Here is a 140982-nt window from a genome sequence, read left to right as displayed (position 1 = left end):
GCGCCGGAGTGCGTGAAGAAGTAAGTTGCACTCGCGGCAGCCGAAGTACGAATTCGTAACGAGAAACATTTCGCAAGGGGTCATTAAAAATTTGGCACAGTAACATTTTTACGATGATTGCGTACAAGCCGGTGGCTAACGATGCAAATTATCGTACCATACACTTTACGTTTACGCCACCTTTACGTACGGGAATGCCAAAGAAACTCGGTGGAATCGGCGATAAAGGTACCGATTTTCGAGCCCACGTATAGGAAAGTTAGAACCGTCGCGTTTTGGGGTAAGGGTTTGGCGCAAAGCAACTTCAAGCATCACGTGTGAAGTGAAATAAAATTAATGTCTCTTCGAGTGCTTTTCCAGACGGCAGCTGGGGCAAATCTGTTTGCAAGCGTAGGCACCCGGGTTGCCGGGTGTTTAATGTTAAGTCGCTTTCCCTCCTAATTGGGTTATCAATGCCAGATCGTGCGATGAAGGTAAATGATTGAATTTAAAGCAAAAAGTGTTTTGGTGACTTAAAGCCGATTTGGTCCAGGAATGAAAGGTGACAATGAACTTGAACCATACAATCAATACTCTTCATTCATTACGAGTTAATGCTAGTGCTGAATGAATGTTGCAACCGTTTTTTCTGTTCCCAAAAATAAAATCTCACTCGTGACGTGAACATTCAATCAAATGGTTGCGGTGTGTGTGTGTAATAAGTAAACACCATTCTCCATTATTTGAATTATTTTCCATTTTCTACAACCAAAACAAACTTTCAAATGTACTTCCTTCCATACACAGACCCAATTATTTACTTCCGAACAAATTCCTTCCACAGCAACGCGACGACAAACGGGAAAACCATTATGTCCCACTCGAAATCGGGTGCTGCTGCTGACCCCACCATATCTTAAACTGACTTTGATTTATTTCACACGAAGCGCATTTCGGCTTGCTCGAAACCGGTGGCTACAGCAGAGCATTGTTGATACGGTCACATTCCCTATCCGTTCGCACCGAACAAAATTACGCCCCACTCCAATGTGGAGCGATCACTGGGTAATGAAACTGGAAATTCCTTTAATAAATACCATGCCCGTTCGGTATCCGGTGTGGACAGTGGAAAACCGGGCCAAATATTGTATGCCGACTGCATACGCACTGGTCACATGTGGTGACACTTCCACCGCTGTAAACATCCAAGCCCACCACACTGAGCGCCGGGCAAGGAATGACACAAAGTACTACACCGTGGCTATCATTTGACCGGGTTCGGGTGCGAGTGTATTCAAAACGTCCACAAACAAAAAAACCTCGATTCCATTGAAACTCTTTTAGAATCATCATGCGAAATATCGCTTTGGTACACTACTTTTTTATTCTATGTTCATATTGTGACCTTCCCAAACCTAACAACGTCAGTGATACGGGGTTCACAGACACTCTGGATGCCTAGAGTTCCCTCTGTGACGGTCCCAAACGCAACGATCGACTATAGACACCGGGCACACAAACTTCCAGGGCCACTAAATTTAGCGCGCTCCGTCCCGTTTCACAGTGGGCACACTCAAAACTGGATACAATTAATTCCATTCTCGTACATTCTTGGCCCCCGAAAATGGGTACCCTCCTGCATGGCACGACATGCAGCACCAATGGACGATGGACGGTGTCGAGTGGATAAATTTCACGTCTAGGCAGACTCCACACTCGTTACGACAAAACAACCAACTTACTGCATGGACAACACCCGGCTAAAGGCGGAATGTATGCACGTAATCCTCCGCCCACGCCGAGCGGCGAAAGTATCGAAATGAGAATGCTGCGCTATCTCCATCTCGTGTGTCCAGGGATCAGATGGACCGACCCAAAATACGGCTACTAACCTTCACACCGGATCGACCCACACGTGCCCGGGTGTGCGGGTGTGTGGAAAAGCAATCCGTAGCAGATGCTAACACTGGCCAAGCGCGTTTCGACTTTGGCACTCATTTCGAACGGTTCAAAAAGGTTTCGCTGTGCAAAGTAGCTCACCGAAATGTCACAGGAAATCGTACTAGCAGTGGGGCCAACACCAAAACATTCTGCTGGCATTCGGACCAGCGCATAAAGTAGCCAAATTTATATTTATTCAATTTCCAAATAGCATTTCGTTTACAGTATTTACGACACACCTCGACGCGTCCCAGCCGTGACGTGTATCCGACGGGATCATCCGGGAAGTTACTTCGGGTTTTCGGTGTTCTTGGGCTCATCGTTTCATTTGCGTACGTGATACGCTTTGGAGTAATTTAATTTCTACTCGGAATGGGTCTGGATCAGCTTCAGCGAGGTAACGTCGGTGAGATCCTTTTTTTCTCTGTGGGATCTAGGTGGGAAGCATAGACCATTACGGACCCAATGGCTAAAGTGCATCAGGATTGAGGGTAGCATGTGTTATTGAAAGTGGATTATTGCAAACGTAACGTTCAGTTATGCAGATAGTTTACAAATGTCATTAAAAGTTTATGTTTTTGGTTAGCTTTCAATGATCAAATAGTCTATAAACTTAGTTGTATGCCTTAAAGCCCAACAAGGGGAGCTGCTTTTCACCCGGACAAAAGATATGACTTTTATTTCAAATTTAAATGAAATTGCAAACATACCACTTTTCAATGGATGTGCGTAATAGAAACATTTTTATCTCACTACAGCCCCAGCTTTCCGTGCATTGAGCAATGTAAATCTCTATCGAACAATTTGAACAAGCACTGATAGGAAGCGGATTAGCGACGAGTTCGTATTTCATTTCCAACAAAAAAAAAGGATAACCTACCAACTTACGAAACGAGCCCTCATGGGTGATGGTGGCATCAGATTAGCCGCAAACTTTTATCCCTTCCATCGTTCTCTTTGTTCTAATAAATTGTTCCAATTTGAAAGAGAGATTGTAGTGCGCCTTTTTTGTTGCTTTTTTGAATCATCGTGCCGGGGCAAACCTAAAACCACTCGAACATTAAGCCATCGCCAACCATAGCCGCATAAGGATTACAGGTCCATGGTCGCCCGATAGCGCCGGTATATGAGTCGGGCCTTCGAAAAGCTTTTGCTACCAGTAACCCGGAAACACCGTCGGGCGCTCAAAAACGGTGAAAATTGAATATTCATAATCGTGAAAATGACTCATGAATAAAACATATTTGATCTTTCGTTTTTTATTCTCCGATATTTTTGGTTAGACGTTTCATATACCAAATACACACAGCCACACAAGTTCGCGTGCAGTACTGGCCCGCTACACCATCGCGTCTGCCGGCTAGTACACTGCACTTGAACGCGTGTGGTCCGATACTTCCGAAAAAACCCGTAGCCATATTTAAACATTGACGAACGGACAAGTTGTTGGCCACCAGCCAGGTGCCTTTTTGAAGTACAATTTTTGTCGCGTACCAAGACCGGGAACAGGATTCCGATGTCGATATAAATACGAATCTCTCTCGCACGCTTGACAACAAAAGCCAGCAATAACAACAACGAATCTTCCGTCCGGCGCCTTTCGTTACGATTGCAGCAGTCAAACAACAAGCGGGTCCGCACTAGTGCCCAACCGACACACGGAAAACAACCCGTACAATAGTTCTGTTTCGCAAACGTACAGCATTAGCAACAACAAAAAGCAAACGTTGAACCATTCGCACCATTCGACATCCACTGCACGTGCAGCGTTCTACGGCAGCATAGCATGAGCGCTAGGCAAATTAAAATACCATGCAAACCCGGGTGCATTTTCATTCCACACCAGTTCTTTTGGTCACTTGTTCACGCGTTGCCCGAAACGGGAAGGGATTCCACCATTCGTCCGATTAGTGGCATTAGCCGGTGAATAAGCAAGTGGTTCCGGAATGAAATCACCGTGTACCTTTTGAATTTCTGAGAACGCAATATCGGCGCCGAGGGAATATCGATGCACACCACACACCTCGGTCGCAGTCAGATGGAAATTTAAAAAAATTTAAACAGAAGGATAAAATGAAAGGAAGAGCCACGCTAGGGCAAAAAACCGTCTATGCAGTCCCCTAACACAACCTAGCGCTCCATAACGCCGGATGAGACAGATAAAACAATCATATGTTAATATCACGAGGGATCGACACGGTAACCGTGCATCGCGCGATTCGTTAGTGCACCCGACCGTGCATCCGTTGACAAATCGGTGACTAAAATCCGAACTATTCTGCCACGACTCATGTTCAATGGTGTTGAATAATTCAACCAGGGATCGGGTACATTTCCTTCCCGTTTTCTAATGCACAGTTCTAACCTAATACGGAAACGAGTCAGTGGAATTGCTCGTTTTCGTTAAGGTTTTGTTGTAGAATATTTAAAACAAAGAGTGTACGCAAATATTCGGCGCTACGTGCGAAAAAATACTTAAACATTCATTGTTTCCTGCCAGCGATGAAAATAAATTTTAGTGCATCAAATGTGTAAATAAGGAACGTTACGAAATTTAATCGGTGTTTCTAAATTTGCGGAAGAGTTTTATTCAACTAAAATACAAGTAATGAAAAACGACGTAACAATCCAGCACATTCACAGTTCCAGGACTACTACGCATAGAGATATGTAGTGTGTCTTTAAAAATTAAAGCTTTTTTTATTGTACTAAAACTCTACTAATCATGCATTTTGGTTTCAATGAAATCGGAATAAAATGAAACTCTCCCTTTATACTCTAGGATTCACTCTAAGAACACTAGAAACGAACAACTCTACAAAAACCACTACATAAAAAACGACAAGTCCAGGATCTATAATTACCCAAATGCAAATGTACCACCACCATACATTGTGATACACTGCTTCCAGATATCACCGAAATCGGTTTCACTGTCGAGCTCCCGAAACCAAAAACTTCAGCTCCTTACACTTGCAAACTAAATCCGCTACATACTAGCAAAATGTACTTTACCTCAAATTATCCGCACATACATTTCGTTGAAAGGACCAGGAAAACCCCGTAAAAAGGACGGATGGTTTTACAGCTAGTAAACTTTGCCTTCTCGAGCTATAGGCAAAGCAGTACGTAGTGCTGGCGACACCGAGTACTTCACGGTAATGATCTACATTCGGCACAGGGCCCGGAGTCCTCCGTCTAATGTAATGAAGTGTCAGTGTTCTTGCGCGCCAACCGTCGTCCATGCGATATCCAGCTGCAAGGAGGAAGCAAATGTTAACGGAGAGTTCAACGGGGATGATGATCAAATGACTTCTAACATTATTACCTCCGGTGGAAAAGTTACATTGTTAGTTCACGTGTCGGAACGGGATTGGGGCGAGGTTACCGACTAAGCCCGACACTTCCAAAAGCACTGCCCGCCCGGTGTTGAAAGTTTCACTCCACGCAGCTTCCAGCAGTCTCATGCTTAACGCGCGGTTTATTCCCTCCTCTCGGAATGTTCATCTCCCTCAACGAAACCAAAAGATGGAAGCAGAGTTTTCTTGCATTCTGAAGCACTTTCTTCACTGCGGACACACGTGAGCGCACACAGACACAGCTGCTGTCGCACCGTTTCGTTTGAATAAATGATGCCGAAATCGCAATCTACCGGCATGGAGCTTAGCGGCGAAGATAACCTTGACGGCTAGACCCATGGTCACGGTCAGTGGACACTTTCGTTCTTCAACAACCCCAACAGGGGCATAACTCACCGAGAAAAGCAAGAACAAAGCAGAGTTCTTCTCCTAGCTAGTAACACTTCTGAAGCGCACGGGAACGAAAACACGCGCGTAAAACTTTTGACAGCTCAACTTCATCGTTTGAAAGATTGTGTCAACTGCCATGGTGGTGACAGCAAAATGGGCGCAATTGTGATTGAAGCAATAAACGTGCGATACTTTGGCTGGGGAACGGTTTTTTATTTTACTTTTCTACTTTTTGTATTTAAACACGGCTCTTCCATGTCCCTCAGACAGTGTTTTGCACGGCTAGGTTTAATGATGTTTTGTAAGTTATGTTCTCGCAAAAATATCGTTAAAAATGTTCTGCGTGAAGATGCTTTACAAGGTTGAGTCCATTCCGGCCATGCACACAGCAGCACTACGAAGATAGCGCTACATTCTTCGGAGGACATTTGCCATAATTAAATTTCAACTTTCCCACCATTTACCGAGCGGAATTTTCTGTAAAATGGTCTACATTAAACTGAACATTTGTCCTTCGTGTAGCTACTGCCCACGCAGGGCGCACTCCATCACTCTAAATCACCGCACCAAAATCTCGTACAATGGGCTGATGTACCGCGCCGAGGTCATACTGACCATCGTAATTTACTTCGCTATAAAGAGCCTTTTCATTTCCAACCGTTCATCACATCCTTCGTGCTGCATTTTATTTTTTTTGTGTGGTTTTCAACGTTGATTCAAGATGTTTACAACCGCAGATACAAAAAAGGACCTCGCTTGGAATACAAAAATAAACGCTACTAAAAATGGTCAATTGCATTCGCAACGAACCGTACTACACTCGGCCGATTACTTAGAGGACGATGATTATGCCGCGTAAATTGTGTGCTGCAAACAGCCTACAAGAAGCTTAAATCACGGACGTACCTCCGTGTTCATGAGTTGGGTGAATAATTGATGTAAACGGTATACGGTATACGCCCAACTTTTCATGAAAAATAGACAAAGATCAAGAGTGAACAAATACAGAAATTCAACAACATACATTGAAATAAATTTGCATAATGGGATTTATATAACTTTTCCTGCAAGTGTATTCCTTCTGAAACTCACTCGAAAAATTGTAAATCATGCTTCAGAACCTCTCAGAAACCTCTGTCAGAGATAATAAGTGTAAGTAGAAGTATATCACCGGCACCAAGCATGGCTTAAGTTAGAAATATCGAGCGATGAGTAGTTAACCTCTTCACCATGCAGTTCGTGAAAGAGTCACAACGTTGAGAAGCCCAACAGTCAATAAGAAAGATCGATTACTTAAGCATCCTATAGTAACATTCTACAGTCTGAGAAAACTTCTCTACTCAAAACACCTGTTACGCCGAACGAAGCTGAGACTATATAGAACCTATAAAGTTCCAGTACTCACATACGCCTCTGAGGCATGGACTTTGTCCAAAACTGATGAAATCCCCTGAACCGCGTTCGACAGGAAGAGATGCTCAGCTGGTTAAGCTACATCAGAAACCAATTTCTACCAAATTTTAAAACAGCATAATGCCCTCGTCTAACCTTTCCTTTGCTAGGCATTAATCTTAGCGGTTCTCAAATTATGATCTTAAGCACTTAGAAATAATAAGAAGGCACCTATGTAGCAAATTATTTTACTGCATAGATTCAGTATCTGTTTCCTCTCGCCATTGTGACCTACATTCACTAAAGTACTCTTTAATTTATTCCCAAAATCGGTTCACAGATTAAACCAAAATAACGCGTAAGCACCCAAAAGCAAGCCCTACAAATCCACACTCCACCCAAATAATAAACAATCAAACATTTTACACACACACGTTGCGCCCGTCGAACGTTTTGTCCATGGGGTTGGTTTAATTAAATTTAAATTACTATTCCAAAATAAGTGCACCATTCATTGGCAAATGATAACTAATCGACAGGTTTGGGTGTGCGTGCGGCTCGGTAGGCTATGGGCTATGGGCTACGGTACGGCTCGAATGCTAGGATTTATGGGTATCATTATTAAGCGACACGTTCACGCTAACCGAGCGTTCGTGTGGTTTTGTGATGGTTTTCTGACCCAATAGGTGGTAATGTGGAGCGGCAGAGACGTGTGAGTGTAAATTAAAATTGTTAATGTTGTCCGACAGCACATTAGAGATGGTGCAACCCGTTTGCACAAATTATGACCACAAGAAGTATCAAACGAGGTTTTGCATGAGGTGATTTGATATTAATGTGCATTGAAGAGGCAGATTTTGCATCCCATGTACCATAAATTAAATGATTTAACGATTCTTTTTGCTGTTGAAAATACTACTTCAATACTACCTTCGTTACAACATCATTTTTTCACTGAATTTAGTTTATCAGATTCTTCTATGTGCTTTATCATGAACAACATATGTTTAAAATTGCATTAAAATCGCTTCAAAAATAGCAACTGGTATCGAATCAAATCGCTTTCCGGTTTCCGGTTGACAATTTGATCGTGTCTCCCGATATCGACGAACAAAAACAGAGTCTTGCTGATATGCTTGCCTCAAGTCTGCTACGACGAACGATACATTCCTCTCAAAACACAACCTATTTGCCATTCGTCCCTTCTTAAGCCTTCCGTGCACCGGCACTCGCGATATGCTACGGTTCGTTGTGTGTTGCTATATTTGATCAAAATCAAATCGAGATCCGCAACACCCAAACCCCTCCCTCCACCGTGGTGCTTTATTGTTTTCGATTTAAGATACACTTTTTCTCATCATCGACTGTTGTAGGCTCACCGGCAGAACTAGAATGGCAACAGTCGCATCAGCGAGCATCCCCCGAACAGGGAATGGATTGGGCCTGACAGCACCGACAGGAAATCAATTTCCTGCGCATTTACCGGAACGTCCAATACCTGCTATAAGAGTAGACACCGATTGTTGCGGTGCACGACGAGAATTCAAATGATTTTTTATGGAATCATTTTCCGGCCAGGTTTCCTGTGCCTGATAACCGGAAACGGCTGTGCCTGCCAGTCCAAGCTCCATCCGTCAGGGATCGAACGCTGACGATCGAGGTGTTGAGAAACGTTGCGAAACCCGATAGGAATCTATCCTAAAACGCCTCTGTTGCTAAGATCACCCTTCGTCTTCAAAAAAAGAAAACCATTCTCGGCAAAGGCTGGGCGAAAGATATAAAATATTCAAATATCTTATCCACGACACGACATTTATTTGCTCCATATTTAGCGTCACGCGCTGGGAACGTTCGACGAGCCAGAAACGAATCCAACGATAACCGATATAGGTGTCAGTTGCCTGTTCTGTGCCGGCTGCTAGTCCTTCATTTAAATTGATAAAATCCTGTCAAATAATGGCTAATAGTAGAGCGGAACATGTGTCCCGAAGACGTCCAATAATAAAGCAAAACTAGCACTGGAAATGGATGGCTAGTTGGCAATCGATCAATGGAAAATAGAATTCCCATATCCCAACGCGATGCCGTAGAATCTTGTATACTCTTTGTCTCTTTCTTAGAAATTGTGGCACTTTAAAAGTCGACTTTAATTTGTGTAAAACTTAATACTTTCCAATGCGATAGGCGCTGTCGGGTGCCCGGTCACACAGTTGCAAATTGCCCTGTTCTAAAAATCTAAAAAGCTCATCAGTAAAACAGATCAGTCTGACTCATTTTGCAGATCCTTCTTGGAAAGCTTCCCCTCCAACAACAACAAAAAAGAGAAATCCCCCTATAAGCCTATCCCATTACGTTCACGGCCACCGTTTCAAATCAGCGTCAATATCATCCATAAGCAATGGGAACGAAAGTTCATCTACATAGATTCCCCATTTGCATACATTTCCGATGTGGGGGCCTGATGGCTTTCCACCGAACTCGTCACCGAGGCCAGGTGGGCCATCGTAATAATGGGCCCAGGTATACGCTCGCATACGACGAAATAAAAGCACCCCGGGATCGGTGTCGATCTTGATGGGTAAAAGTTTTCCACGTTCACCCCAACCCCCCCAAACCACTGGAAGCGCTTACGCTCAAATTGTATTTGATGGCCACGCAAAACCAATATACGGCCGGCGCCAAAACAACATCCAGCGGTCTCGGAAAAGGCACACAAAGCATACGAGACACCGTCAACACCATCCAAATTGATTACAGCACACGAGTCCGTCGTTGCATGCGGCAAGGATGTGCTGCTGTGTATGTGGCCGTTCGAAACCCGAAAGAGAGAGAGGGCCCCAAAAAAACACCAAATAAATTTACATTCCTTCATTTCATCAGAGACAAAACAAGGCTCGTGGAAAAAAAAAGGTAATTGGAGGTGTGCAGACACGTGCAAAGAGGTGAAAAATCTCGCGTAACATCCCCAAAATGGAACACTGTTGGCGCTTTCCCCCGACAACATTAATCAACGAACAATCCGTAAAGTGAAGAATGGCAGCTGGTTTGTGGTACGCAGCGTACGTAACCGGAACTGAAAATGCTCCCCCAATTGCTTGATTAATTCATTGTGGATTAAGTTCACCAAATAAATAAAAAGGAACAATCAATGCACTCACACGAGATTCAATGATGCTGTACCGCAGAGAAACGATACAAATGGTAAAGGCATGTTCATTATCAGTAAAGCGAAGGTTTGTATTGTTAATTCCCGGCTTTAACCCGTCATTCTTGTCGTGTAGCATTCTCAAAGTTTACTTCCCAAGTTCTTTAATTTTTAACATCTTGGAGATGCTTGAACAGTGCAAAATAAGGCATGGGTTGGGGACATTTATTTTGTGAATTCTCTAGAAACATTAGAAGTACACAGAGCTCCTGGAGAACAGTTTGAATTTTGACAGAGTCATATATCGACCTCGTAACATTACCGACGAAGACATCAACTGTTCAACTGTTTCCTTTGATCAACAAACTGCTAAGCGGAATGATTCGAATATACAAGAATTCATTGGTACCTTTAGAAGTAGCAGATGTCACCTGATAGTAGGCATTGAAAATAGCTTTTTGAAAGAAGAAGCACCGTTTGACTTTTGCTGATACCGGTATGCTAAATAATAAGGTTTTTCATTTACCTAAAGCAAAAGCTCCATATTATTGTTAGTTAAACTGCAGACCATAGTAAGCTCATATCTGAAGGTCTGTATTATGCGTAGCTCACCAGTAAATACTGTTGTGCCTCGGAACAAGAGAGAAAGACATGCGTCTGCAAGCACTTCCACGACTGACTTTTATTTACTACTGTCACTTTGACAGATATGAGCAATACATTAAACGAGTTTTCTTGGTTTTGAGAGTAATTTGTTTTGAGAGTAAGTAGAACTGAAACTCTAGAGATATCCTTAAAGTCTAGACTCTAAGTCAAGGAGGCTTTGTCCTTTAACCCTTGTGAAACTTGTCCGATCTTGCCTGTCTGTATAATTCTTCATAAAAGTATATAAAATAAATAGAATTGCTAGTACGTTCCGCATTCAGATTCGAACTCCAACCGAGTGCTAATGAGTTTGGCAAAAGAATTGGCACTGCTCCAGAAAAGGCTAACTGTGTGTTAATTTAAACCCACTATCCTTTTTAGATCAAGCACGAGGAAAAGGACACACACCGCAATAGTACGGAAAACTGCGGTAAAAGCACATTTCCACGAGACACTAAACCCATCGGGTTCCGCCCCGGTTGGCAAGCCGGTGGAAAACCGGCAAAGATTTATACCATCCATCCATCTATTCGTTCATCCGTTTGTCCATCACCATCCATCTTGAATGTAACCACCGGGACCTTTGATGAAACAACCCAACCATTACTGGTCCGGTCCACTTCTCGGCGCTGTCCGGGGTGAGATATACACCCCGTCCGTGCACCAGAGGGCCCGGGGCTTGCGATGAGTGATGCAGAAACGAGGGAAAACATAATCGCACGTGATGGGACCACGTTAGCCACTTTTCTGGTCGAATTATTCACACATTCACGCTAGGATAGGTTCTATCGGGACGTGTTTCTCTACCGGGCCAAAAAAAGAAGAAACGAAATATGCGCACCACACACTCACACAGCTTGGAGCATGCAGTAAAGGACATACGAGGACGAGGTTTCGCATTTACTTACGGGAAAACCCGTACCGTACCTGCCCGTACCAGAAGGTGGAAACGAAGCGAAAAACATTTCGCACTACAAGCCCGTCGTAAACTTTTGACCAAATTTTGTGAAAGGATAAACCGACCCCGGTTGCACCCGGAAACGAACCGTGCCGACACAAACCACAAACAACGGTTCCAGCCAGCCAACCTAGCTACCCCGATCTGGGTAGGTCTGGCCGTGGCACGCACCTAAAAACCCTCCCGACCACAAAGCGGTACGCACCGTGCGTGTTCGGGCCTAGAGCATCCTTTTAACCGAGGCAATGAATGAACGAGCTGGAAAATTTTTAGTATCCAACCAAACGACAACGAAAAAAAAACACCGGATTCTAATTTGGTGCGTGTTTATTTTCTCCCACCGAGGTTCTCCTACGGGACGGGACTAAAGAACTATCACACGCACCCCACACAAAGGATAGAAAAGGTCATTTCGGGTCGCGGATATTAGTAACAGTCTGTTGCAACAAAGCATACGCAAAATTCTATACTTAAACGCACGCCACTCGGAGCTGTTTATGTGTGAATAAGCCACCCTTCCCAGTGGGGCTCGGTTACTAATGACATTTACAGTAGGCACCAGCAACTCCCCCACCCACCAACACCACCAGTTGCTCGCACCATTTACTGACCTCAGAATTCATCATTTTAGTACGAAACACATCATCTTCCCGTGCGGTTGTGGCACGCAAACATCTAACCACCGCAAAGGGGTCGCGAGAGTACCTAAAGGGGCGAGTGTTATGGGTGTGGGCTGTGTTTTCATCCCACAAAAGTTATGATCACCTTCGCTGGATGGAGCTGGATGGGCGAATCTGGGACGATTTGCAACAGCGAAATGTTTACCGTGCCGCGCCGGAATACTCCCCTGCCTAATGCTTAGCGTTAAGCTGAGTTAACTAACCGTCGCTAATTGATAACCACTCGCAAACTAGGACTTGACAGATGAAGAGAGATTGAGCTGAAGGGTTTTTTGGAGTGATCGCTAGAGAACGAGTGAGTGCTGATTGTTTAATCCTTGCGGCTTGGGAAACTTTCGGTTGGAGCTAGCGTTTAGTTTTCACGACTCGGTCAGAACTACTGTTCCAAAAGGAGCAAGGCTAAGAAACGTTTTTTAATAATTTTTCAAACCCTAGTTTAAATTTTTATGAACCCTAAAATACCCCTTAATACCCCCCCCCCCTTTAAGGAGACAAAACATTTTAACTTCCCAACAGCATTATCATTTAAAAAGATTTTTTTATCTAATGAACTGCTAGAATAGTAGTGAGAACCACAGAGCCTAAATGTATGCAATTGTTCGTTTGTGCCATTTTTTCAATATTCCAATAAGTAAGCAGCATCATTATTGCTATTTATTCTTTCAACAACAATTTTTATTGCCATTATAATCTCTGTATCACACGGCACACTAAAATATAAGGGCAAAGGCTGGTAATAGTGCATGTTTAAACGATCAGCCAAAACATGAAGTTTGTTATTCATAGACGATTATTAAATTACATTGCATATATTCAGGCGCTTAAAAGGCCATTACAATTCAAATATTATGCGAAAAGCTTTGAGGTAAGTCCAAAATATGTTGATGAACATGATACAAAACTTGGAAACTAAATACAGATTATTAAGCATAAGAATTATAGCTGATAAACTAACGAATTAACCAAGTACAATGGAACACTGATTATCCGTGCCTACAGAATATGTCTCGGATAACTCGCCGCTAAATTGTACTTTAAAAAAAACAGGGAAAGTGAAATCTGCCCCTTTTGTTTCATCTATCATTTGAAAATCCCCTGAAAAAATGGGTTTGACGAGTAGGTAGACATTCGTTCATCTTCTATAGTCACAGTATCATAAAATAAGTTTCAATAATGATAGATCTTTGGGGGAAAAATGCTCCAACCATCCCACTGAACATCTTTACTTTAACATCTTTCATGCAAAACATATAAAAAATACAGTAAACCCTCATTACTTCCACTTTCGTGCTTCCTTTCATCGTGACCTCATCGCAATAATCCAAATAACAATCGAAAATAGCCCTTCGAAAACTTTCCCCATCGTCGGCGTCGAAACAATTTTCCGCTTTGGCCGGTTTGCCTCAACCCGCCTCAACCGGCCAACCGGCATAAGGACCCGGTAGGGAAAATTGTTGCAGTAAGCATGAACAATCCGCACACCCCATTCCGCCATTCCATTCCGGAAGTGAAAATTAATGCAACAACTGGCCGGCGGTCGCGGTTTTATGCAACGCGATGGCAAAATCAAAAACAAAGCACACATACACACACACATAACAGAACGAACAAAACTGTCGCTCCAGACACGGAAACAGTAGAAAACTTTCAATTGGTCTTCGCCGCCAACGACAGCGGAATTACAATTTGCAATTCCATTCGAACTGTAAAAGTTGAGTGCGAGAAGGCAGAAACAAAAACGGCAAAAGGGAAAAGCTCCACCGGCACTCAATTGAACCGAAAATTGACAAGAATATACGAGGGAGCAGAAGAAAACTAGCCAAAAACAAGGAACTGCACCACCGGAACTACGTCTCTTTCTGATGAAACTTTTCTTTATTAGCTTCCCCTTGTTTTTTTTTTTTGTTTTATGTTTTTGGTTTGTTTCGTTGTGGTTGTGCTTTTGTTGCAGAGCGACATCTGATTTTGGAGAATGCCATTTTTTTACTTTTCTGTTGCACTCTGGAAGCTGAACATCGCTGAACTCTGCGCTGAATGGAAAGGGAACTATAAAACTATTCAACAGCGACATAAACAAAACCATGCTGCAATCGAAAAAAAGGGCACGTGGAATAGGGTTTCGCGAGTTTTGGGCATCTCTGTGAGGTTGAGACACTTCGTACAATGAGTGGTGCATTGCTTTCAATGCGACTTTGCTTTGCTAAGACGTCCAAGGGAATGTTTATTATTATTTCAAGCACCTTAAATTGGACTAGACACTCTTACCACTTACAACCTAAGAGAACGTTAAGTACGATAGGTTTGCAATATGAATTATTATTGCAATTAAATTATTATTGCAATTAAATTATTGCTTAATAAATCGATGTTGGCCAAAATCAAATTTTCCTCATATTTCTGACTACAAATTAAAAGTTGCAAGATTACCAATTTTACACAAATTGCCTACATTTAGGGGCAACATTTTGAATCCTTCGCCAATAGACAGCAAGTCATTAATCATGATCGTTTTAAAAAATAATTAATATAATCGTTCGTTACAACTCATAAAAATAATAAGCTTATCTAAAAATGCTTCCATAAATATTACACACAGATATAAGAAGCAAATTCCAAATTCCTTTTTATAACCAAAACTTATTAAACCCTTCCATAAAAAAAACCCTTTTTTCCGTCTATCACATTCTAGCAAAACATGCAACCATCAACCGTCCACTACATCCAGTGGATACAGATCTCAGCATACAGCAATCAAACATAAAACAGTGCAAAAGCTCATCCAGCGAAATATTGCAGCATTTTCCGCAAATCACCGCAGGGTGCATTTTATATTATTTTAGTGCAGTCCAAACCACATTGCACTCCATGTCATCGCACGTCATCGCGTGGTTGCGTAAAACAAAAAAAAAACAAGCACAAAAAGCTGTGAGTGCTATCAGAAACACCACACCTGACACTCACGCTTCAACGGCTCGGTTCGGTTGCTGTTACCAACATGCAATGGAATATTTCTCACGTCATCTTACAGAACCCCCGCACAATAAAAAGGAAAAACGAAACATTTCTCCAGGAAAAATGTACCACAATTACCACACGGGTACAACTGCGGGGAGGAAAAAGAAAAGTACCTTGAAAGATCTGCACCACAATCATGAAATGGGGAGAATTTCGAAAGGGGTTGTGCTGGTTGTAATAAATTCTTGCCCACGTAATTATACACCATCCGTCTTTGTTACCGGGTAGCTGCAAAGCACCGCAAACAGTTTTGAGATGATTTTCAACCTTCAAACCGCCATTCAAACGCTTGCAGCACGGTACAAACAAATATGCTGCTGCACACACGAGATTCATCATGTTTGTTTTGTGCTTGTATTTTCGAAGGTAAATTGTATTCATCTTTTTACCACCGTAAAAAGCATGGAAGATGTATTTTTACAACCCCATGTGTGCGCCCGTTTCATACATTGGGGTTTAGCTTACGCGACTACATTACACCAGCGAATGTTGCGAACGCGAACAACTACTTAAGGGCAGCTTGTCGTGTACGGGCATACATCGCAGCAACCACTTTTGCCAATGAGTGTGCCTTTTTTTTTTTTGTTTTACTCATACACCCTTATCATAAACTAAGGGGGTGTAACATAAATTCCCTCTCAAAAATGTACCCCATTTTCCTGATGGATGAGGGTGTGTATGCACTCGAGATATTATTGCACCTGATCGGATACGCAGGGGTGAAACTTATACTATCACACCATACGGTGGTACTTCGACAAACGAGTTCACTAAGATATTAGTGCTTAAAGCACCAAGAAATAGAGCCACTTTTGAGGTATCGTGCAAGATTTTAGAGTTCTGGAAGACCACTTTACTAATTGTAATAAGCCTAAGAGCTGTCGATTATTTCTGGATGAGTATTGGAAATAGGCAATGGAGAATCAAGGCTACTGGAGGTCCTGGTCGTCCAAATCCAAATTCAAGTAGGTCGAGGGAGAGGTTGCTCAGGTACCATCCAATCGCTGGTCGAGCTTTGAACTTTCGGAAATTCCATAAATCTAGATGGACGAGAAAGATGTACACGAACTCATTTTCCGATTAACAGTCTCTGGAGCAGAAAACCGAAGAGTAAAACGATCTTTCTTGAAGAGGAACCAGTATCGGAGCAGACGATCCTAACAACAGCTAACTCTTACAGATCTAGATAATGTGGAAGAAAGTTGTAACGTTTTCTGGATAAAAATTACCCCGAAAGGTTACGAAACGCATTCGAATTCGTTTCGCGAGGTACCACTGTAAAAGGTTACTTAATGCTCAGCTGGCTCTTGGAGAGGCAAAACCGATAATTAAACATCCGCATTTTCACTACAAACAAAGCTTCTCATTCTTCATTCGTACTTACTGCCCGCAATAACGCATTGCGCAATACCATTAGATCGATTGCGATCGTTTAAGGTCAGTGTTGTAGGGAGAAACGAACCCTCCAAACAAATAGCTTAAAGCATTTATTGAAAGGTTTAAAAAAAGCATACAGCATACTATTAAAAAGGCAAAACTTTCGGCGCGTAAAGCACCCGAATGGGGAAGAAAATAGACTCAGCTGCTCATTACGCTCAGCACCATGAGCAGGATGTCAGGCGTCAACGATTGGCCATCAATTACCGACTTACCCGGCACGACCGACCGACAAACAGAACTCGGGAAGGTCCATAATAATTCATGTTTCATTTTAATCCTCCGCCGGTATCCCTTCCAACCTGGTGTGTCACTAAAAGCAATTTCTCCACTCGTCTGATCACGTGCCGCTAGTGTGTTGCGTCGGTTTTCTTTGCAAAAAAAACGGGCCTCGCACCAATTAACCTGAACCCTGTGCACACGGCTTCAGTACGGTCAACCATAAATCATGCCTCACCGCAGCAATGTCCACGGTGCGCCCAACCCTAGGGGGAGGAAACTCATCACACTGATGCGTGAAATGAAAGGAGTTGCCAATTGGCAACTTAAGCTCTTCACCGTGCCCCAGCGGGAAATGAAAATATGGCTATGGATATTGAAACATTAGTGCCACTCGTTTTACCACCACCCTTGCAAGCTTTGATGTGCAACAACAAACAGCAAACCGATATGACCGATGTGGGGTTTCGACGAAGAGTTCGCAGAAAATATACACTTCTCATCTGACAACAATGTGATGTACAACAAGCTGCGACACAAAAAAAATGCAAAAGTGAGTAAAACAAATTGAAACATTGTTCCAACTCGCAGCAATAGTGTACCGCTTGTGTGTGGATTATTGACGGGGTGAAACGAATACGTGGAAAACGCGCATTGGATGTGAATTTTCAACGCAACCTGCGGTTTATTCCAAGCTTGAAACTCATGTTCGAGGAACTGCATTTTTGCTATTCAATAATCTATAAGTTATATAAAATGAACCATATCAAATTTTCAATGCCAAATAACACTCTGGTGGCATCAATGTTAAAACTGTGTAAATTAAAATACGCATGATTGACATTTCCCAGGAAATGTTCATGGCACATTGCATCAAGATATGTGCCCTTTTCCACGCTCCATTGGCCAATTGAAGTACGTTTTCTTGGAACACTGCCCTGTCGCGATGGACACGTACACGTTGCATGTCCGCATTTCGACGACACAGCTCCATCAAACGCAGAACAAACACTATAGCAAAAAAAACAAACAAACAAACAAATTTTACACAGTGACACCTCATGTCATCATTGCGAATCATGGTGCATACACAGTATTGTTCCACAACCACCCAACGCCTCCACACTGCTTGCGCCATTTAACACATTTGACTTTAATTTTAAGCTTTCCACCGCTTTCGGTTTCCACGCCTGCATTTTTTCCCACTCCCGTGGGTAAATCTGAACAAATGCATTAATTATGTTGTATGATGTTGAGCTCAAGGGCTCAAGCTCAAGTGTATGTGGCGTGGTGTGTGTGCAGGAAGCGCGTAAATAATTGTTTTATTAAATTAGTCTGAACGATGTGTATGAATTATGGGTAGCCGCACGTGCCGTGCATAGATAGCACACATCTGATAATATGGGGGAGGGACAGAAGAAGAAAAAAGTTTTATAGCAACTTGAATGAAGCTTTAAATTGTCCATTTCGTGCCCATGATTTCTTTGCTCGTATTAATAGAGAATAATTCAAAAGGAACAGTGGAGCGTGGAAATTCATCAATTACTCAAACATTATCGGTTTGCTATAAAACTGAAAATTTAAAAAAATTATCATTATTATTAATTTATTTACGTATCTACAATATTTTAACTGCAAAATCTCTGAATCTTAAAAACTTCATAAGTGATTTAAACAACACATTGTCTACATTTAGGCGAACTGTAATACTATTAGTGATCTCGTAAAACACTTTAAGTGAAATGCATTCACCTCACTAAAATTCATGTAATTACGAAATTAAATATAAATCTATCAAAAATTTATATTAAATTTATCCAAAATGTCTAAACACCCATGCTGAGTCTAAGAGGAATTTTCAAAAAAGGATTTGCATATATTTAGGCGCATTTTGCATTAACCAATTAGGCGGTGAGTACTGTTGCTTATACCATTGGAATAGCGCTAACGCTAGTTACAAAACGTTGAAATAACTTAATTATGTACACTACTATGACATATTCTCATATGAATAATTATCCAATGGCCAAAACGTTGACTGTGCAATGCATGCTATGAATGCAATATTCAGCAGCCAGTAACTTAATCCATCATTTCTGCCCAATGTTTCTGATTAATAGCAACGAAATCAATAGACCCTTTTGGAAGTGAAATCGAAACGCCACACACATTAACCCGGAAACGTACACTAAATGTTAGGCACGTCGACAACACACGATGATGATTCGTGCACAAGCCATACCACACAGGAAAATTAAATACTTCAAACTGCTTCCGGATATGCTGGGTATACGACAGGTACGCAAAGTAAGCACGCGAAAATCAGGACGAGGCCACAGTACAGCCTCCAGGCTACGTTAGGTCGTAAACATTTCATAGTGCATCGTGTATTCCTGGTGCTTACGGGTCGGCCGCAGCGGTGAAAAGCATATCTTGATGCGTTCACCCGTTTTTCGGTACGATTCGATTAGGTTGTTGGCTGGGTTGCGCTTGAAGCACTCCGTACCACGGTGGCCGGAATGATGTGAATGCGGTTGATCAATACGGTTTCAGCTTGCAGTAAAATTAAAGTGTGCTTTATTAACTTTCAACCGTGCTCCACAAAGGATGAAATACATCCAGTTAGCTTTACGCGATGACATGAAAGTGTATTTGATCTATTGCCACGACCATCCCGTTAATGTACCATCGTACAACAGTGCGTCGTTGTAGCGGGCATGCAGAAGATGAATAGCTGACATTTCCTCCTTCGGAACATTTACAATCCATTTCGCATCGATTTGATGACGCACTTACGGAGGGTACGCGAACACATTGCCTATATTTACGCCATATCGGTGACGTTTCATATGCACCGCATTTGCAGCATCATCAGCATCAGATTTCATTTCGAGCAGCATCGTTAATCCGTCATAACCTTCAGTCCCGGGTCGTTAAGCCTGGTGACATACGATACCGAATCGAATGGTACGGCCGCCTTGCTAATTGCTTGCGTTGAAGGTCCTTCTATCTCAACACCTTGAGGCAGTTCTGTTCAACTCCCGCAGGCTTTTAGTGCCCAATTTAAGTAACGGTTTACTATTACCAATTATACGATTGTATGATGATTTTGATCTCCTGTTGAAACATGACTTTGTTGAAAAAATAGTGTAAAAGGTTCCAATAAAGTTCCAGGTGTTCCAGATTTCCTCAAGGAAGAAACAAGGAAGATTCTGATACATTTTAGACTCCTTTAAAACCCTGTACAGCTTCAGACCAGTTATCTACACTTAGTGGTGTCCTCACACTTACTGAATTGCTAACTAATTTTGGACGAGAAGTTAAATAACTTTCTTAGGAACTGTATAAATAGCTCCTTTGTGGGCTGTTCATCATCACCAGTACGATCAGTCAGAAAGCTTTTCATTCACCGTTTCCAAGGGTTTCGGTGAACATTTTAAACTGCCAGCCACTTTATCAGTCTTGTCGAATAATTGTGAATATAACAATTTAAAGCTTGCATACATTTAGGCGCTGGGCGGCCTAGTGGTGTATTGGTATTGGCGCCGGTCTTCACACGACAGGACTGACTATCCGTCTATGGGTGAAAAAGACAAAGAAAGACAGAAATGTTAGACTCCGGTCCTTAAAATCTAGACCTCCTGAGGTTGTTGTACCCATGAAGAATATACATTTAGGCGCTACATAAATCCAGTAGGTATCCGAGAGGTAATTTTTGTAGAAGAGTGATCCAATTGAAATAAGGAATATGGAATAGAAAGTTTTAGTTAGAGCTTTATATAAATAAAAATAAACTCACTCGCCACATTGGAAATACATAACATGGTATTACAAACTGAATTACAAACACTTTATAAGTTTTGGAACAATAAAGTACCCATCAACCCACTAATGCGAAAGCAATTGAATAAGTTAAATTGTTTACTAATAGTGGCCGGAAGAAAGAAGGAACTTCTTTCAAAACTCCTCGTACCAATACATCACGACCCGTCATCACATGTAAGCTGTGCGAAAATTCAAAAGCGCCCACTACTTCAAAGACTTTTACACACCCCATTAAGATGGTTTGCTGGTCGATTAAATCCGTTAATTGCTGTGCGATAAGAGATTGTTAAAGCTTTTGCTGGAAAAGCGCAACACACACCAAAAAAAAACACGCTTGAACCAATCAGATCGATAAATCAATTTGTACTACCGGCTGGCGCTTGCCAACTGGGAGACGGAAAAGCTGCCCAGCACAACATAGCGACTCGACGAAATGATAGATGTACTTCCTCAACCAAAAACCTTGCTTAGTGTGGTTTTACACGCCGTGCGGAAGTTCGCAGCCTGGTGGTTTATACGGAATACATTCACATCCTTTCGGGAGCCACCAGCGGGAACTTCTCGCTGCTGCTCGCTACCAGCAAGACGAAACGTCTAGCAAACTGTTCCATCCCGACAAGCTTCTCACGGGTACTGAATAATTGAATTAACAACTATTTCCGTTTACTCGACCGGCTACCAGGGACTAGTCGTGGAATGTGCGCTAAAGGAAAATGCAACTCACGTCAAGGACGCGACCCGGTGGCGGGTCCCGTTCCGGTTCCGGATTGCGCGATACAGCGATCGGTTTTACAATCTGATTCCCCAAGCTGCACCGGATGAGGATCGGGTCAGCTGCACACGGCGCTGCACTGGATGGCAGGACACGGGGCAACAAATTCAATTACCACCGTACAAACAGGAAACAACTCCGACACACACTGGGGGGGAAAGGTTTTCGGGGGTCAGAATACGGCACTTGCAGCATTTACCACTTTACCACGCCTTCCGATCGCTTCGGGGGACCGTAGCGTACCATGGTGGTCTCCCAAAAGCAATTTAAAGATGCGGTTTTCACACCTTCCCGCACTGGAAGCTTTGGTTTAAGGAAAGCGTCTCGTAAATTGGGCTACAGAATACACAATTAGTACTGCAAGATATTGCATTGTGTTTTTGCATATTGAATGTTTTACTTAAATCTTTATGTTGGTAGTCTGAAAGCTATTCAATTCTACTAAAAACAACTCCAAACTTCGAACACGATTACACAACATTATGCTACTTGCTCTCACGGTAGTATTAAACTCCCCCGTGTAAACATACACCTAATCCATCGCTAAGGCAACACAACGGCATATCAACGGCCAAATCCCACCTTTAGACAGCGATAAATTAGTGCAGTTTAATCGCCTGTTTTTCGTGCGCGATACGGCCCTACGAGGGGCGAGCGCGAACGGTCGCTTTAAACCTAGGTTAAATGGCTATTAATCATTAAACTACCGACCGGACGCGGCCAGCCGCCCCACCCGGCAGCGTTTGTATCATTTTTCTTCCGTGCTCGCACGAACGTTTCAAGTCTGTGCCGTATTAGGATTAGCGGCCCGGTGAAGGATGTCTGGGACTGACTGTCGGCAACGTTCCAGAGCATTCCTTTTTTTTTGGCACGGTGAGAACCATTTAAACGCGACGCATAATCCTCTCCTCGTGTGCTCCCAGGTTGACTGTGTGCTGTGAATTTAATGCTCATAGCTGCAAACAGCGAGAATTTGTTGTGCGTATTGCATACTTTAACCAGTTTGCCAACAATTCCTCCGGAATGTATGCAATTTGTATAGCAAAGTTCCTATAATCCTTGTGTTTTACAGCAAAATGTGGATCTTTTTAGGCGATTATAGTTGAGCAGATTTATGTTGGTAACAAGGTTGTCAACTGGGTCACTTGTGCCTTGGCTGTAAAGCTCCCAGATCAAGTACTGAAGATTGTGCACCGAAAAGCGTTCCCGTCTTGGCGTTGTCCAATCGCTACGCTCTTCCATACGCTTTGCCCTAGAAAGCGACCCATTGTCTTCGAAGACACACGAGTCGGAATTAAGCGCTGCTACTAAGAAGAGAAATTCCGTCCCACATAAGGCTCTACGCGTTCTAACCGTGCCATGGAGAAAAAAAAATTCATCAAAATAGTTGACACAGCCAAAATGGTGCTACGGTTGCTAGAAGACGATACACCTTACTCGCTCAACGGGTTTCACCGTTCACTAGTACTCTAACAAATTCCCTTAGAGACTCAAAATGCATCCTTTTGAGGTGAACCGGAATTTTGATATGTTTGATCATATGGTCTAACCAGGCCAGTTGCATAACATAGCACTATTATTTTCTTCCCGAATTCTAAATTCTAAATTGTAGGAAAGGTGCTGCAAACCTTGAAGCATTCGTTACATTCATTTCTTTTGTTAAATTCCGAGAACAAACCCATGTACAGAAGTGTTCTAATATAAAAATTTTTAACATTAAATATAGTACTATCAAAACTTTAATGAACGAAGTTATTGATTGTTAAGCGATTTTATATAAAATCACGTTATGCATTTCAAATTACACGCACTGTAACAAAGCGCACCGCAGGCGATGGTGGTTCGAACTATTAGCCAAGACACAAACCTAGAGCTTAGCGAAAAAGACCACACTCGGCACAGTAGCAAAATTTCATGGCCTCTTCTGATCAACATTATTCATCTTTTACCCCACTGTATGTGTCATTTACTTGTTAAATCCATAATTTCGTGCTACGGGTGAACAATGTATTTGTGTTGATTACGAACATATTATTTTGTACATTATCACAAATTCTCTACACCAATCAGCTGGCTTGCTGTTCATGTTGAGCCTGTGTAAACTACCCTTAATATGGAGCGAAATTCGTTTTTTTGCCAAAACACTGCTGTCAATACAAACAACAGCGTGTGTGAATCTCTTTTCCAGCTCATTGTTTCACGTTGTCCGTAATAAGTTGTTACTATCACAAGGTTCCTGGTAAAGATAAAAAAAATGTGTATGGAATAAGTTAGGACAATTAATTATTAACTTGTAAGAAAACCATCTCCGTAGCATTAGAAACGTTCCGTGACAATAAACCTAGCGAAGTGAACACAGCTCTTAAAAAATAATCTAGCTGTTGTGAATTATGTCAGTTTAAAGTAAGAAAACATTTGCATTTCTGTTGCAACATTTCTATGTGTAATAATGCAGCAAATCCCTCATCGTACCGGTGCCGTACGGTGTTAAGAAACCAATCAGCTGTTTTTCGGCACAATCCTTCGCGTACCCACAAACACTACTGCCGCGACTTTGCGTAAAATTCCCCGGCACACGCACACACACCCATCCAAATAGCTGCATAGAACGAACGCGACGCGTTCATCTCACTCACACATACGCAATGGCACAGTCAAGAAAACCACACTCGCGATCTACAGGTTCTCGCGTGCGATCATTTCATTACTTTTGTTCCGTGAAGTGCGACTCCGCGGCGGGTTTTAATCATCCGGATTAGAATGTATTGAAAGACTTGCAGTCAACCGCAATACGATTATTACCCAGGCTTTGTGATAAGAAACCTTCAGCAGTGCGTGGCAAATGCGTTCTGTTATCGTGGTGTTGCTTATCGTGTGAAAAAAGCCCAAAATTTAATTTCTTACGAATTTCGGTCGCTATTGCTTGTTAATTACGTTATCTAAAGTGAGTGCAATTTAATGCTCCACACGGAGAAAAGAAGTATCGTTCGATTTTTGTCCAATCAGTGCTTGAAAACAACGCAAAAGAGTGCATCTTGTTGCAGTCCTTCTATGGAAGAAATCATTTTTCTCTCATAGGAATAAAAGATTCCTTTAATATTCCCACCCTTGCTGGTGCTCCCTGTGGTGCAGCAAAGCGGAAAATCTTATTTTTAACCACCCAAACACAGCAGAAGATCACACACAAGCAGAACCACAGGTGGAAGAAACAGCAACAAAAACACTGACTTTTATAAATGACTTTTTTCCCCCTGCTCACATGTCAATACCGGTTTCGAAATGTAGTTGTAAGTCGCTGAAAGGTGGATTTCTGTTGTTTACTTTATTTTGTGCTGTTTTGTTAGCATCAACCAGTAGCCGCGTCGATCGTCACCGTGTGATGTGGCGACATTGATACATTACCGTCCCCGATAGCCGGCCTTGTGTTTGTGATGTACGAAGGCAAAAAAACATCTGTGCAGAACAGGTGTGAAAGGGGCACTAACACTGTGTGAACCGTTGCGGATCAGCAGATCGGCCGGCTGTAGCGAACATGGAAGACATTAAGGGTAAGGTTATCAATCATGCTCTGTATCATTCTATGGCTTGAGTGGTGTAAATCTTCAACCACTTTATCGGAGATACGACCCAACTCAACTGAAAATGTCCGCAAATGGTACCGTTTCGTGTGTTGTGTAGCTTCCAACAGGGTCGGTCAGCTGATGGCGATGAATGTAAAACGATCCACCAAATCCATTGGTGATTCATCCTTTCTTCGGAAAGGAACCGAACGTATCAGTACGTAGTGTTTGGCGTACATATGCGAGTGTCACTGTGTTGTGCAACTTTCCATCCTTCCGAAGCACTTGAGCACCAAACCTGGTAGAGCCAAATAGTTCCTTACTATAGCAACATTGTTCCAGTAATAGCACACATCTTTCTAATGTCTATTTTCCCCTGTTTCGTTACCTGACCTTAATTCAATTCCAAATATCTCATTTAATTCGTTGTCTACGATCACTTCCAGAAAATCTAATTCCCAACCTACACTTTGCGGAAAACGACGAGGAAGAACTGGCAGAAGAGATTGGACTACCGCGACGTCCGACCATTCCATCGCTGCTGCAACGGAATTCCCAAATAAACCTGCTAGAACAGATGGATCACAACGGCGAGCAGAACAAGCTAAATGAGCTGCGGCAACGGAAGGGCACGGTGCGTTTCACCCAATCGAAAGTCACCCGGCAGGAAAAGGCACAGCCACCGGATGAACAAACGCCGTTCGGGGAAAGCCTTATGGTGCTGGAGTTCGGCGAAAGCGCTCCGATTGAAGCGATCCAATGGATCATGGACAAGATCCGCGGGCGCCGGGTTGACGGAGGTTTAGAACTGCTCGTACGAAAAGAACCGCTAAGCAAGTAGGTAGCTGTGGGTCTTCTAGTTATCTAACATTTTCTTGTCTAATACGCATTGGATCTCCTTTTTAGAGATAGTCAAACGATCATATTTCACATCTCCGCCACGCACATGAAGCTGCTCGAGATTGCGGACGATATGGGCTTCATGAAGCGCACCAAATCCGGCATCATCCGCAACTTTAACGTTGCCTGTTTGGATGAGTTTTTCTACGACGAAGGAATGGCGCTGGAGGACATTCTAACGCCAGCCGATCGGCAGATAATTATCAAGCATGCGCTGGAATCGATCAAGGCGGCCGATGACGAGCATCGGATACCGGGCACCAAGACCATACTTTACCACGGTCAATCGATCATACAGGCGGCACAGAGTGCGGAGCTAATCGGCAATCTGTACTCCCTGCACGATAAGCGAACGTTGAAAGAGCTACGCCATCGATGGATAAAACCGACGCGCGTTCAACCGATCGATGAGATTCGCGACTACTTCGGTGAGAGTGTCGGGATGTACTTTTCCTTCCTTGGGTTCTACACGTACGCGCTCGTTGTGCCAACGGTGTTCGGCTTTCTGCAGCTCGGCCTATCGGAGGAAACGGAAACCGTACCGTTCTTCTGCGTGTTCTACGTCGTCTGGATGAAGGTGTTTCTGGAGCTGTGGAAGCGCAAAAGTTCATCCCACGCGTATCGCTGGGGTACGATCACGATGACGAATCTGGACGAACCACGGCCCGGTTATTACGGGAAGCTTGCGCGTGATCCCATCACCGGCAAGTGGACGCCCCAGTACCCAAAGTGGAAAACGTACGTCCAGATGTACTGCGTAACGGCACCGATCATCCTGCTGTGCATGGGCATTGCCGCGTTTGTAACGATCTTTCAGTTTTACGTCGAGGCGGAACTAGCCGTACTGTTTGGCCCGGATGCGTACATTATGTACCTGCCGTCGGTGGTGAACGCTATCTACATTGCCGTATCGACGCTGGCGTACGATCGGCTAGCGACGTACCTCACCGATAAGGAGAACCATCGCACGCAAAGCCAGTACGAGCGGCACCGTGTGAACAAGCTGATCGTGCTCGAGTTTGTGAACAATTTCCTCTGTCTGTTCTACATCGCGTTCATACTGCAGGACATGAAGATGCTCAGAACACAGCTGATGATGCAGCTGATCGTACTACAGTTCCTGCAGAATGTGTTCGAAAACCTGTACCCCTACTTGAAGAAGAAGGTTGGCCTCAAGATTGTACGACTGTTTGTGAAGTCAAATGTAGGTATGTTTCGGTTGTGGGTGGAGTTGATTCTACTACGTCTTTTGTTGCGTTCCTTTTTTGTAGTACGAGAAGCTGAAGCAAGCACACGAATCGTACGACGAAATGGGACTGCATTCGCTGGACGACGATGATCCGCGGGTACTACAGAACCGCAAGGAAACGATCCTGGAAGAGTACAACACGTACGACGATTACCTGGAGCTGTACATACAGTTCGGGTACGTAGTGTTGTTTTCCTCGGTGGCTCCCCTGACGGCTTTCTGGGCCATTCTGAACAATGTGATCGAGATACGGCTCGATGCGTACAAGCTGTGCAGCTTCTTCAAGCGACCGTTCGCACGCCGTACGAAAAACATCGGTGCCTGGCAGCTGGCATTCGAAACGCTGGCCGTGATCTCGATACTGACCAACTGTGGCATTCTCTACCTTTCGCCTCATATGCGGTAAGACGTCCAAAGTGTCTCCTGCGTAGGCTGTTGCGTTAACACTATCGTGTTCTTCCGTTCCATTGTAGTGAGCTTGGTGCCGGTTTCAGCCGTGAGGCGTACACACTTACCTTCCTGATTATCGAACATGTGCTGCTTGGGCTAACCTGGTTCATCTACAAAGCCATCCCGGATACACCGCACTGGGTGCGTGTGGCATTGGCAAAGGCCGAACACGAATCGCGCCAAGCACTGAAACGAGAGGTACGAAAGTGACCCTTCATTTAGAGCTAGCCGAGTGTGCGTTTTTCTTTCTGCCTTTATAACAACGTTTCTACTACTTCCAACTATCAACTATTATCTAGCAGGAACAAAGCAATCGATACATCAAACACACCAATCGCTAACGATCAAGTTTTACTTCACTTTGTAGGAATAGAATACGATACGGCAAGCACTGTTCATCTTCCGTACTGGACTCCGCCACCATTGAAACATTTTCTCTCCCAATAGCCATCTCATCATACACACAACACACACACATCGAGAACTGCAGCAAACAAACCCCCGTAGATCATCCGTAGATCCGTTTCTGCCTGTACTGTAGACTATGGTTTAAGCATTGTGTGATCAACACGATGGAAGCAATAATCGATTGCCTATTAACGCTTACTTGAATGCCACAAAGTGCCATTAATCTAAACAGTGAAGCAGCCAGCAAGTAACATGAGTGATGTGTTCTGTTTTTTTTTTTATTAACTGATAAAGCGCAGTAGGTGCGATTAAGTTTTAATTTCTACAATCAAAGAAGCCATTTTAAAACGCCTCTACCTCAGTGCAAACGAAAAAACTCAATCGATACATAAAACTTTGCCCAGCCAATAACTCAAAATAGGTACGCTTTCAAGGCTGATTTTTAAAACGTGTGTTCGTGTGTGTGTCTTTGCGTGGTCAAAATTTACTAAAATCGAGAGGAAGAAGCATGTTCATAGGGTAAGGGTTTGTAAAATGGCTCACCCATTGTTACTTACAGAATGCACAACGATCTCGCAACGTGCTGTTTCGCAGGTTTCGTAGCGTATACGATACGCATTCGATGCTGAACTAAGAAACTCTAATCATGACTGCAAATGGAGAAAAAAGACCGCTATGCAGTTAAGTCATTAAATTCTTTTGGTTCGCTAACCAACGTTAAGGGTGCGGTTTTATATGGACGATACGTAATTTATGTCCGATTTGTTTGGTAGATAGAATTTAATAAAGCTCAGTTACCAATTTAATCATATACCGCTTTTTTGTGGATTGTTGTTGAACGAAATTATTGGTAATCAGGCAAATAATCAATTGAAATTCCATCCACGGTTTTACGTGAACTACAAGTGCTCCAGGCTTCTGTTCGCTCGTGACGATGACAAATATCACAAACAAATAATTGATGTACTCATCTCATCGCACCTATAAAAAACGAACACCAACCGTAACAAATACAATTGCTTACATGAGTGACGTACTGGGCGCCTCCTCAATTTTTCCTTTGTTAATTTATTTGCATAAAACGTATAGCAGTAGTGTTTTTTTAAATTGTGATGTAAAAAAATGTTCAACAAGAAGTACATGGCAAGGCATACGAAGGTATAATCACATGTGCACATCATTAAACGAAAATACATTTACTTACGTTGTTGAAGTACTGGGCGTCTCCAGTCAATAAATTTTACGAAGAGAAAAGATCTTTGAAACCTGTCTTTTTTCCTCGTTTAGATTAGCTGATGGAAAAGATCCTTACTTCAGCCGTCGAATTTTCGTCCTGTTCAACGACAACCTTCCAGCTAGTTGCCCCAATCTTGTGGGAGACCCGGACAATGTCGAATACTGAAGTTTGAAATGCTCTGTACAAGTTCTTTAGTTGGAAGGAGAGGAGAGTGACTAGAGTTTTAGTGTCTCGTATTGTCCAAAATTACCTTCAATAGGGCTTTGAATAGAGGAGCTATGAAATTAAAATTCATGAAAATTGTTTTTTATTAAATTCCTGGGTTCATATAAACAAATTTGATTTACTTATTCAGTTCCGTTCAGCCCCTGGAATTGAACTCACTGGTTCCTGCACACCTATCGCCCCTGCCTTATGCAATCCTCCATTACACACAGTGCGCTTGACTGTGTCACAAGCGCATCACATACCCGTATTAGGCCACACCTTCCCACTGATTACGTTCTCGCTTTTGTGTGTGTTGTTAAAGCCCGGAGCCCGGCAATTAACGAACACCACCGCCTTAACCGATTGGATAAGGCCTGTGTACTGGGAGACCCCTGTTCACAGTTCCACAAACTGTGGAAATCTACACACACTTTTATAAAATACTTTCAACCCTTCTACTTTAAGCACCGGCAGTATGAACGGGACGGCTATATCAACTGTTTTCTCTGTGGTCTACAAAAGAAAATCGACCACAAAAGCGATACTGACCTTATCATTCTTTTATTGATTATTATCATTCATTGAGATAACAGAAAATATGGATTGTTTACTTCGGAACTTTACCACTAGGTAGCGCTTAATCATATAGCGTTTACGGATGTCATCCCACTGCCGGTATACGAACTAGCGGTAGTTTTTTACACCTTGTGTGACCGGTGTGATGTGTGACCGGTTTCTGTGCACCTGTTTAGTAGCAGACTACAAGAAGCAGATATAAACACAATAATGATAAAATGTCAGAAAACGTACATTCTGAGAGTTTATAAAAGAGTGCTAAAATATAGAATAAAAATATGTTTTTATAGAACAAACTGAACAACCGAACAGCTGATTAAAGCAACATCAAAAACATTTTTTCTGGGGACAACAAATATCTCATGTAACTGATACAAGAAAGAGTTGATGGGATTAAGTCTAATTTCGAAGGAAACTGTCGTCAAATATTCGGATGAATCTTTTCCACTACTCGCTGGAACATTCATTGCTGATGATGGGGCACCTTCACCATTTGTTTCACATGTTTGTTCAGATTTTATTGTTTTCCATAAGCGCAACCTAACAATCGCTACTAATAATAGTTTGGTTGGTTTCAAAATCCAGCTGTTAGCGTTCCTGCGTTCGGGATCATCACTCACACACCGCTCTTTAACACTCTGTAACATATTTCATAGTGATCTTGCTAGAGATGAAAACAAGGATAAAAACAAACCCGGGATTATCTGCTTCATAAGATAAAGAGAGTAAGGTGTTTAATTTCCAATCGATCGATGATAAACCACATGCTGCGGGTACAAATTCTTAATTGATCCATCATTTACCTAGGTGCACTCATGTCTAGATATCTCACACAACATACTTTTTTCTTAGAATTTATCACCCCAGAGTGTACGTCGTTATCATTCGCTGCAGTGTTATTCCACTTGCATGGCATCATGGCCAAAGAACTGCTTGATTCGAATTTCTTTCTGTTTCCTTTTTTCTTCCCATTCCAACCTTTTACGTAAGTAAACAACTAAACTTAGCTGAGTTATGAACTGATCTAAGAACAAACCATAAACTAACGAAAGAAATCATTTTACGAATCAACCTTTTTCAGTGACTTGCACCGGTTGCACCGAGTTCGGGCTCAATCGAGTTTTTTTATGTTGAACTATGTCTGTTCCTGTACATTTATAATGTTTGTAACGCATTATCCACGTGTTCGTGCCGATTTGCAGCAATATTTTAGTCTTTCGTCCTTATGTTCTCTTCCAGAGATCCAGTAGAATATTTTGAATATTGTTTTAACTTTTTACCCCAAAATTTGCTTGTCTCTCCTGAATCATCACATTTCTAGTGTCAAAAATAAATCTGCCATTCTGTTGTACATTGCTTGTTTCTTTGTTACATACTCTACACACGATTTACGATTCAGCTTGTGAACCAAAAAAGTATCCCCCGAACGAACATTACGCAAGAGAACAATCAAGAAAAAGGAATTTTTAGGAAGTTTTTGTTGTAAAACAACCCGCTTCCGGCTCATTTCCGTTCACACATACACACAAACACACGTATACAAAGATGCCACGACATTTTCCTTTTCCTCTCTTGCTTTCTCTCTTTCCCTTTCTTCTATGACACAGGATCACACACTTAATAGTACCTTCCATTCCGTTGCACAACAAAATGTTCGTGTAGTGTAGTTGTTTTCTGATTCCCTGGCACTACATATGCTACTTTTTTACTTTCTCAAAAGTTATCAACACTACCGCCACTCAAGTCAAAGGACATGCAGCATTAGTAAGTAATGTAACGCCCATGTAGGGAGTAGGGCCAAAAGCATGTACGTAATTAAACAAATCAATGTAAGAAAAAAAAACTTAACATTAACATCTTGATCATGATCAATGTATCGTAACGTTTTGGTTAAAGCGATACCTTTCATCGCTGCGATTCGTCGTTGCGACTGATGCTTTTCTCAAGATAAGGAACAAATTATATGCTTAAAACATTTAGCTTTCTCATCCTTCATCGTATCGACGGGGGTTATTAAGCTCTACACATTTAGTACCGAAAAGTTCAAACAAACTCTCTACATGAACATAGCAAAACATAGCTCTTCATTGTGCTCATGTAGTATAAAATTTCTCTAGTAAGAAAATCTCCGTACGAGAAATTTCTATTTGTAAACTGTTTAAAAAAAAGAAAAGTATAAAGAATTTGCGACGATTCACAAAACACACAATCAATCAAAGCAGATACGATTCTTATCGCGTACAACTTTCTAAATGAGCAACTGAAAATAAAAACCCTGTGGAGAATTTGTTACACCTTGCTGGGTGTAGAATATCGGTGTGTCGCATGTACTGCAGGAGAAGGTGTAGGAGCAAAACAACGTCCGGTGGAGGTAGTAAAGTTAGCCGGGTCCACTCCGTACGCTCTGGGCGTATGTGTTTCCACCTTAGCGCATTAAAGCACCAGATCCACCAGCTAGTGGACACATGGAAACAATACGCGAGGGTGGTTGGTTTAGGACATAGAACTACATGGCAAACGTGGTGAGCCCATCTGGGTGAGGACGCGGTCGAGCCATTGCAGGGGACCGTTTAAATGCAGCTCTATCCAGCACGGCGTTGAGGTAACGGTTTGTCGACTGCAATAATCGTAGGAGATATTAGCTTTGAATGCGGTACAGCCACGTGCATTGACGTAGCAAGCCGATCCACTTACCGATATTCTGCGCCCCATCCCTTCACGAATGACATACGGATTGTACACATCCGGGTCAGCTGATAGACGGCTTCAAATCCCGCCGATACGGAATCTGACAGTAGCGTTGCAAATTCCTGATTGTTGAAGATTTTTAAATTGCATCCTGCAAGCAAAAGTGAACAGAGCTTTAATATGAACATACGCTAATAAACTGTCTGTCTGCTTACCTGGTGGTATTTTGCACACCGTTGCCGGATGCCACCCGTACCGTTGATTACAGTTCGGGCTCTGTACGAAGATGCTGGAATCGCTTAAACACTCAGCAAACACTTCCCCGCCGATGTAGTACAGCCGCACGCCCTTGCCAATGTGACGGCGCGTTTGCTCCACAACCTCGTTTCTGTTCACGTTCGACAACAGTCCAAGACAAAATCTGAAAGAACGCGGGTAAACAAAACCAACCATCGTTCAGAGTTGCCATTATCAATCGCATGTCGTCGTGTGTTGCATACCGTTCCGAATTGGAAGGATCCGTAAACCCGTCGACCGTGATGGAAGGTTGGGAGGCGTGAAACGTTTCGCCGACGCGCAGGTTTAGCTCGTAGTAGCTGATCGAGCACCAGAACGCCGGTTCGTGGTACATTACGGGCTGTGTGTCCATATCCGATGGTGACATGCGAGACAATTCGGCTGTATGTGTAGCAATGTAGTGGCAAAAGGAAACAATACATTAGACTCTTTCGTGACGACAAACAAATAAAAATGCAAAAGATGTAAACATAATTCCATGTAGCGCTCCGGAGTTTTTCACATCCACTATCGCGGTGAGGATGTAAAGCATTGAGTAGGTTTAATTTTCATAAATTATCACAAGGTGAAACTTATTCATTAAGCAGCCGTGCGAAGAAACATAATTCGCTAAAGAACGCGGATACCAACAATGACTCACTCATATTGTCATTCTGATCGAGCGGATCACCGTCCTCAGACATGTAACCGGGCGGTGGCGTCTCGGTGTTCGGTATGTTGCCCACACTGACGCTAACCGAGTCCATAATCGTTGTGTTGGTCGGTATCTGTTGGCCCAGTGTTGCCTCCATGTAGCACGGTGAAGAAAGATGATGCTGTCGCTGTTGAAGTTGCTGCTGGTGCTGTTGCTGCTGCTGCAGTTGCTGGTGTAGCTGCCGGGCTGATACTTGCGATGGTTGAGGACTGGTTACATAGTTATCACTAGCAATGAAATGATAAAATGGAAGGATCGTTAGTGCATCGCAATCATGGGCACAGTCTGATCGGGGTGAATCTTCCGTTACGTACTTTAATGCATTGTACTGTATGTTGACTGGTACGGTATTACTTAGATCATCCAATGTGTAGGTAACAGAGCTTTCTCCCTGAAGGTTCGATAGGTTCTTCGGAACCAATATGGTCAGCGGTTGCTGGGCCTGCTGCTGTTGCTGATGTTGCTGCGGCTGGTGCTGATGCTGCGAGTGTTGCGAGTGCGATTCGATACGAGTGTAGTGATATGGATTAATGCACACCTCGTCTTTCTTTAGATGATATGCGTACTCGCATACGTCCAGTGCTTTCAACTCGATCTGACTCTGTAAAATAGTAGCATTTAATAGTTTACATTCCGTGACAATTCACGCCTCTTTCCATCGATATCTCACCTTCAAATCAGGCCAGCGCCACAGTCGACAGTATATTACGTGAGGAATACCTTTCTTTAGCGCAACTCCATTTTCTCCATTCGCTGAACCATTTCTGCAACAACATAAAATTATAACATCGTTAATAACGAACAAAGTTAACATGATAATTCACAACAATGATTAATTTAAAAGGAAGATGAATGATTTACTACAATTTTTACATCTTTGTTCCCAAAACTGTATCCGCTACGGAAAGTCATTTGGAACTGGTCAATAAACTGCTGGAATTGCGAGCGGACAACAGATAAGCTAATTGAAGGCCATAAAACAACGCTAACCGTAAACGACACGATTAAGTCATCAATTACAAAAAGCAACGCAATCAATGTCCCAAGAGTAGGACGTGATCGTACTCGTGCCGAAGTAGGCAAATGGCAACCAAGGAGGGTGAGTAATAACTTAATTTACAAAACATAGCGTAGAGCTGACCACAGTATTGGAATATGAAACCAAATCAACCAGAATTCTTAACAGGAAAACTTTGTTAAATTGTTTAATGCTCGCCGTGATCGGGAAATGATTTTTATTTGACACAGCCTAAATCCAAAAAGCTTATTATTTTAGCCAACAAGTCTTGCCTTTAACCCACACTGCCGAAGCTACGAAACGCGCTGCGCAATTTCTCCACGGTAAATATTTCCACTTTCTTAACATTTGCGCCCACTCTGGCCAAAGCTGACTCATTACTGCTGCAAACGGCAGCAGACACACAGCCAGACAGGCACTGCCGTAGTGCATCTCCCGGGCGTCTACTAAAAACACCGTGCCGCTGATGTAATTGCCCGCCAGAAGTGGCGATCTCGTACAAGCGCGAAGGTCTGCGTTCAATTTATCTTTCTCTCGATTGTGCTCCGTGCACCCTGTGCAAAAACCCACACCCATGGTGGGGCAAAACCCCGGTTTCGTTAATGAATTGTGCCAATCTAAACGCAGACAAACGTGGGTTCCACCTTGCCTCTTAAGCGCCAAGACGACCCGGTGGGAGCCGTTTCGCGAGTCACAACAGCGGAGTGAATAACGATCGCAGCAAAAGCCCTAAACCCACGCACAAGTGTGTGGCACCAGGACGAGAGGGAGGAAACGGTACATTGACGAAGGTGTCGCGCTTCATCGATTGATGGAATTGCAAACTTTCAACGAACGAGGCATGGGACAGCGTACAGGGAAACACGCTACACGCTTTTACCCTATATACTAACAACCTTTCGTGTCCATTTCGATTCGATTCGCAGCCAGTTGTAATCATTAGCGTGGATGTAACTGTGGAATTGGATTGTGCAGTGTTTATGTATGATTTATTTATCTCCTAGCACGGTTCACTTCATTTCTCTGTACCACACATAAACGCATAGTTTGAGGCAAAACAGGCTTTTGTAACAACCAAAGCCCAAACGCAATGGTACGCTAAACAATCAACCAATGTATTAGTGTTTAAAGTTTGGCTGATTATTTAGCGATTTGTCGACAGTATACATAACCTGAAACACCAGTAAGAAACAGCTTTGGAAAATAGTTACCTAAAGCAGCTTAAAATGGTAAACTTTGAATAACAAATCTTAATTCATCTTCTTAATCATATTAATAATGCTTAACAAAAAAAAATATATTCGAACGACTTTTTTTTCACGACACGACACGACACAATAAATATACCACGCAATAATTAGCGAAACAGTACCAACCAACGCTTCAAGCTAAAGCTCAAAACTTCAAACGCGATCTTCTCGCAACCACCGATCTCGAAAGTCGGTGGACAACACAACTCACAAACGGTTTTTTGTCCTTTTCGATCGCCGTTTGAGTTCCTGAATTCTACACATTTGTTTATGCAATCGATGTTTTCCTTTTATGTTCATATTAGCCTATAAAATCCTATTTTTCTTTTCATGATTTTACAAATCTTTTTAGTTGAATTTTAAGTCTAACATAATCGTTTCTAAAAATAAATGTACTTTTTCCTCCGTTTTCCAATAACTTCTCGTTCGTCTTCATATGCTTGCGACTTTGCACGGGCGTTAAGCGATGCACATCTTCATTAACCATGCTATTCTTGCACTCCACTCTTCAACAGAGTTCGCAAAGCGCCACACACAGCGTCATTTGCACCCCGTGAATTGCCAACCGCACCTAAAACACCTTCATTACCATATATTCCAATTCCACAATCCCGTGCAGTGTGTTTGCTTGCTGCTTGACGCGCGCTGGTTGAAGATTATCCAAGATCACACAACATCCCACAGTTCCTCCCTGAGATCATCCGTTTCAGCACACGGAACGAAGACGTTTGCTGGCAAATAAATGGCAGTGCTTTACCACCAATACAAACACACACGCGAGCGTGAGCGATAAAACAAACCATTCCAACTCTCTTCAGTGGCACATTATGACGATTTCCTGTTTTCCAACAACTTCATTCCCCCACGGTGCACACGGCGGGTAGCGTTTCCGGTTCCAGCAGTGATACATTCAAGCAAGGGATGAACACACATCGCTTCAGCTATGCAACATCTTCATCCCCTCAACCATTCCATTTCACACACATACAGGCTCTTTCTTTTGCACCCACACACGCACAGAGCAGACATTGGAAACAGAATGAAATCGAAATTAAAATGCCACTATCGGGGTGGTTTATTCCGTGTCACAGTGCTGTACAACATAACCTTCCCTTTTACCCGTGTCATTCATGCCATAATCGAATCGAACAAGTGCCAAATGCATTTTTTTTTTATGTTATGCACCACCCTGTGTACATAGAGCGGGCGCAAACAAACCCTAGCATTCGGTCAGTGACATGGTTCCGTGTACACACCACTGTAGCCAATTAGCAAAATAAACACAGAACTGCATTAAAAAATGGCACATACACACACATGCAACCGTCATTTACAGCTCCCCGTGTTTTACCACAAGTTTCTTGTTCCTTTGCTGATGCTTCATCATATCGATTACATTTTATCATTGCTGATAAACTGTTGCCATATCAAAAATTGATTTTTGCACCGTTTTGTAGTCGACAGGAAATATCAAATGCCAACATAGTTCCATGGCATACTGCGAAGTTAATAAAAAAAACAACCTTGAAGACATTGAAGATGATTGCTTTGATATATCATCCCTTCGGGAAGTTTGGATGTTTTCAAATGTCACTTTTGTTTGTTTTTAATTACTGATTCGTTTGCCCGCCTTCTGGCGGTGTTGTCACCCGCCGCTGACAGCATGACTATTGCACAATCCACTACCACAAAAGGCATATTTCACCCCTTATTGCCAAGCCGCACACAAACACTCGCGCAGAGTCAACACGCACTTCCCTCCCATCGTCCTAAGCACTTCTCTTCGACACATCGCACCGCACACAAAACCCTTCTGTCCCGCTCACCCACCGGGACGCGCTATGTCTGGTTGGGTGTGCAAGCGAGAGACCGCTATAACCACCGCTCAGACACGACGACGGCGACGACAAGAAGCGCATAGAATTTGCACCGAAAAACGTGCAAAATGATCATCCCCCGTGGCGGGCAGCAGCAGTAAGGGCAGACACGCCCGGGAACGCAAGCAAATCCAACAAATTTTCGAAATGTTGAGTGTGATGGTTAGCTCCAAGCGTTGAGTCGGTGGACTTACTTCACCGTGTGTATGTAATGTTTTCCAAGCACTTATCCTTCTTTTACTCCGCAATGGTCAAACACGGGACACACACGCGCGCGAAGGGTGCACCTTTGATGGCGCTTCTATCCGTTGGAACATTCAGCACAACACTGTCCGAGCGCCGGTTAGCTTGCTCCTGATGCGAGCCAGAAAGGAGAGGACTGAGACCCCATCATCATCATCATCATCATTCGCCGCCTAAATATATATGTATACACCGGCACACACACACACCGGTACACACTGGAGCGATTCCGTGGGCGCGCATCTCAAATCATCATCGTTGCTCACAATTTGCCTTCATTGCCCTCCCCAAGGGAGGGTTGTTCTGGTGGGGGCGGAAGAAGCAAGACAAGAGTGTAAGCAAGCAAACACACACACTTACATCGTTTTGCACGCAAAGAAATGAGAAGAACAACCCCAAAACAGAGAGAACACACGCATCGAGAAAACTCCAGATGAGAGAGCGAAAAAGAGAGAAAGGGATAGTGAAAGAGTAAAAATAGATAGAGAAAGCGAGAGAGCGAAACGCATACACACAGCTCGGATAAGCAGCATGCAATGGATGGCAAAACATTGGGGAGGATGGCGTGTCTAGACGTGCAAAGCGGGATGCGGAAGTGTGGGAAGTACCGGGGGCGCCAAAATATGTGTGAGTGGGCAAAAGGCAACGAAGAAAAGCAGCATAAAATATACGAAAAAACAACAACAAATGTTTCAACATGATAGAATTATTCAATTCCACTGTTGCTACATAAAACTTATACAATTCGCACAACATTCTTCAATTCTTCCATAAAAGATTTTTTTTTAATGCTATGTCTCTCGTACTTCCACAGCGTGGGTAGGTTTTATTGCCATGTCCTCTCCACACCAACCGTCAAGAACTGGCGCTTACATTTTAATGCAAGCGCAATGTTAAACATACTTTTTAAAGGCTTCGACACAAAACACACACAACATCGAAGGCGAAGGCGAAAACAAAAGAAAAACATACCATTACGCATCGAGGGGCATGCATGCTCAGACACGCACAGAAAAATGAACGCAGCAACAGCGAAAGTAGACAACTGAAATGGAGCACCAACACACTGACGCGCACATGTATTCCTCCCCCCCTTCCTCTTCTCCTACTTTTTTCGCAAACCCATCATCATCACCTGTGCACTCTTCATCCCCTAAAAATGACGAACTTTTGTGCACTTTAAATAATATGCGCTCCCATTTTTATGCGGCGTGTTTGTTTGGCTGTGTTCTTTTGCTCCTTTTCCTTTACACGGAAACATATGTGGAGAAGGTTCCCTAGGAACGCTCCTTCTCTCTTTCGATCTCGTCTTTAAAGTCTCTTTCTATATTTCTTTTACTCTTTTTTATGCGATATTTTGCTTCTACCCTTTGTGTTTTTGTTTCTTCGGTACTGTTTTCATTCATCCGTGACGGAACGCGAAACGCAACCGGTAAAATAGGAAATGAAAAAAAAACTGTTCGCATGTATACACTTTTACCCGCTTCGAAGCTTTGAGGTGATGAAAAGCGAAACAACAGAAAATGATGAGTTTGTATACATTTTTACAACGATAATAGACGGAAGGAACAACAATACGCCAGAGGCAGCAATGTACCACTTCAACCTAGCCGAACAGAACATAATTTATTATGCAACCGCCATCATTTATTATAATACTATTATTCATTTTGCATACCTAATACAGTGAGGAACAAATAATTAGGTGTGAAAAATAAAACATACTTTCCTTCAATTTTCACCAACTGTTTAATTTTAATTTAATTTAATTTATGGAAAATAAGTGGAAAGCTTTTTTTAAAGATGAACATGTTTGACGGTCACTCCATTTTCTATAAAATTTCTATTTCCCTTAGATGGAAAACGGGACCCTAAGATGAATGAGTAATATAATAATAAACCATACCTATACTTTTTAAACATGGGCCTACTATTCACTAATAAAACGGAAGAGCTAGAGAAGTGGAAATAAACTTCCGCGGGCGAAAGAAAAAAGAATTGATCACAGCACACTCTAATGAAAACAAAAGCCTTCTATGCGCAGAACAGTTGCATTGGTATGTGTATGAGTGTGGCAGTACAGCACAAGTTGAAAAGAAATATGGTGGGGAAAATGGTCCGCGGGCCGGGTTGCGTGGAAAACCTTGAATTCTGCAAACGTTTGCCAAATATTTATGTTTTTTTTTTTCCTCTTTCTGTTCTCCATCCAAAAAACCTCCCCCACACACACATGGACAAACGTGCCATACAGTGTGGGTAGTGTAATTAGCAACCGGGCACTATAATTATCCAACGTTTGTGAAATATATTTTACTACAAAATTGATAAACTTAAAGGAATTTGTGTTGCACTCTATTGCGACGGATTTAGTGCGTTGTTTTTGGCAAGCCGGAATTAATGAAGAAATCCTAAATTCATCAGCATTTCTTTTAGCAAACACTGTTACGTGTGTACCAAATTTCGAAGAGTATTAACAGTTTTGATATCTTTTGTGAGATTTAAAATTGATAATTGCAATGAATGGAGACGCATCACGATTGTTCTGGTGAGGTAGATCAAATATCTTGGAATTACATTGCATGAAAGCAAAAACAAAAAAAGAGAAAGAGAGATAAAATTAAACGGCTTACGGAACAGTCCGGGAATGAAGAGGATAAAAATAACAGCAAACAGAACGTAGCAAAAATGATGAACAACGTTGCACACATGACACGATTATGATGATGACGATGATGGAGAGAAAAAAAGGGAACGACAAAAATAAGCAGGCAGGACCGAAAACCGATTTCTATGCTAATTTTGAGACATCGGCGACGCCGTCGTCTGGTTCCCCGTCTGTGTATTTCGCCACTCACCACAGTTGCACGAACACACGCGAGATGCACCTCGCACACAGGGTGCACCTGATGCGACAACGGTGACGCTTCCGGATTTATTATCTTCAAAATTTAATGGCACACACGCACACAGCAACCATTGCAAGTCTTCTGTAAAACTGAGGATAGTCACACAAAATACAAGATGCACAGCAGGGTCGATACTGGAGAGTTTTTTTTTTTTTTTGAGGAAGCTACGCGAGGTAACTGAACTGTGTACACCTCTCACTAACACTTCCACGTTTGCGGCAGACCAAGGGTAAGGGTCACACTACTCACAGTAAACAACAGCAACAACAACAGCAGACTGTCGCGACAGCGTTGTGCCGACACTTCACCGCTCCAATCAACGTCTGCTTAGATCCCCTTTTGTTTTGGAACGCTCGTGAAGTTTTATATCTTTGTGTTGCTCTATTTTTATCTCCTTTATATCATAAAAGATACAATTATAAGCTTAGTCGAATGGTTATAATGCGTACAAGTGCTTTTACAATACACTTTACCCGGTGAACTACGCAATTTAATATCATCAAACAATTGTATAATATTAATGAGTAGAGTTCTGGAAAGACATGCCTGACACTCCTGACATTCCTGACACTACCGAGGATTCTTTTATGCTTAAAAATTGTATATTAGTATGGAGCAAGAATGAAACAGACAGCGGAGCACTATGACGAATTGCGTACGCGAGACTTTCACTGACTGCTACGATGTGTTGAACCAGTAACAGCACAGAGTAGAGTTCTCGCCACCAGAAACAAAAAAAACCGTGCTCTACACTTCAAAACTCGTCTCATCCCTTATACCCTTCCTGCTGTTGTGGCTTGTCACCTTAAAAACGACCGTTTAAAGGGTCCCACACTAGCTACTGTACAATCGAATAGTTCGGTGAGTTCATTTCTCGCCGAGTTCATTTGGCCATTTCCCATAAGGGATACGTGTAAAAGGGGCATTTTAGGCAAATGGGGATGCGCGCGCATACGCACAATACTCGCACACCGTATGTTGCCTCTCGGGCAGTTGTTCCTGGATGCTTTGGTGCTGTCTGTCCTTTTCTGTTCACCACTCACAAAAACATTTATTCGCACAAAGCCACCCGGCAGACAGGACGGACGGACAGACAGGACAGACAGACAAACTATAGACACGAACACACGCTCACAACGGGAGTGTTGTTGACCTTGTCCCTGGGCCTATGGTTGCCAAGGAGCGTCGCATGGAAATTAATCACGAAAAAACAGAGAGTAGATTTTTCAACTATACAAAAATGAAAGAGAAAATTTTAATCAAAGATGAATACACAATGTATTTTATTGATAGTAAGAAGGTATACTGAAATTTGCTGTTTTTAGAAGGAAAAAAAATCCATTTTTCATGGAGACGCCCGGTCATTAGTAAATTTTCCAAATTTTATAATTAGAGGACAGTTGCAAGATATTTACAAGGTTTTCGTAGTTATCGAGAGAAATCGGAACGTTTTCTGCATTCGGTTCAAATAATAGTTAATTTAGTTTCTTCTGCTAAGGACTGCCTAGATCCGAAAATTTAATCATTGGGACTGTTTCGTGTCCGGCTAGTTGACAGGAACAAAGAGCCTCGGGAACACAGGTGACAAGGCTGTGTGTAATGATGAATAAACGGTTGAAGATCAGAATGATCGGTCGCATCCAGCAACAGAGCCTGAGTCATATTACGTCAAAAAAATCAGTCCTTCTGAGAGATTGACTGCTGGCCCACACTTTCACTAAAAAAAGTCCTAATTGTCAGGGTACTTCTTCTATTCTACTGCAGCTGCTGCAGCTTGTAAATAAAGATGCCAGTACAAATTTGGTTCGGAACAATATCAATATTACAGGGCACACATGAACCGATGTTCAAATTCCAATGTATAATCGACCCACAATCCCAAACCCATTATCAACGGTGACAGTGTATGCTGGGTTTTCAAAACTTGTTCCAACAAACAGTTGTTCACACAGAGCTCAACACCAGCAGAGATGACGCAATACAACCGACTCCGACCGCAAACAAGACAACAAAGCTGAGGTTTTGAAATTTAACAGTGATACAACAAATGTGCTCACTGTTCTATTCTACGTCAGCTACGTGTTAAAAGGATACCTTGATAAATGCAACAGCGTTTGTGTTCGCGCGTGTTTTCTATGTGTAGCCATATCAAACAACAACCCAACTGCCTCTTATCGGGTCTGTGTAAATCGAACGATAAAGGGCTAGACCAACGATGCGCACGATACAATCATACTTCAGCGCGTGCAACAAAAAAATCATCGTACGATTAAATATTTGTTTTGTATTTTAATCATTCGGCTTCTAGGGAGCATCAATCAATGACGTCATTTTTTCAACACAACGACGTAGCTATTACGGTTCTCTCAACAATTGTTTTGGGAGAAACCCATGCCCTGTGAGTATCTCCAAAAACGAGACACAAATTTCATCAACTTATCTTAACAACGATTTGTGCTCATGTTGGAGTGTTCAATAATCAATTCATACATAAGCCTTATGTTATTTGTTAGCATTTGCAGAAGACCGTATGCGTGTTTCGGGCATGCTCCCATTCCAAGTGATGTAAACGAATGCTCGGTTTCACGTCGTGAGTGCACACTATTGCACAAATGTCCACTGGTGGTACGGAAACGAAAACAAAACCATTGTTGTTCACCCCCACCCCATCGGAGCCAAAAAACCGGCTTCCTCCGTGTGTTAACACGTCATGTTGTTAGCATGCTCACGCTTCCCAAAACAATGTTTTCGGGTGTCGGAGTGAGGACAGTTAACTTTGTCCTTGATCTTTAGCTACGGCACATGCTTTTCACAATGTGTGTATTCGGTTCCCTTGCCGCTCGCGCACATATACGCACACAGATGCGAATGTGCACACACGCATTCGAAACTTTTCTGGTGTCACGGATTGCCTAAAAATGTATACTAATTGATTATTTAGATGACTTACGAGGATGGATTTTTTAAAATGACGCTGATTAGACAGTAAAGATATATAGCTTGCTCCATTAGGCTTACCTTGGTATCGGTATACATTTTGTGTGACAGCTCTGTATCGTAAGGGCCCGTTCCAGCTCCTCTAGGGCGCCCGTTTTCTTCATCTTTTTGGCCAAACTTTTGACCGCCTTTTCGCCCCATTTTCCTTCGGCAGCATCGTCTGCCGGAACCTTCCGCCAGCCGAGCAACCGCTTCACGATCGGTGGCGTGAAGGGCAACATCGTTTTCACTGATTTGCTCTTGGAGTGCAAATAAAAGAAGCACCGGGTATTGAAAGAAGGGCACCGGAATAGGTAACTAGATTCGAAGGGGTGGTTCAAGGAACCGGTGGAACCATCACACTTGCACAGAGGAAACCATTCACGAACGTATTCACAACGGCCCACTAGACGGTCGATCGATTTTTGTCACCTTTTCTCGGTATGTAGCTTCTATAACTCACCGCACTTGTTGGTTGTCTGCTTGGGTTAAATTTGATCTAGCATGTAGAAGAAAATAAATGCTGACAGTGTGCAATACCAAGAGCAGTGAAAACCACACACAAAAGACCACATACGCAGTAGGAACTCTGGGTGTTGCTTGGTGCGTTTAGTCAAAAATTGACAGCCAGCATTTTTTTGGAGGCCAAGTAAACCCTTCTTGAAGTCTGGGTGTTTTTTTCTGGGTTGATTGCTTACACCCCGTGATCCTACGCACCTTCTTTTTTGATTTTCAATCACCAATTCATTGGGAGCACACGCACTGGTAACTTGGTGTCGGAACAAACATCTAATCACACATTCACGCACGGTTTCGGTGTGTACAATACTTCTTGCAACTTCACCCAATGGTCGCTGTCGGTTTCACTCAATCGCCACAGATGACTTGGAACATAGCATCCCCCGGGGACATATCCGGACCCCGTACTGCGCTAAACTGCACCGTGCAAATACTTTTCCGTTCCACTTTTGCTTCTTTCCTTTGCTTTACGACTAGCTGCCGTGCGTAAGAAGCAGAAAAACGTACGACGTCAGACGAGGAAGCAGCACCACGACATCACCTGAACGGTGCACCACTTCTGCTCAACACTTGCACACCGATGGAAAGGTACACTTTATGCTTTATGTTACTGCGAACTGTACGGTGATAAACATTACCGTACTATTTCACCGCAAAATGTGCTGCAGTAGTTTCTGATCTGTGCAAATTCGATACGGGAGCGATTTTTTTACTGGGAAACCACAATTGCGAAAATATGGGCAAGAAAGATGCTAGTGATGGACTGGGAACGCTTGTTCCGTTCCGGGGTTGGAGTAGATTGTTCTTTGGGCCGAAAGAAGGCAAAAAAAACACTAACAGGAATGGAAAATGTACTTCTGATAATTATCTTGATAATGAAGCGTTTATTTAATAAAATATGCTACAATGTTGAGTTAATTTTATTGAAGATTTTTATCGGATCTCTCCCGAAAGATCGTGGCCCAAACATAATTTTGCGTAATCCATCCGAAACGTCAAAAAACAATTGACAGATTGTGCTGTCACAGCAGTAAATAAACAGAACAAAGGAATGTAGGGAAAAATCGCAGCGTCGCAAACTCACACACCCGCCCACATAATTCTCCAGCATCTGATGTGAAAAGTGGAATTTATCTTAGCCAAACTTGGTGCTTTGGGTACTTTAAAATGTATTCCGCAGTGTGCTACTAGAGGAGGGCTATAATTTGGTTTTTTCCCTCTTGCTTCAACAGCTCGTCTGGACCTACAATGAGCGACTCGGATATTTGGTCAGCTGTTAAAGAGGGAGACGTTACTAAGCTGCACAAACTACTGGACAATGGGAAGCCGAGTGCCGACATTGGGCAGCAAATTGACTGTAATCGATGGACCATATTACACCATGCGGTTAACAGTCAAAACCTGGACGTGGTAAAACTGATCACCGAACGTTTTAATCCGGACGTGGCCGCACAAAATTTCGACGGTTTAACACCGTTGACGCTTGCTTGCGAACAATCGGCTGCCGTTGAGATCATCATCTATCTTTTGCAGTTAGAAAAGGAAACGAATGCGACCGTGGATGCAAACGAATCGATTGCACCGCTGCATTTTGCTGTGCTTCAAAATCGTATCGATCTCGCCAGGGAGCTGATTGCGCACGGGGTGAAAGTCAACGATGTGCTGCTGAGGGACTCTTCATCTCCGTTGTACATAGTTGCCATCGTGACGGGCAATGGGGAAATGTTGCAATGCTTGCTAGATGCTGCCAATGTGGAAGTGCCCTTTGTCGCGGACGAGGAAGATGGGTTCACGCTGTTGGATGTATTCGCCGTACGGGCCGCATATGCTACGGAGCAGAAAATTGCTTGTTTCGAAATTCTCTACAATCTTGGGCAACCGAACCCAAACGCCGGTGACGGTGGTGTGCGGTATAATGTGGATGACATACTGAAACCGGCCGTGCTGAGTTATTCCTCCACGTCGTTGATTGAATACTTCATCGAAACCGAACGCAAGTGGGAAACGCGTGAGGAGATCCTTTCCTTGTACGACAGGCTGACAAAGTGCTTCAAATTTCTACCACTGTTCGTGCTGTGCGAATGTGGACCGGTATCCAAGGAGAGGAAGGAACTGGATGCCATTCTGCGTGAACCATTTCTGAAAGAGATAGTTTCCGAGGTGGGCGGTGAGATGGAAGAATTGTTTAGAAGCGTCATTCAAGTGGAGGATGAAAAGGTCGCCACAAATGCGAAGCAACTGTTGCAGGATTTCGCAACATTCGCACAGTCAATACAGCTGGAATGCATTCGCAGTGCCATACAGTCGAGCGTACAGGTTGCCTTCCTGACCAAACATCTAATGATCGACAAACCGTTGATGAGCAGTAGACAGCAGCTCGTGGCATACCAGCCAATCATCGACTGTATGATGAGCATGTACGGCAACAATGGGGCGGATGGCATCGTCGAGATTTTACTTAATGATGAAGAGCAGCTAATGCGGCCGGATCTAGTATTCCCCCTACTGAAGTACTGCACCACACTGTTCATGTGTCCCGAAACCATGCCGGGCGGGCCGAAGGGAAACCGGTTGTTTCAGTGGTTTATGCATCTGTTTGGCACGTGGAAAAGGATCAAGTGCTTCAGTGTGCCACAGATGCATGTGTTCACACTGAAGCGCTTGGCACGCGACGTTGTGCGCGAAACCGTGTGGAACGGGATGGATGTAGCGCTAAGGGCACGAAAAAGTGCCACATTCCTCGACCGGCTACAATCGATTAATGTTCCGAACGAACTAAAGGACTACCTTAGATACAGTGACTATACTTCCTTGCAGTACTTCCTTTACCACATGCATGACGCTATAGATTATTTGACCGAATCCAGAAACCTAGGAGGAGGAGACTGATTTAGCTAGGTAGGAACTTGGAACATGACGGATTTTTTAAAATGTATTAGGAGTGTGAGTAATAACTGGTTTTATTCCGTTATCCACCGTTGTGTTAACCGAAATGAAAAGTATAATTATGCTATTATATATAATATAATCAAACTTTGTATAACAAATACTATTGTTCAATCATACGCTTAAATGACTTTCCGATTTTTCTTAAAGTCAAATGAATTGCTGTCTGCGCTGCACGGTCTAGGTTCTGGTCAGCGAAACAGAATCTCTTTGGAATCACTAATTGAAAGCGAAACATGCATTCCATTCCAGGAAGGATGGTTTACTAAGTGATTTGCAATCAAATGCCAAGTCCAGGTTCCGGCAGGAAAGGTGTTTCTCAGACCGTGAAGGGTAGTGCTTCATTTATATTAATTGATTATGTATGTCTTTACGTGGAATTGTTCTCTCAAATCAAACAATAAACCGATCAAATAGGTAATTACAAATTACCATAAATAAAAAGTGATTTCGTGTTTTGGTGGAATCTTCTAGACCGTAAAAGTTTGTGGAACCCCTAGTAAGTAAATGTCCCATGATAATGCGCTTTCGGATTTCATTGCTTAAATTGTTATCCAAAGTTACGATGATATCAAGGAAGCAGAACTCATCTTTTACCGCGAGATCGTCGCAACGATGCAAGTCTGTCTCTGCCACCTCAGTCGTGTGTAGTTCTCCACGTGCTACTGGGTTTCACGCTGGATCATTTGAGAGTGTTCGCCTGCACCCATCATCTAAACATTCAAAAATTATGAGGCACAACACATCAACAAGAGTAAGAGGTACAGACAAACATAAATAATTGTATAATAATTGATAGTATAGATCACCCATGTACCAGAATGTTTCCCTACAACACTCAGTGTTTGAATTGGAGACTGTCTGCAATTCACTACCCAAAATCGCAATGATCACACACTTCATCCATACTCCAGGTCCTAGTCATGGAAGGGTAACTTGAACACACTACACCCGGCCGGCAATAATGATGAAATGCGAGTAAATGCAACCGCACCATTCCGCGAGAACGGTCCGTGCACCTGCGCGAACTACAAATCGTGCGATAGTGGATCGTGCATGGAATGAGAAAAGTACAGGAGAGTGAGTGAGATCACACATTACCACAGCTCTCACCAATCAGCAACCTGCTACTTGATTATACTTGCAGTGAAATATGATCGATGACGGCCATAACGGATAAAAATAACCATTGGAAGTCCAATCATAGCACCCATTACATTGGCTCGAACAAAATGGCGGTGCTTCATGGAAAGCATTTACCATGCCCATATTTCGGTTGATCGTGTAGTGGAGCCCCACTCGACTACGAATTTTTACGACTACGCTTCGATTCGAATTTGCGGGGGTTCGATTTGTAATTTTATTGTGCAAACATTAAACGAACGTAATACATAATCCATATTTTAATAGTAACACAATATTTGCTAACATGTAAAGATTTTTTGTTGCTAAAACGACCTGATCGCATAGACTTTTTTTCCACATAGCCTGAGAGTCAGTCCTTGCCACGGAAGAACGGTCCATATGAGGTCTTATAAACGGTTCTATCGCGTGGGACCGGTTCCGATAATAAACGCACTACTGGGCATTCCCAAATGCAACAATATTCCCTTAATATTCTAGTGCTCACAACGGAGCAACGAATGTTGTGTAGAAATACTTTGCCAACCCATTTGGGTGTTTTACAAACACTGGGAAACAAGATGTTCGGTTCGTCCGTGCACTATATCTCGTGTTGGCTAATTCTAATTACTGGTGTTTGTTGCGGAAAATGGAATAGAGAGCATTGTCGATTTTAAACATATTTCTGGTGTATATTTACGTATCTCACATACTACTGGATGGTTCAAAGAATAGAAGATAAATCACAGCTTGTCTCAATGGTTCGGTGCTATCCCCGTGCCATGGATATACAAACAAGTTTTCGTATGATGTTAGTTTATCACGGAATGAAGCGCGCATATTCAATGCCATATTTTTCAGTCCATAAATCCCTGTTTTGCTGTTAAATTTTCCTATTCTATTGTTGCGCTCTCCATTCGGTCCATTGTCATGGGTTTGTCTTTTATTTGCGTTCAGTCAGCTTTGCTCTAAAACTTTTCTTTGCTCTCATTTTATTTATAGCTACGCCATAGGAGAAAAATAATAAAAACACAAATAATTAAGTACAGATTGGAATTGAGTAACACAGTAACAACAACACAAACACAAACAGTAAACGATATTAACATTTCACTAACGTCTCATGTTTTTTCTTCCACAGCTATATACTACCTGGTTGTGTAAATATGTTTAGCCGCTGTCTTCCAATATCTAATCCGCGTGAACGCGGTACAGTGAAATGCCGATTGCACAGTTCTTTATAAGTTTGGAAATTGCAGCTTCAAAAAAAAAATTGACGTATTCTCCGCAACCTCGATGAAGGAATGAAAGGTTCAATAGTAAATGATGAAATATTTCCAAATTCTAAAACCAAAATGCAACAAGAAATCAAATATAAAAAAAACATCTCGTGTTGAATGTTGCGAAATCAACACGGATTTTCACCTCGATTTACAGAACAATAGCAGTCTTGGATATATATACATTTACAAAGTTGAACAGAATCTCCGTGAAGATGCGTAAAATGACCCATTTCCACAACGTGGCATTTTTGCAAGCCAGGATCAGTATGAAAACACATTGACAACATAAATCGATATAATAACCTTCGACGTAGTAACCCTCCATGGCCACTAGACTGCGATTCAGATAGACCAACCGGTTGTCCTCGTCCATAAATTCAATCTCATTATTATCCTGTTCATCAAAATACTCACGGTTTGTCTGGATGCTACACTTAAAAGACTAAAACAGCAAATAATAAGTTATTAAAGTAGGCTACAACTAGTGTTATAATGATGAACAGAGATAAACGAATACTTGCCCAACATTTCCAACACCATGGCGGTAAATAGTACCTCGTCAACCGATAGACAGTATCTAAGCCGCTTCCTACAAACTTCCACCCGAATATTTGTGCGGTAGCCTCTTGGTGGAACAGTTCGTTGTTACGTAGAAGGAACGCAAGCATGGGCAAACGTAGATGTTTCTTTATCGAATTAATTATGATCATCTTACGCTTGTTCTTATTGGTGGCAACTATCATCACTAACAATCGGCAAGCCTCGTAACATAAAAGTGGAACCATAAATGTGCCGCTGTACGGAAGCGTCTCCATCCAGTATAGAACGTAAGTGAGCGCAAAAGCATATAAAAACAAAGGAATTATTTTTCTATGCCAATAATTATTATCGAAATACCATTTAAAGTACGCACGCAGAATGATTTTTAATGCCCACATTGAAACCGCGAGAGCAACGAACTTCACTGGTGATTTGCGGTAATAATAGGGAAAAATGAAGACCAAGTGGAAGCATAGCATAAGAATCATTAAGCTTTGGTCAATACCGTGAACAAGTTTCGGCGACATAACCGTACCCCACCTAACCATTGAACCAATGGACGCGTCGGGCAGCATGTATAAATTTACGATACTAAGCTTTTGCCATACAGCAAGGATGGATTGGCCACGGTTGAGTACTACATCGGTGCCTGGCACTTGATAATTATCAACAGATGCAGTGAAAATACGGTTAAACGTACGTTTCACGTACTGGCAGTTATTCTCTGAATTGACCGTTCTTTGTCCGTTGATATGTAATTTAGTTATGTTGTCACTGGAAGTAGATAAAAAATGAGCGATGAATGATCTTCGTTTCATTTCGAAATGAATAGTTCTTTTCCCAAGTTTCCGCGGGTTTCGATTTCGCGCCAATTTTCTAAATCCACAGTGCATTAAGAATCGGGCGTGGGTTTCCAATTTCTAGTTTGTCTAATTTTAACTGTTGCCAAAAACATACAAATTTGTAATCCAATTGCCGAAATATTTTTTTTAAACTTTTGCTCAATATCTATTGAGTACTAAGCACGCATTATCCGCGTATCTAGGGAAACGACTGTAGTTACCATGTCAGTGGACGCTCCTTTTTCATGGTTATTCTATCGTCCTGCGATTCCGTATCTATTAATTCTGTTTTAATTTTTTGGATTATTTCGGCTGAAACGGAGTCTTTGACCTCCAGTACACAAGCATATCGAATAGTATTAACTGAAGGGCCTGTAAGGATCTGCATTTTTGGTCATTAGAACCTGTAAATGGGAATAGAAAGAAATGTTTCGGTTAGTTTTTATTCAACATTCAAGGGAAAGGCGATGAAATCGCAGTGTGGAACTTGTGCGGATATTAGCTAGCCATCAGATATAACAACGTTTAGCCGCTTTGGTGCAGAGTCCGATCTGTACACGCCATAACAGATGTACAATTCCCGTTCCTACTAAAGGTTTAGCCCAAAGTAAAAACTCGACTCGAGCTCTTTTTCTCTCTTCGGGTTTTCTTGCTCTATTTTTAGCTCTATAATGCGATGCCTTCCGAGAGAAGAGGCATTTTCACTATGGCGAAGTTGTTCAACTGCTTCCTTGTGGCGTCGTTAAAAGCTCTATAAGACGTCATAAAAGCTTATGAGATGAGATGTGAAAACGCGAAAGATATCTCTTTTGTGACTGAACCTACACACAAATATTATAATCACTCACTCACTACTCACTATCGTAACACAACTCACGTATTTATTTTGTCGCATGAGTTACAACTGTTTACGGCAACGATCAGCTCATAATTTTCAGTCATGAGTTGAATAACAAGTGTTGTATTACGCAACGAAATCAACTTAAGCACAAATCAAAAGAAAGAGTGCTTGCTCGTGTGTACAAAGAGCGCTCGATCATGAGTGATGTAGGGGACTGCTGTTGCTGTTTTGCCTGTTTTCTACGGGAACGTTGTGTTTCTTCATCGCGGAAATCTCTACTGCACGCACACAGCACACGATCATACAATATTGCATAAAGACAAAGAGAACGCTATAAATCATAAATATCTGCGTGCTGAGGCGTACTGCGGGGATTTGCTGTGCAGTACTGGGCGCCTCCACCCATCTACACCAGCCTGTGTCCCGGATCCGGCCAGAACTCACTGAACTGCACAATATCGCCCAAACTTAACTGCAACAAAGCTCACCTTTCAACACTAATTGAAGTTGGTTCTACTTTCTTACATATACCGAAATCGTTGATCGACCCGAACTGCATCCGTCCAAAGGTGCGATAAAAACTTCCCCATCATTAATAACGATGTCCCGTCTCTCTCACTTTTTCCCCGCGATCGAAATGATCGTGCACTTAATGTTACACATGGGCATAATTGGATTAAAACACTATCGTTGACCTACGGTGAATGTAGCATTAAATATAGTGCCGCAAACGGATGAAAACACCGTGGAAACCGTGTAAACCGTGAACTCAACCGTGCTGCTTCTCTAGCTGGCTTGATGTGATCTGTTCGATGTAAACTCCCACAGTGAAAAAGCCGAACGCACATGTAGAGAATAAAACAGTAAATATAAATGAGATGTGATGTTCTAGGGATGTTACCTTTATTATTTCACGATCGAGAATGATCTCGTGCAGATGCTAGAGCACCTTTTATAGTACAAGGTATGGTGGTGTTAGTGAATTAAATATTTCTTTTTAAGATTAGTATGCGTACTTGTATTACAATACATTATATGAGAGAGGAAATTGTAGAGAAAAAAACAGCAACAAAAAAATTAAGAAAAGATGTAAATGAGAAATTAAAGAAACCTGAAGAATCTCCGTTCTTATCCCAAAACAGAATCCATAAAAAAAACATCGATCGTGTCATACGCCTGCAACGTCCATTGTATTTGTTCCTACACTCAATAGGAACTCACTCCTATAAAATACTCAATAGAATGAGCTGAGAAATGAGGTGATGTCGTCAACTGCCTCTGATTTAGTGAGGCTATGACTATGACATGAGAGAGAAAGAGAGTGAGAGAGAGAGAGAGAGAGTGAGAGAGTTATGCTCACTCACTCACACAGATGAGCAGAGTGAGAGAGGTCTTCAGCTGCTCATTGTCACACACTAGACACTTTCGCTACAGCAGACTGGAGGCGCCCGGTACTTTACCAAAACAAGCGCTTGTACATGGGTAAAATGGCGATCGTATGCAGTGTGCGTGGGACGGATATCTGCACGCGATCACATGGCACGCGCACATATAGCGAACAACACTGTACAATGTACTACGCATCACTAGAAGACTTGAGAACGCTCCTCCTCAACGGGTAATACCAAGAAGCTCCAACAACGTAGGAAATTTGTCTTTCCTTGGACAACTTTTTTTTTAACACTTTTGAACGTGAGCATCTCATGATCACATAGCTAAAACGTTTGTTTATGCGGTAGCAGCTCTATTGCAAGATTGTAAACTTTATTTAAAATAATAATAAAATAATCCCTTTTCTCGCTGATACGAGACGTACACGGCGGAGTTCGAAGGTAGGCTGTGTTATTGACGAAATGGTTGCCCACATATAGTTGAAATACAGACGAATAGGACACCGCCTCGCCACCGACGCGTCATATGCTAAACGCGGTCTGTAGTCAAAAGAAAGAAGAGCCGATCTCGGTTTGCAAGGGGTAGCGGAAAAAAGGATAGAGAGTGTAGGCGTATGTGGATTATAATTCGTACACATCGGCGAAACACAGCATCGCGTCACTGCCTAATGTTTATAGACAGGCCTTTTGGTAATTCTGCATTTGCAGTCTATTAATATTTCTGTGTTTTCCGTGCTATTGTTTTCTAGCATCGGCCATGCTGCTGAGTGCAAGACTGACTGAACAGGACAGGAAGAACAAACAAGCGTAGAGCTAATTCTTCTTTATCGACAACAACAACCTCAAGAGGGCTAGGCCTCCGGGTAGCCCGAAGCGTAGAGCAGCCAGTGTAAAGATATAAAAAGGGGTGCAAACTGGGCGAGATAGGATCTGGAAAGATCTGTCTGCTGGATGGATTTTTTTTTTACATTTCTCATACAACGATCTATGCGAAAATAAAAGCCTGGGTTGGCCAAGCGTCTGTGGTTGAAGCTGTGACGTGTTCTTTTCTTCATCACCATCTTCAAACATACAGTATTTGAGCATCTGAGTAAATAGGAAGAATAAGATGAAGTACATGGGTGTCTATTTTAAAATCCCTTCATCTCAACTGTTCTTTTTTATGTTAATCTTTTATCTGTGGTGGATGGGGGCGCGAACATTTGTTTGCAGCGTGTTGTATATGTTGTACATGGGTGATTTGTCTAAAGACCATGACAGATTGAATGATATAATTCGGCCATAACGGCGGCCGAGTAGGTCGCGATGGTCAAGGCCACCTACAATAGCCCCGAAAAAATAATGTTAGCATCAGCTGATTTGTATCACGGGATGGTAAATTAAAAAATTGAAACCAAATATTTCGTCATAGCCAACTGTTTGATCATTACCGACAAGTTTTTGATGGTAATGACCAAATGTTAAGTAATTTGGGATGTTTCATTCTAATGAACAACATAAATTTCGTACAATTAGCTCTTATTTCGATTTCGTTCCAGTCTGTTTATTTTTCTAAGCCACAACTTACCGAATTTTGTACATTTCTTTGTTTAACAATCACCTACCATAATAGATTAGGCGTCTCCATCGATGCTATTCGATTTCTTGTTTAATTACCAATTATAATGAATTAGGCGTCTCCATCGTGGAGCTTTCGTAGTAGAGTTTATCTTATTACTGGTATAGTAATAGTAGTACTGGAATAAAATACCATCTCCACGACAAACTAAGCGCAATAAAAAAGTTTATAATAATAATTATGAGTTAAAATGGCACCTACGTTACGGAAATAGTATCATCGGAAAATATTACGAGGATTAGGTTTACATTAAAGTTGTAGTTAAACAGATGTTTGTTTGTATCTGTTAGGTTGATAGCGATTGGTAGTTGTATATTGACAAAGGATAGAGAAGGATAGATTGTACAAAGATAAGGACAGTTGTTAGTAACTTAGAATAACTTCAGGAAAATTAAGGAGATACATAAAGTTAGCCAGAATTAGTGTTTATGCGGATGAAGCTCTGTTGTAATATTAAAACACTGTTTTTAATAACCTTTTCTCACCGACACGAGGCGTACACGATGGAGTTCGAAGAAAGACTTTTTCATTGGCTGAATGATGCGTTGAACTCGGTCAGCTTAAGCGGTAGCGGAAAAAGGATAGAGCGTGTACGTGGATTACGATTCGTACGCGTTGGCTAAGCGCAGCGAAGATCGCGTTGCTGTCTAAACAGTCCTTTTGGTAATTCTGCATAGTCTATTTATATTTCTGTGTTCCATGTTATTGTTTTCTAGCAACGGCCATGCTACTGAGTGCCAGACTGGCTACACAGGACAAGAAGTTTGCAAGTTTGCCTGATGCAATTGTATAAAGAATTAAAAAAGGGGTGCACGCTGGACGAGATTAAGTGTAGTTTTCCAAATTTCTATCGCCACTGGGAGGGACAGAGTCCCTAAGAGAATACTAGACTTAATGGTTGGTACGACATTCAACTATGACAGTTACCGCCCGTGAAAGCGACTACTGAGAACAAATTTTGATGGTAATTTCCATTAGGCCACATTCCTGGCTACCGAATGCTTTTGTTTGTCTGAATTTTGATTGGTTGTTTTTAACGTTTTCTTCTGTTTTACTTCGTATCTATTGGATGGTATTATTCTTTTCCGTATATGCTATGCATGTGTCTGTACATCGTCTTCTGGTGCAAACTTGAACCAAATCAAACGCACGGTTGTAGCGTTCATTGCTCCATTCCTAGCATGCAGCTATTCTGGTGTGAAGCGTATACTGTCTTGTATTCGATTGGATGTGCTTTTGCAACTTGTAAGCGATTAAAATTTGTTCTAATTGCGCCTGAGGTTTATATTATTTGCGTTACTTGCTTGTTGCAGTTCTTGTTCTAATATCTCGATAGAGCAGCATGGGGTGAATTTCGACAGTAAGAGATTTTGAAATGTTTGAAGGCTGTATTGCAGATATGCTACATATGGATAAACGGAGACAAGGGTAAACTTGTTTCTTTGTAGCCGGAAATTTCAATCGTAAAAATAGAAACGCTAAACCTAAACGGAATCACAGGTTCGCCGTGGGCCAATTTTATGCAAATCTAAAGTCTCTGGGCGATCGGGGGTGTGAATAGTTGTAGAAATGGTGTTTTTGTGTACAATTTTGTACAATTGGGTTCTTCGACTAACGTATAACGCTTATTGCACGCTGGGTAACCTCTTCTTCACAACAATGGTTGGTTTTAGACGGCTCTAGACGATCTTTAGAGTTGCTTTGCGCTACAATGCTGCTTTGGTGATATTATACATTTCACCGTGCGTTAAAAATATAAACCACAACACGATTTTTGTCACGATTCGGACCGGATGTTTATTCGTCTTCGCCAGCACATTTGCTGCACACTTCTTTCTCAACATTATTACAGTAATTTGTTTTTTTTTACGAATGAAAATAATTTATTTTCTTCTCATTTTACCCACGTTCGATTCCACTTGTAAAAATGAATGCCGAGAATGCGACGTTAGCACTAAAGTATGAATTATAATTTAATAAAACAGAGACAACCGTACAAGGTATAAGGAATTCAGCTACACACAGCTGTTCATTTACCTCAATGGTATAAAAAAACACGTCCCTCACCCTGGTGGGAATTGTTATCTCTCCTAACAATAACAAAACAAACCAACAAAAACCTTGTCCTAATTGAATGATGAAGGGAAACGGAAAAATCAACTAGGTGAGCCTCTGCTCGATTTCGATCACGCAGAAGTTTCACATGCTGTAACAGCACAAAAGCAAACAAAGGAAAGGCAATTGAAAGAGAGTAGAGGATTTTTGTTTAGCAGATATTTTTGATTATGGATTGCTTTGGATCTGAAATAAAAACAGCGGCTAGCACAAACGCGCGTGTGCATTCCTTTTGCGCCACTATTCGATCACAGTATTGATGTTCAGGGTTTGTTCTCGTTCATCGTAGATACACTTTGCAAAATTTACCTGAAACGAAGAAAAGAACAAAAAATACGTTACACATAAGCAAAGCAGCGTCGGGAAACATTCCAACTTACATGGTAGCAAATCTTTTTGGCAATCTCCTCATTTTGGCAGCGCACACGCGGCCTTTTCACCATTTCCGGTGCGCTGGGAGTGAGCGATGATTTCGACGGGAGCGATAGACAGAACTCGATGTAGGTTACGGGTTTACGGGTACCACCACTCGAACGGCCCGATCCATGGGAAGCTTGCTGCTCCTGCGGTTGCACCGTTAGCGGTTGACAGGAGATGATCTCGCTCATCGGATAGTTGAACACGATCATCGTCGTTTCGTCGTTCTTCGAAAAGCCCCACACATTTTCGGCCGACACCAGTAGGCGCATCTTCGAGTCCTTCGTATCGAGCAGGCACGGTTCGTACGCCATAAACTGTTCGGCAAAGTTGCGCTTGTTGATCAGGAACAGGTACTGCTGGCCGTTGCTTTGGAGGTATGAGTACGGTGGCAACAGTCCACCGGGAGCACCGGTCACCGTGCGCGGTGGGCGTTTTCGCTCCGGCAGGATGCGGTTCGAGCCTTTGCTCTGTTCGCGCACCGCATTCGCCGTCTCGGAGGCCAGATCCAGCACACCGATAACGGGCTTCGTTACCGTACCGACCAAACCCTTTCCGAGCCCGGTTATGAACCCGGACAAACCGTCCGATGCCGTACCCTGGTACGTGTGCTTCACGATGCTCGTCACACCGCCCAGCAACCCGAACGTGAAGCCTCGGAAACCGGCCACCAGATGATCGCCGGTCGTTCCACTACCACTGCCACCGGACACGTCCAGTATACGTTGGCGTGTTTCCACATGCTCGTCGTCAAACACAACCTTCCCGAGCCCGTCGGAGATGGTTTCCGTCAGCTTGGCGGTCGAGTTGGAGATACCGTGCGTGACGTTTTTCACCAGCGATGAGATGGACCCTTCTAGCAGCAGTCCGGAGAATCCCTCCGAAAGATCGTTCGCAAAACCGAGCGGATTGCCGAGAAAGTCCAAAGTTGTCTGAATTTTGATTGGTTGTTTTTAACGTTTTCTTCTGTTTTACTTCGTATCTATTGGATGGTATTATTCTTTTCCGTATATGCTATGCATGTGTCTGTACATCGTCTTCTGTTGCAAACTTGAACCAAATCAAACGCACGGTTGTAGCGTTCATTGCTCCATTCCTAGCATGCAGCTATTCTGGTGTGAAGCGTATACTGTCTTGTATTCGATTGGATGTGCTTTTGCAACTTGTAAGCGATTAAAATTTGTTCTAATTGCGCCTGAGGTTTATATTATTTGCGTTACTTGCTTGTTGCAGTTCTTGTTCTAATATCTCGATAGAGCAGCATGGGGTGAATTTCGACAGTAAGAGATTTTGAAATGTTTGAAGGCTGTATTGCAGATATGCTACATATGGATAAACGGAGACAAGGGTAAACTTGTTTCTTTGTAGCCGGAAATTTCAATCGTAAAAATAGAAACGCTAAACCTAAACGGAATCACAGGTTCGCCGTGGGCCAATTTTATGCAAATCTAAAGTCTCTGGGCGATCGGGGGTGTGAATAGTTGTAGAAATGGTGTTTTTGTGTACAATTTTGTACAATTGGGTTCTTCGACTAACGTATAACGCTTATTGCACGCTGGGTAACCTCTTCTTCACAACAATGGTTGGTTTTAGACGGCTCTAGACGATCTTTAGAGTTGCTTTGCGCTACAATGCTGCTTTGGTGATATTATACATTTCACCGTGCGTTAAAAATATAAACCACAACACGATTTTTGTCACGATTCGGACCGGATGTTTATTCGTCTTCGCCAGCACATTTGCTGCACACTTCTTTCTCAACATTATTACAGTAATTTGTTTTTTTTTACGAATGAAAATAATTTATTTTCTTCTCATTTTACCCACGTTCGATTCCACTTGTAAAAATGAATGCCGAGAATGCGACGTTATTACTAAAGTATGAATTATAATTTAATAAAACAGAGACAACCGTATAAGGTATAAGGAATTCAGCTACACACAGCTGTTCATTTACCTCAATGGTATAAAAAAAAACACGTCCCTCACCCTGGTGGGAATTGTTATCTCTTCTAACAATAACAAAACAAACCAACAAAAACCTTGTCCTAATTGAATGATGAAGGGAAACGGAAAAATCAACTAGGTGAGCCTCTGCTCGATTTCGATCACGCAGAAGTTTCACATGCTGTAACAGCACAAAAGCAAACAAAGGAAAGGCAATTAAAAGAGAGTAGAGGATTTTTGTTTAGCAGATATTTTTGATTATGGATTGCTTTGGATCTGAAATAAAAACAGCGGCTAGCACAAACGCGCGTGTGCATTCCTTTTGCGCCACTATTCGATCACAGTATTGATGTTCAGGGTTTGTTCTCGTTCATCGTAGATACACTTTGCAAAATTTACCTGAAACGAAGAAAAGAACAAAAAATACGTTACACATAAGCAAAGCAGCGTCAGGAAACATTCCAACTTACATGGTAGCAAATCTTTTTGGCAATCTCCTCATTTTGGCAGCGCACACGCGGCCTTTTCACCATTTCCGGTGCGCTGGGTGTGAGCGATGATTTCGACGGGAGCGATAGACAGAACTCGATGTAGGTTACGGGTTTCCGGGTTCCACCACTCGAACGGCCCGATCCATGGGAAGCTTGCTGCTCCTGCGGTTGCACCGTTAGCGGTTGACAGGAGATGATCTCGCTCATCGGATAGTTGAACACGATCATCGTCGTTTCGTCGTTCTTCGAAAAGCCCCACACATTTTCGGCCGACACCAGTAGGCGCATCTTCGAGTCCTTCGTATCGAGCAGGCACGGTTCGTACGCCATAAACTGTTCGGCAAAGTTGCGCTTGTTGATCAGGAACAGGTACTGCTGGCCGTTGCTTTGGAGGTATGAGTACGGTGGCAACAGTCCACCGGGAGCACCGGTCACCGTGCGCGGTGGGCGTTTTCGCTCCGGCAGGATGCGGTTCGAACCTTTGCTCTGTTCGCGCACCGCATTCGCCGTCTCGGAGGCCAGATCCAGCACACCGATAACGGGCTTCGTTACCGTACCGACCAAACCCTTTCCGAGCCCGGTTATGAACCCGGACAAACCGTCCGATGCCGTACCCTGGTACGTGTGCTTCACGATGCTCGTCACGCCGCCCAGCAACCCGAACGTGAAGCCTCGGAAACCGGCCACCAGATGATCGCCGGTCGTTCCACTACCACTGCCACCGGACACGTCCAGTATACGTTGGCGTGTTTCCACATGCTCGTCGTCAAACACAACCTTCCCGAGCCCGTCGGAGATGGTTTCCGTCAGCTTGGCGGTCGAGTTGGAGATACCGTGCGTGACGTTTTTCACCAGCGATGAGATGGACCCTTCTAGCAGCAGTCCGGAGAATCCCTCCGAAAGATCGTTCGCAAAACCGAGCGGATTGCCGAGAAAGTCCACACTGCCGAGTATGGAGGCGGCTTGCCATTTCAGCTCCTGCTTGTAGTGCGCCTTGATCGCGCTCAGGTACGCATCCATCGTTTCGAAATGATATTTGTGCGCAAACTGTTCGAAGTTGATGACCGCATCTTCAAACTTGATGAAGGTAAAGCCGAGGTTGCGCTTGATCTCGGCAAACTCGGCCGTCAGTTTGCTGGCGGTGACAAAGCTTAACCGTATTTGGGCCGGTATGATGCGCAGATCACCGAAGTAGTATCGCTTCACGTTACTGTCCAGCACCTTGTAGACGATCTTCTGCGCTTCGTAGTCGGTTTCGTCCGGCAGTGTCGTCGGATCGACGGTCGTTTTGGCGAACCCGAAAAACTTTACCAAACGCAAAAACAATCGCTCCTCCAGGTACACCACCACCGGCCGTATGCTTACGATGAAATGTTCGAAAATGACCGCGTTCGTGTTGGGCGATGGGAGTTGCTTGACATTCAGCTGCAATGAGGAGCTTGTCCCGGAGCCCTGGCTCTCTTGCGAACTACCGATCGTGTACAGCATAATCGGACAGGACGTTTCGAACAGCTGGTTGTCGATCTGCATATCACCGACCGAGAAGTCGAGCGAGTTAACTGCGGGCGTACGGATACACTCCATGTGTATGTTTTCCAGCGTCACGTACGCAAGCTCTTCGCACGGTTGGTTCGATATAAGCGACAAACCGATGCCCTTGCGCAGCTTTAGCTGCACGTGGTACTCCTGAATGTCCTTCCCGGACTGGGTGCCCGCATCGGACGATACGCTGCGGCCACTGTTGAATATGTGCGACACATGCTTCCAGCTCGAATCGAGCGTTAGCTCACCACGTCCACCCGCCTTCACGTCGCGTATTTGAATCGATTTGATCGGTCCATCCATACGGTACGAAACGGACAGACAGCCGGAACCGGGCCGTAACTTCTGCCGTTCGATCGCCTGCTCGTACGGTACACCGCACTGTGTGAGCACTTTTGTGTCGGACACACACATCCCGAGCACCGCCTCCGATCCGGCCCGAAGCCCGAAGAAACCACCGCGCGCCTGTACGCACATGTTCGAATGTTCGCACATTAGCCGACCGTCTTCGGTGAAGTGCCAGGTTTGAGTGGAACGACGCTGCCGGTTGGCTGGCCGTACGACGAGCGCAATGTATTGCATCGGTTGGGGCGGTTTCTCGAGATCCAGCACGTACCGCGGCTGCTTACGACCCGGTTCACTTGGTGGCGAGGTGCCTTCGTGTTCGAGCTGCTTTTCATTGTTCATGCGCCACAGCTGGGACCGATCGCCGGCCTGCTTGCGAACCAGTGCCACCCGGCCATCGATCACGCCGAGGACGAGCTGCTGCGAGCGCACCTCAAACCGACCATCCTCCTCGAGCCCCGTCTCGAACGTTTGGCTGAAGGCAATGTAAATAAAGTTTTCGTACATGAGCCGGAACGGTTCGAACCCATCTAGCCGACAGTTGGAATAATCACCACCGGGTGCTTCAAGCTGTAGATAGGGCGCACCCGTCGGTTCGTCTAATACGTACGCGATCGAACACTGCGGGCGTACAATCGTCTTAAACGTTGCCTTCATATCCGCCTGCGAGAAGGTGATCGGAACGTGCGAATAATTGTCCAACCGGATCGGTGGTGGTAGCGCTTGTGCATCGCTAAAGATCATAAAATACGTCGCACCGTGCAGTATCGTTTCCAGGCGCAAGAAATGCATCGCACCATTCATGTTGCGGATGTTTATGTACAGACTTAGCCCGGTGCTGGTGATTGGGACGCCACCCGACCACTGACACTCCGGCACTTCGGGCAACCGAACGCACAGCTCGTGTTCCCGCTCCAACCGAGGCCAATGGAACGGAATGTGACAGCCCGGTACGGCTTCGATATACGCCGCCGACGAGGACGATCGGCTCATAGCCGGATCGTACACGGTCGTACTTTCGACGAGACATTTCTGCAACACCTGCAGTGTGTAGCTGCTTCGGTTGTACAGCTGATAGCGGGGTGAAAAGGTAACGATCGAAGTCTGGCCGTATTTCCCTCTCGCTCGCCGTACCTCAATACCGATGATGAACGTGTCCGCAGGGCCACGAAGCTGCCGATGTTGTGTGCCCTGTTCCAGCTTGAACGGTTGGCACCAGTTCGGGCTGCCACCGAAACGACGCCCCAGCCGCATCGTCACACTGCCCGAACAGCCCGGATCACTGAACGCAAACATGAACGGTGTAATCATGCGCGCTTCTTCATTTTCGCAAAACTGCCCCGCACACTCGGTGTCGAGATCATCCTGACGGAACACCAACGGCAGTCCGGTACGATTCACCAACCAGTAGGGTGCGCCGATCGATATCTGAACGCCACGCCCCCGCACGACCACGATCGTGGCTGATAGCTTCAACATTCGGCCGCCCATATCGAATAGACGCACATCGAGCGTGGTGGAACCGTACGTACCGGCCGGAATCGTAATCTGTCCCGCGTTCGGGTAACTGTCGAGCGTAAGCGACAGTGCGATCGGTTGCTCAATGTCCACCTCGGTAATGCGGGCCGTTTCCGACGAAGAAATTCGCCCGTGACTGCCGGATGGCAATCGGTACAGTAAATCGCACGGCAACAGATTGTGGATGCGCATAGGTGGAAAGATCGTAATGACGTGCCCGGGCAGGTGGATCACGTCCTTGCTCGGGTACGGTTCCTTCCGTATTGCCAGCAACATTTTGCACGTTTTGTCACGCGGGCCACGGCAGCTTCGAAGCTCCTGATATATCTCACCCGGTTCGATCGCATCCACCCACTGGATGCCACGGTCGGTGAACTGGTAACCACCGTGTGCTAACGTTTTTGGAATGTCAAACCGCTGCAGCAACGTCCAGCCATCGCTCGAGCTGCTGGCTTGTGAACCGGGCACGGGTGAAGGTGCGGACGGTGTGAGCGAGTTCATTGCATCTTCGAGGGCCGCACCGAGTAGGGGCCGGAAGTACAGCACGGCGTGCACGTGCGTCAATGGTACGTGCAGTAGCTCGTTCGAATGCAGTATAGCCGTCTTGGTTTCGGGCCAGTGGCGTATATTAAGGTGACCGAACAGATGTTCCATCTTGACCAACACCGGCGAGTCCAGCTTGTTGATTAGCTTCAGCGCCGATCGAACACTGATCAGCTTCTGGGCTGATCCTTCCATCGTAACGCCGAACACTATACGGGCGCGCGGTGTTTGTGAATAGTCCGTTACCGCAGCATTGCACAGGTCGGGTCTCGCATGCCGGAAGTAGGTACCAACTCGGTCTACCGACACAGGACCTACCTCCTGCCAACCTTCCACTCGCACCGCTATCTGATGGAGGTTCATCTTGTGACTGTCCCGGTGGCGTGCTTTATTACGAGTGCCGTAAGAAAACGTCGCTACACCGCCCGGTTCTACCAACGTCCAGCTAGCCTCCAGTGGAACATTTGGCAACGAACCCACAATACCTCCTCGACCGCGCGTCGACGATGTAAGCTCGGAAGAAATTAATGTCGTGTACCACAACCGTACACCAGTATCGTTCTTGATCGCGAACGGAATAAATGGAGCCCGCTGTCGATAACTAGCAGTGGTTGAGGTTGTGCCGGGGCCGTTCGTTTTACCGTTCGCGCCATCCGATTCTACGTAATAATCCTGCATCCAGTTATCCTTCACAAGTGCAAACAGTTCGATTAGCGTGCTGGTGATGTTTAACCGAAGCGTGTCGTTACTTTCCACACGCATGTTTAACCGATTGCCACCACCCAAACCGACGGGTGCTTCCGTGTCGATCGCCAAACTGTAGCCCCATTTCGCTTCTAGCTTCCACGATTCAATCATCGGTTCCCAGCCGCTCAGCACGCGATTGTAATAGTCCACCGCAAATACACCCGCCATACGGCCCGCATTGTAACCGGAAAATGTAACTGCAAGAGCATCCACACCCATCGCCACGTTCGGATCGGATGTCGGTGGATCCGGTACGACCGGCAAATGGCTTCCGTGCAATTGTCCAAGTTCCTGTCGAAGGTCGAGTTTGCTTAGTGAAAGTTCCACCAATGGTACATCAGCATCGCGACAATCGTCAATAACGCAGATCGAAATGCACGGTGACTTCAACTCAATAGCACTGATATTTAGCGTGCCAGATGATCCAGTCTTTCCAACACCAGCGCCACTGCCCGTACTACCCACGCTGTTGCTGTGCATGAGCCCACGTTCGTCGTGTCTTCTTGGTTCCTTGTTCTGTGTCAACCAAAGAGCTGCTTCGTCAAGCTGATAGCTGCAACGTTCCAACGCAACCAGACAATCGTCTCGTCGAAAGCCAAGATGAACCAACTTTTCCACTGCTCTCGAGTTCACAGTAACCCTACCACCAGCACCAGAATCCATAATTCCACTTTTCCAACCACTGCCGTCGCTTGTTCTACGATCTTGCAGCTGCTGCTGTTGCTGTTGCTCGTGATCGCGAGCATTTTTCGTCTGCTTCGGTAACGATTCCAACATTTGCCGAAACATTCGTACATCGTGATAAGACAGGCGAATGCACAGTTGCTTCTGCATTTGAATCTAGAATAAGACCATTGGAAAGTGGATTACTATAACTGCGTACTACACAGTTGGTTGCATTTTGAACCATACCTCCAATACACCCTTCTTTACGTCCATATTGATTGTAACTGGATCGATGATGGACAGTGCCGTACGTTCCTCCGCACCCAATATGCAGGAGAACACTTCCAAGTTATTCAGATTGATTGATAACGTTTTATTCACCTCGAACGGACGGTACGAAACAACTGTTGTGCTCTGCAAGTTGTAAAAGAATAGATACACCATAAAGTACTGCAATCCATTTAGAAATAATATTGTACTTACCTTCAATATAACAGCATTCGTGTCGTACTGATCGGTTTTCTCCACAAACACAAGCTCCGAGTCAGTTATGTTAAGCTTCAGCTCCATACGGTTGTCTTCTACGGGCGTTGGAACCCTTTGAACAGCATTTCGCAGCCCTGCATCGATAGACCGATCGGTACCCCATTGCATCATACCACCAATACCCTCGATGCCATCCACCAACATCGGCAAGGGCGGTGGGGGATCTTCCTGCTGCAGTATGAAGTCCCGTGCATTCTCCAACCAATCCAAAATGGCCATCAGACGCATATTATTCAGTAGGATAGTAAATTTAGTCAGATCCTTACGCCTTCGGCTGTGTATTTCCGCCTGCACTAGCTCCGTGCCCGGTTCGCCCCGTATCGGTTGTAGAATGTTTGGGAAAACATTCAGCACTTCGCTGCTTCCGGTACGTGGCCTACCGGCATATGCTTTAACAGGACATTCGCACTCCTCGGGCAGGAATCTCGTATCGATTAGTTGAATTTCCTGCGAAACTAGATCGATGTCTTGTGCACCATCGCTAAAACAATCAACCAATAGTTTCGATTTGATAAAATTCACACACGCCAAAGGTTTCGTGCCATAGCAATCATCGTCGATTGTTTCTACCAATCGTACGGATACGTCGAGCAGTTCGAGATTGATGGAAAGGTTCTTCCACACCTCTTCCTGCATATCCTGTGCATCCACCGCGTTTAGGCTAAGGGTGCTGTTGGGAATGGAGAAGGCGCGTAGGTACAGCTCATCGATTGTTTCGCCGAGATTGTGCGAAAGAAAGCCCCGTATCAAACGGTATTGCTGCAGATCCAACAACGCATCCAGCTTTGACAGCTTTCCGTGGACGGTTATGTCCGGAACTGGAAGAAGAAAGCAATAATGGTATAATATACGAAAAAAAAGCTATTACTATCACTTACCGAAATGACTGTTCAATGAATCCAAATTCCTTTCGACCTCCAGCTTAAGATGACATTTCTCTTTTAGCAAACTGGGACCCTTTTTCACCAACCGGTATCCCTTCATATCGATTCCACCGCCACCAGTAGTCGGGGGCACCGTAACGAACGGTTCCTCCGGTTCCGCTTCCATGCGTGCGGCAAAAATGTCCGTATGAAATAGGTTTACGTGCATCACATCAAGCACCTCACGATCTCCGGCGCTCAGGCGGAACTCATTCGTTAGTGTAAATTCACCCAAATCAGCCACAATTACTTGATCACTGTTGTAGCTCATCGGCAGCAGGATGATCGGTGCTCCCGCATTGATCGATAGACCGAGCTGCGTCGGACGCTGATTGTGATAGGCACGAACGTCTGAAGGTTTGATCTTTCGCATCATAGGCTGCGAGAAATTAATTGAAAAACAATTAGTAAGTTGATTGATTAAAAACAAAACCGTGAATACTCACCGTTTGTAGATGTGAAAATTCTTTAAAAAACAGTTGTATCTCTGCGATAAACCGCTTCGTGTGAATATATCGCACCGACGACATCGTAATCGTAAGCTGCGCATCTTTCTGCAGGCCTCTGACCGTACCTTTTGCTGCATCCCTTACGTACATAAAGCTGAGGGCCTCGCTACCGGTCGTCATAAACTTTTCCCTGTACAACGTCCCGTACGGTGTGAGATCGCTCAGCGTTATTGAACCAAGGCTACCCTCGACCTGCTTCGCCTGGCCACGTTTCGAAATCGTTAGCTGCGCATTGGACACGTTAGCTTTTGCGATTTCACTTGTCGGTTTTGCCAACACCAAGCTTAACGAACGAACCGATATTTCTAGCTTAGACTGCCCGGTAACGCCTTGTACTCCGAACGATTCATTGGGAACAGCTCCCGTTACACCATCGGTGCCTTCTTTATGACGGGCTCCATCTTCCCGCCCTTCGCTGAATTGAGATGCTGGCGGCAACTTGTCGGAGCTGGATGATCCGTCCGTGTCGTCCGACAAAAGGCCGAAAAAATCCAACAACACGAACCAACTTTCCACGGATACGATCAAATCGAGGCTGTTAAAATCGATCAAACTGGACTGCTGCAGAGAACCAAACTGAGTGGCAAACGTCGGGCAGGTCGGATCCACCAGCACGGAGCTATAGATGACTAGATTTTCTTCCGGTTTCAGGCGTGATCCCGTGTGCGGTCTGTGCACCGACGGCGACGGTGGAGGTGTATCGGGACAAAGGGATTTATTCGTGGCGAGGAAAGAAAATCCCATCCTATCCTCCAGGTTCGTTGGTAGCGAATTTGGTAACCCGTCACCCATACCAAGCAACAAACCGACGGGATTCGGGCACGAATGGGAAGCGAACGAGGATGCGGTGTATCGTTCGTTCGAGTCACGTTCGGCGGATGTTACTACCATGTAGCGATTTTTCGCTGTATCGGACTGCAGTAAATCTTCCATCAGGAGGGATCGTAGCGAAATTTTAACATGTGTTTCGTACTGGTTGCGCTTGTCGAAGTCGACGCAGAAGTCTCGGAACGATATCTGCACCAACGCTTCGCTACGGTTCCCATTTAGCTGAATAATAAACGCGGGCAGCTCAAAGTGGACCCGTACACTGATTGAGGCTGATGCACCGGCCGCCGGTGTGCGTTGATCCAGACTCGACTGATAGAACAATCCTTGCCGGGCTTTTGACGGCAATGGGAAGGTGTGAAAAGCAAGCGATTCCTCTGCTATTTCTGTTACTTTTTCTAGTGTCGTCGGTACTTCGCTCGGTGGGCGAACAAGATCTTTGGGTATCTTGAACAGATTATCGATTGTCTCTAGCAATTGTTCATACTGCTGACGTTTCAGTGATAACCGGAGTGGCTTCACCACGCAACCAACTATTCGAAACCCATCACCTTCCTCATCCGTGCACATCTGCTCACTGCTATGTTCGCGACAAATCTCCAAGCTGAAGATCGTATCATGAATGATCGGAATGGCATTTTCCTTGCACGAATAAAACTCTTCCGCCCGTGGCAATCCAGCAAACCGGAACCCTTTCCGGTTGGTCGTATCGAGCGAGTAAAGGTTTATGTTCCGGAAATCAATCTTGTAGCGATCCAGATTCGACGTCGCACTGTGCCTCCCAACACCACCTGCCCCGATTCCATCACCCGCTATACTATCGATAAATTCCGTTGAATCTTCCTTTGCAAAACGTATCCTACTGCTAGCGGTATTGTTGTGACCCTCCGTTGCTCCATCCGTCGGTTCGTAAATGCCGTCCAGATCACTAAGATTGCAATCGATCGAAGTACGATCGGCACCACTGAGCAAAAATCCTCCACACAGCTCTTCCTGCGCGCTAGGCGGAGGAGTCGAGAGATTCACTACGATACGTTCCTGGGAGGAAGAAGGCGATGCTCCAGTAGTCTCCTGATCCGTATTGCTGATGGTGATCCGTCCAAGATGTGCTACAAGTACCTGTGGGCTACTGCTGCTTCTGGGAAGGATGAGCACTGGCGTATCAAGCGTGATGTCTACCTTTAGAGTATAGTCCGAGTTTAGCAATACATCCTGTGTTCTTGACAGAGACACCGTTCGCTGACGGCGTACACGCCTCGGAGAAGCATAGATACTTTCCGGGCGACTGCCCGCAAGGTCTGATCGAGATTGCACCAATCCAAGCGCCATGTCCGTGGCTTTCTCACGGATCGAACGTGCTAGGTTCTTCAGGTAATGCTTAAACTCTGTAGCGCACCAGCTAAGCTCTTGCATAAAGCGAGCACAGTGAATAAACCACACCGAGGCCATCTTCACGCGAATGTCAATGCAAGCGTGCAGGTCTTTCGAAACGCAGAACGAAAGTGCTTGTCTCTCCTCATGCATTCCATCGTCCGTTGTGGTGTGATGGTCGGTACGCTTTGGTCCCATTCCCGTACCGTACACCTCCTGCGCCAGTGACGTCATCAAATCCGGTCCAGCCGAATCAGCGGCATCAAAGCGTGCTGGTGGTACATTGTTGGCCGCCTCCGTAAGCGGATCTTTGCCGACCGAAAGTATGCGCTGATGGTTTACTCCTTCCGGCGTTAGGTCCAACACTTGCAAACCTCCTAGAGATCCCTCAACGGTGATGTCACTGCCAAGCGTAGCATGAATTTTTGCCTCCGACATCGTAAACGTGCCAACTTTGCGTCCGACTAGGTAATTGTCACGTATGAGTGCCCGCAGTACAAGCACGTTAAGGCGATGAAAATCAAACGTTATTTCAAGACGCACCGGTGCGGGCGGAGTATCGCTTGAAGACGAAACTGACGATCGGCGAGTTGTGTTGGAAGCGGCTATTTGCGATGGATGATTACTAGCTGACTGGTTCGGAAGCAATTTATCCGCATCGTCTTCTGGAACTTTATCACCACCATTCCACGCTCCACCGGTCTGGTCTGGTGGCGCTGGAACCGGTACCGGTATGACTCGTTTAATAAAGCCCAACAGTTCAACGATTGTTTCTTGGTTAGCTGAAAACGAGACACAAACACAAAACAGGATTCGTTTAACGACAATTATCGCATAACTTTGCATAGGCTTTCCCTTACCAATAATGTCCAAGTTGTTGAACTGAATGTTTGCCACCTGCAGTTTATCTTCCGGCCGTTCGGCGGTAACGAACACAATCTCCACCGTGATCAGCGCATCTAGATCGCCCAATGTGGCCGCATTCCATGTGGGAGAAGTGGCTGTTTTGTTTTACAACGTTCGCACACATACAGGTACACACACGCACACATCGTTCAAGAGCAAGGGGAAAGGAATTGGGTGGTGTGGAGAAGGGGAGGAGGAGATCGTATTTTGTTTTTATGTGTAAGCGCAATAAGAACAAACCGATAGAACAAATTAAAACGCGCGTAACGACAAAAAAAACCGATAACAAACCAAAATAACGGCCAGTGACCAGAGCACAGCAACACACGCAAATGGGTCATTGAATTTTTCATCCCGGGTTGGTCCAATAATGTAACACATGAGAAGATAAGAAAAAAATGAACAAGAAAAGAAAAATAATGTAGTTTATGCGGGCATGCATTAATAAAAAAGCGTAAAACAATGAGCTTCGAGTAGAAAGGATGGATTCAGTTAGGTATTCAACTTAATTTGTGGCGACAGAACGGATAGCCAATTTATCAAAAGTGGTAATGTTGTAATATGTAAACAAATCGTGGAAAATTGTCTGATAACTAAAGAACCATCACCAATTAAGTTAAAGCGCTGATGTGCCTTTAAAAGCTTTCAGTTTTATCCTTCCTTAATGCTTCTCCGTGATCGGAAGTCGATATCCGTACGGGATGATTGTAATGAATTTAGATCGTCGAATGAGACAATACATTAATAATTCGAATTATTTACAGTGTAACAAACTATTCATCTATAAAAGACAGCAATTAATACTAAATCGAAAAAATGGCGAGAATAATCTACTAAGGTGCGATCGCAATATGAGAACACTCTGTTCTGTTCACTCTGTTTACCTCGCTGCAAATTGCTTAGCGCCTTCGAAATCGTTAATGGGCTTGTTGGTCGACGGTATTCCATGTGCGGATCGGGTGGTGATGCCGGTGAGCAGGGAGAGCATGGTTCACTCTGCCGTAAACTTCCGGACAAACTGTCCATGCTGCAAAAGATATAAGACGGTCAATTAAAAGGTAATTTTGCATAACTGCAAACATCACTTACCCAACGTGTCGATGGCTGGCTATCAGTAGTTCGAAATCCTGTCCAAACGATTGCATCGCATCGACCAGCAACAAACCGTGCACGGACAGTGTAAGGCTAATATCTTCCGGCCGTTGGCTGTAACCGGCTTTCACACCAGAAACCTGCAGCTCGGCTACACTTCGACCGCGCGATTGCACCTCAAGCGACATCTGATCGATGGTGAACTGAAACACGACTATATTGGTGGTAGATTCCTTATCAAGCGCACCCGATGACGTGCTCGCATGACTTGCCTCCTCATCGTTTGCACCGAGTGTCATCGTACTGGCTTGTTTGGAGTTTGTCGCCGTTCCTAAGGTACGATCTACCTCATCCGATGCGGTTGGTTGTGCAGATGCTGGTTGGTTCCACGGTCCTGGATTCAATTGACCGGCTTTGCTAAGCTTGTTCACCAGCGTCAAAATGGAGGACACTTTGTACTCGTTGATGTGTGCGTTCAGCTTCGGAAGCGTGCCGGACAGCGTTAGACTAGGGTACTGTGGATCGCTCGTATACACCACGCGTCGTTCCACTTGCAGCACGATACTAAACCTATCAAGAACGTGCAAGTTCGAGGTGGTTTTTAAGCTAGCCGCCGTCCAGCGTTCTTTGGCATGACAAACCAGCACTTGCAGATCGGTCAGCTGAAGGTGATAACGATCGTACAGACGCTGGTAAAGCTGATACTCATCCAGCGCATCGCCGATCGCGGTTGCTGTAACAATCCCGCCCGCACGATCACTGCCCAGCTCCGGCACCTCCGAAAACGCACTCACTAATGTGGGTGAATTTGTGGTGCTCGCTTCCGAACCGGGTGGCGTAGAGCACGGGGTCATAAATGCGTCGTCTTCCTCATTTTCCGTCTGTATGTCGGGGGATATATCGCGCTTTCCTCCGAAAAAGCCCATTGCGCTGGTCTTTGATGCTACCGATGCCCTAGCTGCTGACGATGCACCTGGCGCCTCCGTATTGTTCGCGTTGTTTGCCGAACTAAAGCCATTCTCACCGTTGGTCAGCTGTAGGCGGCCAAAATCCACCACCACAATTGTGCTGTTGATGCGGTCACTAAAATTGTCCACAAAGATAATTTGTGGTGCAGATATGTCAAATTCCAACGTCCATGTTTTACGCTCACTTAGATGGCCTTCGATAATGTAGTTCCAGTTCTTCATCAGCTCCTGCTTGGTTTTGTTCTTCATATCCTCGAGCCTTCGCCTGGCGTCATACTGTTGATGTGGTTTGGCCAGGAAATCTATCAACCATCGGACAGCATCCATGTTGTACACTATGTCGAGTGATTCGGATTTCACCATCAAACGGTAATCGGTATCGTATGAAAGAGGTTTCCTTTCGTACTGTAGCTGAAAGATCGGTTCACCCGCACTTGCATCGGCTGGAAGCGATGTCGTACTGAGACGACCTGACGATCGAGTGCTGAGTGGTGTCGTACTGGTGGACCCACTGCTCGCGGGGCCTTTCACATTAAGTTCATCTTTTTGTTGCGGTTTTACCAGATCGGGAAACTGCGAGTTAGGCGTGAGACGATCCTTGATCAGTATCGAACCTAGCGAAAGCCCAACATAATGGGAACCACTGCGTGGCCTTGACTCCACATCCATCTTCAGGTCTTGAAACAGAAATTGCAGCTTTGGAGCCATCTCGAGCGAACTGCAAAAGTCCAGCGTACCGCGTTTAAGAATGAAGTTAAACTTCCCGAACACAGCGTCACGTTTGAGCAGCGAATTGGATTCCACCGAACCGGCTAGCGCGTCTAAAATTTCATCCTCAAAGCTACTGACGGGACTCAGTTCTCCATCGTTTCCCCAGTAGGAACTACCATCCGGATTACCCGTCAGTGCTAACTGTTGCCCAGTCGTCTCATCAGACGGATTTTGCCCCGGGAAATTTTGGATTGCCCCGTTTGCGTCATCGTCTCCCGTGCCTGGCGGTGTTCGCTGCTGTTCCGACACTTCAGTACTATTATTATTGTTGTTGTTCTTATTGCTGTACCACCACTGAGGGAAATAGTGCACCAACATCGATTTACCCGCCGCGGCTGTGGACGGCGAGCTGACGTTGATTTTCTCCAACTTTGGCATTTGCATCATGCACACGTCTCGCAGCAACCGTAACTCATCGAACGTACGATCACGCTCTATACGATCCTTAAACTGTTTGTTCGCACTCGACAGTACCTCGTTCGGGTTAGCGACGATCCGCATATATATTCGAATGTACTGTATGTTTTCCTTTGCTATCACGTACGGATCGGTCCCGAGCTGCCTACAGAGCCCGTGGCAACGGACGGCGTAACGCCACCAATCGCGAGCACTCTCACCAACCGGCGTAATCGGTCGCTGCAGCTTAAACCTACGAAAGCGTGCAATATCATCCAGCCCGCGGACACACTGCATCATTTGATTGTATTGTATCTGTAAAAGAGCATGGTGATACCATAAATTGCTGGATTGTTGCTTGAATAGTTTGCCAACCGAACGGTACTTACATCACTAAGCGCTATCTTAATTTCTTCCCAAATGAGATCACAAACCAACCGCGGTCGGCTACGCGTTCTCAGCGGTGTTTCACTTCGATCTCGCCGTAGCTGTGCACGGACACTGATCGGGCTGATCATATGTACCGGTTCGTGCTGTGCCCGCGGGTCCCAGTACACGGAAAAATTGGTCAGTTCTACCAGCTTGAAGGTGACATGCTGCGTGGTCCAGTTTGCCGTCTTGCCCGGTGTCCAACTAGCGTCACAGCTCTGTGCCGACAGTGAATCGATCTTGATACCGCAGGCAAAGTGTTGGTTCGGCACCGTCAACCCATCCTCGTACCGCACATGAATGCCGTTTACGGTGAGCTGCAGGTTTTCGATAATGTTCGTCACCAGTGTCGTACCGTAGTTGAGCCATCCAGTGTAGGACGACGCATAATAACTACCCTCGGTGACGGGTGTTTCCCGTTGAGCGCGCCATTTCGCCTCTAATCGATCGAGGGAAGCTACTTTAAGGTCGAGCTCGGTTTGCTGTTCCACCTCCGCGTTCCAGTCCTGCTCGAGATCGATCGGACCACAGGTGACCTGCACATTATCGATGTACAGACACCAGGAAGCAGTACGGAACGCACGTACCGGTACGGTTAGCTTCACCTTGCCGATCGAGCCGCTGACGATCTGTAGCGGTAGACCGAAGTGTCGCAGTGCATCTTTACGCAAGGGCAAATTTTCCAACTCCACCTGACCTACAAGAGAGAAGAGATTGAGAGATGATAAGTAAATCTACAGATTCATAGATGATCACAGGATATTCTTCCTAAAACTGCAAGGACGATTCTGTAACTCAGATGAAGTGATGGAAGTCCGCCAGAAAGCTATGGGCTTGGGTAGGCTAAGAACTGCAAAGTTACAGTACGAAATTAGTCAGAACTCAAACCAAAAAAGAATTCGTGCTTAATGAAGATATTCAAAGGGATTTAATTACCGCTACTATTCATTCAAATGAAATATTACTGTATCCTATTGATGGACTGCTCTACTTCACGGCACAATATTTTGCCAAATATTTGTATAAGTACTTCACCAAAAGTATTCGAGAACTTTTCAAATCATATATATATACTATATATATCATATCATATACTATAGTATATGTAACAAATTATGTATTTTTTTCCTAAAATACCACTTTCTCTCTATCTCAGAAAATCTGTGGCGCTTTCATTTATTCATTACAAACCCAACACAGTTCCACATGAGTCATCACATGCGGTGGATGATTAACTGTGGGGTGGACAACCTACAACTCGATGGATTAGAGAGGGTGTGTTACAATGTTGCACCTTTTTGGTACTCATCAACACAAACAAATAAGTTGACATATGTGTAACATATCGAAAAAAGGGTCGTAACAAAACTGATAAGAACGATGATAAGTTCCAGTAATATATGAATATGATTAGCAAAACCACATGTCGTATCACATGCCGTTCGTTGAATATATCGTATCTTATCATCTGAAAGAGTTATCCAAGGAGAATTCAGGGTATTGACGAAAAGTTAAATTTGTTTTATCCAAAAAAGAAAATTCTTGGCCATGAAGGTTAACAAAAAATTATATGAAAACAACCTCATTAGAATGGAATGCCCTCAATGGAGTTTAACCTCTAAGCCCTCCCGAATGCAACAGGTAGTGTCGTTCGCAAAATTAATCATGGTACACCGGTACACCGTGAGCTACGAATCATTGAGGGCTTTGCAAACTGCCTTACGATCGTAGAGAGGGAAAGGGATGTTTACGCGTTTTAGAGGTTTCTTCATTGAATGGACTATGGTCGGCAGCAATTACGGAGTATGGTTTGCTGTTTCGTTTATGGAAGGCTGTTACATAACCCTGACCATCAACAGACACCCCCCTTCGCATTCAGTGTTGGTTGGTCATCTACCGGTATTGAGAGTTTCCATTTCGGTTGCGCGTTTTCATTTTCCTTCGTGTCCCATGGTAACGGTAGTGGCGGGGTTGCGATCCGTAATTGCAGTTGCGTTTAACGTTGGCTCTCGCTTGCTCTCAATGCTCGATACCTGATTCTGTTCCGTTTTTTGGAAAACAATGCCGGAACATGGTAACACACACACATGTGTGTAGACGAAAAGGAAATCAGTGCGTATTCGACAAAGCAGGCGAACCTAAAATTCATTGATCGTGTGGTTTGAATGGTTCGGAACGGATGACCATCGTGTGAGCGTTTTCAAGCGTGTAGAAACCGACACTTGGCAACCTTTGCACCCTCAAACAGAAATCTTGCGCTAGACGTCGTAGTAGACGCGGCGTAGAAATGAAAGCGATGGCATCATCGCTGTGGATGATGCAGTCAAGGGATGTTGTTGCTTGTGTTGCTTCGGGCCATCGTCGGACTAGGAGCGAGCGATAGATGCTCGGTTGCTCGACTTACCCGATAGCAGCGCAATTGTCAGCTGGGCGGTGTTGAGATTTTCCACATACTTCCCGAGGTAGTTGTTCAACACCCAGGCAATTAGTTCCCGCAGCATGCTGGTGCGATCGGTGCGGGCATTGGTACTGCACCGCAATTACAACGAAATAATAAACAACGAACTTTACTACGCACTGGCGCGCCAAAAGCACACTCACACACGCACACACGCACTTGTCCTTTGGGCTGAACCTTCCAAAACGGACGATGGGACACACAACTGTATTATAATGCACTTCCTTTATTTACAATGCGTAAGCTTTCCACTGGTGCTCGTTTAACTAGCTATGATTTCGTTTGCAAAATTCACTCACTCCGTCGTAGCTTATGTAACTCGCGCTTCTGGGCTATTTCCGTGGGCCAATCATTTCAGCACATTTGTTGATTGCTTTTTATCGCCACTAGTTGGAGTTTACCTTCCTGAAACAAATGTTTCAACTCGAAAATACCCACACACGATAGTGCAAAACTCCCAACATGACGCATGGAACTTTGGCTCTAAAAGTGCACGCACCGTTTTAGTCTTTCCTCCTACGCGGAATGAAGCGAATACCAACAATGACCACTGGGACGCATCGATACTGGCAGCTGTCAGCTGTTTGTCTAGTGTGCGTGTCAACGGGTATCGCCCAAGCTTAACACAGCAAAGGTGCGAGCACAAGATTGCTACCACTGCCATATTCACGATTCAGGATAAAGAAAACAAATCCGGTTGTTACTAAAATGCATTCGAATGAAGGATTTTGCATTATAATTGATTGTGAAACGGTGCAGGGAGGGCTATCCTGTGCTTAAGAACGAATTGGTGGTCATTTATTTTCCACCAAGATTAGTTCAATAATCATCATACCATTGCGCAAATGCACACCGGGCGGTAGAGTACTCCCTTATTTTTGTATGTCAAACGAGCAGCACAGCGGGCATCCCTACCATAACAACACCTGGCTGTCACTTTGAGGCCCGGAAAATAATCGGCTTCGATTTTTTCACCATACGCTGTAGGAAAAAAGTTAAATTTCTTCTATTAAAATTGTTAAGAAAACTACCAGTTTGTGTCTCAGTAAACACTTTCATTACAGTCTAGTCTTGGCGAAACACTTTATTCTGCAATTTTCACGTTGGTGGTAAGTTATTCCGAAGTTTGGAATGATGCTAGTAAGCGGTACTATTCCATTGCGACATTGGCGCAAGGAAAAGTAATTCCTTGCACGGTTGTGGCGGATTACAATGGATACAGCACAGATAATTTAGTGTTATGGTAATAGCCGGTGAGAAAAGTAATTAATGTAACTTCCAACAGGAGATGGAGCAGCAATGCGTGGATATGTCTCAACCTATGTTGACCATGCCGAACGACTCAATAGCAACCGGTGTTCATACTCCCCTTCAAGGCGTTTCTAAAAAGGCTGCCCGCAACAAGAAAATGGCAAAACATGCGGAATGTTCCGTGCCGATCGAGGAAGCACTCAAAACGGAACTTACCACGAACAACATGAAAACACCTATATCGGTACTGCAGGAACTGCTCAGTCGCCGTGGCATTACACCGCAGTATGATCTCATACAGGTGGAGGGAGCAGTGCACGAACCTACCTTCCGATATCGTGTATCGTATAAAGATAAAGATGGTAAGTATGGGGATAAAGATGGAAGAGATTTATCGTCTCTCACGTGCTCAAATCGCTTCCAATTTCGAAAGCGATACTTACCGAACGAACGGGAATTTAATACATCTTTTATTTCCAGCAATGGGAACGGGAAAATCCAAAAAGGAAGCCAAACATGCTGCAGCCAAAGCACTAATAGAGAAGCTAACTGGATCGACTTTTAACGATTATCCCGGTGCATATATAGCTGACGAAAAGCCGGAGTAAGTCAGTTCAGCGATGCATTACACACACTAAAGATAACTGATCGTACCACTTTCGTTCTCATTTTCCAACGTTTGTTAATGCGCACCGACCATCGCCAACAGTGTAACCAACGAGGAGGAACCAACGGGAAACCCGATCGGTTGGTTGCAGGAAATGTGTATGGCACGGCGTTGGGCACCACCAATGTACAAGACGGAAACGGAAAAGGGTCTACCGCACGAGCGCCAGTTCACGATAGCGTGCGTGGTAAAGCAGTACCAGGAGGTGGGTGAGGGCAAAAGCAAAAAGATCGCGAAGCGACAAGCGGCTCAAAAGATGTGGCAGCGGCTGCAGGATCAACCGTTGGAATCAAGCCAGATGATGGGGCTGTTGGACGAGGACGGTAATGAAGAGGTAAGTTTACGGTGCTGGGGGTTATAACGGCCCGGAAGAGCGTGAAAAACGGCAGTCAACCGATGTGTGTTTTATGTTACTTCAGTTATACATGCTGACTAATTGGAAATTGACGTTTGTTTGGCTCTGTATTTCAGCTACGCCCAACTAGCATTGCTCCGCGATATGCTGGCCTCATGGATGTTTCCATACCAACACTCACGAAATGCCAGAGCCACAATGTTTCTCAGTTCCATAAGGCCCTTAAATCGCGCATGGGCGAAACCTTGCAGCAGCTTCAGGTGTGACCAAATGTCTTTATTGCAATGATCAAATTGGTAATTTAGACTTTAACAAAACTCTATCATTTCTTTCTCGTTTCTAGAGTCTTAGTATGTACGATAGAACACTCGATCATATGCATTTGCTAGCCGAAATAGCTAAGGAACAACGGTTCAAGGTGACGTACGTGGATATCGACGAGAAATCGTTCAACGGTATGTTCCAATGTTTGGTGCAGCTGTCCACGATGCCGGTGGCAGTGTGCCACGGTAGCGCCTATACGGTTGAAGAGGCTCATGTGATGGCAGCCCGAAATTCGCTCGAGTATCTGAAGATAATGACCAAATCCTAAATGGTAAATGAGACAGCGACATAATGGGAAAGAATCTTGTTATTAACATTTGTTTGCTTCTTTCCAGTATCGATATTTCTCAGGAAACTTGAACGACTTTTGGTCCTTTGCTGGTCTTGAACCGATCGGCAAATTCCGGTTGGGCTGAACATACCCACCGGAAACATTGTGTTGGATATTATGTTCACAGGAACATCGAGAAGCTGGAAATTTAATTTGTTACCGTAACATACAAACAACACGTCTTAGCTTCATCCTGTTTGATCGTTTTTGTTACAGTTTGGAATTAGTTTTTCATCCTATACGTTTGCATCCATTGCGGGTTCTTAAGCGCTGGTGGGATATGGTCATTCCTTTCTATTGATTTTGATACTTTCCATCCTTTGGGAATAATTTATTTTGAAGACCGTAATCTACTAATAGTTTGCTCTTTTGCTTTAATTGTGTATTTATTGTGTTTTATGACATTAAGCTTTTTGTTTAATTGTATTTAATATTTGCAAATATTTATGAACCAAAGCGTACTGTAAATTTATGAATGAAAACTATTAGAATACTAAACATAATTCGTAGGCATGTTGAAATCATTGTCAAAAAACAACCCCTATTTACTTTGGCTGTAGGAAAATGAAATCTAATCTAAAAACAATCTGTAAACGAAATCGTGTAACCGATCGGGTCAAATTCAGACAAGAATACCCGTGAACGAGAATTAATCGAATGTTGCCCACGTTACTCTCCCATTCTGGGACTCACACTGAGGGAACACAGTGGCAGCTAGCATTGCGAGTAACTTTTGAACATTATTTGAATTGTCTGCCGAAGATTAAGGTCAAATGATAAAATATATGTGCAAAGGATGCCCCAAAAAAGGTAGGTTATTGATAATTATACAGAAAATGTGTATTTTATATAATTAATAATGTTCTTTATTCACAGTTTTATATCACATTTCGTGTGGCAATACTGAGAGAAACACGTGCTTTGCAGTGTCATCATTGCAACGGAAAAGCAACATGAAACATTGTGGAATTTGTGCATATTGTGTTCAACCGTCACAGCAAAAGGTCGAAGTTATAGTGATATTGGGACGGTGACCCACATACCCACATGCGAAAACATTTCGATGATAAATGATAAACAATGGATTTGTTTGTTCTACCTTCTTTGGCGAATGGCGCTTCACTCTGTCATATACGGAATCCGAAAAACAGCCACAGTGATGCTAATATTGGCCTATTTTAACGAAGAACCCCAATGTTTCGGCCATACATTATAACTAAATTTATGCGTCACATTGAAAAGGATAATGTAGTGTTTATAAAATTTCGAGAAGATTTGTTTTCTCCACAACCTCCTGTTCTTCTCTTGTGCAAATTTACACGGTCTAGTAGAGGGCTCCCTTATTTTTTTACATAAAATACGCGATCGGTTTAAAGGCAGAACAGAATCCTCAGAATCCGTCACTCCAACAGACAAATAAGAATTCGCAGTAACGTTTCCACTGAGACTACCGATCGGTCGCGCTTTAATCTGACTATCAAAATAGTATTTTTAATAAGCGAAAATCGACAAAAGTTTTAAAAATAAATATGAGACGTTCAAATATAAAGAGAAAGTCGTGTCTAATGACCTTAAGCACTTCAAGTGTTCATTAGCTGTCAACGGATGAATGGGGACTGTAGCCATTCTGTTTACCGCGAATGGCCATCCCTACCATAACAACACCTGGTTGTCACTCGGACACCCGGAAAATATTCGGTTTCGATTTTTTCGCCATACGCTGCAGGCAAAAGGGAACTTTATCTATTAAAAGTTGTAAGAAATCGCCCGCCTTGCGTCTCAGTGAATAATTACAACAAACGAGTTTGGTTAATCGCTTTACGCTGTAGAAATTACGTTGACGGTAAGTTAAACCGATTTCTGGAAAAAAGGATAATGGCGGTACAGTGGTCCTATATATTCCTGGTATCATTATGGCGGATGACAATGAAGAGGCAAAGAGGGCTAGCAAAAGAGTTCATATGACAAAAGAAACCATTTTTCCTTCCAACAGGACATGGAGCAGCAATGCTTGGGAATGTCTCAACTAATGCTGACCATGCCGAACGATCCACCGGTCGGCGTTGCTAGCCCCCATCAAGGGTTTCCGAAAAGGGCGGCTCGCAATAAGAAAACGGTCAAGAATGTGGAACGTACTGTACCGATCGAGGAAGCACTAAAGTCGGAACTGGAAAACGGTACCACGAACAACATGAAAACGCCTATATCGGTGTTGCAGGAGCTGCTTAGCCGCCGAGGCATTACACCGCAGTACGACTTAATACAGGTGGAGGGAACCGTACACGAACCAGCCTTCCGGTACCGCGTGTCGTATCAGGATAAAGACGGTAACAATTGTTTTCCTTAGCACGGTGAACCGGTTAAGCACATAATCGTTCCTTTTTATTTCCAGCAATGGGTACGGGAAAATCCAAAAAAGAAGCAAAACAAGCGGCTGCCAAAGCGTTGATAGAAAAGCTGATGGGATCTGTGTATTACGATCAACATGATCGTACGATCCTGAACGGTTTGAAGCACGAGTAAGCGGTTATAGTGATGCGTTGCTTTTTGTCCTCCAAATTCCTAACTTATTGTTCGTATACCAAATAGTGCCGCAAATGTGCAAACCATCGGCAACAGCCGGGTACCCACCAACGAGGAAGAACCAACGGGAAATCCGATCGGCTGGCTGCAGGAAATGTGTATGGCACGGCGATGGCCGCCGCCAACGTACGAAACGGAAACGGAGAAAGGTCTTCCGCACGAGCGCCAGTTCACGATAGCGTGCGTGGTACTAAAGTTCCGAGAGGTGGGCGAAGGCAAAAGCAAGAAAGTCGCCAAACGACAAGCTGCCCAAAAGATGTGGCAACGGCTGCAGGATCAACCGTGGGAACCGAACCAATTGGAAGAGGACGGCAATGAAGAGGTATGTTTAAGGCTGACTTCTGATGAAATGTCTGGTCTAGCAAGGTTACAATAATTAGGTCGGTGTGTTAGTGTGTGTGCAGGTATCCTTTTTTTCTCACACCTAGAATACGGCATGAAAACACGTGCGACAACTTGTTCACACATCGTATGTGCTGCCTAATCGCTCGATATATCGAGTATTAAATTTTTAAATGGTTTATGTTGTATTATTTGGTTGTTTGGTGTTTTGTTCTGTATTCTAGATACATCGGTACCAAGGGGTAAAGGATGGCTGCACACCAACACTCACGACAAGCCAGAGCCAAAAGGTGTCCCAGTTCCATAAAGCACTTAAGTCGCGCACGGGCGAAAATTTGCAACAGCTGCAGGTGTGGTGGAGCTATATGTTCTTATATTTCGATGGAAACATAAGCTATTCCTTACATTGAAATGATCGTCTCGAAATTTGAGCACACGAATCTAACACTCTAATTTGTTCTTTTTGTAAGTCTCTTAATATATACGATCGAGCACAGGATTTCGTCGATATTCTGGACGAAATTGCTAAGGAGCAACGGTTCGAGGTGACGTACGTGGATATCGACGAGAAGTCATTCAACGATAAATTCCAGTGTTTGGTTCAGTTGTCTACGATGCCGGTGGCTGTGTGCTATGGCAGCGGTACGACGGTTCCAGAAGCGCATGCTAGAGCCGCCCAACATTCGCTCGAGTATCTGAGGATAATGACCAAATGCTAAATGGTACGTAATGTTGTGAGCGTATATAATGGAAAGGAATCTTTATAAATAAAATTTTCTTCTTTGCAGGATCGATATGTTTACTATATTGAAAGCCCCCGGAATTACTTTGGCCTTTGCTGGGTGTGAGTGGTTGGTCATGTTCAACAGGCCTTCAACGCCTGTTAACATCGCTACATCTCGACGCGAGGACTAGAAAAGTTCACACGAGCACCGAAAAGGTGGGATTTGATTTTGTTTTGATTTTGGGGATACACACACAAACACATGTTTGATCGATCATGTGCGATCATTTTTGTTACATTTTTTGTTTGTTCGTCAGCACAGGCTGGCATGTCAATTTTACACTTGTTTTTGATACTTTGACATATGGACAACATTTATTAAGTTGATTAATTTTCGATTTGTTTAATAATGAATTTACCAAGATTGCTTTATTTTATGCTTAACCTTTTTTTTTTGGTGTACTGTAATTGGGTTGATAAAAGTTAGACTCTTGAAGATAAGTTGGATACGGATTGATAAGAAAATGGTTATAATGCGTACCAATCTGTAAAACAATCGGTAAACGAAATTGTGTAATTGGCCGGTGACCGTTTTATGGCCTTTATAAACGGGATAGATTTGAAATTGTGTGTTACTCTCAGGTTGAACAGCAACACAACAAACAAACAATACTTTACATGGAACTTGTGGAATTTGGTTTCCAATTCCAAACATTGAAGTAAATGAAAATGGGTAACAACATGTTGCACAAACTAATATGCACCATTAAACATAAACCTTCAGACAGTAGAGATCATGTAGGTTTTGGTGTGCAAAATTGAAATCGATCGAATGATAGTTGAACAGTGTAGTGTTTTGTTGTGTTTTGTATCTAAACGGGTGGCTAGTCCCGAGCCTCAAAACAGTAATTACCGCTTCCAAAAAGGCATTATTGTTGCCGATCGTGAACCGACCGAATAGGATCTTTGTATCCGGAACAGCTAGCAGCTATGAACGTGAAGTTCCGTCTTTAGTGACAGCCAGAGGTACGCATAAGTGACCACGGCTATTTCCAGCTGCTTTCTGTCTCATGTTTGGGGTGACAAAACAACCGTTGAGCGGTGTAAGCGGGTCGATCGTGGTTACTTCCACGTACCTATGAAACGATGCAGTAGTTATATATTTGAATACCACCGAAACTATGGTTTTACGTTACGTTTCTTTTTTCTTATCTTGTTTTTTTTCCTAAATTTAAAACTGTTCGAATCTATATTACGTGAAATTGTGAGCACCAGGGAAGTTTAACGGTATATACGGTTTTTTTTTATATTACAATCTGTAAATGGATTAAAATAACACTTCTACCTTCTAATTCTTAACACGTAACACACATTCTGCAAATGTGTAAAGAGCCATGTTTTTTGCGAAAGTTTTCTGTACTTATTATCTTTATATGCACTAATTTAAAAATATTATTCTTAACTAATTCGGGGCGGTAAGCCCTTTTTATTTTCTCAAAAATCCGGATGGGATTTTGGTCCGGTATGGGATTTGAAGACCCAAATCCTGCTGCAATTTTTGCAAACTAAATGCTGATAATAAAACGCAACAACCGTGTTCAGGCAGGGCTTGAATAAAACAACTACATCTTATCTGCTACTATAGCTACCACCACAGTATCATCTGCATCACGCTAATTTAAATTAAGTATAACGAATCAGCAGAAACGGTGAACCAAACATAAAAGCTTTTTTCAAACAGTGTGTGTATAACGTCCGATGCTTGTTGGAAAATGGGCATTAATTTAATGCATAGTATAGAGATAGTGTCGTTGATTGGATAAAATAAACACACATAACTATCGATATGGACAATGGAGGAATAAATGTTGGAAAGAAAAGAAAATTTAATACACCGAATAGAATATACTTATAGGTATCCCAGACAAGATAAAACGAAAGTAATTAAAATATTGTACATTTGTATATGTTTTCTCATAGAATATGAAGAAACAATATTTTTATTCGTATTTCTTTTGGAGATCCATACCTAAACTATAAAACCTACGGATTCTGTAGTATTTGAAACCCGACTCCTGCTTTCGATTCCAATGGTGAGTTTGGTTCAGATGCTCCTAGATTTGAATAGGAATCCGGATGGATCCCAGTAATTTATCTGAATCTACTTGCCCAACACTAGTTACCATCCGGAAGATCGTTTATCAAACGACTTTTTTCGATCCGTAATGTCTACATTCAAAACCACGCGCGATGACATCTACGACCATTTTGACATTTGTAGGTATGTTGAGCGCAATGCAAACGTCAACACTATACCGGCACAAACACGCACGGTTCTTACCTACGCAAACAGTAAACCAAACGGATCGTAACATTTTATTCAGTGCACCTGTGTGATCAATTACATTTTCCACCAGCATGGACTACAGCAAGCGTGTAGATATGATAGCAACCTATAGTGTGCCACCCACTTATCATCCCCCGGTAACTTTAAGCGAGCTGGCCAAAAGCACAGACTATCCGAACATGAACTCGGTGCAATATCGCCTAACGGAAGCGGTTCCATTGCCGGATAAGAAGCTTCCCCCGTTTCTCGATCTGGCGACCGTCAACGAGGCGGGAAACGTTATCGTAGCTGGCAATAATTACACCGGTCGGCTGTGGGACGGTGCCTTCTGTGGATGGCAAAAGGTGGAGGATCTTTTCCAGGAGGAGAAAGTAACCTTCAGCAAGCAATGTGATGCGATCATAACGGCGCTAGCCTACACAATGGACGACGCTTTGGTAACGATTTGTTAGCGAAAGCTAGCTTAGGTAGTTCGCTCAAATAATCTCTATGGATTACTGTTTTTTCGTCCTTTAGTTTCTTCTGGGCAATGATAAAGGGTCGATCGAACTGTGGTCCACGGGGAACGCCGTTCGCGGGCCGGGTCTTTACCTGGTAGACAAACAGAACCAGCATATTGGAGTGATCACGGCGCTGGACAAGTTCCAAAGCACCGAGCGTACCGTAATTTCCGGCTCGATGGACGGATGCATCATACTGTGGGATTCCAGTCAGGGCGATTTGCAATCGACCACCAGGTTGCAGCATGCTCATCTCGGTGCAATCACCTCTATTGCCACCGATTCCAGCCAGGATTCGTTAGCCGTCAGCTGTTCGAACGATCGGTCCGCATTGATGTGGGACTTCCGGGAGCTAAAACCGGGTGTGGCGCTGTACGAAAAGCATGATGTCCCGTTCACCACCATCCGGTGGTGTAGTGACAGTGACTGGAACCGGTTGGTGGCTATTGGGGATGAAGCGGGACGCGTGTACTTTATCGATACACGGCAACCGAACGTTTTCCTCGAGACGTTGGAGTGTTTCGACAGGAAGGTTCACAAAATATCATTCCACAGGTATGTAAGCGAACGAAAGTAATGCCCTTAACCATTTAATTATATCCTTTTCTTTCCAACACGCAGGAAACACTTTGCCGTGCTGGGGAATACACCCGAGGTTAAATTCTATAACAACAAATCGAAAGAGATTCGCATGGAGAACAGTGCCTCCAACTATGTGCGTGATATTATTTGGGGTGAAACGAACGGCGACGGCATTTCCTGCACATTGATCGGATGGGACAGTTATACTAAACAGCTATCACTTAATGAATGATGATCAGTGATTTCGCGCAATTAACTGTAATTAAATAATTAATAGACACAAATCGATAAATTGCTTGTACGTAACTTCAGTAAAGAAGTACACGCAGTAACGTACAGGCAGTCCAGTGTGAAATTGGTCTAAAATAACTTCCTCTGTCATATGAAACGTTTGTATATAGTTTATTTTAATGTATTCTATCAAAAAGTCGCCTGGTTTGCTGAATAGATGAAGTGCAGAGAAGGAAGTCAACTATATAACTTTGAAGTATAAACGATTTTACTCCCGGATTCGACATACGCGGATTTGTCCCGGGTTATAGCGGTCTGCTAGAATAGCGTATTTCGGGAACTGCCTGTACTTCAGTTACATACCGTATGAGAAAGCTTCACCAAAAGCTGCGTGGTGGAAGCTTTCCTTAGGGTTGTCAAACCAATGCACATGATGACGACCCAGCTGTAAATAGTAACATCAGATTGATGATGATCGTGTTCTTGCCGATCATCTCAATCACATTAATATTGTGACCATGCCTGTAATGTTATAGCTCACCAGATTTTTTTTCTACCACTTAGCCGATTAGTTCCAGATTGAGATTTGATCAACGCGTCCACGTCGCCGTGCGAAGACCGACGGTTGTGTCACGATACCATCGGTCCGGTAAGGATGATCGAATTTTCGTAAGTGCTTTCTTTCTCTTTATGGCATTGTAACATTGTCCAGCTATGCCTGGCTTTCCTTGGCTTCTATTTACCCGTAGTTGGACACTCAGCCGAGAGATTGCTTGTCTGGAAGGTCAATCAAATTCTTTTACTTTTCTCAACATTTCTTTTTTTGTAGGATAAAGTTTCCAGAGTAAATTAAACATTCGACTCCGAAACAATTTGGAACCGGAGTGGTACGACGCCGCCCACCCCGTATCCAGGTTTTAGAGTTGAATCGGGGGTTTTAATGTCGGAATTGGAGTTGCTTCACGAAATTTCCAGCACCGTTATCTTCTAAACAGGGCATCACATGCATTCGGGGTTGGTTTTACTTGCCAGAGTCCATCATCTTCTCCTCTTATAGTCAGCTCATATGTCCTGAAATGACCTTGTACAAATATTTGTCTTTTCTTTCTATTCACCTATACTCCCTCTCCCAAAACTGGACATTCTAATCAAACGGAATGTGTACAGAGCAATACGAATTCTCCTCGAATTAAGGTCATGATCGTTTGCAATTCCATCGTAGTAAGCGTGGCTCAGATGTGAACCAGAAGTTCAATGAAACCTGAACCACCATATTCCTCACCTAAAACTAAGTGTCAATAGTAAATGTGTGGTGAAAGATTATTATGCCATTCTTATCCCACTGTTTGTCATCTCAATGAGCACTCTTGCAACTTGCTCAATTGTGAACCAATTTGCGACCACCAGCCGATTCACACCCGATTCAAACGGAACATACGATCGAGACAAGCAATTCACACCAGCCATCTAATACATAGTTTCATTTACGACAGCTTTATTTTCTTACCGAAAGTAAAGATCATTAACAGCCGTCTACCACTATAATCGCGGTACCTAAATTATGTAACACTCCACCAGCTAAGGGACCTGTTCCCTGTTCTTCCATTCTTAATGCTGTTTTTTGCAGAGAATTGCAGCGGGCTTCTAAAAAAACACTCTTAGAATGTTCTTCTTTACTTATTGCTTCGTTCACATCCTAGCCTAAAATTGTGTGGTCCGTCCGTCCGTCGCGTCGTCGATTAACTGGTCCGTTGTCTTTTGCGTCCACGCGTCGTGCCACGTATGCCGTGTTCGTAATAGTAAATTTAAATCGTAATAAATGCATCCGTTTTTTTCTCACAAAATTAACGTATTTTTTGTGCGTTGTTGTCGCTATGGCCCAAACCGATCTATCGCGCTCGATAATAACGGTCTGGTGATGTTGTTTTCGCTTATGCTACATTATGCGCATTATCATAACGCATACCACACCAAAAAAACGCACTAAAAAGCTGTATGTGTGTTTGCGACTATCGTACGCGGAAGACAAAATTTGATATCGGCCTACACAAGGGTTCGTACTCTGTCTGTATAGATGATGGCTCGGCCTAACCGCATATGGTGTGTGTGTGTGTGGCGCGTGTGGAATGATGTGATGGTGTTTCTTTTTCTCTTCTGCTGGAATCGGAATGTTCTCGTCTACGTGAGACTACCACCTCCCACCAAAACCACCCATCCAACACCCGCCGGCCCCGGACGGTTGCGTAATGTAGCGCCATCATCATCGTTCTTCGCGAGCACTTTCGACTGACTGGAACTTGGTGATTTTTTACGACTGATACTCCTTCTTCATGACCTTGGCGATCGTGCTGAGCTGCATGTTGGTGGTACCCTCGTAGATCGCACCGATCTTACAATCGCGATAGTACTTCTCCTGCGGGAAATCCTTCGTAAAGCCAACACCACCCATCCAGTCGATACACTTGACCGTGGTACGTTGCGCCACTTCCGACGCGTAGAACTTAGCCATGGCCGCTTGTTTCAGGAACGGCGCGCCAGCCTCCTGCAAACGGGCCGCATTGTACGTCAGCAGACGGGCAGCTTCAATTTCCGTTGCGATCGTAGCGATCTGATGCTGCATGCTCTGGAACGAGTACAGATCGGAACCGAACTGTTTGCGCTCGAGCAGGTACGGGATGGTCGCATCCAGGCATCCCTGGGCCAGCCCAATCATTTGCGCCCCAATACCAATGCGTCCCTCGTTCAGGAACCCGGCCGCATACTGGTAACCCTTGCCGAACTCACCGAGAATATTCTCTTCCGGGACGCGTACGTTGTCCAGATGCAGCGTGCACGTACCGGACGCACAGATACCCAGCTTGCTTTCCCTCTTGCCCACGGTGAATCCTTCGTAATCGCGCTCGACGATGAAGGTCGTAATGCCACGATATCCAGCGGATGGGTTGGCGTTCGCCATGATCAGGAACACACCGGAAAGGTCGGAGTTGGAGATCCACATTTTCGTACCGTTCAGCACGTAGTGGTTACCGTCCTTCTTGGCGGTGGTCTTCAGCGAGAACGCATCCGATCCGGCGGACGGTTCGGACAGCGCAAAGCTGCCACTGAACTCCTGGCTTAGCTTCGGCAGATACTTGCTCTTCTGTTCCGCCGTGCCGAGCTTGATCATGAGCGAGTTGACGAGCGTGTTGTGGATGTCGACGAAGGCGGCCGTTGCCGGGCACACCTTGGACAGTTCCTCCACCACCAGCATGGTGGTCATGAAGTTGCACGCACTGCCCCCGTACTCGTCGCTCACCTCAATACCCATCAGCCCGTTGTCGAACAGGGCCCGCACCACGGACGGATCGAACTGGTGCTCCTCGTCCATCTTCTTCACCAGCGGCGCAATCTGTTCCTGTGCCATCTTGGCCACCGTTTCCTTCATCACCAGCTCGTCCTCGCTCAGGTAGGTAAGGGGCGATGTGGCACCGTTGGCCGTACCGAACGAGGAGCTGGCGAACGTGCGCGTCCCGATCGAGCCGACCGATCGGACCGCCTGGCGGAGAACGTTTTGCAGCATCTTGGTGTGAGTGGGTTTTACTGCGGAGGAGAACACACGGTACCGAAGCTAGGAGCTAACCAAACCGGCCACGTACGAGCACACGAATCAACTGACGGGCCGCGGTCGCTTGATCAACCGCCCAAGGGGTCTAGTGCGTCACGTTCGCGAAAAATTTAAGAGAGCAAGACAAAAATATAGAAACGGGTTACCAACCCGCCGATTACGACGCGTCCACACAGCGATAGCGGTGGTTGGCTGGAACACGTTTTTTTTTTTCGCTCACAGTTTCACTTGCACAGCCTTGTTGGTGGTGGTAGTTATGTCCTCTAATTTGCGTGTGCGATGAAACCCGAAGCAAAGGCGGCACAGCGGTAGACTTACATACACACAGCGATCGATCCGATCTAATGCCGTGCGATCGTATTTGGTGGCCGGTGGTTGTGCCATTTAGAACATATGGGTACGCGTGTAATGTAATGGAGGTCACAACACGGTGGCCATAAAAGCGTATCTGTATTTTTTTTTTTGGTTTATTTGTTTTTTTAAAGACTTTTACGGCAGTAAAATAGTAATCATTCTTGCAAGTCGATTAGAGGTGGAAAAGAGACTTCAGTTTAAAAAAGTATTTGTTCCATAAAACCGACGATGGAAGTAACTAAACCTTTCAGATCGGTCAACGAAGATTCTGTCTAATTGATCGTTAGTAAAATAAGTAATTTATATATTTTAATAGATCTGGATGGCCATCCATTATCACACACTGCTCCATAGTGGGACACGGGTGATTGGACAAACACCGCAAACAACTTTCCATCTTAATTAACGGCCCGTAGCCGTGTACAACGTGAGACGAGCCCCAACGCGCAACTCGCACAAACACCATACATACAGCGCGACAAACGTATGGAGCCGCGCGTGTGTTGGTAATTCTCCCCCAAAAAAAGAAAAAAAAAAAGGTGCACAACTACCCCTCCCGATAGTTCCACCCTTGGCGTACGGCGAGCCAAGAAAGACGCAATCGCTCAAATTTTGCGCTACAAAGAACGAATCTTTGCTGACGATAAGATAAGATCGCTGGAGGCAGGCAGGTGACGACCCATTTGGTGTGATTGTTTGTGTGTTTTCGTTACTGGCCCCGCGTGTAGTCAACGGCCCCAACCTTGAGCAGGAAAGATGGAAGGTGAAGTCGAATGTCTAATGCGCATAACCGTCCCTTTTCCGTGTTATCAGAGATAAATCATTGATAAGCAGGCTATATTTTTAATATCGCAAAACAGATGCTGATCATGTTTCCAAGGGAAGTTTCTTCTCCGTCTTGTGTGACTTGGATTTAGAAGGATATGTATGGTAACCATAGTAACACACGTCAAGTTGCCTTTGAGGCGTGGATAGAATAAATAAATAGATAAAATTGCCGGTACTCTAGTAAATAAAGGTAGTTGAGTACTTGGCCCATGTCTCCGAGGTGAATGTGTTTTGCTTAGTTTATTATTATTCTATAATGAGTCAACTTCAGTCGTTAAAGATCTGAAGAGCTTTAGAGAGATGATCACCTATCTGTGTCTATCTCTGGTCTCTGATCTCTCGCTATTGATGCCGACTTTATTAAGGTTTTTCATCTGAAATTAGCTAAAGTCGTCAGGATCTTTTGATGAGCTAATGATGTATAGAAATTGGCGAGTTGCTTTTTCCATTCCTTTATACAAAATGTGTTGGTACTCCACACCAACTCGCTCTCGCACCAATTTGGAATCCGATGACGGTGCATTAAAAAAGCAGTCCCGGCTCAACATACTTGCCCCATTATCTACCATTTTGCAGACGAAAGCGAATTTCAAAACAAATCTCCGTCTGTAGTTTGATCTGGCAGCAACGGACGCGAAAGCAAATGCAACCTAACCCGAATCACCCGGCGTTTTATACGGTTGATTGAATTAAATAACATTTCATTTCGCTTTCAAACAACGACACAACAGCACTGCCCTTCGCCCTGTGTTTGGTGCCGTGAGGACACGCACACATACCCACATTGGGAGATCGCGTACGCATAACGGCGATCTCTACGCTGATGTTCACTGTTACCAGTTGCGCATCGTTGCGAGTTTGTTTTTTGTTTTCAACACCGAACTTATCCGTTTGACCTTGTGTAGGAACTGGAGTCCGGAAGCCAGATTATAGCTTATGTTACCATTTACAACCGTAGCAACGTGTCGACAATAAGCCGGGCGTGCTGGTTTACGTATCAACTCACACCAACACACCCAAAGACTTCTCAGATTCCCTTTTGGAGGCTTGGCGGCCGTTAAAAGGACGTCACGGAACCGGTTTTTGCGCACACACTGTAAAAAAGATGCTGTTACAGATTTTATGTTCACCGACGTAGTGGAGGAATTTATCGCCGATCTTCCACCTTTGAATGCGGTTTTTTTCTCTCAGTTATAGACGCAAAAACCAGCTTCTGTTTGATGAAAATGTTGTTAAAAATTAATATATTTTGGTTTAATTATGAGGTCATTATGAACAAACAGATTTGTAAAACATACACCTGCCGTCATGGAATGAGTAACGTTTATCGGTGAAGCAGTTCACTTAAATGATGCAATACAAAGCTATCGCACGTTATACAGTTGTATACAGTAAAAAAAACATTAAAAGATAATCTCTTCAAATAACGACACGGTTTCCCTTTCTTTAAGTATTTTAGAAAAAAATATTTAGCCTTTTCACTCTAGTTCCTGCTCTCTCCGATGAAGGAAATGCATGACACATGTACGCAATCGTATGGACGGGGGGTGGGTAAGTAAATTTTACCGAATAAATGATAGTAAAGCAGCACGGATCAATTACCGATTAGTCTGGCTCGATGTCACAACCTTTATCCTTGGTTTACCTTGATTTTGTGTAGGGAAACACGCGAAAGCATATGCAGAACCCTGCCTGATTGCTTAATACCTTCGACAGACAGTCTGCATACACAAAGGGCAGCATACAGTTAATAATAAAAATATTCTCACAAATACAAACCACGACTTTTCTATCGGAAAAGCTGGCCGTTCTGCGATCGTAACGGATCTTAACAAACAAATAAAAAAAAAACGATCTACTCTTTCCGGCTAGGAAAAAGAGACAGTTACCTATAAACGTTTCCGCTTGCTCGGTGGGGCAAAGCTGCTGACCGGGCTCATGTTGTTGTTCTCCACGTCCGATGCTGTGTTTCGCTGGGGTTCTGCTGCCGTCAACGGTATCTTCATCAACCGTTCTGCCCGGCGTACAACGTCGGGATCGCGCAACCAGGTACTACGGAGCAGCTGTTCGATCGTGGGGCGTGAGTTGGGATTTACACTCAAAATTTCGTAGATCAGCTTCTTTGCTAGCGGTGACACTTTCTTCCACACGGTGTGACGCATCTGAAAGTTTGCCCGCTTGATCTGCTCCACCGCCGGGGATCCGTAATCGTCGGAAAAGGGTAGCGTACCGCTCAGCATCGTGAATAGTACGACCCCCAGGCTCCAGATATCTACTTTACGGGTGTACGAACCACGTCCACCGGTTTGAAGCACTTCCGGCGCTACGTACAGTGGTGTTCCGCAGATGGTACGCATGACCGAGTTTTTGCGTACAAACTTGCTCAGCCCAAAGTCGGATACTTTTAGTAGCGTGTACTCATTCTCATCCTCGAGCAGGATATTGTCTGGTTTCAAGTCACGGTGGGTTATCCCTGCATTTTGACAAAAAAAAAACAGCCGCAAGAGGTTTTGCGTTAGGAAGACAGGTCTACTATCTAAACAAATTAACGTTCGTGTTATTTAATGCTTCGGCAGCAACTAAACAGAAAGATAGCATTGAACGAGACCGATGGTCTCTGTGGTGGGGTTCTAAGGACAAGCATCCTTTTTCCGAACTAACACTCATGTTTCGTACATCGAATGACTTGTCTGAGTTTAAAGAAATAATACGTCTAATGCGTATGTCTGTGTAATTTTAATTCACCTGCATATAATAGCAATAATTCATGTGCACAGTTTTAACAACTTCGCCAGTCGGTCTGTGTTGTAGTCAAATAAACAATATAGAACACCATACATTTGAGCAGCTCCCATTTTATAGTACCAATTTATCACACCATGTATAAATCATTGAAATTGTTCCATGTACAGCTTCTTCGCACTTCATGCATTCAACGCTGATTGTAATGAAGAAGATTCTTCCCATAACACAATCAGCTGAAACAAGAGTCGCTCAACCAGGTTCGAGGAGTTTACTTCCTATTAGATCGCTCTACATATGTGAACAAAAACTACATCATAATACGAAGGTCAATAACACAACCAACGTGGTCGGATTTATACCTGAGTCGAAGGGAAGATCACCCTTCGCGAGGCTGTAAATCTCAACATTTGACAGCTACAAGGGCGAAGGATCGGTCGAAAAGGAATGAAACAAGAATACGTATCCGTAATCCCGGACTGCGTACCAATCAAATCTACAAATCCGTTGGACCATTGGTATTCGATCGTATTGTTTCGAAGCGTCCCATTACCATTGGGGGTTTCGAAATGAATCGTCACCCGCTTCTACACTTACCTTGCTCGTGCAGGTACTTTACGGCATGGCACATCTGGAGAAAGAACAGTTTGGCCGTCTTTTCCGGCAAATATTTGTTCTCGATAATGCGCGAGAGCAGATCACCACCCTTCATGTATTCCAGCACCATATACACCGAGTCCGGTTTATCCACGATGTCGTGCATTTTGATCACGCAGGGCTGTTATTGTTACAATAAATGTTACTTTCGCGCTCAACATGATCAGCTTGCACCGGGGGTGTGTTGCATACTTACATGGTCAAGGTTTTTCATTATGTTAACCTCATTCATTACCCGCAACGGATCGTGTAGGAACTTTGGCCGGCTACGCTCATTTAGTGGATCTTTCGCAACGTGCTTCATGGCGTACGGTTGGCAGGAAACGGTATCATGCAGCAGATAAACCGTGCCACACGCACCCGAACCAAGCTTCCGGCCGATGTGATACCGATCGAGCAGCTCTTTCGCTTTGATATCCACTAAAACGTTGTGCCGCAGATCGTAATACACGAACGCACGGATATTAACACCGGCGATTGAGATTACATCGTCGTGCTTCAGGATCATGCATTTGTTTGCGCCTATGAGTCTACCATTTACGTACGTACCGTTGCGCGAATGGTCCTGGAGAACGAAAAGAAGAAAAATGTAATTAAATCATACACGGCTGGTTGCTATTGGTCACTTACATGTATGTATGTGGGACTCGTGATATCGTTCAGATCCTTCCTGATCGTGAAGTGTACCTTTGAAACGCGGCACAACTTAGAGGCAGGAAGATTGGTCTCGGCCAGCATAAGATCGCACGTCTCATCTCGGCCGACCTTAAACTCACTGCGGCGCAGCTCTGCAAACGGTAAACAAATTGATATAAATTCCAACATTTGTAACGGTCGAAAAGAGATTCTACAAAACCCGCAGTGGGTAGGAGGGAGGAAATTACGAGGAAAATGTTTAGAGTGCCACACATTTAATAACTATGGGTACCGTAAATGGTAGACGGAGCACGAGATACGTAGAACAGAGGATATTTAGTACCGAGGCTTTTCGTTTTCACATGCTTTCCCAGCAGCTGGCCATAGCTGGGATGCTCGATCGGTTGACTTTCCAGGGCCGTATCCTGCGTCATTTGTGTGGCCGTTTGGGTATCCGGCATTGCTTCACTGTTTGCCATGATTCGTGTTTCGATTTCCCTTTGATGTTGTTGCTGGCTGTATTTTGCCGAATCACAATCTTCGCGACACCTTGTCTTCTGGTGCGCACAATGCTGAATTTCGTATAGTGCCGGCTAATAGTAACAAACACTCTACAATGCAAACAACATAGCACGCACTGTGCAACGAGGAAAACACCATACACTGAACTCTTCCTACAAAAACGATCCAAAAAGCGCTACGACATAGTTCAGATAATCTGTTTTATGTTCTTGCGCTGGAAACACACGATCGCGATGGAGGATTCGGCGCTGTTTAAGCCAAATGTGGCTCTGTATGTGTGTATGCAAGACGGTGATTGTTTTCTGTGCCTTTTATCCTTTTTCCACCGCACGTGTTTGTCGGCGGGCGAACGAGAGATAGCAGTACGCTTTTGATAACGGCCTATGATGCAGTTTCTCGTATTTCAACACATTATTTCTGATGTGATCATTTAACGTTTATTTTCACACTATCAACGCGAATGTTTGTTTTGTTTTCCAACTGAATGATATAAAAAAACGCGTTTAAATTTGCTCAAATCGACGAAATGATACAGCAACCTGTTGAAGAGTTCGACGCTAGGGCATAAACAATCGCTGCTTTTGTTGTGTCATTTTTCTGCAAAGCGCGCATAAATACAAATCGATATGATTTTTCCCTTTTGTACGCATAGTACTGGAGCAATTGGAAAGTACCGATTTATCTAATAGAAATAATAGTCGACGACGCTTTTCGTAAAAACATCCGTGGTTCTAAGGGTTTTTATCTCCAAATGTTGCCCTGTATAAATCTTGTCCGCATTCGATCGGTGGCTGTCAGCCGTGGATGACAGTTGTCGTTCGGGTTTTCGTAAGACAAGGAAAAATTGTACCAGCAGAAGTTTTCACTGCTACCTTGCAAAGGAGATTTTTAATTTTCCCGTCGGGCGCGATACTCACCCACGACATAGTTTGCTTGCGGAAAACGGCAACGGTGGAGTGGGCTGGCTGCTGCGGGTGGTGGTGGTGTTTAAGGTAGGGAGATCTGCGCCGTGTTTTGGACTGCTGGCGGGTGTGCACTGCTGGTGGAAGGAGAGAAAGAGAAAGTGTGCTGCTGTATCGTAGTCCTTCGTCGTGTTCCTGCTGCTGCTCAGTACGGAGGCCGTGTCCAAGAGCACACACCAGCGATGTCCACGAAGAAGCCGGAGATTGCCGACAGTTGGGAAGATATCGACGAGGAGCAGGTAGGTGGAGAAGAATGTCGGTGGCGATGAGATGCTGGACAGAAGACTGTTCGCTCCCATCCATCTCCATAGTGACCTTGTTGACTAATTGACGCTGTACGTTTGGTGGTGTGCTGCGGCTGTGATACACACTCGCGACCACCCATCCCGTTGTTTCACAAAAACCCACTATCAGTTAGTCAATGCGATAACGATACTGAAAAACTGTACCAGCATCGACGAGGACAAAGCGGATACCACCAAGTCTTCCGCGACGTCCGGAAACACGGCACGGCAGAATTCCCTACCGCAGATGTTAGAGGAAGAACTGCGCCCGAAGATGGTGGCCCGACCGATGCAGATACTGAAGCGCCCGCAAACCAGCGGCGGATCGGAAGGGAAGGGTGGTGCAGCGGACAGTAAACCCAAAACACAGATCAAGTCACTCGACCAACGACGGCAGGAATATGCCGAGGCACGGTTGCGTATCCTTGGTTCTGCACACGATGACGAGGAAGCCGAGTAAGTTTGGCGCAAAGTCGGGAGTTGATCTCATTTCAAGGTTTTAATAACAACTTTTTATTTGCAGGACGAAGAAACCAGCTTCTACTAATACAAACGGTTATCGTGTAAACAATGTTAATAACAATGTCGGGTACAGTGGGAATGTTAGCTCCAATGCTAGTAGTGCGAGTGGGAGTGGAGGTGGTGGAGGTGGAGATGGAATGGCCGGAAATAGTGCAAATAACAATTCGAATAACCTGTACCGTTTTCATCAACCGTACCGGCAACAGGCTCCAATCGGGACGTTTCCACCGGGAATGCAAAACGTACCACCGGGACGGGGTGCACAAGGGGCACCGGTGGTGTACTATCCGACAACACCGAACCACCCCCATCACCACCCACACCATCCGATGCACAGTACGCATCCGTTGCATCATCCGCACCATACGTTTCCACCGAAGCCACACCATCAACAACACATACATCCGCAGCAGTCACACCAGCATCAACAGCAGCCACCCAGTAGCCACCCGTACCAGCAACACTTTGCGCAGCATCTTAATCATCAGCAGTCTCCGGGGGGACGTGATGCAATGTGGTACGTTGGTATGCGTAATGGGTTCGGGTATGGTGAAGGAATTGGACCCTTGCTCGGGCATGCACCGCCCGGTGCTATTCCGAATCATACGAATCCTTATAATGGTGGGGCTGGAACAGGAGGTGGAACAACATTCGGAAAGCCCAACTCTCATGGTAGTTCGGGCGCATCGAATATCGTTACGAATCAACATGTGCTACGTTTGCCTGCCGGACCGGATGGTTCCCAAGGATTCAACATGCGACGGTAGCTACCAGATGCTACCGTTCGTGGTGATATACTAGGTGGTGGTGTTGGTGGTGGTGGTGCTGATCATGTTGATGATGATGGTGGGCGGTGATATACTGATCATCTTTCTTAGCTAACACACTATCCGGGCGCGTAAAATTGACCATTCGGAAAGAGAGAGAGAGAGAAAGTTAACGATTTCCATACGGATCCTTTTTCCGGTTGGTTTTGTAATGGAACCCAATGCCCTACAATTGGCGATATAGTTTTAACCCCAATGCCCTCTTTTTTTGCTTCATCATAGATACCCTGCACCTGTTTCCATGGTGCAGCGAAACATGTGCTCACTCAGTTTTAAGTTTTCCCTCCTTTTTTTAATGTTTATTTTGTATCCTTTGTCTAACTGTTGCTTACTCTGGGGATCCCGCCACCTTCTCTAGCGTACTAATTACCCATAGCTCTTTTTAAAGTTCGTGTGTAAATGTAGTATGATGCTTTCTCTTTTTTAAAAAAGCAAATGGAAAGGAACAGTGTCCAGCAGGTGGGAACGTCTTTAATTACGTGACACGATGTATGTCTGACGCAACGGGCATCGCATCCACGAAAGCTCTAATTCGTTCTAGTATAAGGAAGGACCCGTTGATGTGTACAGTGTTGGTTAATGTGTACACATTAGCGTTAAAACAATCATTTACATACATTATTTTAGTGCTTTTTTTAAATATGTAGTATGAGTTATGTATAAAAAATGCGTTATAAATAATGATAATGGTGCAAACAGAATTTGTACATGTCCGGTCTAGGGATAGGGACGAAATTAATATCCGAACTCCTCGATACGGCTATCGCCATTGTGACTTGAGAGTTAATATCCGAACTTATGTTAGATTTTCGTTCATCCATCAATAGCACTCGCAAGATTCGGTTCAAGTTTGATACAGTTAATTAAAGATTGACCAATACATAATAATTTCTTCTTAAACAATAGTTTGGAGATAGTCCCGTGCTTTATGTAGTAAACATGAGGATCTCGTAGCACATTATTTTGGTGTCCCACATTGAATTGAAGTTACTGTACCTACAGCAAGGCACCTGTTGCCATGGAAATGATTTTACGATGGGACGCAAAATCGCGCTCTTCCTCTATCGCGTTCGTTGTAATTTCGCAAGAGCCTACTACTTTCGTAAACGTCTTCGTCACGTCTTTTCGACGTTTCTCACGCGTTTCGGCCCGCAATTGCCATGTGGCGCAGCAAATCAAAGAGCGCTCACGAAAGGAAGCTGTGCGCAGCCATAGCATATGAGTGGAGGAGGTTGAAGGAGAGGAGGGGGGACTCCAGTGAGGATCATTCGAATGGGTATTCTCTCTTTCTCTTTACGAGCATAATGCTAATGAAACCGGAGATCATGAGAGGAATGAGGCTTTGCTTTAGCCAACACAACCGTGTCTGCTCATGCAAGAAAGGGAAAGAAACGTGTAGCAGCAAAGCTATAGAAACGCGTTATAATTCCCCAGAGTCTCGTGCTCTGGAACGCGAGGTTCGCTTCTGGTAACAAATACAAAAATCACCACAGAAACGTTTCGCAAAGCATCTTAATCCGTCGATCAGTGAACAGCGTACGATCGAACACAGAGAACCATACTAAAAGAGCTCCTCGGTGCAGTGTTTGTGATCTCCCTGCTTTCGTTTAGCTCGCTAATCAAGCTCAATTTCCTGCGTAACTCGTTGGACGCCATAACCATAATTCGTACGAACACACAACAATGGTTCAGGACAGTGCTACTCTAAAGAAGGTGTTGGTGATTGGTGGCGGTGGCCGTGAACATGCCATCTGTTGGAAGATGGCCCGTAGCGAGCGGGTTGACACCGTGTTCGCACTTCCCGGCAGCCCGGGCATTGCGGCGGTCCCAAAGGTACAGCTAGTGTCGGATGTCAGCGTGAAGAACCACGATGTAAGTGAAACCATTTGATCTTTCAACGGTGATTTTAACGGCCGGCTTCAATGGGTTTGTGTGGTTTTGTGCCATTTTTTTTCTTTTCGCAGGCCATAACAGCCTGGTGCAAGCAGAATCAGATCGATCTGGTAGCGGTTGGGCCGGAAGATCCGCTAGCGGATGGTCTTGCCGATGCGCTCCAAGCAGACGGCATCAAGTGCTTCGGTCCAGGACGGCGTGGTGCTCAGATTGAGGCGGACAAAAATTGGTCCAAGGACTTTATGCATCGGCATAGCATACCAACGGCCCGTTACGCAAGCTTTACCGATGCAACCGAGGCGAAGACATTTATCCGCAGCGCACCGTACGCGGCACTAGTCGTGAAGGCGAGTGGTTTGGCCGCCGGTAAGGGTGTCATTGTGGCGGAAACGATCGACGAAGCTTGCGCAGCCGTGGATGACATTCTCGGCGACAAAAGGTTCGGTGCGGCAGGCGAGGTGGTCGTCGTCGAGGAGAAACTGTCTGGCGAGGAGGTTTCGGTGCTCGCTTTTGTGGACGCACGGACCGTGCGCGTAATGCTACCGGCCCAGGATCATAAGCGGTTGCTAGATCACGACCGTGGTCCGAATACGGGCGGAATGGGTGCATACTGTCCGTGTCCGATCATCAAACCCGCCCAGCTTGAGATGGTCGTGCGGGAGGTGTTACAGCGGGCGGTCGATGGGCTGCGAGCGGAAGGCATCAAGTACAACGGTAACGATTGTGGATGATTCGGTTGTTGTTGCTGCTTGGTATTAAATGAAAGTCGGTTTGCGATAAGAAACCCGCCCGAGGGCTAACTGCTACTTCTCGCGAGGTCAGGATCGATCTAGAAAAATGGAAAAACGAAAACAATCCACTTTTTTGCCCCCTCCCGCCGGATGACGTAGCAAGGGGCAGTAGAATGCACGCGATCTACCCTCGGTGATAACACGGAGTGAGATGATCCGTTTTTGTGTCCCTGCCAACAGAAAGCATCGATCTAGTTTTGGGCGCAACCTGTTTTGCTGTTCTCTCTTCCAAACAATTGCTTGTTTATGTGTGTCCCGTTGAGCAGTCCGTGTCCGTGTATGAGGACATGTTTTTACGTTAATGCATGCTATTGATGCTACTATGAGCATAACATATTCTCGACAAATGATAAGAAATCAACTGAAAGATTTGATTATAATATTGGCTAGTAGAAATAAGTACACGCAGGCTGCATCATCATAATGTCCAAGTAGCAACTTTTTTAAACGTCCCTTTTGCATTTGGGGAAGATATTAATTTTTATATTCTCTTATTTCTCCAGGTGTTTTGTATGCCGGAATGATGCTTACACCAAATGGACCGAAGACGCTCGAGTTCAATTGCCGCTTCGGTGATCCAGAGACGCAGGTCATCCTGCCCTTGCTCGAGAGCGATCTGTACGAAGTGATGGAAGCGACCTGTGACAATAAACTGCACGAGATCAATCTCAAGTTCCGCGCCGGTCTCAGTGCTGTTGGTGTGGTAATGGCCAGCAAGGGCTACCCGGAAACATCCACCAAGGGTTGCGTTATCAAAGGTTTGTCATACGTTTAGTTCGAGCTTTTCATTCCATCTATTTCCACTCGAAGCAAATAATAATGAGTGTGTGTGTTTTTATTTTGTACCGTTAACAGGCCTGGATGCTGTAGCGGCACGCCCGGAACATCTCGTGTTTCATTCCGGTGTAGCACGCAACGAATGCGGCGAGTTCGTTACGAACGGTGGCAGAGTGTTGATCGGTGTCGTGCTGCACAGCGATCTCAAACAAGCAGCCGCGCTAGCAACGTCCGCCTGTACGACGGCGATCAGCTTTGACGGTTCGCAGCACCGGCTGGACATTGCACAGAAAGCATTCAAACAGTAATTGATCGTTAATTGCGCCTTTCTTTGTTGATTGGAAATAAATGCAGCCCGTGCAAAAAAAAAAACATTTAAACATAAACCATCATAAACTCGTCCTCTGTCCGTTATCTGTGTACTGTCCACCATTCATTGAAAGAGCATGTGTTCTGTGTAATGTGTGATAGTCATCACCAGTGTACTTACTGTTTGGCACTTTTTCTTTCGTTTACAGCCAAAGTCTCTCGTATAAGGCCAGTGGTGTCGATATTGACGCAGGAGATGCTCTGGTGCAGCGTATCAAACCGTTGGCTCGAGGGACTAATCGTCCGGGAGTGCTTGGTGGACTTGGAGGGTTTGGTGGATTGTTCCGTCTAAACGACGTAAGTATGGCGGGTTAAGTATTCCAATGAAGTGATTATCAATGTTAACATTTTCTCCCAAATGTTTTAGGTTATGTACACCAATCGGGAAGGAAAATCGGTTCGGTACAGTGATCCGGTGCTGGTACAAGGTACGGATGGTGTTGGCACCAAGCTGAAACTCGCCGAAGCACTCAACTGTTGGGACACGATCGGTATCGATCTGGTGGCTATGTGTGCTAACGATGTACTGTGTGCCGGTGCAGAACCACTTGCCTTCCTGGATTATATTGCCTGCGGCAGGTTAGAAGTACCGACGGCAGCTTTGATCGTGAAAGGCATTGCGGAGGGTTGTCGTGAAACGAACTGTGCACTGCTCGGTGGTGAAACGGCCGAAATGCCATCGATGTACGAGAAGGGCAAGTACGATCTGGCCGGATACTGTGTCGGTGTGGTAGAGCACGATCAGATCCTGCCGCGCATCGACCGGATTAAGGAAGGTGACCTGGTGATCGGTCTTCCATCGAGCGGAGTGCATAGCAATGGATTTAGCTTGGTCAATCGAATCCTTGAACGTACCGGTACGAAACTAACCGATCGTGCACCGTTCAGCGAAGACGGACGTAGCACATTCGGGGAGGAACTGCTGACACCGACTAGCCTGTACGTGACACCGTTACTGCCGCTACTCCGCCAAACGGACACGGTGAAAGCTTTAGCACACATTACCGGTGGTGGCCTGGTGGAGAATGTTCCACGCGTACTCCCGGAAGGGCTGGCAGTCGAGGTTGACTTCAGTGAGGTTCAAATTCCTCCCATTTTCGGCTGGCTAGCAGCGGCAGGAAATGTAACCGAGCGTGAAATGCTACGTACCTTCAACTGTGGCATCGGAATGGTAGTGATTGTGTCGGAAAATGATCGTACGTGGAAGGAAAAGCTGTCCGGACATGGAGCAGTATTGCTAGGACGAGTTAGCCGACGTGCGCGCGGTACCGAGCAAGTGGTGGTGAAGAATTTCACCCAAGCCATCACGAAGGTGGCCGTTAATTACAAACCGGAGAAGAAATCTCCAACCGCCATATCGTACAAGGACAGTGGCGTTGACATTGGTGCAGGCGATGAGTTGGTACAAAGGATTAAACCATTCGCCAGGTCAACCAACAGGCCAGGTGTTATGGGAGGGCTTGGTGGTTTTGGCGGACTGTTTCGGCTGCGGGACACTGGAATGAATATCGAAGATCCTATTCTCGTGCTCGGCACCGATGGGGTCGGTACGAAGCTGAAGATCGCTCAGGACTGCAACCTGCACGGTACGGTGGGCATTGATCTGGTGGCCATGTGTGTGAACGATATCATCTGTAATGGCGCGGATCCACTCGCTTTCCTCGATTACTACGCGTGCGGTCAGTTGGATGTGCCGGTAGCGGCACAAGTAATCGAGGGCATTGCGGAAGGATGCAGACAGGGCCACAGTGCACTGCTCGGTGGTGAAACGGCCGAAATGCCTGGAATGTACGCCAAGGGCGTGTACGATTTGGCTGGATTCTCGCTTGGAATTGCGGAGCGTAACCGAATGTTACCGCGAATGGATTGCATCTGTCCGGGTGATGTTATCCTTGGGTTGCCATCGAGCGGAGTGCACAGCAACGGGTTCAGTCTGGTACACAAAATTCTGGAATTTGCCGGCCATTCGTACCACGACGTTGCTCCATTCAGTGCAACGGGCAAATCGTTTGCGCACGAACTGCTAGCACCTACCCGGATCTATGTACGCGAACTTCAATCGTTGTTGGCCGAGGGTTTGGTGAAAGCTCTCGCTCACATCACCGGAGGAGGATTCACGGAAAACATTCCCCGTGTGCTACCGGCCGGTGTGGCAGCATTCCTCGATCTGACCGAGCTGCACATCCCACCCATTTTCGGATGGTTGTCTCGTGCCGGCAACGTAACGGCGGATGAAATGTTGCGCACATTCAACTGCGGCATCGGTATGGTGCTGGTGGTGGCTACGGAACACAAACACACCGTCCTGCAGCGTCTTCGCAGCGCTGGCGGAACGGCACTCGGAACGGTGGTGAAAAAATCAGACCCACTCGGACAGCGTGTGATTGTGCAGGGTTTCGAGGATACGTTGCGGCTATCTCAGCTTACCTGTTCACTTCCGAAGAAACGGATCGCAGTTCTGATTTCCGGCTCGGGAAGCAATCTGCAAGCGTTGATCGATGCCACGCGCAGTTCAACCTTTGGAATACGTGGCGAAATTGTACTGGTGGTGTCGAACAAGGCAGGCGTATTCGGACTGGAAAGGGCAGCCAAGGCGGGCATACCTTCGAAGGTAATCTTGCACAAAGACTATAACACTCGGGAGCTTTTCGATGCGGCCGTTTCACAAGTGCTTGAAAAGGAACGCATCGAGCTGGTGTGTTTGGCTGGATTTATGCGCATTCTTTCGGAAGGATTCGTGAAGCGTTGGAAGGGTGCACTGATTAACATTCATCCGGCGCTGCTGCCACGCCACAAGGGCATCCATGCACAGCGGCAAGCGCTTGAAGCCGGAGACGTTGAGTCGGGCTGTACGGTTCACTTCGTCGACGAAGGCGTTGATACGGGAGCGATCATACTGCAGGAACGCGTACCAATCCTGAGAGGCGACACCGAGGAAGCACTCACTGAACGGATTCACCAGGCGGAACACATTGCATACCCGAAGGCATTGCGGCTGGTAGCGAACGATGTTGCAACCCTTGGACAGGACGGCACACTGCAGTGGCTGAGCTAACAAGGCTATTGTGCAAATCAGTTAGATTTATGCTTTTTCGAAAGACTAGAGTGGAATGCCAAGGGCTAATCGAAAAAAAAAAAGACAAAGCAGTGTTGTTTGTCAATAATTTTGTTAAAACTGATTTTTATCTGTACTTGTTAAGTCCGTTCAACCAAACAATGAACCAATAAAACCTAAAATACTTGACCTACTTGTGGTGGTATCGTTCGGTCGCACTTTCGCTACGTTACTGTGCTTTTCGTCCTGCGGCCCTTCACGATATGGACCGTTTGCAAGCACATCATTCCCGAGCCGCTCCAGATTCAGTCGAACCATTTGCTTGTTCATCATCGGCACAATAAGATTAAATTTATCGATCATTTTGTTTATCTTTAACGCTTCATCCTGCTGCTGTTCGATCCATTTTTCCCACTGTTGTTCCTCCTGTACGCCAAGCGGCAAGGGACCAAGTTTTACTCTTCCTCGCCGGAGGTCCTGCTTGAGCGTTTCAACCGCCTGCCGAATATCCTTGTGCAACGTTATCCACTCCGGCGTGAACCCATTGTCGAGCATTATTTTGTTCATCTTGTGCGTGGTGAAGTCAACGTACGGGTTCTGTGACTGATGATCGGGCAGCGGTTTACCGAAGCCGGACAGATTGCTAAAGTCACCCCGCGACATCGCTTCCTGGATGAGATCCTCGACCACTCGATCGTAACCATATTTGGTCTTGATTTCGTGCTTCTTAAAGTAGTCGCCCTTCTTCATGAGGGCCGTCTCTGATGCTTGTGCTTTCGAGAGCCGATGCTCCAGGACGCGTTCCTGCGCTTTGGCTGCACGAACTGCTTGGTATTGCTTTTGGCGCTGTGCGGGCGTACCGAATCCGACACCTTCGAAGCTGAGGTATTGACGGTGCTGTGGTGCCGTGTGTTTTATATCGTACACCTTCACCTGTTCCTGCAGGTCTTCTACGATGCCTCGGCGAGCTTTGGCAAACTTTTCTTGCAGTATGCGAAACGCAGTGTCGACTTCCTGGAAACGTTCAGCGCTTGCCTCCGGATGGCCGCTGTCTGGATGCAGTTTTTTCACCAATGTTATGTAAGCGTTACGGACAGTGTTCTGATCGGATTGTTCATCAACTCCAAGAAGACGATAGCATTTCTAAATGGGGCGAGTTTCAATACGATATTTTGTAAAGGATCGCGAACGTATTATTTCATTCACTCACATTATATAATTCCCCACGTCGTGTGTGAACCTTCCTAAAGCGTACACATTTTCCATAATATTGAACCAAGGACCCAATTCTCGTTCTATTCGTAAGCATACTTGTATTTATGACTCACCTAAAAAAAAGAATAAAAGCATTAGTAAAGTGTTTTCAACCTGCAAATGCAAAACAAACAACCGGCGTCGTGACCTTGACCAATTCCAAACAACATAGAATGTATAGCCGTGGTAGAAATGCACTCACCGTGAGTAAAATGTTACCGTTTTTAACAACTAGCGTACTTTATTAATTTATCGCTATTATTGCACAATGTTAGACCATGCTAAACACGGTCCGGAGTGGTTTTGGGTCGATTTTGCTTCAGCAACCACACAGTGGCATGAGCTTTTTGATGCACAACAAAAAGCAGCTGACCGGACAGGTGGCCAATGAGAAAGCTGAGAAAAAGCACAAGTTTTATTGGGAAAGTTTTGCTAAAATCAATTGAATGTTTTTGTAACATAAATTAAAGAAGCAATTAAGAACAATTTGCTTACAAAGCGAATTAATTGATAAATTTCCATACTGAAAAAGCAAAAACCATTGCACGCTGCAGACTTGGCTTGACAGCAATCAACCTGCTGCCATAAACGCAGCATGAAATTCTACAAAACTTCCAGAGAGCGAGCGATTGCGAGAGTGACAGTTCCCAATTTAAACAACAATAGAAAAAACCTACACACACGCACGGGTGCGCGTATCATTTGCACGGGTGTCAAAAGGAAGAACACCGAAGTGGAGACGTGGAAAACAGCTGCCCCCGTGGTGCGTGTTTGCGTTTGTGAAAAAGGAATTGGCTCAAAATCCCCTTTTGCGCCCTTGTCCTACGCCAGGAATCGTGCTACGAATACGGAAGGTGTGACCATAGCACAGTGTCCATTTAGTGTTGTGCGGCGATGGCGGAGAAACGACGTGCAAAGAAGCGGAAGGATGTAAGTTGATCGCGGATCCAACTAAACAGCAACTCCGTCGTGGTGGAAAGGTCAAGGCTTATGCTCGGCGCGGTTGTGTTGTTAAACAAGATAAGGGCACCGAAAACTACGCTGCTTGTACCGAGTCTGTTTTCCGAGCGCCACTCTAACATTGATTCCCATCGATGGTAGCAAATGTATCATGCCCCGTGGCATGTGACGGACCGACCAAGAAAAAAGGTGGAGAAAGTTTCTCCTTGTTTGCTACTGGCTTAACCCATTTTTCCTTTTACTAATGTGCGTCCTAATGCAGTCTGCGAACAGGGCGACGTCATCGGTCTGGGCCTAATTGATTTGGCCTACTCCGTTAAATGGTCAACTCTGGTTCTCGCACGGTTTGCCTCTGGTAGTCGAGACAAGGTGGGGAACAATTTGCGATGTTGCGAGCTATGCAATGGCCGGGAATCACAGTGTTCCAGACCAGGGAAAAGAGGTCACTGGCTTGGATATGCTTGAGTGGTGATGCGAGAACCCGTCGACCGTCGCTTTACCGTGAAAAATGGGCTAAGAATTCGAACACCACCTGCACAAACATTGGTAGTTGACGTGCTTTTCGTACGATACTTATCCGCGATATGACGTGCTAGCTTGTGGTTTTTTTTTTCTTTTCTTAAAGTGCGATTTTAAAACAGTCTCAAGTACCGTACGGAGTAGGTGTTCACGCCTTCTGTGCGCCACGTGTTTCCTCCGGGAGGCTGAGATTTTTTTCTCTTCTGTTACGCACCAGCAGCTAATGACGCCGTACCTGCAATGGGTGATAAAAGATTAACTCGTATTCTTTCCTCGTACGACCAGGAATATAGTGGCCCCGGCGGTGTAGATCAAGAAATAGAGAAAGCTTCCAAGGAGGAGTACAGGGTTGCAAAATGGCTCAAATCAAACGTACCGACGAAAAAGACGAAATTTCTCAATCACAACGTGGAGTATTTTTCCGGTAAGTGTGGAACCATTCGCCGACACGGGTAATTCCCCCTGCTTTGTGTCGTGACGAAGCGCTGTTTGCCTTTGTTACACCGTACCGTCCACTGTGTTTGCTAATTATCTTTTCATTCTTCTCTCCCTCTGTTGGTTGCAGCTATCAAAGCAATCGATGCGTTGCTTGGGTCAAAGTTTGCCCAGGGTGACAATTGTCTTTTCCCGCATCGACAGGCCGTGATTGATTTTATGGCCGATATGTTGTATCACAAGTTTTTCCATCGTGCCCGAAAGGTGCCAGTAAGCGAACAGGAGCTGCGTGGCAAGAGTGGCAAAAAGGCGGTTGAAGCTACGCTGGCGCCAGCTAAGGATGTTGGTGGCAAAACCACGAAAGAGGAACGTGCAACCGATGCGGAGAGTAGCCATGCGGAGGGTGGCAGTAAGGTGGTGGAGGTAGCGGAGAAACGAAAGCGCAAGATCCGTCTCGAGATGCATCCGGAGCAGGTGTTTATCGATGGGCACGAAGCGTACGTTTGGCTGTACGATCCGATACCGATGCATTACTGGATCTTTGGCGCGTTGCTCGTCGTCGGTGCTATCGTGATCTGTCTCTTTCCGCTCTGGCCACCACTGCTGCGAAAGGGTGTTTATTATCTGAGTATAGCGGCAGCCGGTTTTCTGGTATTCATTCTCGGATTGGTCGTGCTCCGGTGCATAATTTTCTGTCTGGTGTGGGTCGTTACCGGCGGAAAGCATCACTTCTGGTTGCTGCCAAACCTGACGGAGGATGTCGGATTCTTTGCCTCATTCTGGCCCCTGTATAATGTAAGTAATAGTACAGCAAATATTACGTTTTTCCCTCTCCTAACATTTTACTTGGGACATATCGTTTCCATGCAGCACGAATACAAAGATGGCCAGAATGGCACTGATAAAGGTAGCAAGAAAACAAAGAAACGAAAACGTGACAAGGATAGTGGCGGTGAAGAAGAAAATACCACCAATATTCCACCGACGATTGATGAAGTGAAGGAACGGGACACTGAAACGGAAAGCGTCAAAAAGCCATCATCGCCAACGACCGAAGGATTACGACAACGTGGCACCAAACAGCAGCCACAGCAATCGAAACCGTCGCCGGTGACGATCGCAGAATCGATCGACGAGGAGCAAAAGTGAGTGTGTTGAAGCTCAACTGTTGAACTGGGGAACGGTGTACAAAAGATAATTGCCTTCCTTGCCTCCTTCCTGCCTAATTGGTAGTGGGTTTGCTGCTATGAAACTAACTGCTTTTAGTCTTGGTGAATCTGGTGTTCCATGTTGTCCTGTCGCAGGCAAATGTTGCTCCCTCCAAATAAATATTTTTTCTATTTTATTTATGTTTTGTCTGTATAATAAATTTTCCTGTTATTTATGTGTTTCCTGATATTTTTCCGCAACCCTTCTGTAGTGCTTTTGTATTAGTTTCGCATCTCCTTTTGTGTATATTATTTTTATCTCTCAACTTTACTCCAATGTGCTATATCATTTTTTATTCATAACATTAATAATCTTTAAATGTTTTATAATTTTTAAATAATGCTTTAAATATTATTTGTGTTGCTAATAAGTATTCCCCTCTTACTTGGTGCAATGAATTTGTCCTTACCTGCCCTCAATAAGCACTAGCCCGTATTCACACTCATTTAATTTGCAGCTCCGGAACACCGTCGGAAAGCGATTCGGAAGGTTCGCAGCGTTCGTCTACGGGGAAGGACTTTGAGATGGTTGAACCCGACGAGGTGGATACCTCGTAAAAGGCATACATAGTCGTTTCATATCACCCTACAATCTACCCACGGCCGTACTATTAGCTGAATTCGGATCGGACAACAGGAAACAGACAGAAATCCACGGAAAATCCTATTCGTACCACGTACCATCACTCCAACCTCATTAGGCTCATCATGTACCTTCCAATGTTTTCTAACTTACAAGAGCGATCAGTAGCATGTTGGACCAAATTCAACCCTAACCAAATCCAAGCCGTTGCTGAACGTAATCGAATCCGTATGACGAATGTGACAGCCTCTATTCCCGATCGTGGTTTCCGGTGTACAGATCAAAACTGTACGGCACAGCTGGACACCGTAAACCACGTGCTCTGTCAAGGGCGCATAACGTTGGCATGTATCTCTGCGGCGCATGCTAACAGTCGTTTCGCAACGGATCGTAACCGATCTACGCCTATTTGTGATGCGTTAACCGAATGAATCCCGTCCGTCAAACCGCAATTGTTTTATTGCATTACGTTTTGTTATTATTGTTTTTAAAAAATGTTGTTCACGCGGCATTTGGCAAATGGAACTAACCGCTGTAGAACTGGAATGGTAGAGTTTTACCCGTGACAGCAGTGGTTGTAATGAATTGGAAATAATTGCGGTTTAATTGTTGAGAGATCATACTCGATGCTGCGAGTGTACATGTAAGAGTTAATTGCATTGATAAAGAACAACGTTCGTGTTCATAAATTATTAAAGCCCCACCTGTTCTATGACAAACAAACAAATCAATTTAGAATACAAAAAAACTACATAAACATTTTCTATACAAACACATGCAGTAAATTTGGCTGCCAAAAAAAAAAACGTGTAAATTTTATTTTACCCAACGGTACATCATTGATTGTGTCCCAATCTTCCTTTTTTTATTCAGAATCTTCTCGCCAGACACAATTCTTTCCCTCGCTCTATTATCAGTAGGTCTAGCGCGATGCGTTCGTTATCTGTTCACTTCCGTACTTTGGCATCAGAATGAAACGTACTGTTGGTCGGATTTCAGCTATTTTTTGTGTGAAACATTACAAACAACGAACATTGGCAGAAACCATACATAAAGCCATAGGCGAAGAAAAAAAAAAACAATCGATGAGAACCAAAAATCTCAAAACCGGTATACGGTCTGTGCGGCATGACGGACGCGTCACCAGTAGTGGGACATCTGCGTTCGAACGAACACAATCATTAGCGAGTGGTACCGCGTTTTGTGTGTCTGATGTGTCGTAGGTGAAGCATGTTCTTTCGAACGTTAGATGCATTTCGTTGCTGGTTCGGGTGTTCGCCGTTGCGTTGCCGGTCAGTTGGGTGTGGATTCGGTCGCTCTATGTGAAGATTGCTCCTTTCATCTTATCCCATCCCTTTCAGCACAATTGATGTGTCCGATTAGTGTGACTCGAGTCCACATAGAATACATACATTGTTAGACCGGTTGGGAAGGTTAGAAGCTAAAGACGGCCGGCCAGATATTGTGCCGGTGCGATGGTATTTTACAGTGCAGTGAAATATAGCGATTGTAGACGAACAAAAGGGATACATAAATCAAAAAAGCATCATCGCTAGCGAGTGCAAAATGATGATAGTACGTAGAGAAAGCGAGATACAGAGAGCGAAACGGTGGAGAACAACAAAATAAGAAAGTTTTTGTAGTGTGTGCAACAGTTAGGTAAGGTTATATTATTCAATAAACTTTATGGTATGAAAAACATTAGGTCTATAGCTGATTTTGATTCCAACTTGTGGGTTTTCTGTCAGGGAATGGAACAGATGAAATCCGGGAGGAGTGAAATATCTGAAGAACGGGAAATGGGTGTATGGAATCCTGGTTATTGGGAAGATTTCCTGGTCCCAATCCTGGTTATTGGGAAGATCAAATTCTTCGCATTGATGAAAGGTTCATGTTTATTCGGTTCTTCTGTTACTAATAGCTACTAGCTATTACTTAGAACCCACTTCAAACTTCGGCCATGAAATTAAAAATGTCTCCTAAAACTGGTTTACTAACGTCAAGCTGACGTTTAAAATTTGGATATTTGAATTTCGGAGTAACTACTAACGTCATCTGCAGTAAAATGCTTTAGAGTAAGTTAAAGTCTAAGTAGTATCATGCATATGCTTGGTGTATTAGAAGATTTTTAAAAAATGTGTTTGTGTCGACAATAAGTAAGCGTATGTGATAGATTCCAAAAAGCTCGTTGAATGTTGCAAATTCAACATGTCCGTCTGTTAACGGCGTCCTGCTGCGTACCACACCAACCGCAGTGTAAAAAAGTACAATATTTCCACCATACCGAGTACGCTGAAGCCGAGGAAAAATCCCGCCGTTCCTCCGATCGATACTGCGAACCAAACAAATGCAGAAAGCATCATTATGATGGGTACGTTGGGTACAGCACACCATCCCGCGTGTGTCGGACACGGTCTTACTCACCCAGCAAATCGGTGAAGGTAAACAGAAGCTGCCGGCTGAACCGTACCAGTGGGTAGCGCTTCACGACAATCAGTCCACCGATGCTACCGATGAGCTTTTGCGTTTGCTTCAGAACCTGCAGAAAGTGGTGCCATTATTCCACTGCACCGTCGTTAGTGTTTTAAGCGCAAAAGCAATAAATCCCACCGGAACGTGCTTTCGGTGCGAAATGTGCTCTGCTGGCGTTGGTGTTGGAAGTTGAACAAATGATGGATGTATGTAGGGGATTTAGCATTGGACTACACACCACCCGGGGGACACAAAATGGAGGGAGCGGGGGGCTAGATTAGGAAGGATTTGCTTGGGGGGAGATCGATTTACGAATAGTGGGAAAATGTCCCATGCACCTAATCCCCCGTACCTGTCTATGCTCGATGATGACCTTTGAATCGACACAGTTCTGTTCGCAATAGCAAGGAATGCCCTTTTTGTCGTTGTTATCCTCCTTAAACTCGAGGAACAATTTCTGGTAGCGTGGAAAGCACTTCATCAGCTGCTTGTAATGGCACACTTTCTTCGCCCTCGGTCCATCTGTTGATGCATGTGAGAAAGATGAAACAGTGTTGCAGCACATACCGGCGGAAAGCACGTACCGGGATTAGGATAGAAATGGGGTATGCAACCGCACAGCTTGTTGGCCAGCTGGATGCGACACTCCTGCAGACAGATGCCTTTAGTGTAGATCGAATAGTGCGTCAGGTTGGACTCGTAGTTAAACCGGCAACCACGCTGAGAGATGGTGGTATCCCTGGCCGAAACGAATCAAACAAAAGTCTCTCAAATTGTGTGCTGTTAGCCATGATAGATAATTGAACGCACTCCTTGAAGTCCTTCGTGGTAACGATTTCAATCGAAAACGTCTCATACTCGTGTGCTTCATTGGTGAGCGGTTGATACTTGGCGATGTTAAGCGTCTCGTACGGGCTGTGATAAAAAATCTGCAAGACGATGTGATTAGTGACACAATGTGACACAGCGGTCGAGTGTTTTGCTGCTTCTTAATTACCGTAATCGGTGGCTCAAAGCCAATAAAGCTGTACGTGATGTCACCGTCGAAGAGGTTCCCGTACCGTACGTTGTGCACGACACGTGACAGGTAAAAATCGTCCAACGGTGATTGTTTGCCGGTCAGCAATAAACTGTTGATTGGTTTGGTTATAAAATTCGTGTACCTTGACACAAAGTGAACAAACACCGGTAAAAGTAGTATACCTGGCGGTTAAGTTTGACGAGATGAAACTGTTGGTGGTGTAGCAGATGCCGTACTCGGTGAGTGTTTGATAGGTGTGCAAGAACTCGAGATTACTCTGCGTGCGGACGCGCAGTTCCGTGTCGTCCAGGCGTGTCAGATCGCGTGTTAGGTTGTAGATGATCTTCATGTAGTTTTCCGGTTTAATTTGCAGCATATCAAGCATGCTCTGCAGAGTTGTGTAGAAGGAATGGATGAGTGTGGGAATGATTTACAGATGTGCTGTATTTCCACGCCTGCAGGTATGCAATTCACTATTGAAAGCAACAGCTACACGATGAGGCCATCAGCGGGTCGAATAATAAGGAAAAGAAAGGTGTTCTTACAATGAACCTGACCTTAACAATTGCATACTTTCTGGCGCGGTCAACCCAATACAACAACCATGGGGTAGTGCGAAAGGTTATGAAAATAGATAATTTATAAGCGTGTTAGATTTTTGCTTTTTTTGCTTTGTAAATGTATGCAATTCAAGTTATGAATTTATACACTTATTTACACTCATTCATCACTTATTGCATAACTCCAGGCGTGCAGCTCCAATCGTCAATACTAACATCCACATTATCACTGTGTTTAATACTTCCAAAGTTAAAGTATGATGAATTGGCAAGTGATTCCAGAAAATCAAACAACTCCGTTTGATCCTCTTCCTTCGAAATGCCATTTTTACTGAAAATAGAAAGGAAAGCTATAGTAATTGAAAATAGTGATATGGAGAGGGAATGGCTATAGCTCTGTAACCTGCAGTAGTTGATTAAATATGGTCGATAAATACGTTTCAGGGGACAAATCGTAAGGCTAGGCATGGAGGTGTTCCAGTAGTAATGATCTTTTTCGATTGCCACCACTGTACTTTTGCTCTGGTAGCGCTCCCAGGACACGAAGCTCAATACGACGGAGAAGTAAATGGATACGACGATCAGTGCCAACCAGAATAGCCTATTTAACAAACACACAAACTAGTTATCGAACTACCTAACAGATATGATTATAGAATCCGCTTACTTTTCCAGTATGTGTAGAAAGGGTTTGCCAAGATGTGCTAAGCCATGGACGGCACCTTGCTCCAGAAAGATGAGCACAAAGGTGCTGATGGACTTGAACAGTCGCAACAGCCATCCTATGGGTCCGTTAGTGTCCCGTTGTCCAATATGCTTTTCCACCCTCCTCCTACCACTAGCTGGAGGCGATTTCGATTGCAAACTCATCATTTGTTTTCACTCTTTGTGACTGGATGGTTAAGAAAATAGATTGTGATTTAGAACCTGTTAAAAAGGTTTCCTTTTTCATTTCCTAGCCATCTGCACAATGTTTGCTCATAAATGGAAACGATGGAAAAGAACTATAATTACCTAGTGAGTAATAAACCCGGCATATGTTAGCTGCTAAGTGCTGGTACTATTTATTCATACACACTTAAAAACGGCAATATTGGTGAGCGACGTGACAGCACAGCAATATGGTTAGTGTAAAAGATAAAAGCTGGTTATTTACGGCAGGTTGTTTATGTGATTTAGATAATGATTGGAATATACTCATATTTGTATGGCATTTGAGAATTTAATTACTTTTTGTACTGCTTAAATCATAAATCATCTCCAACTGTAGTGATGGGGGCAACATTCGTTCAGAAATCTAAAATGAGTTTAATTTTCTTGCAAAGGTGTCTAAATGCTTCATCACTAAACATAAATATAACATAAATTTGACACGTTTTGGCTTCATACTATGTATGGTTTATTTCCAGTTAAAATACAATTTGTTGAAAATGAATTATTTGTTACACAAATTCCTTATCGAAAATGCATGGAGACGCCCAGTCTTTGATGAATGTATCCTTAGTTATTAGTATATTCGAACTGTTTGGGCTGAACCGTATTATTTGTTAAGTGTTTTATGTCTATTTTATTGGAAGTGTAAAATTATTAATTTAATTTTTTACTAAAATGGTGTACAATTTCTTCTATTGCGCATTACTCGGTGCTACACACTGTAGTGCGTGATTACTTGCCACGTGAGTGCTAAGTGACATCACATGTAGCAGAAATAATTATATTTTTCACATGCATCACAGTCATAAATGTATGTTTTTTTCTTTCCATTTTACTTAAAACAAATCGTTCACCTTCACGAAGAGAGAGAGCTAGAGTTTTTAGGTTTAAAATACTTTTATTCAACATACCATCTGAAACACTTCACACACGAGTATTTTCCACAGCTCGGCTCCATGTTCCAGCATCATGGAGTTAACAAAATTTTCTCCCCAAATAAAACCCTCCCCAGAAAGCGACCATTTTGTACGCTGTTCACAAAATGGAACCGTTCAAGATTTTACTCCACATCATCGACGGGTTGCTTCGGCCGTTTTGATGGGCGTCGGCGGGAAACCTTGGACGGGCTGTTGGCTGGTTTCGGTTTCGGTGTTGGAGGATTTTCCAGCTCTTCCAGCTGCTTGTCGGTAAGCCGATCTTTATACCAATCGGCACTGCAAGAGGGAAAAACATTGCATTATTAGCTTGTGGTGCATGTTTCCTTTGTGCAAGGTGATTCCTTACCAATCCGGCACCTTGCGGGCCCACTCGCAGTGTTTGGCCACATCGTCGAACGCTTGTCCCAGCTTGCAACCGTTACGGCGCGGTGTTTCACCGTTGATGCACACGTAGAAGAACTGACAGTCATCCGGATCGGCATACCGCGGATGGGTGGCTGCCTCGGTTTCGTTCACCTTCGGGCAGGAAAACTTGAACACATCCTCGGAGGAGCAGCCCTTCTTCTGTGCCTCGTCCGGCCACGTACAGATGCCGGTGCGTGGATTGAACACTAACCCTTCCGGGCAGGTGATCATGTTAAACATACCGTCGACGCAGTAGTAGAACTTATCGCACGCTCCCGTTTCGCTGGCAAAGTAACCGTTCTGGCGGGGACAGTGCAGAGACGGTATCGGCGTTTCTGTGAAATGGGAATGAATGCAAGTGATGATATCATTTCCTTCCGCCGTATATTTGGTGCCATGACCAGGATTTTTTTCCACAAACCATTCAACTACTTACGGAATTTGGGACGCTTGCTGCAGTCAATGTTAAACGGCAGATCACACTTCTCCTGGTCGGAATCATAATCGTTGAACACCATACCGTCCGGGCATAGCTTCTCCGTAATTTGGCCATCACGGCACTGGTAGTACTTGTCGCACTGTTCCGCATCCGCAAAGTAACCGTTCGGTTCGGGACAGTTCTCCGACAGCTCCGGGTCAATCTCGTCCGATGCAGACGCCTGTACCGGGCCCTGTTGTCGCACCGGGCTACGCGCCGGTGCATCGGATGCCACGGGCTCTCGATTGCGGACCGCCGTACCCGGCGTTCGTCGATTTAGCTCATACTGCCGCCGTAGCTGCGTTTGGGCAGTGGATAGTCCTGCAAGGTGGAACGAGCAAAACAGCAAGAGTCAATGTAATGCGTAGTGCAGTTTCATTAATTTTAATCACAACCAGTCCCCATCGATACAAGGTGATCATAAATTGTAAATGTTTCCCATTGCGTCCGGATCCATAACGCAAGCCATCACTCAATGCCACCCCGGGGTGGTCGGGACAAGCTGCTAAAAATATGTTCACGATACATCGCCAGACTAACGAAATGATCAATGGTCGGTACCGTACGGTGCATGCTCCAGAGTTGGCCCCGCTCCAGCAATCCTTTTTGGCGGCGTTGCACTTGTTGACAGCAGTGCGCAGCACATGTGTCCGCTGGCGCAGGGTAGATTGTACCGGTAGGGGGAGGGCAGATAATTAAGCGATGTTTACCTACTTCCGTTACGCGGCGTACAGTCTGCTTACGAAATTTCACTTTCAATTAGTAGCATACGGAGCGTGTGCATCTGAAGGACGGCTACGTTAAACGATTTTCACATGCTTTGCTAAACTTAGGCGGCGAATGAAGAAATGGGGCCTGGTCTCCGAAGCCGGTCTGGACGTCGCAAAAATAAATATCAAGGTCTTGGAGGATCTTCGATTCGCGGTTGCCCTAAAGGGTAGCAACAGTGCCGCTTTGCAATTATGAGCCGATCGTGCTCGTAAGTGGTTCGACCGGTGTGTGCTACTGTGGGGCGAGGTTCTCGAGATTGAGACTTTGCAATTGTTACAGTGTTTTATGCTAACAAGTGGTGTAGCATAAAGGTTGAGCGGTAGTGATGTGACGTACAGACGTAGTGGTCAGTTTGTTTGGAATAAATTACACAGTAAAACAATATCTTAGTGCTTGGGTCTCGGAAGTGGGCGGAGATGTGGTGTGGGTTAAAAAACTGGTTAAAAGATTGTTGCCATTTTCGATTCTCATACATCATCCTAAGATGTCTACCATTATTCAGTAAATTTGACTGTAAAATCGTAACGACAACGTTCCATACATTGCAGTGATCGGAAACTACATGACTCAACTCATGTTTTGCAACATTTTAATGTTATGACATAATTACTTCCAAAAACCCCATTAAAAACTGCTATAAAGCTTACCACCCCAAATCATCACCCAAACATCTCTTTTGTGTTGTCGAACCTGTTCTTTGGAAGCTTCTTTCGACCTTCCTTTTACACGATGCGGTGTGCACCGAACGCAACCATGAAAATTGCAGCTAATTAAAATTCCCGTTGCGTGTATGTGTGTGTGTTTGTCGCTTCGTTTTTTTTTTTACTTTTTACGAGCTAATTTTGTGTATAAAACCAGCAACCAACAAATTGCATCCAAAGAGAGAAAATGATACAAAAAGGTCAACCAGTATGGAGTTGTCTTCCTTGAGACGCAGCGCGGTTTTTATTATCATTTTATCTTTGTCAGGAACATCCCCATCCGTTCCACGGTGCATACAAAAAGGGAGTCAGCAGGTTCGGTTCGTTCCCGCCACACAATTGGTGTCAACGTTTTTGTGTCCCGTTTTGATAACGATGCGTGACCGTGACCTTTACAGCACTGTGCTATGTGATGAATTAAATGCAAGATTGCAAAAGAACGGAGTTCATATTGCAAACCACTCGATTCGCTTAACGATTGTTGCTGAACGGAATGGCTAAAGCTTGTGTGTAGAAAATTATAAATAAACGTGCCCAGACAATTAACACCATTATAGAGCCAAAACGTTCCTACTGATGCAGTGCATGACGTTCGGAATTCCGTATATTCCAATTATCATTCCCTTGCGTCACTCACTTGCTACAAGTCACTCAAACCATACCAAACAGAAAAAAATCCTCTAAATTATCTTCTCACCTCACGCTAGCGTTGTTAATCCCGCTGCCAAACAGCACATTAGCGGCTTAAATGCATCACCAATCCAAATGCACCCGTAACTCTCAACTAAACTGAGCTAATTTTAAAACATGTTTCCGATCACCTGTACGAACGGTCTTAGGAGCAATTGATCGGTCTGTATTAAGGAGCGGAATGATGCCGTCTCGATCAAACATCATCCACCCCCACTCTTCTACGATCCGTCACCTACAGTGGGGGAAGGTGAGGCACGCATTGAAACTGTCATCTTCATATCGCCCGGTTGCTTCGACCGGTTTTCTAAACTGATCGAGCTGCCGAGGTTTTATGGTTTGGGCTGTTGCGGGTTTTGGAATGTGAAACGCGGCAGTGAAGTGTTATTGGCTTTTTCAACTACAATTTGTGGATGGATTTAAAGCTTTTTTTTTTTCCTTGGCTGCCTAACCGAACCCAAGAAAGAGAACGTCTTCCAATGATGATAAGGCACATTTATTACGATTGCAGCACAAACCGCCGGTTAAAGCAGTTGAGTAAATATCCACCCGGTGAGGTGAGCGGAAAATGGATCGATTTTGTTTGAAAAAGGTGGCTTTATTTGATTTATTGTAAATGTCTGCAGCGCAGAACCATCTAACGCTGTTGTTGCTAGCAGTTTCAGTTACAAATCTAACCGACGCACGAGAAACGAAATAAATCGAAACTAATAATCGTAGTTCGACATCTTGCAAACTCTCCACTCTTTCACCCCAGGCGAAGCCGTCGATTGCAACCGATGCATGCGGATGATTCAATGCCAATTATTTGAATTTAATCAACCCCGAAATAGATTTGACTGTCAAGGATGGAAAATCGTGCACCGCTGCTAGGCAACGGAGGGGCAAGATGGAGCGGTGGAGAGTGAATGGGAGCCATACATACGATGATGGGAAAGGGGACATGTTGTCGGTGAGATGGGTGACACCGTTTGCTCATGTGTGAGAATGAGAATTAAGCGAGCAAAACCATTCGCTGCGTGTTGTGGCTTAAAGAAGAAAAAAAGTATTAAAAGGGGTGGTGAAAAGTGAATGGGCGGGATCGGATCGTCACTGGCATGATAGTTTATCGGTAACACTGACCTTGTGATTATCAGCCGTGCGTGTCGATATTAAATAAAAACACGTTTTAAAGAGATGTTTTTTTTTTTACCACGCTGATAACGTGTTAGTCCCGAACTTGTTTAGAAACTGGCTTGTTTAGTATAGATAATGGACTAAATAACGCATGCCATAAGGCACGTGTTTTCAATGATGCCCGTTTGTTTTTGCAAGATACATTTCTCTATATTATCCAAATCGAATGATTATATGTTAAACATTATTAAAAAGCAATGATCTACCCTAAGCGAGCTCTTTGTCTCGGCGTCAAGTTCTTTGCATTATACAGGGTTGTTTGTTTTATCCAAAAACAAGGGTTAAAAATAACAAAAGACCCCCTTGTCGAGCTCATATTGCGTATCCCGCCGCGAGGAAGGAAAAGGATTTCATTTTTGCGACACATTTCATGATTCATCGCGGCAGGAAGTATTGTAATGCTCGTATGACCCTGAACCGGGATTTGATTTTCTTTGTCCCAGTGCGTATTATGGCGGAAAGAAGTGTTTTATGAGTAATGTGTAACCCCGCGTTATTTTAGCTTAACATGGTGCTATGTGCATCTTACAGCGCCGATGTGGTAGTATGTGTCGGGCAGGATTTGTACGACACCGGTGGGTAATGTAATGGGGCATTGTCCCATACGGTGCACACAGCGTGTTTCCTTTCAATCGGTTGTAACGCAGCAGTTGTAAAGCAGAACGCAAATATTGGTTGTAGGTAAATAGGAAGAAATCGAACGAGAAAGGGTCGCTCGTAACGGGCCCTTTGAATAGGGTAATGAAGTGGTTCGTTTCGTTAGATAAAGGGAGCTGTTGGATTACTCACAACAATGCATAAGTTAATGTTAATGTAAAAGTAGTTAAGGTCCATAAAGAAAACATGAATCGAAATAAGATGCAACGAAATTCAATATCGCAGCTCTGGCAGTGAATATTACAAAATACGATTTTGTAACACAAAAAGCACCGACACGCTGAGATTCATTCCATCTCATTCCCACACGGTAATGAGCGAAGCGTGAGCGTGAGCGAAACAGCCGAGAACGTGTGTTCCGCGTTTCTCACACACCACCTCACCGTTGCTAGTATACGTTATGTCGACTGGTCCGGCCGCGTGGAGCAAAAAGGATCGAATCGAAACCGTACAGTCGACAAAGCGTGCCGCGTTTACGCACACACACACACCGAAACCGCTACCGAAAACATGTGGCGATACAATCGTTCGGTTTGGGCCGCGTTGTGAGAAACGGCGTACGGCGGAGGCAAACACGGTTGGCCATCGGTTTTTGTTCCCCGAAAGCCGAGAAGACGCTTGATGCCCGTCGAGTAATCTGCCGAATGTCGTCTTCTTCGCTTCGCGCGCGCTGTCAGATGCGAACGTTGCGCCGTGCTGGTCGTGTGTGCTTCCTGATGCTGAGCGTTTCACTGGGGGGTTTTGGTTTATGATTTTTTTTTCTACGGAAGATTTGATTGTTTCGTTTCGTGTAAAAATCCGTTTCAACCAGTGGAAGAAAATTACGAATAGTACTTAGTGAGTTGAGTGAGCTGCGGGGAATTACAATAAATTCGACGATCCAAGCAAACGTGCTGTAAGTGTGCGCACCGTGCAGGAGGATTCTCCTCGTCCTTGTGCTGTTGTTATCCTTGCGGAGGGACTCTTTTAATGCCGTAGACATCAAAAGCGGTTCACCTTCACCAGGCCCGTCCTGTTGTGTTTGCGCGTGTGTGTGATAGGGTGCGTGTCTATTATTCTTTATTAGCGAAAAACGGAGTTCCACAACGATATGCTGGTGCTTTTCCTTGGTGGAAACAACGACGGGAGCAGCTCATTAGTGCGATTTGTTGACACATAAAGTGTCAACCTACCCCTGTTTCAAATGTTGTGCGAAATGAGTGTTGTGGCGTTTGTTTTCCACATCTCCTCAGACTTTTGCAAGTGCATAACACCGAGGCCGTCCCGCGACTCGAGAGGCGTCAGTTTTGTCATAAAGCTTCTAATTACTGTTCCCGTATGCCCGACCCCAGAACCAGGACGTAATTGTCCGTAAAGAGCAACACCCAACCACTGGCTGTGCCTGGATGCGACGACGTGCCTAAGTACGCCTGTTCTAGCGGGTGTAATCTGACCCACCCCGCCCGGTAGTACACGGGCAAACACGGGAAGATGGTGTGACTAAATGACAATGGGCGCCGTAACAAAAGGAAATCATGGCAGAGAAATCAACGCGCTCGACGACCTCTTCGGGCTGGGAAGCTGTCAAATGCGAATTAACAGCTTGTCAATGTAACTACGGGCGCGCGATGCCAGTGATAATAACATTGAAGTGTGGATAGAGATTATATACGTGCTGCGGGATCGAGCGCGCGCGCAACCCTCGCATTGGTGTGAGTGAGAAAACGGCAGGCAGGCCCAACAACAACAGCAAAAAAAAAAGCGATTGCTGGACCGGCTCTTCGGAGCGCGTATTTTTGCCGCCACCTATATTAAGCATAAGTGGGATCAACCTGACGTGTTATTGTTATGTCGTTTATGGTTTAATGATGAGCAGCGTTTGTTTGGTGATTGATGCCTCCGAGTGGCAGGGTGTTTGTAGACACGCGGTCTAGCGAGATGCTTGAGCAGGTCCCCGACAGCACGGGACGCAATGCTCCGAATTCTCCAAGTGCTGGAAGTTCTAGTCGCTCCCGGGGAGAAAAAAAAAACGAATCACCATCTACACCGCTAGATGTTGATTATTATTTTATCCTTTAATGGTACAATGGTACAGATGTTACTGATGATGATGACGATGATGATGATGATGAGGTGCTTAATACCCAGTGCGCATGATCGTACACATTCGGATGAAAACGAGAGTGGCACTTTGTCATCTGCCTTGACCGACGGTCGACGGTGTCACCGTTTTGCAGTCCGTGTGGATTGTGGTCTGTGGGGCCCACCAAAAACAGATCCCATAACGTGAGTTACACTTTGTGGCAGCTTGTAAAGCCACCGCAAAGCATACTCTTACCGTTCCGAGATCCAACAAATAGTGTACGAGAATTGTGGCTCATTCTGCACGGAGCCGTCCAGAATTCACTTTGCGCTTGATATCCGGAAGAGGTTAATTAAAGGATGTCACCACGTTGTGTGTAACATCACACCGTCGATAGCGCGTGAACCCCACGTACAGTGTCTCGGTTACAAAGTAACTTCCTTGGTGCACACTTACACACACGACCAATCAAATCGACTGCCCGTCAAACATTTGTGCTAACAGTGTGGTTGTGTTGGTGGTGGGCTAGCAACACACCTCTGCTGACACTGGCAATGTGTGAGTGTGACGGGGTGCTGTGCTACTACGATCCAACTGTCCGACAGGACGCAGAAAAAAAGGCTCGCCTTCAGTTCGATGAAAATTCAACAGGTTGAACATATTGCAAGCCTCCAAACTTTCCAGCAGGTGTGTTTGAAGGAGCGAGCCTCTTTGAGTGCGTGTGTGTTGGTGTGTGCGAACAGTCCACAGAAGGGACAATGTTGTTATCCTGTGACGTGCTTTTGCAATGTGATAGGGATCGATGTTAGTAGTTGCTTTTAATAATTGGGCTTAAATAGCCGTTGGGATAGGTCGTTAAATATTTACATTATGCGGAGACGCTTTCCGCGGAAATTCGTGTAGGTTGCATTCGAAGGACGTGTCCATTTAAGGATAATCTATTGTCTGTTTTCTTCTTGCGTGTAAAAAGAATACGAGTTGAGGTGTGAGGTTTGAGGTGGAAAAGTGTTTGTTCTCCTTTTTCCCTTTTTCCGGTACTGGTGTGTCCCAGTGACCTACTGGTACAGTTTCCCAATGTTGCCAGTGTAGTATGCCCGTGACGCTGTAGATAGTGCCGCTGTCTTCCGTTTCCGACAGCGTTTGGTTTGATTTGTGACAAGGAGAACGGAAATGACAAGCAGCCGTATTTGAATCGACCGAACTGCGGTATAGAACGATCGCACGCCAACGCGTTGGTGCATGATTTCGTTTTTTGTTTCGTCCTTTTTACCCTTCCGTCCTCTCATTCATAAAACTCGGTTTGACGTTGTGCCGATAGGATTTTCTTCTGTTTTTTTTCTAACCAGTTCCGTTGAGCGAACACGAAATAATCGGCAACCATTGTAATCGATACGTTGAACGGTGTCCGACAGGCAACAGGTTGGAGAGATAAATAAATAGTATACACAGTGCTGAACTGTTTTTAGCGATACTGTTAAAAAATAGTTGAGTCTGGTCTTTTTTAAATAGATACTTTAGCCGACTTAAGATAACGTGTTTAATGCGTTTAAAGATGTATTTCAAGCTAAGCAATGCTGATGATCCTGATATTTCCAGATATTTTATTTCCAGATCAAGATTTATTCTGTCTAGATATTTTATCCTTTTAATGAAGAGTAGTTTTAATTATTATGGTTTTTTGGGAATAAAAAAACTCCTTCATTAACATTGGACTTTGGTAATTTTTTTCGACAGACTGATATTTTGTTCAGTAAAATATCAAAAATTAAGAGTGCATCTTACACAAGGACACATTTACTAAACTAAGAAATATATATCAGGAAATTGGCCAACGGACGAGTGCTATCGTTTTAAGATTAATTTCATTCCCTTCATTATTTTACATATTTTGCTTTAATAAATCAATTCTTGTTTGTTATTCTACAGATTGCCCATTTTAAAATATTGCAAAAGGTTTCGCTTCAATATTGAAACATTACTTCAACGCTACAGCTACTAGCCCGGCATCGATCGGCTCTCTGGTGAACGAAAAACATTCAACAAACTGAATCTGTCTGTAGCAGCTGTTAATCACGCATCGTTGGCCACAGAATCGGTAGCTGCCGTTTACTAGGTGCATGGTACTCAGTTTAACCAGCTGCAAGCTTTAGAATGCGAGCGAGAAACTCGTCGAAGTGGCGTTAATATGTTGTTTTCTTCGATACGCTCATCGGCAGTGTGTGCGAACTTGCTAGAACGGTGCGGTTCCTCGTTGCCCTTGTCGTCGCCAGACACGACAGCCCGACCGGAGAAGCTGTGAAGATGATAGCCGTGGGATGGTGCCGGTGCCATAACATAATCACTATCGTGGAATCGATACCGACGGGCAGGGGATTCGCGGAATCGACACGATCGAGTAGAAAGTGTGAAGGGTTGCGAGTGAAAGCGAGAGTGCGTAAGTGAACGCGTTTACGATCGTGCGTATACTAAGTGACCGAAAAACAGATATCGAGTGTGATTAGCGGTGGCGTTGGTTTTGCACAGCACTGTTTCGTTGCGCTTTGACTGTGCGCGAGTGTGATGAGAGTGAGCGTGAGCGCTGGAGAGTGAGAGTGCGAAGAGCGCGAACGCGTGTGGTGAGCCAGAACGGTTTGGTCGTGCACAGTCAGTATCGTTTCAAAAGTGACCAGAACCGGAAGTGATTGTAAGCTCAGCCGGAGCAAACCGGTCGGGGTACGGTACCAAGCGGACGCGATGGAAGTCCTTAAAGAGCTTCATCTGCCGGCGCGAAATGGTGATAAAACGACAGTTCCGATGGATCCGGTCAATGGGTACCTGCTAAGGACAGACGTTGACGAGGGCACGGTGCTCGGTACGGCCGGTCCAGACCCAGCGCACGGTGCCATCGGTGTGGGCGATGTGGAAGCATCGGGACCATTGCTGTTGCGAAATACCGGCGCCGCTGATCGAGCCGTACCAGTTCCGGTGGTGGTGAACTTCGGAGGCCCCGGTATGGCCACCAAAACTAGCACCCTGGCAGCCGTTGATCGGCAGGGAAGTCGCGGCAGTGGTAGTGGTGGTGGTGCCGGTGGTGTTAGTGGAAAGAACCCGCGTAGTATCACACCCGGACGAGGTTTGGTGGGAACAAGGCTTTCGGCCATCTTCGCACGTCCAACCGTGCTCGGTGGCACGATGCTCGTGGTGGGCATCCTTATAGGCATCCTGTTGGTCTATCTTATCGGCCGCTACCGCCAGCTGGATGGGAAAGCCTGCGGTGGAGATCCGTTCGCACCGGGATGCTCCGTGACGGACGAGTCCCGGCGGGATAGTAACATTTGCCTGACGGACGAATGCGTTAGGACAGGTGAGTTTGAAGGGTACGTTCCGGAATGGAAGGGGAAAAATAAATTAAGGTCACAGTTGGAAGGCTGACGCAGCACCACTACCGTGCCCGAGGTTTTCAGTATACCCGGATGTGCCGTTAAACAAGTCATTAATCACATCCCGGCATCCTAGTGCTGCGCTTCCTGAGGTGTGTCTGTCCATCAACGGTGCACTTTCAACGTGCAGGAGCGCAAGGGAATACACGTCCATTCCGTCCAATGGATAGATGGATGGATGGATGGAAGCTGTTGCAATAAGCAAGCGGCAGAGTGGAAAATTAGTTGCATAATTGAATCGTTTGCTGATGGAATTAGCAGGTCCTGCCGCTTCGTCACTCGGTCTCGACCTCGCGCATCGGAGTAGGTGATTTTTTGAATTTTGTGGAAATTCATGAGGAAATTATAATTTTATCCTTCCTCAAGGACATGGACGGTTGGTGCTTTTTGTGCCACAGCGTTCTGCTATCAAGCGATAAGCTTAAAACATCATTTTTCATGCACTTTCTTCATGGACGTTTTTCATCATTGCAGCTTCATCGTTACTGGCCGCCATGGATCGGACGGCGGATCCCTGCAAGGACTTTTTCCAGTTCGCGTGCGGCACATGGAACAAGATGCACGTGATACCGGAGGATCGAAGCAGTATCAGTACGTTTGAGGTGGGAATACTGCTTAGTTGGCGGATGATTGATGATACCGGAGGGATTACTTGGAGTATTTTTCACTCACCTTCTCGTTACATGCTTGCACGCTAATGGGTTCCGGTGCGATCCGCCAACGACCAAAGGTACTTGCAGATCAGCAGCAGGCGATACTGAAGGGCGTCTTGGAGGAACCGGTCAACAAGGAGGACAACAGGGCGACAAAGAAGGCGAAGGCATTCTACAAGAGCTGTATGAACCTTGGTAAGGGTCCGAGTTGCACTGGATGCTTTCAAAGTGTGTGGCCAATATTAATGATGCCATGTTTTTTTTTTTCAATTTCAGAGCAAATTCGCATACTGGATGTGCAGGCACTGCGAAAATCTTTAAAAAAGTTGGGCGGTTGGCCGGTGATAGAGAAGAACTGGACCGTACCAAACACCACCATCGAGCATCTGCTCGGTAAGCTGACGGGCGAATACGACGAACCGGGCCTGGTTGAGCTGTACGTCGGTGCGGACGATAAGAACTCCTCCATGAACATCATACAGGTAGGTAGGGGCCGTTGGCCTTCCGCACCACCGTCGGCCGTACTTGAGCGGGCCGTAATTTATGCACCGAGCACGAGCAAAGCCCTAACCCGAACTCTATCGCTAATGCATCACCCCACACACCGGCACAGGTTGATCAGCTGCTGTTGGCGTTACCGTCGCGCGATTACTATCTGAAGGAGAGCAGCGAGGGCGACATGAAGGCGTACCACCGGTACATGACACAGATCGCGATCCTGATGGGTGCGGACAAGGACAAGGCGGCCGAGGAGCTGCAGCGGATCGTCGAGTTCGAGGTGCGGCTAGCCAACGCGACGTTACCGGAGGCCGATCGCCACGATACCAGTGCCATTTACACGAAGATCACACTGCCCGAGCTGCAGCGCCGTGTACCGCAGATCAACTGGAAGCAGTATCTACAGGTGGCGTGTTTCTGACACTCCAAAAGCAACACCTCAATTTCAATGTGAATTCTCTTTTGTTTTCCCAATAGACCACACTCGGGACGGTCGAGCTGCACCCGAACGAATCGATCGTGAGCTACGCGATGCCTTATCTGGTGGAGTTGGGCAAGATACTGCGCGACACCGATCGGCGAATTGTGCACAACTACGCCATCTGGCGGTTGGTGATGTCGATCATGACGCACATGATCGATGACTACCAGAAGGAGCGCGTCGAGTTCCGGCGCAAGCTGCTCGGCATCCAGTCGGAGCGTAATCGCTGGTCACAGTGTGTCGAGTGGACGAACAAGAAGCTTGGCATGGCCGTCGGGGCACTGTTCATACGGGACAACTTCAACCAGGAAAGCAAGGAGACGGCCCTCACCATGATTCACACGATACGGGAAGCATTCAATGAGCTGCTGGCGGATATTGACTGGATGGACGATGAGACGCGGGCCGTCGCGAAGGAGAAGGCGGACGCGATGAACGAACGGATCGGCTATCCGGACATTCTGACCAATGCGGATGAGTTGGAGAAGGAGTACGTGAACGTAAGGTTTTTGGAGAACATTCGGCGAGATGAGTGATTGCAGTAGATTACATTAATCCTGTTGTCTTTCGATGTGTTGTAGCTTACGATAAGCGGAGGATTGTTTTTGGAAAACATCTTAAGCATTCTAAAATGGGAAGCCGAACGGAATCTGCAGCTGCTGCGCAAACCGGTTGACAAGAACAAATGGGCTACGGAACCGGCCGTAGTAAACGCGTTCTACAACCCCAACAAGAATGATATTGGTAAGTGGCCGTGGACGAACCAAGTGCAAAGACCATCTAGTGAAGGTTTTCCTACGTTTTAGTATTCCCGGCCGGTATACTGCAGCCACTGTTCTACAGCCAAAACTTCCCGAAATCGCTCAACTACGGTGGCATTGGTGTGGTGATTGGGCACGAAATAACGCACGGTTTCGACGACAAGGGCCGCCAGTTCGACAAGGACGGTAACATGATGCAATGGTGGAACAATGCCACCATAAAGACATTCCGCGAGCGCGCCCAATGCATCATCGATCAGTATTCGCGCTACAAAATCGACGAGGTAGGCCTGTACATGGACGGGCGGATGACGCAGGGCGAAAACATCGCCGACAACGGAGGGCTCAAGCAGTCGTACCGGGTGAGCGTCAAGCCATGGCGAAAAATGTGCGTAATCAAAATGTCTTTTAAACTGAGTATTCAAACCTTTTAGGCGTACCGCAAGTGGGTGAGCCAGCACGGGTCGGAACCGGATCTGCCGGGGTTGAACATGACCCACGATCAGCTGTTCTTTCTCAACTACGCCCAGATCTGGTGCGGTTCGATGCGGCCCGAAGACGCACTGACCAAGATCCGGTCGTCGGTCCACTCGCCCGGCATTATACGCGTCATTGGGCCGCTCTCGAATTCGCGCGACTTTGCCGAAGCGTACCGGTGTCCGCTCGGTTCGCCGATGAATCCTGTTAGTAAATGTAGTGTGTGGTAAGGCAAAAGCTGGTCTTTAGATGTAGCGTTTTTTTTAAATCTGTAATAACATTAACGATAATTATTATTGCTATTCTTATGATTGCTGTAACTACTATGATTTCGTACAAAGGCACATATCAACAGTTGAATAGTTGAGCTATGTTTGTTCTAAGCGATGAGCGTTGTGGCGTTTCTATTGCCTAAAGACATCCGAAATACGGGATGGACCACTTTTTTCCGGGTGATGTTAGGAAGGTTTGCACAAGGGAGAATGTAGTAGATGAGGCCTTAAATGTACAGCGAGACATAGATACGATTGAAATCCATGAACTGTGGTGCTTAAGAGCGCTCGAATAAGGGACTCTCTAAGCTATTAAAGCACCTACTGCTATTAAAGTTTGACAGAGTTGGCATGACCATCAATCATATGAGAATCGGCGAATGGTTTGGCTAGAACCAAAAGATATCATCATGTAAGGGGAAAAGCACATTCAATGCAGTAGCCAACAGCATAATATCTATAATTGAGATTGAAACAAATTTAAACACACGGGTACAAATTATTCAATGTATCAAATTTGCGTACACATGGGTGTATATCACGAAAAATTAAATTATTGCCCTTGGATAGATATAATGATCCTCACACGTGTAATTTTTTGCTTTTAAAAGTCGTTTTAACTATTATGTTAGTATTGATATTTAAGCTTTAAATCAGAATAATATTTTAAGGTTACTGTTATATACATCACATTGCTAGAATTATATTATCATCACCATCATCATTATGTATTATGTTTTACGTGTGTAAAAATCGAATTCATTTTATTAACAAAAATTGATAAAAATCAAACAACTCTTCAGAAATAATACGAATTGGAGTAATGAATGAAAACTATTGGAGAAATATTTAAACATTTAATCCATTTCTGGTGTTTGGCTATTTCTTGCCAAATCGTTAAGGGTTTGTTTTCATTCACTCCACAATGAGTAAGTATTGCCAAAGTTGAATCCGCGTGTAATGTTCTCTTGCTATAAGCTTTGTTAGAAGATTTTAGGAAATGCATGTTTTAGTTCTACATTTTTCTAAAATAATATTATTGTTTAAGAAACTATAGTTTGTGGATTGGAAAGAGCAAAAAGAACCTCACTAAGGTGGTGGCTTAACGGTCAATTAACGTTCACATCATTGTACGTGCATTCAATCATTTAATTTTACCAATAACTATTGTCACAGACACTGGAACACATTCACTGTACCTTTTTTATTGATTACGAGCCATATAAAGATCGATCAATCTCTACCACCTCATCGTGTTGAGTAGAAGGATTGACGTAGAGGAACCTCTTGCCCTTTTGCACGCATCGTCCCGTCAGACTAATTGCACGCGGAAAGCGTACATTAACCTTTCGTGATCGCAAAAAAAAATCTGGCCTGCCACAGTACAGTCAGACAATGAATGATAAAGCGAAAGCAGGTGCGAGAGCGTAACACACTCGCAAAGTAGAACCGGCGCATGCGTGTGTGAGCGCGCGCGATCGTCGAACGAAGTGCTCAAGGTTACGCAGGCAGGAAATCTGCGGCACCCAGTTGTCCTTGCACCGTTGCCAATGCTTCCCGTCAGGTTTCGCTTGCGTCCCGGTTCCAATACCGAGCGACCTTCGTGATCGGTTTCCCTTTTGGTGTTGGTTAGCGTTTGTGCCCCTGTGTGTGTTTATACGGCAGAAAGCTTTTACCATCCTAATGGACACGGTATAGACACTGAAGCTGACGATGTGAAATCTTTCCCCCCCTCGCTAAACGGCAAACGTGTTTTGGGGTGGCTTATGTCACATTTACTCCAAAACGGATACCGGTTTTGGGTTGAAGGCAGACGGGACCGAACGGGGTAAACGATCGTAGGTGAGCCGTTCCATTTGTCAAACCGTGATCCCAGTGACGTAAAGCCAACTAACTGTCCATTAGCGGTGCAAATCTCGTTGCACGAAAAGTGAAGCGAACCTTGGCATGCCGGAGCTGGCGGCTATTTGTGTTGCATACGGTAGGAAGCAATAGACTGCACAAACCAACAACCCCTTCCTTATGGGGCTTCAGTGCGAGACGCTTATGGCTCCATGAACTGTGATGCTGAACAGTGTTCAACGGTGAACGTTACTGGGCAAGTTTTCGCGTGCCGTTTCCGTGTGGCTAGTGTGTGGGTGGTGTAGGAGGCTCTCCATGCCGAGCCGTGGTAGTGGTGAAGTATTATTTTTCACTTCGCTGCCTCACGATCCGTGATTGGTTAAAGCAAAAAGGTTCACTTTCTAAAGCGCTTCACAACGGCTGAAACCGGGGGAATGGATTGCAAGATGCTTGCGTCTATGAATGTTTGCTGCTTTGAATGGCAACAGTCTCTAGTGATAAATATCAAAATAATGAAGGGAAACGTATGTTTAAATAACATTTATACTACTGTCGGGCAGTGCTTTACACAATACACAATGCACAAACAGAAGAGAATAGAAAACTATATCACTTTTTGAGATAAACTTCAACATTTTGAAGCAACAATTATGGATACAAACATTTTAATAAACTCACGGGCTGTATGTTTGTTTCGTATACGCTTATTGTTGAACTTTTCTACCAAACATTGGAGATATTTCGCTTCGTTCCAAACTTCCGTTCATATAGCTATAAGATCAACAACCAACTCACCGAATATCACACTGAGCAGCACTAGGAAACTGAGACTGAACTTGGCCACTGCTTTCATCTTGACGGTCGCCTCACGACTAATAATCATTACAATATATTGTTTGAAATATCAACAACCAACCCAAGCCCTAGTACGGCGACCGAACCGTAAACGAAGCGGACGGAAACCTATGCCAAATGCGGCGGGGAGCGGTGGCGTAAACGGTGCGGCCTGTGGCCGGTCAGGTGTGGGGTCAGAGGAAGTGGTTATACCACCGGACCGGTCCGAAACCGATCGGCGAACGGGTACGAAAGTTGGGGTCGGCAGAGTTTTCGCTGCAGTGGGTCGGTTCGTCGCTTGGTGTGTCTTCGTTGAAGTCTTTCGTTTTTGTTGTTGTGCTGTGCCCTCTCTCGGATCGCTCCGTTCGTACGGGGTGTGCGATGTAGGGTGAATGTCACTCACTTGGTGGTTACCAGGTTTTCGGTACAGGCTACGAGACCGTTGTGAGTTCGTCAGTGTTGGTTCCACTAGGCACGGAGACAGTCAGATATAGATCTAGGAACGGGTTACAGTGTGTCTGTATTTTAGTGCTTTTTTCTATCTTTGTCTTTTTGTTTTGATTCGGCACCCAGTCGCCACCCGGTACGGGGTGGGATGTGGTTTTTCTAGCAGGTGAAACGAACCAAATTCACCTTTAAGGCACGATTCTTCCACCCGAAGGCACACCGCGTTGTACACCGAAGGAAAAGGTTACGGAAACCGCTGCTTGCGCACAACACCGTCCGGAGCCTTCCGTGCTTCGTCCGAGATGAAAAACCCGTTTGTTTTCGATCTGCTTTGGTCGATCGATCGGAAGGCTACACCTTTGAAGCGTCGGTGGAAGAGCTCTGAATGAAGATGATGCGATTGTTAAAGAAAGAGAGAGAGAGAGAGAGAGAGAGAGAAGGAGAAGAAGAAAGAGAGGCCCAGAGTGATGGGAGTGTTACCGATGGCGCAAGCCCAGATGAGCCAGATGAGAAATCATAACCGGAATGCAAAAGCATATTAATATGAGTAAGTGAATGGATCGTGGTGGCCCGATCGGAACGGTACACGAGAGATGAAACAAAATAAAAGCCAATATAAAAAAAAACCTATACACCTAACCGAGGCCAGGTTCATTCATGGAGCCGTTCATCTGCGCACTGCGAGTTTCTTTGGCGCGTCGTGCAAAGTTTGCCGATGTGAGTTGGACTATCGTATCAGAGCGTTGTGCACGTGGCCTAGTTCATTAGGTGTGTGAAATGCTGGTTCGATTGCTTTGACGATTTGCATCCCCATTTGACGAGGAGTGCCCTTAACGACTGACAGGAGGATAACGCTTCCGGGAAGGTGCTTTATTTACAGTTGTATTGGGCACAGAGCGAGCTATTTGGTCTATTTGCAATGGAACGGTATGATGAATCACAATGCGTTTAACTTGAAAAAGGTTGAATTTGTTTTTCTTGTATATTTGCCTGTCCTGGTCTTAAGGCCATTATTTTAATTTTAAATAATATTCAATGAAGAATACTTTCAAACTAAATTGTTTAAACATTCATAATAATCAAATGCAGAAAAGGTAGTATATCATCTACAAAGAGCACCATTCACATTACATTGACATTTTGCGCTCGATAACATCTCAATTATATTTTTGATATAATATCTAAAGTTGTATTACATTGTACAAAATTGACAAAAGAAAACTATAAACGTACGTTCGATCGATTTCCAACTCCAAATTACAATCGAACTAATTTTCTTTTCTTCTCATACACTTTTTTTTAAACAATTAAGTAAATGAAAGGATTCACAAACAACAATCGGTTAGATTAAATCGTTTGTTCGGTAAGAGAGCAGACTCTTTTTGTTTGAAGCTCTTTGTATGGGTAAGCTTTTCTATTTGTTACCCAAACATTGCCATCCTTTGGGTTCCGTTTTCCGGACTGAGCGTCTGGCTAATGGGTCGTTAGACTAGATAGAATGAAGGTAAGCTACCGTTACACTCGTTCTCGTCCACAAAGAAAACATCTTCAACCAAAGGTAAAAATCCATATTGGGCTGGAATATTGTTTTGGTTCACATTCTGTGCAGTGTATTCTCCAAAAACGGGCCATATTCTTCGTTTGTTTTTGTGGAAAACTCGCCAAACCTTCCATTTCTACATGTTTTTTTCCTGTAGGCTCTCAACAGAATGAATGTGTATGCTGCAGTCATTTCATTCTGCAATTTTCCATCCACTTTCTACGAGCTTTTCTTTTTTTCCCCTCCTTTACAAGGCTGCTAGCCAGTCAGGATTATGGGAGCTGGGTAGAAGGGCGTGTGGAAATCACATAAAACTAAATTTCCATTTGTTATGCTTTATGACCGGAATTATGACGCAGGTTTTTCGAGACCGCAAAGGGGGGGAAACACACACACACACACACATTATACCCAACTATGGTTGGTTTGCCGTGTGGCTTTTGCAGTTTCCCATATCATGCAAATGCAACTATAAATATGCTTTTAATTTCGTCCTCGTGCCTAGTTGCTCCCGTTTACTTCCGTTGTAATATTGCTATGCGGAACTATGTCGGGGGTATTTTTTTTTGTGATGCGTGCTCCAAAAGAGAGCAGAAACTGGTGCAGCATAAAGCAGGAACCTGGCCCAGACTTTCGAAAGGTTGGCGAACGCTTGGAAGGGCAAGAACATTTTGCAAGGTCGCTTAAGATGGCAAGCGAACGGGTTGGGTAGGTTTTCAAGTGGCGATGGAAAAAAGATTTGAACTCGATGAAGATAATACGGTTCTGGTCCGAGTGGTTTCCTTCCGCCAGGGCAAATAAAAACCTCTTCGACCATCTGTCAATTCTGGCACGTCGAGAAATGGTTGTTACATGGTTTTATGCTGCAACTACTATTTCCGTTGCCGTGGGTCACAAGGAAAGAGCAAAAATTAATTAACAATTCTCTTGAACGTGAAGCCATCTTCCTTCACGACGGGTCAACCATCTTTCGTGCTAACTAAAACCAGGGAGAAAAAAAACTGCAGAACGATTAAAACTGCTGGCGGACGACGGTAGGGCAAAACCGGGTCACTGAAAGCGGAAGCGATTTGCAGCAAAAATATGTCACACCGAACCGTCACCGAGAATGCCACCGACTGACCGTAAATCGAATGCGAAATGGGACCGTGCAGAGGAATGTGAGGGGAAAAAGGGAATGCCAAGGAAGCAAAAGGCATAAACTGGCAGCAACCAACACAGCCGAAAGCGCAAGAGTTCCACACACCCGGGGACGGTAGGAAAGGGAAAAGCTCAGCGATAAAAATAAATGATAGTGGCTGGCGGCCGGATTAATTGAAATGATACGTGAGGCCGGTTCAACGCACAGCATCCATTGCGACAGTGCGGTGCGCTCTTGGTAGGGGACACGCTTGGATGCGTCGGGTTGGGGGATGAAGGTTAATAGGAAATTGTGTTTACTTTCGATTACACCGGCACGATTCCTTGAGAGGCTGTGGAAAAGGCGGCTTGTTTTCACTAGCCGATCGTGCTTAGTCGTTCTTCCCCTTTTTAGTTTCTAAGCTTTTACATTTTGATGCAGAGGGTTTTATTTTTAAATTGTGCCCCAACCCATGCTGTGCTTACCAACCGAAGGTGTAATGATGCTACCTTTGTATTGTTCTTCCGTTTCCGGAACAAATTATGTATCAGGTTGATGGAGTTCGATTGTATTTAGAGCTGAGAAAATAGCACGAAATTGCTAAAGCGTTTACAGCGATGTAAAAACACTAGTAACACGGTTAATTTCAACAGAAATGTAAGCACACATGCACAAACTCAGGCAGAAGCTGCAGAAGCTTTCCGTCAAATATGACATAAGCGTTAAACCCACACATCAGCACATCTCTTATCCAGCTGGCAGCTGTGTGTGTTTTTTTTTTTCAATCCAAGATTGCCATGAGACTTTTGCTCAGATCGAATGTGTGATTTAGTGAAACGTGTAGACGTTTCATCTATTTTGCCATCCTCTCTATCTGTCGCCCGTTTCGCCATTGCCCCTGGCACCTCGGTCACAATTCTTATTTTAGCTTCCGTTGATTTGTTTGCTATCCTGCTGCCATATGAAGCGCCATGATAAGACCGGCACGGGCGATGGAAATAAATCAGTTTCGTTTAAGAGATTCGGTACTTTTACGAGCTTCTTGAACCTTTTTTGACCGCAAGTAGGAATACACGAGTATTGCGAGTCCGCAGGACATCACGCAATTCTAGTTGGCGTTGGAGGTGGCATGGTGAAGGAATGGCTCAGGGAGGATTGTGGTTTGCGATCTATGCTAGACGCGATACATCTAGCGACCCGGCACCACCAGTGCCAGTGGATATAATCTTCTTATGAGCTCACAAGTTTATGCTGCCCGATGTGTGCGTTGCGTGATGTCGCTTCAACGGCACGGCGAAAGAATGCTGTGCTTTCCTTTTTAGAGGCGGTGCAGTACGCTGCACAGAGACCGAATTCGTCTACTTCGAATTGGAGACGGGATGATTTTTATTTGTACACAGAATTCGTTTGCTTCGGCTGCCTGGCTAGCGCCGAAGGACCAAGCGTCTGGAAGAGGGTCGTGTGATGGATTTGTTTTACGATGCCGTTGGACTGAATAGAGAAGCGGCAGGAATTATTTCACCTGCATTCTGTGTTCCTATTAGAAAAGGTAGACAATTTTGAGGAAGTTTTTTTTCGGTTTATTTGTCCGGTACCTTCGTTGCTTTTGATTTCGCTGGAGATTTGTTTTTGTTTTCTTGTATAAAACCTCCCACTATACGACGAGGGTTTATCTGGTTTATTGAAAGAAATTTTCCTCGACATTAATGCCTGAAAGCATTAATGCTACGTTCGTCATAACGCTTCGTAATAACATTCCATAATGGCGAGAAGATTACTTTAATGATGTGTGTGTACCTTGCGCTAAATGTTCAGTGCGCACGGTAATAATGTTATCTTAGGTACAAATATTGGACTTTATTCCACATTACACAAAAATAATAAAATAAACTTTACTTTTCCTTGAATATGATCTTTTTCGCTTTGGATAATATTAGGCGAAATGTCAAATTATCATTTGCATACTTTTAGGCTATTTTGGGCTTTTTCGTGCACTACCGATTTTCTCATTTACCCCCCCAATCGTGAAGTAGTGTTTTCCATGTTTGAGTTATTTGAAATTTCTGTGTTTTTTCTTTGTATTCCTTAACAGACAACGATGGACTGAAGTTCTCTTTCAACACCACCATTTATTATATTGTACAATCAAACAGATAATGTTTACTTTAGCAAGCCCAATGATTGATCCCGATTGATGTAGGAGAGAGCCAGAACTCCTTCATTATTGTGAACGAAACGAACGTGCAATAAAAAAAGTGAGAAAGTTCCACAAACGATCCTAGCAAAGCAATCTACTGTGTTTGCTGCAAAAAAGGGAGCAAAACAAATAAAGGAACTTATGGGTCTTAAACCCATTAGAAACTAATTCCCGAGCCGGTTCCCATGCTTCCTGGTACTTCCGGTGTCGGAGAACCCGGTGCGGGATTAGATTAAACGCACACAATTAACTAACCCGAACATACAGAAACGGACGGGGCAGTAGAATTTGTACTCCCCTATTTACGGTATTTGTTAGCTTAAGCATTCTCCACCCCACCATGGGAGTGTTCCACATTGCGTTTGCTACGGAAACTATCCAATTGATCCTGGTAGACTTTTCTTGCCGCTGGAACCCACAAGGCAAAAGGAGATATAAGACGAGAAGGGCAGGGGACGCAGAGTACGAAAGAAAAACAAAAACTGAATCCCATATTCAAACGTTCGCCCGTTCTCGGTCCGTCTGTGCCCGGGGATCATAGCTCTACATTATCGTTCATGATAATGTGCTGCCAAGTCGGCCAACCGATCGTAATATGGTAAGGTGGCGTATGTGCTGCAGTGAGTATGTGGCCGTTTTTTCGACTACCCCACAGCAAATTTCAACCCCCATCAAAGGAAAACCACCATCGAGGGGAGAACGGCATCTTCCACGTGCCTAAATAGCGCCCACCGCCCAACGGGAAAGCACTTTTGGCGTCGGTCCAAATCGAAGCAAAGTTTAGAGCTTTCAAACAGCAGATCGTTCACAGCAACAACAACAAAAAAGTGATTCCGCCCAGTGCATTAGGTCAGCAGAAGGAAAAAGGGCATTATTACTATTATTATTCTATCGTTTCCGCCAGCAAATGGAGGATTTTAAAATATTCTATTATCCAAAGTTTTCTTATAAATTAGCTCACTTAACGGGTTCGTTTGTCGGGTTAGCTTGATGGTATGGTTCAGTTTATGGGTGGAGCTTTTCGCGTGTGCACATTGCCTACTTTAAGGCTGATACCGGTGGTTATCGCTCTGGCGGTGCAAACAAGCGGTTTAAAATATGGAAAATCGGCAACAAAAAGAAAAAAGGGGGGAAAATAGAGGAACCATCTTAAAGGTGGAAACAGCCAGAACGGCAGTATAGGAAAAGGAATATAAAATGTGTTATCCTGCTAAAACTTCCACGTTCGAGTTTAACGTTGGAAGTCCATCTAGAGCGAACAGGCTAAAACAAAAACGAATATCAAATAAAGGACCTGTGTAAAGAAGAGTGTGCACCCGAACGAATGCAGCCAAACTGCGACTTCAACGGGGTAAAAAGTATGTTTAATTGATTAGATTAAAAGTTTGACGCCAGATTTTCGGGATTGGGAAAACCGAAAGCAACAACACTCAGAATAATCTCTTGACTCTTTGTGTTGTGTGTAGGTATGTTTTTGTTTTGCTTTGCCTCTGCGAGAATGATAAAACGGTTTGTAGGAGGTATAGGTTGTTAGTAAACCCGACTAGAAGCGCATAATTCAAGCTCAAGCTGGCGTGATGGTTGGCTACTTAACGGCTAACCAGCGCACGGACGACTTTTGCTCACCACGGTTGCCTTCTGTCTTTGGTGGAACTATGCATCCACAAATCCAGTGCAAGACGCGGCTTGCACCGACATGCGGCTTGTGATTCTTTTCCTTTTCGTTTGCCCTCCCAACCACAGAAAAGCTTTCGGTTCTGCTTAGAGAAAAAAAAAGTCAGGAGAAATAAAATTATACAGACCGCAAAACCCGAAATACGAGATTGCAATGGTAAAGTTTTTCGGGGGTTGTGCTTCCTGTCTGAACCGATCACAGTAGCCATGGGTAGAAGGAACACAAGGGTGGAAAAAAGAATGCAACAGTCTGCCTGAATGAAACGATGGCCCCAAAAGAAAGCTCAACAAGTTTAACTTTCCGCTACGGGGTTTTCCCTGGGTTCCCTGCAGCAAATGGATGCATCCGTGGCCGGCTGGCTGTTAATTCAAAGTGCGCGGAAGTCATAAATAAATATTATGCTGTGTACATTTGTTCAACAAATGGTTGGCTTTTGAATTGTGGACGTGTGTGTGTGTGCCGACTCTTTTGTGGCCTTTTTGAAGACTTTGAAAAATGGTTTACGTTTTTTCCGGTGACGTTTTCAAAGCTAGAAGATTAGGTCGTCCTGTTATGGGGCATACGTTTTATTGTGAGCTTGAATATTCTGTTTTTAAATAAACGGAATTGTTCTACAGTAACAATAAAATACATTATTAGTGAACATGTTTGTAACACAAAATGGTCAATGGTGTCTTCATCATGTACGCTAATGCGTGGAAGACGTGGCGTACGATGGTATCTTAGGCCTGACGCCTGGAAACGCCTGGCAATTGATTTTTCTTTTGTCCGAAATAGCGACGATGGCTTCGTACTTTCGGGATAGTCCATCGAGTTAAGATGAAAACAATTGTAACTGGTTCTTAATATCAGATGTAATAAAAATAGTAATAGCAATAGTAAAAATAAATTTCTTCTTTGCATACTTTTAGGCGTTTTAAGCAGCCAAACAAGATTTAACCGACAGAGTAGTAACATTTG

General features: G+C 44.6%; 15 protein-coding genes across 15 annotated transcripts; 8 read left to right on the top strand and 7 right to left on the bottom strand.

Moving 5' to 3' along the window:
- Positions 1 to 25289: 25289 nt before the first annotated feature.
- On the top strand, positions 25290 to 28958 carry LOC128713845 (anoctamin-10). The gene is made up of 6 exons (XM_053808716.1): positions 25290 to 25305; positions 25764 to 26154; positions 26224 to 27421; positions 27489 to 27868; positions 27940 to 28114; positions 28884 to 28958. Exons 1-6 carry the CDS (start codon positions 25290 to 25292, stop codon positions 28956 to 28958), a joined length of 2235 nt encoding a protein of 744 aa, XP_053664691.1.
- A 3879-nt stretch (positions 28959 to 32837) lies between these two features.
- On the bottom strand, positions 32838 to 44538 carry LOC128715370 (mothers against decapentaplegic homolog 3). The gene is made up of 8 exons (XM_053810254.1): positions 44336 to 44538; positions 34694 to 34787; positions 34338 to 34624; positions 33970 to 34250; positions 33533 to 33710; positions 33248 to 33453; positions 33039 to 33183; positions 32838 to 32961 (listed from the first exon to the last, which is right to left on the bottom strand). Exons 1-8 carry the CDS (start codon positions 44533 to 44535, stop codon positions 32838 to 32840), a joined length of 1515 nt encoding a protein of 504 aa, XP_053666229.1. The 5' UTR covers positions 44536 to 44538.
- A 1522-nt stretch (positions 44539 to 46060) lies between these two features.
- Positions 46061 to 47701, top strand: LOC128715403 (uncharacterized). The gene has a single exon (XM_053810296.1). The coding sequence runs from the start codon at positions 46061 to 46063 to the stop codon at positions 47699 to 47701; it is 1641 nt and encodes a 546-aa protein (XP_053666271.1).
- Positions 47702 to 60204: 12503 nt separating this feature from the next.
- Positions 60205 to 76966, bottom strand: LOC128713466 (intermembrane lipid transfer protein Vps13D). The gene is made up of 11 exons (XM_053808327.1): positions 76870 to 76966; positions 74426 to 75162; positions 71899 to 74351; positions 71694 to 71836; positions 70764 to 70904; positions 67642 to 70685; positions 67151 to 67574; positions 66210 to 67090; positions 65973 to 66140; positions 60345 to 65900; positions 60205 to 60273 (listed from the first exon to the last, which is right to left on the bottom strand). The coding sequence occupies exons 1-11, from the start codon at positions 76964 to 76966 to the stop codon at positions 60205 to 60207; spliced, it is 13713 nt and encodes a 4570-aa protein (XP_053664302.1).
- A 1245-nt stretch (positions 76967 to 78211) lies between these two features.
- LOC128716403 (RISC-loading complex subunit tarbp2) lies at positions 78212 to 83495 on the top strand. Its single transcript, XM_053811323.1, has 7 exons — positions 78212 to 78536; positions 78655 to 78754; positions 82033 to 82178; positions 82244 to 82370; positions 82441 to 82790; positions 83017 to 83126; positions 83247 to 83495. The coding sequence occupies exons 1-7, from the start codon at positions 78212 to 78214 to the stop codon at positions 83493 to 83495; spliced, it is 1407 nt and encodes a 468-aa protein (XP_053667298.1).
- Positions 83496 to 85918: 2423 nt separating this feature from the next.
- On the top strand, positions 85919 to 87161 carry LOC128716400 (methylosome protein 50-like). Its single transcript, XM_053811320.1, has 3 exons — positions 85919 to 86284; positions 86364 to 86902; positions 86969 to 87161. The coding sequence occupies exons 1-3, from the start codon at positions 85919 to 85921 to the stop codon at positions 87159 to 87161; spliced, it is 1098 nt and encodes a 365-aa protein (XP_053667295.1).
- Positions 87162 to 89468: 2307 nt separating this feature from the next.
- LOC128714085 (short/branched chain specific acyl-CoA dehydrogenase, mitochondrial) lies at positions 89469 to 90719 on the bottom strand. The gene has a single exon (XM_053808961.1). The coding sequence runs from the start codon at positions 90717 to 90719 to the stop codon at positions 89469 to 89471; it is 1251 nt and encodes a 416-aa protein (XP_053664936.1).
- Positions 90720 to 93835: 3116 nt separating this feature from the next.
- Positions 93836 to 96460, bottom strand: LOC128714084 (ovarian-specific serine/threonine-protein kinase Lok). The gene is made up of 5 exons (XM_053808960.1): positions 96274 to 96460; positions 95976 to 96133; positions 95542 to 95910; positions 95286 to 95466; positions 93836 to 94419 (listed from the first exon to the last, which is right to left on the bottom strand). Exons 1-5 carry the CDS (start codon positions 96458 to 96460, stop codon positions 93836 to 93838), a joined length of 1479 nt encoding a protein of 492 aa, XP_053664935.1.
- A 1187-nt stretch (positions 96461 to 97647) lies between these two features.
- Positions 97648 to 99038, top strand: LOC128714086 (protein pygopus). Its single transcript, XM_053808962.1, has 3 exons — positions 97648 to 97704; positions 97880 to 98205; positions 98273 to 99038. Exons 1-3 carry the CDS (start codon positions 97648 to 97650, stop codon positions 99036 to 99038), a joined length of 1149 nt encoding a protein of 382 aa, XP_053664937.1.
- A 1743-nt stretch (positions 99039 to 100781) lies between these two features.
- On the top strand, positions 100782 to 105983 carry LOC128714083 (trifunctional purine biosynthetic protein adenosine-3). The gene is made up of 6 exons (XM_053808959.1): positions 100782 to 100970; positions 101063 to 101705; positions 102286 to 102540; positions 102638 to 102863; positions 103078 to 103225; positions 103296 to 105983. Exons 1-6 carry the CDS (start codon positions 100782 to 100784, stop codon positions 105981 to 105983), a joined length of 4149 nt encoding a protein of 1382 aa, XP_053664934.1.
- Positions 105984 to 106133: 150 nt separating this feature from the next.
- Positions 106134 to 107292, bottom strand: LOC128713599 (dnaJ homolog subfamily C member 28). Its single transcript, XM_053808459.1, has 2 exons — positions 107194 to 107292; positions 106134 to 107126 (listed from the first exon to the last, which is right to left on the bottom strand). The coding sequence occupies exons 1-2, from the start codon at positions 107290 to 107292 to the stop codon at positions 106134 to 106136; spliced, it is 1092 nt and encodes a 363-aa protein (XP_053664434.1).
- An 839-nt stretch (positions 107293 to 108131) lies between these two features.
- LOC128711571 (translocation protein SEC62) lies at positions 108132 to 110950 on the top strand. Its single transcript, XM_053806452.1, has 5 exons — positions 108132 to 108167; positions 109002 to 109140; positions 109282 to 109946; positions 110022 to 110296; positions 110818 to 110950. Exons 1-5 carry the CDS (start codon positions 108132 to 108134, stop codon positions 110915 to 110917), a joined length of 1215 nt encoding a protein of 404 aa, XP_053662427.1. The 3' UTR covers positions 110918 to 110950.
- A 2211-nt stretch (positions 110951 to 113161) lies between these two features.
- Positions 113162 to 115865, bottom strand: LOC128714175 (sodium channel protein Nach). Its single transcript, XM_053809051.1, has 10 exons — positions 115663 to 115865; positions 115399 to 115596; positions 115212 to 115326; positions 114618 to 114823; positions 114412 to 114544; positions 114225 to 114343; positions 113999 to 114153; positions 113767 to 113936; positions 113367 to 113481; positions 113162 to 113274 (listed from the first exon to the last, which is right to left on the bottom strand). Exons 1-10 carry the CDS (start codon positions 115863 to 115865, stop codon positions 113162 to 113164), a joined length of 1527 nt encoding a protein of 508 aa, XP_053665026.1.
- Positions 115866 to 116988: 1123 nt separating this feature from the next.
- On the bottom strand, positions 116989 to 133092 carry LOC128714536 (protein obstructor-E). The gene is made up of 4 exons (XM_053809410.1): positions 133005 to 133092; positions 117708 to 118070; positions 117213 to 117606; positions 116989 to 117142 (listed from the first exon to the last, which is right to left on the bottom strand). Exons 1-4 carry the CDS (start codon positions 133090 to 133092, stop codon positions 116989 to 116991), a joined length of 999 nt encoding a protein of 332 aa, XP_053665385.1.
- LOC128714535 (neprilysin-1-like) lies at positions 126540 to 130470 on the top strand. Its single transcript, XM_053809409.1, has 9 exons — positions 126540 to 127149; positions 127700 to 127827; positions 127956 to 128073; positions 128155 to 128360; positions 128492 to 128782; positions 128854 to 129357; positions 129439 to 129601; positions 129664 to 129980; positions 130053 to 130470. Exons 1-9 carry the CDS (start codon positions 126540 to 126542, stop codon positions 130323 to 130325), a joined length of 2610 nt encoding a protein of 869 aa, XP_053665384.1. The 3' UTR covers positions 130326 to 130470.
- Positions 133093 to 140982: the final 7890 nt, after the last annotated feature.

Source organism: Anopheles marshallii, chromosome 3 (genome assembly GCF_943734725.1).
Source record: "Anopheles marshallii chromosome 3, idAnoMarsDA_429_01, whole genome shotgun sequence".
In the NCBI taxonomy this organism is placed as follows: Eukaryota; Metazoa; Arthropoda; class Insecta; order Diptera; family Culicidae; genus Anopheles; species Anopheles marshallii.
This window is presented reverse-complemented; position numbering and strand designations above follow the sequence as displayed.

What these genes read in the sequence shown, in the direction of transcription:
- LOC128713845 (XM_053808716.1), top strand. An exon ending in GACTGTTTGTGAAGTCAAAT is followed by an intron (nt 27,422 to 27,488) that starts GTAGGTATGTTT and finishes CCTTTTTTGTAG; the next exon opens with TACGAGAAGCTGAAGCAAGC. An exon ending in GCCAAGCACTGAAACGAGAG is followed by an intron (nt 28,115 to 28,883) that starts GTACGAAAGTGA and finishes TGTTACTTACAG; the next exon opens with AATGCACAACGATCTCGCAA.
- LOC128715370 (XM_053810254.1), bottom strand. Translation starts at nt 44,535, where the DNA reads ATGTTGCCCTTCACGCCACCGATCGTGAAGCGGTTGCTCGGCTGGCGG. An exon ending in AAATGTATACCGATACCAAG is followed by an intron (nt 34,788 to 44,335) that starts GTAAGCCTAATG and finishes ATGTTGTTGCAG; the next exon opens with AAATGGTTCAGCGAATGGAG. An exon ending in CGATCAGAATGACAATATGA is followed by an intron (nt 33,711 to 33,969) that starts GTGAGTCATTGT and finishes CTACACATACAG; the next exon opens with CCGAATTGTCTCGCATGTCA.
- LOC128715403 (XM_053810296.1), top strand. Translation starts at nt 46,061, where the DNA reads ATGAGCGACTCGGATATTTGGTCAGCTGTTAAAGAGGGAGACGTTACT.
- LOC128713466 (XM_053808327.1), bottom strand. Translation starts at nt 76,966, where the DNA reads ATGCTGCGGGAACTAATTGCCTGGGTGTTGAACAACTACCTCGGGAAG. An exon ending in GACAATTGCGCTGCTATCGG is followed by an intron (nt 75,163 to 76,869) that starts GTAAGTCGAGCA and finishes TCTCTCTTGTAG; the next exon opens with GTCAGGTGGAGTTGGAAAAT. An exon ending in TAAAGAAGGGTGTATTGGAG is followed by an intron (nt 65,901 to 65,972) that starts GTATGGTTCAAA and finishes GTCTTATTCTAG; the next exon opens with ATTCAAATGCAGAAGCAACT.
- LOC128716403 (XM_053811323.1), top strand. Translation starts at nt 78,212, where the DNA reads ATGGAGCAGCAATGCGTGGATATGTCTCAACCTATGTTGACCATGCCG. An exon ending in CTGAACGGTTTGAAGCACGA is followed by an intron (nt 82,371 to 82,440) that starts GTAAGCGGTTAT and finishes TATACCAAATAG; the next exon opens with TGCCGCAAATGTGCAAACCA. An exon ending in AAAATTTGCAACAGCTGCAG is followed by an intron (nt 83,127 to 83,246) that starts GTGTGGTGGAGC and finishes TCTTTTTGTAAG; the next exon opens with TCTCTTAATATATACGATCG.
- LOC128716400 (XM_053811320.1), top strand. Translation starts at nt 85,919, where the DNA reads ATGGACTACAGCAAGCGTGTAGATATGATAGCAACCTATAGTGTGCCA. An exon ending in ACACAATGGACGACGCTTTG is followed by an intron (nt 86,285 to 86,363) that starts GTAACGATTTGT and finishes TTCGTCCTTTAG; the next exon opens with TTTCTTCTGGGCAATGATAA. An exon ending in CACAAAATATCATTCCACAG is followed by an intron (nt 86,903 to 86,968) that starts GTATGTAAGCGA and finishes TCCAACACGCAG; the next exon opens with GAAACACTTTGCCGTGCTGG.
- LOC128714085 (XM_053808961.1), bottom strand. Translation starts at nt 90,719, where the DNA reads ATGCTGCAAAACGTTCTCCGCCAGGCGGTCCGATCGGTCGGCTCGATC.
- LOC128714084 (XM_053808960.1), bottom strand. Translation starts at nt 96,460, where the DNA reads ATGGCAAACAGTGAAGCAATGCCGGATACCCAAACGGCCACACAAATG. An exon ending in CGAGTCCCACATACATACAT is followed by an intron (nt 95,911 to 95,975) that starts GTAAGTGACCAA and finishes TTCGTTCTCCAG; the next exon opens with GACCATTCGCGCAACGGTAC. An exon ending in AAAGTACCTGCACGAGCAAG is followed by an intron (nt 94,420 to 95,285) that starts GTAAGTGTAGAA and finishes GTCAAAATGCAG; the next exon opens with GGATAACCCACCGTGACTTG.
- LOC128714086 (XM_053808962.1), top strand. Translation starts at nt 97,648, where the DNA reads ATGTCCACGAAGAAGCCGGAGATTGCCGACAGTTGGGAAGATATCGAC. An exon ending in AAGATATCGACGAGGAGCAG is followed by an intron (nt 97,705 to 97,879) that starts GTAGGTGGAGAA and finishes ACCCACTATCAG; the next exon opens with TTAGTCAATGCGATAACGAT. An exon ending in CACGATGACGAGGAAGCCGA is followed by an intron (nt 98,206 to 98,272) that starts GTAAGTTTGGCG and finishes TTTTATTTGCAG; the next exon opens with GACGAAGAAACCAGCTTCTA.
- LOC128714083 (XM_053808959.1), top strand. Translation starts at nt 100,782, where the DNA reads ATGGTTCAGGACAGTGCTACTCTAAAGAAGGTGTTGGTGATTGGTGGC. An exon ending in TCAGCGTGAAGAACCACGAT is followed by an intron (nt 100,971 to 101,062) that starts GTAAGTGAAACC and finishes TTCTTTTCGCAG; the next exon opens with GCCATAACAGCCTGGTGCAA. An exon ending in GGAAGGCATCAAGTACAACG is followed by an intron (nt 101,706 to 102,285) that starts GTAACGATTGTG and finishes TTATTTCTCCAG; the next exon opens with GTGTTTTGTATGCCGGAATG.
- LOC128713599 (XM_053808459.1), bottom strand. Translation starts at nt 107,292, where the DNA reads ATGCTTACGAATAGAACGAGAATTGGGTCCTTGGTTCAATATTATGGA. An exon ending in GACGTGGGGAATTATATAAT is followed by an intron (nt 107,127 to 107,193) that starts GTGAGTGAATGA and finishes CGCCCCATTTAG; the next exon opens with AAATGCTATCGTCTTCTTGG.
- LOC128711571 (XM_053806452.1), top strand. Translation starts at nt 108,132, where the DNA reads ATGGCGGAGAAACGACGTGCAAAGAAGCGGAAGGAT. An exon ending in CAACGTGGAGTATTTTTCCG is followed by an intron (nt 109,141 to 109,281) that starts GTAAGTGTGGAA and finishes TGTTGGTTGCAG; the next exon opens with CTATCAAAGCAATCGATGCG. An exon ending in TCGATCGACGAGGAGCAAAA is followed by an intron (nt 110,297 to 110,817) that starts GTGAGTGTGTTG and finishes TTTAATTTGCAG; the next exon opens with CTCCGGAACACCGTCGGAAA.
- LOC128714175 (XM_053809051.1), bottom strand. Translation starts at nt 115,865, where the DNA reads ATGAGTTTGCAATCGAAATCGCCTCCAGCTAGTGGTAGGAGGAGGGTG. An exon ending in TCATCATCGAGCATAGACAG is followed by an intron (nt 113,482 to 113,766) that starts GTACGGGGGATT and finishes CACTTTCTGCAG; the next exon opens with GTTCTGAAGCAAACGCAAAA. An exon ending in TACCTTCACCGATTTGCTGG is followed by an intron (nt 113,275 to 113,366) that starts GTGAGTAAGACC and finishes TTTGGTTCGCAG; the next exon opens with TATCGATCGGAGGAACGGCG.
- LOC128714535 (XM_053809409.1), top strand. Translation starts at nt 126,540, where the DNA reads ATGGAAGTCCTTAAAGAGCTTCATCTGCCGGCGCGAAATGGTGATAAA. An exon ending in GGACGAATGCGTTAGGACAG is followed by an intron (nt 127,150 to 127,699) that starts GTGAGTTTGAAG and finishes TCATCATTGCAG; the next exon opens with CTTCATCGTTACTGGCCGCC. An exon ending in ACTGGAAGCAGTATCTACAG is followed by an intron (nt 128,783 to 128,853) that starts GTGGCGTGTTTC and finishes TTTTCCCAATAG; the next exon opens with ACCACACTCGGGACGGTCGA.
- LOC128714536 (XM_053809410.1), bottom strand. Translation starts at nt 133,092, where the DNA reads ATGATTATTAGTCGTGAGGCGACCGTCAAGATGAAAGCAGTGGCCAAG. An exon ending in CAGCAAGCGTCCCAAATTCC is followed by an intron (nt 117,607 to 117,707) that starts GTAAGTAGTTGA and finishes CCCATTTCACAG; the next exon opens with AAACGCCGATACCGTCTCTG. An exon ending in GCCCGCAAGGTGCCGGATTG is followed by an intron (nt 117,143 to 117,212) that starts GTAAGGAATCAC and finishes TCCCTCTTGCAG; the next exon opens with TGCCGATTGGTATAAAGATC.